We start from the raw sequence: 111400 nt of genomic DNA on the forward strand, positions 1-111400 counted from the left end.
AGACCTTCTCAGGAAGGTCTTTGGGTACCCGTTGAGGGGCCACACATGGAGGGCCCATAAATCGGGTCTCGGATGCCACAATGTCCCGTTCGCCTGTGTGAGGAGGTCTTTCCTCAGTGGGACAGGCCATGGGATTGTGTCCGATAACTGAACCAGTTCCGGGAACCACGGTCTGGTTTTCCAGAGAGGGGCCACCAGAAGGACTGGGCACCCGCTCTCTCTGACCCGTTTGATGACTTGTGGAATCATCGAGACGGGGGGAAAGGCATAAAGGGGACGGTTGGGCCAGACATGGGCCAGCGCGTCCCTGTCCTTCGAGAAGAACAATTTGCAGTGGGTGTTGATTCTCGAGGCGAACAGGTCGACTTCGGCCTCGCCAAACACCTTCCATATCAGACTGACCGTCTGTGGGTTCAGGGACCACTCGCCGAGGGGAGTGTTGCCCCGTGAAAGCATATCCGCGCCCACATTCTGGATGCCCGGTATATGCGCTGCTCTCAGAGAGCTCAGGTTGGTTTGTGCCCATAAGAGGAGGTCTCTCGCCATCGCATGCAGGTTTCCTGACCTGATGCCCCCCTGGCGATTTATGTAGGCCACCACTGATATATTGTCTGTGCGGACTAAAACGTGGTGACCCCTGAGGTTCGACAGAAATGCTTTCAGGGCCAATCCAACTGCTTTCATCTCCAGGCAGTTGATATGTAAGCTCTGCTCCGTGCTCGACCAGAGGCCGGATGCAGGCATGCCCTCGTGCAGCGCTCCCCAACCCAGGTTGGACGCATCTGTAAGAACCATTTTCCTTCTGGAAATTGTTCCCATTGTCACCCCCTCGTGGTACCAGTTCTGCGCTCGCCAGGGAATCAGGGTTCTTAAACAACCGTGATTTACCATAATGCGCAAGTTGCCTGACTGCCATGCGTGAGTTGGCACACGCCGTTTCAGCCAGTGCTGCAGCGGGCGCATGCGCAGTAATCCCAAGCGGAGTACTGGCGATGCTGCTGCCATGAGACCAAGCAGTTTCTGAAATTTCTTCAGTGGCGCGTGCTCGCGCGCTCTGAAAGTGCCTGTAAGCGCTCGCACTGAGAGCGCGCGCTCTGGTGTGAGTCGCGCTGTCATCGCTCTCGAGTCTAAAACTGTACCCAGAAAGATCACACTCTGGCTGGGGGTTAGTTTGCTTTTTGACACATTGATTGTGAAACCCAGGCATTTTAGATGGCTGAGAATCAAATCCCTGTGAGCTAATAGCTCGGTTCTCGACTGTGCCAGCACCAGCCAGTCGTCGAGATAATTTAACACACGCACTCCCTGATGTCTCAGGGGAGAAAGCGCTGCATCCACACACTTCGTGAATGTACGGGGTGCTAACGATAGACCGAACGGCAGAACGGTGTATTGATAAGCTTGGCCCTCGAAGGCGAATCTCAAGAATGGCCTGTGACGAGGGTTTATCTGAATGTGAAAGTAAGCGTCTTTCAGATCCATTGTGACAAACCAATCCCCCGTGCGCACTTGCGCGAGGATATGTTTGATAGTTAACATTTTGAACGGCCGTCTCATGAGAGCTTTGTTCAAATGTCTCAAATCTAGAATGGGTCTGAGACCGCCGTCTTTTTTCGGAATCAGAAAATAGCGGCTGTAAAAACCCATGTGTTTTAGCGCGGGGGGGACTAATTCTATCGCCCCTTTTGCTAATAGATTCTGTACTTCGGTGCGAAGCACGTGACCCACGTTGCTTCTCACCGAAGTCTCGAGAACCGCCTGAAATTTCGGGGGTCTGCGAGCGAATTGGAGCGAGTAACCTCGCTTTATAGTGTTTATGACCCAACTCGACACACCGGGGATAGCTTGCCAGGCTAGAACACGTGTGGCTAGGGCTTGACACACTGACTGGGGCTGGTCGCCTAATGTAGGGGGACCGGATACCCTTATCATGTGATTTGTGCATACATTGAGTATTGGACTGACTGTACAGGCATTCGCGTGTGGGGAAGTCAGTGTTACAACAGGGGAGGGGCCGCCTAGTGAAGGGGGACCTGATACCCTTATATTGTGATTTGTGCACACATTGAGTATTGGACTGACTGTACAAGCATTTGCGTGTAGGGAAGGCAGTATTATAACGGGGGAGGGGCCGCCTGATGAAGGGGGACCGTGAACCCACGTGTTGTGTTTGTGAAACATACTCTTTTTGTGCTTTATATGGGTCGCCGTGAAAACGGCGTTTGTTTGCAAGAACGCGCTTACTGTTGCGGGCCTGTTTGCAGTAATAAAATCCCCAGCCACCTGAACTGAACAAGGGGCTGTGGGAAGTTTTGTTGACTTCTTCGAGGGTGGTCCGGCGAGTGCGGGACCCGTGCCCTCTCTCTTTCCCCTGCATGCTAGGACGACTTTGGCGGCGCTGTGTGAGGCGCGGCGCTTGGTCTGGGGCCTTGGCGTCGGGGAAGCGGGAAGCGCTTGGTTGCTCTCGGCTGGCGCTGGGCATCAGCCGCAGGGCGGGGCTGAGAGGCCTGCTTCGTGGGCTTTGTTGGCCGAGGCGTCGGCGGGGCTAGCTTGTGAGCACTCGACGCCGAGCTAGAGCGCTTAGGCAGGAAGTGACGCATGGCCTGGGACGCTTTCTGTGCCTCGGTGTATCTTTCTGAGAACCCCTTCACTGCCGGGCCGAAGAGGCCGGTGCTGGATACTGGGGCGTCGAGGAACTTTGTTCTCTCCGCGTCCTTAATGTCGGTGAGGGTAAGCCAGAGGTGGCGCTCGAGCACGACCAAACTCGCCATATTCCTCCCGATAGCCTGCGCTGTGGCCTTAGTAGCTCTCAGGGCCAGGTCTGTGGCGCTCCGAAGGTCCCGAAAAGCCTCAGGGTCCGGGCCAGCCTCGTCCATAGACCGGAGGAGTTTGGCCTGGTAAACCTGCAGCACGGCCATCGTGTGCAGGGCCGATGCAGCCTGACCGGAGGCGGAATACGCGCGTCCGGCGAGGGCTGAAGTGCTACGGCACGGCTTGTTGGGATGCACAGCTCTAGTTCGCCAGCTAGCAGCTGTGTTCGGGCAGAGATGAGCGGCCAACGCCTCTTCGAGGGGCGGCAACGACTCATAGCCTTTTTCCGCTGCTCCGTCCACGGAGGAGAGCGTCGCGAAAACTGCGGGGCCTCGTGTGGAATAAGGAGTGCGCCAGGCCTTGGTAAGCTCCTCGTGTACCTCAGGAAAAAATGGCGCTGGCTTGTGACGAGGGGCCTGTTGGTGCCCTGGCAGAAACCAGCCATCCAGCCGACTTCGAGGGGGTTCAGCGGGCGCGGCCCACTCGAGCTCGAGGTCCGCTACGGCCTGCGTCAGGATCCGAAGCATTTCCGCGTCGGAGTTAGTCCTGGTAGCTGAGGCGTTGGGCGTTGGCTGGGAAGCCATGACGGGGTCGAAAGAGCCCGGCCATTCTTCCTCAGACGCAGCGATAGACAGGCTGTCGTCGTGCTCGCTAGGCCCGCCGAAGGAGACAAGGCCCGCCACGTGGGGGGGGCGCTGATCTCCCTCGAACAGGACCGGAGATGAACGGGTTGGAGAGAGTGAGGCACGCGGGGACGAGGCCGGCGTGCGTTCACTAACATCCATGTTCTCCGGCTGCCGTTGGCTGCGGCGCTTCTTCTTCCTTGGCTGAAGTAGGGCCGGAAAAGGAAGCGCGGGAGAGGCGGCGTCGCCGTCACGGGAGAGGGCTAGCCGATTTCGCAGCACGGAGATGGGCATGCTCTCGCAGGCCGCACATCCGCCGGCAGATAGTGCATTCTCCGCGTGGTGAAGTCCCAGGCATGGAATGCAGCTAGCGTGTTCGTCCGCCTCGTGCAGCTTGCATCCGCACGTGGCGCAGGTCTTAACACGATGCATTTGAACAACGCTCGTACAAATAATACAATATACAAAGAGCAATGAAAAGGATATCGCCGGATAGCCACAGGAGAGACGGCGTCAGGAGAAACACGGTGAAATGTGTCGTCTGCTGAACTGTAGCTGGCTCAGGCTGAAGGCTTGTTCGACGGCGAAGGCTCAATAAATGGTCAGAGACGTGAAGTTTGTCGCTGAAGGAGTAAAATCTGCTATAATGGCGAATTCGGGGGCTATTATAGACTGAGGTCACGCCCCCTTGGCGGGCTCTGACGTGTATGACGCAGAGTTATCTCATTGGTTGCACGTCAGAGGCGCCTGCGCCATTGGATGTGCAGTTGCCGCAGCGCAGCCTATGAGCGAGCCAGACGCTCATGTTCTAGCTGTGCAGCTGCAAATGCGCTTTACATAAAGGCTTCAGTAAATCGAGGAAAAGGAGTTTCCCCACTGCGTATAGCTACGCAATACGAAGTGACCGTTCGAAAGGGAACTGTTGAGGTATAAGACTGTGAAAATACGTAATTACAAAGACTACAAACCCAAAAGGCGCGCATGTGACGTCATACCTTTTCTCTCAATGAATGAAGCTAACTTTACTGAAGCCTAACGTCTGTCATGTTTTCTATAGTCTAACGTTATAATCGTAACGTTACGCTGTCATCCTGTGTGTTTTGTAGCAGACTGCACACACACGAGCTTGGTGACGTACATAGTGCGAGACGAGAGATGTAGTTCATGGAGCAATTTTCACATAAAACTAAATGTTACTCTTCTGTTTTATGACAAACTGTGACTTTCTTGACGTTCATAATTATATTTTAAATTGACAAACATCACATGTGTAATTCAGGGCACAGTTCAGTCGGAATAAAAAGATAAGTTGTCTCTCGCCATTGACTACATATTTTTTCTGAAATAAGGTCCGACGAGCAGGAAGTGGAGGGGCGGGGCTTAGGCTCTATATGAATAACGATTTATGAGTTCTGGTTGGAATGGTAAAACATCATGTCAAAAATACCGGCTGCAGATTTTTGTTGTAACAGCAGAGGGCAGATCTGCAGGATGGAGTAGTGTGTGTGACGGAAGGTCTTTATCATTGGTCACAAAAGCTGTCAGTCAGGGTGTGTGCTATAGGGTTAGGGGTTAGTTTCTGTTGTAGCAATTTAGCTTTTTTCGGCAAGCCTCCTTTCGGCAGGCCCATTATTATTACAACAACCTGGAGCTATCCCTGTCTCCACACCATTGACACGTACACATACAGCTGACTTTGAGTCATATCAGACAGAGATATCATTGAGTCATTGAGTCATTTCCTGGCCTGGGAATAAGCATGTTTAACCTCTGGAGTCTCAGGTAAACATGGGAATTCTGCACGACGTCAGAGATTTCAGGTGAACGCTCCTCTTCAGTTCATCACATGCAAAGACTGAGTTTGTTACATGTTTTCTGACTGTATATAAATGGGTAAACCCCTGACATCATCAGGATTGTTCTTCTGGCTTCCTGAGTTAAACAGAACCCAACATATAGGCCTATACTTGCATTGATAACTGACATGTTATTAGGCCTAATTTTAAACCATACGTTTATTTTTGAATCACAATTCCTATTTATTTATTTATTATGCACACACAATTTAAGTGACCTGAAAAAAAGTCTAAAAGTGGTTAAAAATTAATCAGTGACAAGTTAAAATATACATTTCCCCCTTGTACATTCAGATAGTGTTATTTGTCATTTACTTAGAAGAGGGTACTCTATGCAAATCTGTATTTAAGTTGATTTTAATACGGATTTACACATAAACGCACACACTTTATATGTCTCAGCTCCTGTTTTTATTTTAGGAATGAAGAATGATCCCTGACGGGGAAAAAACATGATGTAAATAAAAAAATTCCCTGACTACATCCTGAACCAACAGACTGTCAACGCACAGCTTTATGTGTCATTAACACTATTGATAAAACTGATTACATAATAGCAGATGTAGAGGTGGTGGTGCCAGATTCTGTGGGCAAAGCAAGTAATGACCACCTGATTTATAGACAGGCTGTTACCAGTAATTCTGCCGAGATTAGACAATCGTGAAGTTTGAAAGGAGCTGTTTTTGATCTATTATCTAGAATTCCTGAGTCAGTGGAAGCACGTCTGATAAACAGCTATTACTCACACATGTCTTATTTTGGAGCTGAGAGTACATGATTATGAACCAAAGTATTTAACAAACAAGCATGCAATGGCAACCCTTGGACATTTGTGGCGTACGGGAGTTACATTGTTCTACATGTACAGTAGATAGGCTTGGCTATGACTCTGTCTGAAAACACAGGTTTTTATGACATGTGTTAACTAGATAATTTGGTGAGATATCATGTGAGTCATCTGAATAATCAATTTCCTATTCCAAAATCAGATATACTGTACAGGCAAAAGGCAACAGTGTCAAGCCTCACCTGTATTAGGGATGGTTCCCACAGAATGTAAGTGGAACAAACAATATGGCAAGCCAAAAGGGTCAGAATTATGCTGTAGATTAATCGCGTTTACATCCAAAACGCCATATCTGACGGATTTAGCGCTGAATTCTGGCCCTTATGCACTGAAAAAAACAATAAGTAAAATGTACTTAATTTTTCTTTGGCAAGTTTTTGCATGAATATTTTTTTAAGTAAATTTCACATATGGAATTAAGTAAACTCTACTTAACTAAATTAAGTGAAAGTAACAAAGAAAAGAAGTAATTTTAACTAGGTTGGTAAAAGGTTGAGTAGTATCTTTTTAGTTGAAGTTTACTTTGCAATACTTTTCACTTAAACAATAGAACATTGAAATAAACCATATGCTTTACTTAGAATCATCTAAGTAATTATTATGATAGATGTTTTGTGAGACATACTTATCAGAATTCATGATGTTAACGCAGAGACCTCAATACTTGGTAATACACAATGACGGTAACATTTTATGGATTGTTTTTGTGTTTTGAATGTGTCATTTTGAGTAGAAAATGAACTCCAAATGTCACAAAATGGCACTTCACTAATCCTAACAACAAAAGTAATGATAAAGCAGTGTAAATACAGCTGGAAAACAGTTAAAAATCAAACTAATTAATTACTCAAGGCCCAGTGCATGATGGGAACACCAGTATCAGAAAAGTTGAGTAATTTTACTTAATTTTATAACGTTGATATTTATGTTTTGAATTGAGTACTAATATAGAATTTACTTAGTTTTTTTAATTCTTGCCTGAACTAACTTTCTCATGTAAATTACATGAAATTTACTTCACATCAAAATATTTTTTATCAGTGTGGCTTTCGATAAGTCTTGTGGCAAGCAAAGCGCTGTATAAAGCAGTGCTTTTCACAAACACTAAAATGCCATCGAAAACATGATTGATCTACAGCGTAACTCTGACACTTCTGACATGCTAAAGAAAAACGATGGAAAAGTAGAGAAGCGGAATGGAAAAACACGATCTGTGTGAAACGAGCCCTTCACTGCAAAAGCACAACAACACATTCAAAAATACACTTATAATAAAAGTCTATACGGCGAATTTTATAATTATAAAAGCGTTTTGTTTGTTTTTATAAATGGGAGAAAAGTCTAAATTGTTTTATTTCTGTTTTAACAGTATCATTTATTTAAACCAAAATCTTCCTTTAAAGGGGAACAGATGCGATATGAATGAAGCCATTACCATAATATTAGTCAAGCATGTTGAGTGTCTGGAGTCTGAGACTTTCAGGTCCATAGTCCGTTTACAAACCATTAGAGTAATTCAGGAAGTAGATGAGGACTGACATCTGTAATACAAGGAGTTGGGTTTTGGAAGTTTATTCATCTGGTCACCTTTATTTATATAGCGCTTTTTACAATAGAGATTGTTTCAAAGCAGCTTTACAGAAATAACAGGAAAAGAAGTTCAATTCTGAGAACAATCTAAGGACAATTTTTCAAATATGTATCTAATAAGATCAGAGGATATTTGTTCATTCACTTAAACTGGCATTTTTGTTCATTTTGTTAAAAAGTACCATTTCTAAGCACCTTTAAAGAAAAGGGACAGAAATAGTTAACGAGGATGAAGAAATAACCCTTGATCTTAAAGTCCCCCGTGGTGAAAATCAAGTTTTTAATGTTGTTTATATGTATATGTGGTGTTTTTAATATGCTTTAAGATACACCATGTGTAAATTCATGTCAACACCATTGCTGAGAATTTCCTCCTTAAAACTGCAGTGAAAAAAAGACAGCAAAGGCCAGCAAAGACAAAGGAACTAAAACAGTTATTTTAATATCCCAATCATACACTTATTGTATTACTATTAAAAATAACTTTCTGAGGGAAAAGTATTAATGGTATTAACAATGTTAAAGTTTGTTATCTCTCATCACATTCCAAAATCATCTGAAATGTAAAAGGTGTTCTTCAAATCTTAGAAATTCACTCTGATAACGTTGTTGGTTTGCATCCTGGAGGAACAAAAAAGACAAAGTTAAACATATGGCCATAACATTCACAGTCAGATGAAAAAAACAACATTTGGTAACACTTGAGAATACCGTCATTAATGAATAACTACACAGGAACAAATGAGTAATGCTTTATTAACACTCTACACTGAAAGAAACAATAAGTCAAATTTACTTAATTTTTCTTAGGCAAGTTTTTGCACAAATATTTTTTAAGTAAATTTCACACACATATGGGATTAAGTAAACTCTACTTAACTAAGTTGAGTGAAAGTAAAAAAGAAAATAAGCCATTTTAACTTGGCTAGTAGAGTTAAATCTATTTTGTTGAAGCTTCCTTTGCAATACATTTCACTCAAACAATATAACATTGAATAAAATCACACTTTTAAAGTATATGCTTTACTTAGAAACATCTAAGTAATTAAGACAATAGATATTGTGTGAGACACCATATCACAGATTGCCTTTGTCATTAACACAGAAACCTCAATACTTGGCAGAATACACAATGACGTTAACATTTGAGTCAAAATTACTCAACTTTTTTTTTAAAACAGTGTAAATACAGCTTGAAAAGGTGAAAATCAACCTCATTATTTATTCAAGGCTCAGTGCATGATGGGAACACCAGTATCAGAAAAGTTGAGTAATTTTCCTTTATTTTATAACGTTAAGATTTACACTTTAATTTCTACATACTTGAATTGAGTACTAATATAGAATCTACTTTTTTTTATTCTTGCCTGAACTAACTTTTTCATGTAAATTACATTTTTTCTGTAGTATTTACAAAATCATTTTTTTTATCAGTGTAGTAACAACTATTAACTAACAAGAAACTCTGGATAATGAATTAGTAAGTAATAGTGCACAGATTAAATTGGTAGTTCACTAATAGCTAATCAGTAACTACTACTTTTTTCATTTCTTCCTGAGGACTACTAAGAACTTTATACAGGTTCATAATTAATGTGCATAATGCATAATTGTCCCCTGGAATAGGGGCTTTGGGGTGGTACTGTGTGTTTCCACCGCAGAATCAGGGTCTAAATGAAGTTACGGGTAAACATTTCTCCCTCAGGAAGTCCTTGCGAGGTAGTACTTTTTCAAAAGTTCAGGAACTTTCGGGGGAGGGACTTGGGCGCTGAACGTGCTGATTGGTTGAGTTCATGCCACATTTTATTTTGTCCACCATTTTTAAACTCTGTTGCGTTGCGTGCAGTAAGAGTTGTATGCTATTCGAAACAACAATGGAGTTAAAAAAATTTCGACAGATGGAACGACTGTCACAGTTTGGGTTTTGTTTCTTGTTCCTGGTTCTTGTCTGTCATGTGATCCCCTGTTCTAGTCATGTGATCTTGCCTTGTGTTCCCCTGTCTGTTGTGTCATTGGTTGATTGTTTAAATGTTCACAGGTGTCCCTTGTCTCGTTGTTAGTCCAGTATGTATTTAAGCCCTGTGTCTTGTTCAGTCTTTGTGAGTTCTTAATGTTGTGTTGTTGTACCTTGATGTTGGTGGTTCTGTTCCTGAGTCTTGTGCCCTAGCCAGAGTCTTTATTATGTAGTTTGAGTTTATTAAATAAAGTGTGCTGCAATTGGATCCTGCTTCCTCCTTGCTTCCACCTCATCATAACAGAAGAACTCACCGCCAATGGATCCAGCAGTTGTTAGCAACCAGGCCTTAAGGAAATTCCTATCATCTCTGTCTCAAGATGGCCAGCCCTTGGAGAGGTATGTGAGGGACTTTTTGGCGTGTTGTCATCTGGGAGCGCTAAATGACGCCCAGCTCGTGGACCTGTTTTGTAGCGGGCTGGATTGGCACATCGCTCAAGTGATGCCGGAGGATCATACTGGCTGGACCCTGAAAGGGTTTGTTGATCTGGCCCTTTCCTTGGGCGGTTCGGCACTTGCAGAGCCTGAGTTTCCCCGCGTCACGCCAGTCAGCGGGTCTGACACCGGATCGGTCTATGGGCGTTCAGGGCTGATGTCCAGCTTGGCAGATTCCCCGCTAAGGTCCGTACGGTCTGCAAGGATCACCGTCCTGCCTGAATCTCGTCCCGTCAAACCAGTTCCAGAGCCCGTCCAGCCAGAGCCCGTCCAGCCAGAGCCCGTCCAGCCAGAGCCCGTCCAGCCAGAGCCCGTCCAGCCAGAGACCGTCCAGCCAGAGACCGTCCAGCCAGAGACCGTCCAGCCAGAGCTTCACGTCAGCCGCGTCCAGCCAGAGCTTCACGTCAGCCGCGTCCAGCCAGAGCTTCACGTCAGCCGCGTCCAGCCAGAGCTTCACGTCAGCCGCGTCCAGCCAGAGCTTCACGTCAGCCGCGTCCAGCCAGAGCTTCACGTCAGCCGCGTCCAGCCAGAGCTTCACGTCAGCCGCGTCCAGCCAGAGCTTCACGTCAGCCGCGTCCAGCCAGAGCTTCACGTCAGCCGCGTCCAGCCAGAGCTTCACGTCAGCCGCGTCCAGCCAGAGCTTCACGTCAGCCGCGTCCAGCCAGAGCTTCACGTCAGCCACGTCCAGCCAGAGCTTCACGTCAGCCACGTCCAGCCAGAGCTTCACGTCAGCCACGTCCAGCCAGAGCTTCACGTCAGCCACGTCCAGCCAGAGCTTCACGTCAGCCACGTCCAGCCAGAGCCGAGGCCCTCTTCGCCGCTGGTCCCGTCCAGTCCAGAGACTGTTCAAGTCACGTCTGCCGATCCAGAGACTGTTCAAGTCACGTCTGCCGATCCAGAGACTGTTCAAGTCACGTCTGCCGATCCAGAGACTGTTCAAGTCACGTCTGCCGATCCAGAGACTGTTCAAGTCACGTCTGCCGATCCAGAGACTGTTCAAGTCACGTCTGCCGATCCAGAGACTGTTCAAGTCACGTCTGCCGATCCAGAGACTGTTCAAGTCACGTCTGCCGATCCAGAGACTGTTCAAGTCACGTCTGCCGATCCAGAGACTGTTCAAGTCACGTCTGCCGATCCAGAGACTGTTCAAGTCACGTCTGCCGATCCAGAGACTGTTCAAGTCACGTCTGCCGATCCAGAGACTGTTCAAGTCACGTCTGCCGATCCAGAGACTGTTCAAGTCACGTCTGCCGATCCAGAGACTGTTCAAGTCACGTCTGCCGATCCAGAGACTGTTCAAGTCACGTCTGCCGATCCAGAGACTGTTCAAGTCACGTCTGCCGATCCAGAGACTGTTCAAGTCACGTCTGCCGATCCAGAGACGGTTCATGTCACTTCCTCCAAGCCAGTGTCTACGGACAAAATGGCCGCCTCCGAGCCAGTGTCTACGGACAAGATGGCCGAACCAGAGACTGTTCACATCACTTCTGCTGATCCAGAGACTGTTCACATCACTACCTCCGAGCCAGTGTCTACGGACAAGATGGCCGCTTCTGAACCAGTGTCTACGGACAAGATGGCCGTCTCCGAGCCAGAGTCTGTTCCTGTTCCCGAGCCAGTGTGTGTGTTGTCTGTTCCTGAGCCCGAGCCAGTGTGTGTGTTGTCTGTTCCTGAGCCCGAGCCAGTGTGTGTGTTGTCTATTCCCGAGCCAGTGTGTGTGTTGTCTGTTCCCGTGCCAGTGTGTGTGGTGCCTGTTCCCGAGCCAGTGTGTGTGTTGCCTGTTCCCGAGCCAGTGTGTGTGTTGTCTGTTCCCGAACCAGTGAGTGTGTTGTCTGTTCCCGAACCAGTGAGTGTGTTGTCTGTTCCCGAGCCAGTGTGTGTGTTGTCTGTTCCCGAGCCAGTGAGTGTGTTGTCTGTTCCCGAACCAGTGAGTGTGTTGTTTGTTCCCGAGCCAGTGTGTGTGTTGCCTGTTCCCGAGCCAGTGTGTGTGTTGCCTGTTCCCGAGCCAGTGAGTGTGTTGTCTGTTCCCGAGCCAGTGTGTGTGTTGTCTGTTCCCGAACCAGTGAGTGTGTTGTCTGTTCCCGAGCCAGTGAGTGTGTTGTCTGTTCCCGAGCCAGTGAGTGTGTTGTCTGTTCCCGAACCAGTGAGTGTGTTGTCTGTTCCCGAACCAGTGAGTGTGTTGTCTGTTCCCGAGCCAGTGTGTGTGTTGTCTGTTCCCGAGCCAGTGAGTGTGTTGTCTGTTCCCGAACCAGTGAGTGTGTTGTCTGTTCCCGAGCCAGTGAGTGTGTTGTCTGTTTCCGAGCCAGTGAGTGTGTTGTCTGTTCCCGAGCCAGTGAGTGTGTTGTCTGTTCCCGAGCCAGTGAGTGTGTTGTCTGTTCCTGAGCCAGTGAGTGTGTTGTCTGTTCCTGAGCCAGAGTCAGTGTGTGTGTTGTCTGCTGTTCCTGAGCCGGTGTCTGTTGTTCCTGAGCCGGTGTCTGCGCCGCCCTGGCCGCCCGAAGGACTGTCTTCTCCGCCCTGGCCGCCCGATGGACTGTCTTTTCCGCCGTGGCCGCCCGAGGGGTCTTCACCGCCGTGGCCGCCCGAGGGGTCTTCACCGCCGTGGCCGCCCGAGGGGTCTTCACCGCCCTGGCCACCGCCTGCGCATCCTGCTCTGCCCTGGTCGCTCAAGAGCCAGGTCCACCCAGGCTCTGTGGCTCAGGCTCGCCATTCCTGTGTCCTGGTTCCTGGTCCCAGTGCGAGCCTGGCCCTCCGTCCCTCCCCCAAGACCGCCTCCACTCACCACCCTCCTGAACTTGTGTTTTTTTTTGTTTTGATGGGCGTCGGGAGCCGCCCATAGAGGGGGGGCTATGTCACAGTTTGGGTTTTGTTTCTTGTTCCTGGTTCTTGTCTGTCATGTGATCCCCTGTTCTAGTCATGTGATCTTGCCTTGTGTTCCCCTGTCTGTTGTGTCATTGGTTGATTGTTTAAATGTTCACAGGTGTCCCTTGTCTCGTTGTTAGTCCAGTATGTATTTAAGCCCTGTGTCTTGTTCAGTCTTTGTGAGTTCTTAATGTTGTGTTGTTGTACCTTGATGTTGGTGGTTCTGTTCCTGAGTCTTGTGCCCTAGCCAGAGTCTTTATTATGTAGTTTGAGTTTATTAAATAAAGTGTGCTGCAATTGGATCCTGCTTCCTCCTTGCTTCCACCTCATCATAACAACGACGACTTAAATTCAGAAGATGAAATCCAGCAGGAACTGTAAAGTAGTGCGCAGTCCTACGTCACCGGATTAATTTGCCTAATCTTCACGGTACTTTAGACCTCGATGGAAAAGCAGACAGCAACAGCTGGAGGAAAAAAGCTCCCGGGAAAAAAGTTCCTGGGACAAATTTTTCCCGGTAATTTCGTTGGAAACACGGCTTATGTAATTGAGAATAATTTCCACTATTACGCTAAAATACAGGTTCCACTTTTTTTTTTTTTTTGCAGCAATGCAATAGAATAACATTTTTTGGAATATCAAAGTAGCTTTTTTACTTACATGTGAGTAATCTAAATAATCTTTTTCCACTATAAAGAAACTTTTGTGGCATGGAAAGCTTCTATGGATGCTAATGGCCAGGACGCTCTTGTAAAAGAGATTCTTAATCTCAATGTGCTTCTTTTCCTGGTAAAATAAAGGTAAAATAAAAAGAATAAAACATGTCTTCTTGGAACCAATGCCAAACAAAGCCTTAAAACCTTATTTGTAAGAGTGTAAAGTATTTAGTATAAATTCTCCAAAATAAATAAGGGAGTGCAATTAATTATGTACCTTACACCTCTGCCCTAGCTGCTTTTATGGCGCTGATTTATAGTATTATAAACTTGTATGTTCTCATATTTCATTCTGATCATTTATTTGGTAAAGCACAGATTACCTAACTTTAGTGAAAAGCAAAACACCTGTAATGTTCCTGCAGTGTGTGTTGAGAGATTCCTCACTGTGTGCTTGTAACAACTATACAAAAAAACGAAAACTCCCCCTATTTCCCCACAACACCGCAGGGCCAAATCATTATATGGACATTTTGGCTTAAACTTTTGCATAGTTCCTATACCATATAATCAGTGTTAGAAAGCACAGTGTGCTGCTTGTTTTGACTTGAGCATGCGTTTAATGAAAGTAGTCTGTTTAATGTTTGGATGTCAGGACAGTCTTATATAAAGGCCTCTCTGAGAGAGTTGCACACAGACATGGGGAATCTCTGGCTGGGTCTCTTCACTCCGCTTGTCCTGTACGCATCCCCGCTGCAGAATGTGGGACTGTCCAGCCATGGCCACCTGGAGTTTGCAGAGGTAATTAGGGAAAACCACCTATAGATAAAATATTTAAATGCGGTTTTAAGAAGAAACTCTGAATGGTGCTTGTCTGTGCAAAACTGCACTAGTACAATGCTTTGTAGTGAGTGGTTGCAGGCAAGGCCGTAAAATTAGTGAGGTGTAAATAATTGTGCTATAATAACATCCACAAATGCAACTCATTATATACACCCCATATAGCCTAAACCTTAAAATAGACAGACATGTAGAAAGAATATTTTATTCAATATAATGTTTTTTACAGACATGTTACAAACTGTGTGTGTGTGTGTGTGTGTGTGTGTGTTTGTGTGTGTGTGTGTGTGTGTGTGTGTCTGTGTGTGTGTGTGTGTGTGCGTGTGTGTGTGTGTGTGTGTGTGTGTGTGTGTGTGTGTGTGTGTGTGTGTGTGGACTACTCTTCAATCCTTGGCTCACTGAAATGACAAAATAAAAAAGTTTTCCGAAGCGAGGTTGGATACGTTCATCATTACGTCACCCTTTACTTTACTCAAACAAGCAAAAAAAAAAAAAAAAAAATAATAATAATCCAAAATAAGTTCAAAGCTTGTGTTTTGGAAATAAGATTAATATATCACGAACCCTATGCATGCAACTTTCAACTTTAATAACTTCCTAAAGTGTGACATTAAATCAGAAAAACAAGTCGAGAAGACTACTGCTACCTTTCCATCAGGAGGATCTGACCACATGGGATCTGGCAACACAGGATCTGGCAACACGGGATCTGGCAACACGGGATCTGGCAACACGGATCTGGCAACACGGGATCTGGCAACACGGGATCTGGCAACACGGATCTGGCAACACGGGATCTGGCAACACGGATCTGGCAACACGGGATCTAGCCACACGGGATCTGGCAACACTGATCTGGCAACACGGGATCTAGCAACACGGGATCTGGCAACACGGGATCTGGCTACACGGGATCTGGCAACACGGGATCTGGCAACACGGGATCTGGCAACACGGATCTGGCAACACGGGATCTGGCAACACGGATCTGGCAACACGGGATCTAGCCACACGGGATCTGGCAACACTGATCTGGCAACACGGGATCTAGCAACACGGGATCTGGCAACACGGGATCTGGCTACACGGGATCTGGCAACACGGGATCTGGCAACATGGTGATCTGGCAACACGGGATCTGGCAACATAGATCTGGCAACGCGGGACTGGCAACACGGATCTGGCCACACGGGATCTGGCAACACTGATCTGGCAACACGGGATCTAGCAACACGGGATCTGGCAACACGGGATCTGGCTACACGGGATCTGGCAACACGGGATCTGGCAACATGGTGATCTGGCAACACGGGATCTGGCAACACGGGATCTGGCAACATGGTGATCTGGCTACACGGGATCTGGCAACACGGGATCTGGCAACACGGGATCTGGCAACATGGTGATCTGGCAACACGGGATCTGGCAACATAGATCTGGCAACGCGGGACTGGCAACACGGATCTGGCCACACGGGATCTGGCCACACGGGATCTGGCAACACGGGATCTGGCAACACTCATCTGGCAACACGGGATCTGGCCACACGGGATATGGCAACATGGGATCTGGCAACACGGGATCTGGCAACATGGATCTGGCAACGCGGGATCTGGCAACATGGATCTGGCAACACGGATCTGGCAACACAGGATATGGCAACACGGGATCTGGCAACACCCGCGCCCTCACTCACAACGGGCTCTCAAGCCTTGTTCACTGCACTAGCTTCTCGCAGCAAAATGAATTGCAAACACTCATATGAGGTGGTTTAAACGGCTAATTAATCATTCAGAGGGCATGAAATTTTATTTTGAATGTAAAAAAATGACAGAGGTCCGGACCTTAGTTGCAGGGTGTTGCTATTTGGATACTAGGGTCCTTTTTATTCCTTTAAGTTAGCTATAGATAAAAGCATCTAAATGGCTTGTGACTTGTTGTTTGAGTTTAATGTAAGACCAAATATTCACTAAAGGGTTTTAAATCTGGACTCTGACCAGGCCAAAACATGAGCCTGATGGACTTGTTCTCAAGCCACTTCTTGGTTATCTTTGCAATTTGGGCAGGAGCATTGTCTTTTGAAAACTATCATCTGGTCATTTCTTGTTGTGATGTCAGTCTGTGTTCCCCCGTCCTGTCCCATGTTTAGCAGTTCCCCGTTATGTCTATTAGTTTCCCCGGTGTCTCTGTTATCTTGTTTGCCTTTGTATTTAAGTCCTGTCTTCAGTCTTTGTGAGTTCTTAATGTTGTCTGTTGATTGTCCTGTGCCCGAGTTTGTTTCAGCATTTGTGAAGTTTGAGTTTATTAAATAAAACCCCCTGGGCTAACCCTAACCCAATGACACTCTTCCTCCATGCTTCACTGTGCTGGAGATGCATTTATTATTATATTTCTCAGCAGATTTTCGAAGACCGATCTGGAGCATCAGCATTTACTCATGTTTCATCATCACTCCACACACAACTTCCCATATTCTACCAAAAACTTTCAAACATACTGTCTTTGATATTAGACAGCAATGGCTTTTTAACTAGTGCATTTGCTTACATTTAGCTAATTCCCTGGCCGATGATTTGTGGTTAAGACAATTAAAAGCTTAGTGTTTAGCCCTTTTCGGCTTGGTCCTCTGCCCCCATTTTTTTTTTTTTTTTGCCCAGGAGTGCATGTAGTAGCCTTTACTAAACCATAAGTAAAAATTATTTTAAGAAAAAAAAAGATTTTTTAAAACAATTTCAAAACATACTATGCAACTACAGTAAATGTTATTTCTCTTAATGTTTGGAATGTTGCAAATTCGTTCATTCGGATATGATAACAGAAAAAAACTGCTAAATGTGAACGAATCAGCTGAATGCTTAATTTTTCAGATATGAATATTTTCATCAGTTTCATCCATAAAGTCTTGATCTTCTGCTTTGTAAGGCAGGAAGATGTGTATGATGTCACATGATGTTTCAGAACATTTTATTTGTGACATCATGCTTCACCACAATATCCTTACAAGCTATGGGAAGTCATAGTGTGCAATCTCGGCAACTTCCACTATTCGAGTCTATCAACAATAGCTGTGTGAAAATTCAGATGTGGTGATTTGCGTAAACACATTGAGCTTTCGATGATGGGGACTTTTTTATAGGTGTATAGTTGCGGAAAGAAAGAGCATGATTCAAAACAGACTGATGTAGGAGTAGTTCACATGAATGGCAGACTACCAAAGTTTCTGTGCTTGTCTTAAAATTATTTTTGAATTAGTTTGGCTGAAGGGTATGTTTTCTCAGCATAAATTAAAAGCGGTATCTATATGTGGCGATGTGCTTTCCTGCACAGTGGTGGAACTCCTGAAACGATTACAGTAAACATACTCTTTGTGAGTGATATTACGTAATTCAAACAGTTTTTAAATCCTTTCAGCTTTAATTTCGGGAATCCACGAAAGCCAAATGTATGTCAACTATAATGATGAACCTTTGATGGTGCTTGTGACTTTGTGGTTAAACATCATGGCTAGCTTAAATGTGTGGTTTTATATATTGCTAGTCGTTTTTAGGGTGTTCTGGGTGGTTGCTACAACCGAAACCCAACATGAAAAAATATACTGTAATTAATATACAATAACACTGCATTTTATAGTAAATTTATTACAGTACCTGTCAAAAGTTTTTGAAAGAAGTCTCTGCTCAAGGCTGCATTTATTTAATCAAAAATAAGGTAGTAATTTTGTGAAATGTTTTCTCAAATTAAAAAAAATAAATCTATTTGAATATATTTTAGCATGTAAAATGCAAAGCTGAATATTCAGCATCATTACTCCAGTCTTCATTGATTCATCAGAAATAATTCTAACATGCTTATTTGCTGCTCAAGTAACAAAAAAATCCAAGAAATCAGATCTATAATTTTGCCAACCAGTGTTAAATGCTGGGCATGACTTTATAAACATGAAAACATCAACAAGTAAACCCTAAATAAACGATTCCATTTTTAATTGTGCATGGTCAGGCACAAAGATCACGGCATCTTGCATGTATTCGAATCAAAAGGGAGCGACTTCAGTGAAGGAATTGAATCAGTGCTTGGAAGCGAATGAGAGTGATTTGTTTACTTAAATTATTTGAAGTTGGCTTGTTTGAGTTTATGCAATGTCTGCTTATTTAAATGGGTTTGGATGAAACAGGTTTATCTGGGAAAATTTTACAACTATAAACCTGCAGGTAACTGGCCGACGGAGGCGTGCAGCCGGGCCTGACCCGTTCCAGGCCAAACTGAGGGAGATGCAACACTTCTTTGGCTTGGAAGAGAGTGGTGATGTGGATCCACAGACCGTAGCAGCCATGAGAAGAGCTCGCTGTGGTCTATCTGATGCTGAGCAGTTCAGAAAGACGATGCGATGGACAAACAGAACCTTAACATACAGGTGAGGCTCAGTATACTCTCCCAGCAGAACGAGACCGATCTCATGATAGTGGATGGATATCTATAGGCCTACAACGAATGTTATTTCTCGTGCCATTTATAGCCTACGCCAAAAATAGTTTTTGCGTGCATATGCTACGCATTTTTCGCGTGCAAATGATACGCACTTTATGACGTGTAATACGCACGCACTCCCCACCCTAATCCTAAGGGGTTTTCAGTGCGTAGCATATGCACGCTAAAACCATTTTTGGCGTATATAATTGGCACAAGAAATAACATTCGTGGTATAGATACGCACTTTCATGAGATTGTGCCGTGTGATGGCTCATATTTTCATATTGTTTGTGCTCAGAATCTCCAGATACAGCTCAAAGATTACAGCGGGCCAGGTCAGGACAGCGTTCAGACAGGCATGGAAACTTTGGGCTCAAGCAGTGCCCTTGAAATTCCGACAAAAGAAAAGGAGTGATGCTGACATCGTCATTTCCTTCAATAACAAAGGTGTGGGAGAAAAGCTGAACTTCAAAATTATGGCGTTGAGTAATAGTCATGTATGTGTGTGTGTGTGCGTGTGTGTGTGTGTGTGCGCGGTTCTGATAAAACATCCTAAATCCTTGTCCCTTGGGGCTTTTTCTTTGCCCTCATGAGAAAAACAGTTTATAAATCATACTAAGCAAAGTTTTTTTAACATGTAAAAATGCTGAAAGTTTAAGGGTTAGGGTGTAGAGTATACAGTTTGTGGTACAGTAAAGAAATCATTATGTCTGTGGAAAAAGTCCCCATAAAATATGGAAACCCAACGTGTGTGTGTGTGTGTGTGTGTGTGTTCAGGGAGTGTAATCCTAAATTAAAAATAAAGTAGTTGACAAAGTTGATAGTACTACTGTAAAATCTTAATGGGATCTTCTTCAAATGTGTGTAAAGTTACCTTCCTTTGGAATTAAAATATCCCACATCATCATCACACACCCTTCACCTTACCTAGAGATCGGCATGGTGTTATTTCAGTTCGGCTAATAGCTGGTGTGATTAGCATCGAGAGATGATCTTATGGAAAGTTCCCCATGCCGATCTCTAGGTATGATGAAGGGTGTGTGATGATGATGTGGGATATTTTAATCCCAAAGGCCAAGGGAACTTTATCAGGATGCATAGTATCCCGGATCCATGAAATAACTGGCCTTTAAAAATAGAAATCTGCTGTCTCTATGGGAATTTAACACAGGGGTGTACTGACCTGTATTTTAAGGAATAACTTTTATTTATTTATTTATTTAGTCTTTTTAGTCAACTTTAGCATGGGTGTGTTCACTTATGCTATCCACTGTTCTGTGTGTGCGTGTCTGTGTATATGTAGATATGCACACATACTATATATATATTAAAATGGGAACTCAGAACACTAACGTGTGGCACTTATGATAGATCATGAAGATGGGTCACCATTTGATGGTGATGGAGGTATCCTGGCGCATGCCTTCTTCCCCGGGCCTGGCGTTGGTGGTGATGTGCACTTCGATGATGAGGAGCCCTGGACAACAAATGCCACTGGTAATAAAAGAAGAAGACAGTTGCAACATCTTTTGTTCACTGATAGAAGTACATGTGCAATGCCCTTTCACATGACTCCTGAGTCCTGTCAAAGTTACTTGTGCGTTTGAAACCCTGACACAATCATGTTAATGTATTTCCTTATTAAATTGCAGTTTTGAGCTTTACACTAAGAGTCCACAATTGACAGGTTTCTGCTTTGTTAATGTATAGCCTACTCAAAATGTTTTCTGTGCTTACATGAAACCTGTGGGATAGTTCACCCAAAAATGTAAATTCTGTCAGTAATTACTCTCCCTCATGTTGTTCAACCCCGTAAGACCTTCGTTCATCTTCAGAACACGAATTAAGATATTTGTGATTAAATCTGAGAGCTGGATCACTCCTCCATAGGCTTCTAAGGGATTGACACTTGTTCCCCGAAAAGTTATTAAAGACATCATTACAATAGTCCAAGTGACTACAGTGACTCAATCTTAAGTTTATCAAGCGACGAGAATACTTTTTGTGCGCGAAAACAAACAAAAATAACGACTTTATACTTTATTTCAACTATTGATTTCCTTCTCTGTGGGCGTCGAGTGAGTTCACTAGTGTAACAGCGCAGCGCTTCTGTGTTGTACGTCACACGTAGGCTCACTATTGGCCGACGCTGGTCATGTGTGTGTGAGGAATTTACATTTTTGGGTGATCTATCTCCTTAAGGCCGTAACCTCCTCGCTGTGGCGGTGCATGAGTTTGGACACGCTCTCGGCCTTCCACATTCATCAGATCCTGGAGCCGTCATGTTCCCAGCCTATAATTTTGGCTTGCACTCTGTTTTGCAGCTGTCTTTCCAGGACGTCAAAGATATACAGGAAATGTATGGTATGGTATGTCTGGGAATATTCTGTCACACTTGAGATATTTTTTTCAGTTATATAGTATATTTTCAGTGTTGGGAAACTGTTAAGTTAAGCTGTAGTATGTATGTATAGACAGTAGTTAAATTAGAGACTAGCTATACTGTTCTGAAAATTTACACTATATATAAGCCTAAAAAGCTTTTTTCAATTTGCTTATATAATTCATAATTATATAACATGAAAGAAAAATGATTGTCCAAAAACAATGAATGTAATGAAAAGTGAATGAAAAGTAAAGAAAATGTATGCTAAAGTCAAATCAAAACTAATTTATGATTAAATTAATAATTTATAAATAATAATTAATGATAATAATTCTCTAAAATGAATCAAATTTCCAAAGATACATTTGATGGGATTTTGATTCATCCAAAATAATTAATCACTTGTTCATTGATCCTTCATGCAGATGTTATGCCAGTAGGTTCTTTATTCTCAAAAGAAAAGATAAACTTTAAATTGTGCATTATTCAAAATGATGTATCTAAAAATATAGGAAACGACTACAAAATATCAGCCTATAACAAAATTTGTGGTGGTGCACGCTTCAGAGCAGAGCAGTGACCGAAATATGAATCAGTGCATGGAAGTCAACTAGAACGATTCGTTCACTTAAAATATTCATTCACTAACGAAAATAACAATACTACTGCAGTGATGTAATGTTAGCTTGTTACTAGGAAAGCCAGATTACTTTAGAAAGTAGCCGACATGAAAAAGTAATTAGGTTAGTATCCTAGAGTTGCTACTTTAGTTAGTTGGAGAGAGGCCATTCACAGTGAATGCACTTTCTTTGCACTGAAAAAACGAAAAAATGCAAGGCCTAGAGATGTGCTTTTTAAATGTTGAACTTCTTTTAAATTTAGCGCCGCGTTTTTAGAACCCCGATGCTGCTGCAAAAGACGCCAGCGCAGCGGTCAAGCAAGTCAATCTAGCGCGTCTACATTCTAATACAAAGTAGCACAGTGGAAATGGAAAAAAACACTTTGTATGTTTACCTTTTCCTTTCTTCCAAAGGTAAAAGGGCGTTAAGTTTGGACAGACTTCCTCCGAAAACACCAGATAAATGTGATCGTACGCTGTCATTCGACGCTGTGACAGGCATGCAACAGGAGCTAGTATTCTTTAAAAACAGGTAACTTCAGTCTGGCTCCATATGTGTGCATTTTATTAGCACTCATTAATCGTTGCACTTCTACCGTGTCTAACTCGACTAATACGCCTGTTCCAGGTTTATTTGGCGGGTACATCCCAGCTTTGAGAAAATAGGAATCACACTAATCACAAGTTTGTGGCCTGAACTTCCAGCTCACATAGATGCTGCCTATGAGAACACAAACCACAACAGCATGCTAGTTTTCAAAGGTGAGGCGTTCATAGCTCAACATCATCATAAAGAACTGTTTCACCTAAAACTAGTACCATTCCATGTTGTGTCTCACACAGGCTCTCAATACTGGGAGGTTAGCTCTCTCAAAGTAAAGCATGGCTATCCACGAAACATCTCAGAGTTTACATTCCCATCCACTGTTAGGAGCATCGATGCAGCCTTGTATTTCCGAGAAACACGTCTCACTGATTTCTTCATTGGAGGAGAATGCTGGAGGTACACGAAATTGAACAAATTCTCACTAACAGATATTGATAATTAACAATGGCACTTGACTCTCTATTTGAAGGATGTGTTTGTGTTTTCTGCTTTGTGAAGGTTTAATGAAGATGCAGGACAGATGATGGAAGGCTTTCCCAAGCCTATCGCTCATGAATGGCCAGGAATTGACTCGCCTGTGGATGCTGCCGTGGCCCATAATGGTTGGTATCACCTGAGGAACCAATCCCACACAAATTAACCTTGACGAATTTAATAAGCAATTTAAAAACCTTAGTGACCGTTTCTACACATTTTTGGCCGTTCATTTAGACGACAACAGCGTTTTGGGGGCTTGAAAAGGCAAACTGAGAATGAGGTTCAATACCGTGAATGTATCCATGTAAACTAAAAAAAATAGCAATTTATGAAAAAGGTGACGTCGTGCACATGCGTATTACATGGATATTTTGCGGATCGGTGTGAACGGGGGTCGTTTTGACAACGGTGTCGTCTGTACGCAAAAAAAAAAACACAAAGGAAAAACATTCCCATTTTTAGAACATCGTTGTTGTGCAAACGGACAAATTTTTTATTTTTTTCTGCAAAAAAATAAATAAATGTAATTGTTTATATTTCACAATTCAGACGCAACCCTGAGTTTATATATATATAAACTCGATAAAAGAAAAATCCACAGTGACCCAAATCAGCAAATAATAAGTCAGGCTAGATATTGTCTTTTTTCCCTTACTACCTTTATGACATAAAATGTCTCTTGTTATAAGAATTTTGTGATATTTTAACTTCAAATTTATAAAAATAAAAATTGTTTTGCAATATACAGTTGATAGATTTTTTTTTCAAATGCATGTTTGATACTGAAGCGTAAGAAAAATAAAGAAATGTGAGGATAATAAAAAATAATTGTTTATAATTTTATTTTTATTATTTCATTATTCCAAAAAAAGTCATGATATATAGTGCCTTTTTTTCCGGAGAAAAACAATGAGAATTAAAAAAAAAAAAGCGAGGCAAAATCAATTTAACATCTCTACTGTATATGTTAACCAGCAATTTTAAGCCAAACTGAGGGAATATTTTCAGACCATTCAATAATTTTCTTTATTTTTGTCTAGGACGTGTGTATTTCTTCGTAGGACCTCAACAACTGGAATTCGACCCCGAAATCAGACAAGTAACTAAGAGAATGGCCGCAAACACATGGCTTCAGTGCTGAGAAATAACAGGCAGTTGATCAGCAGCTCCACACCATCTATGCTGATAGGAACCAAATTGTGAATTATTTTGTTGCGTCAACCTTTTCTGGCTTGATGGTTTCCTGTTGCAAAATTCTCTTCCATTCATGTTTTTCATTAAAGGAATAGTTTAGCATTGAATAGTGTCCCGAGATTTTGAAGCTCCAAAAAGCGCATCAATCCATCATGAAAGTAATCTATACAACTTCAGTGGGTCAATAAATACCTTTTAAAGCGAACCAATAAAAAAAAATAAAAAAAAGTTCCCTTGGGAATTAAAATATCCCACATCATCATCACACACCCTTCACCTTACCTAGAGATCGGCATGGTGTTATTTCAGTTCGGCTAATAGCTGGTATGATTAGCATTGAGAGATGATCTTATGGAAAGTTCCCCATGCCGATCTCTAGGTATGATGAAGGCCAAGGGAACTTTATCAGGATGCATAGTATCCCGGATCCATGAAATAACTGGCCTTTAAAAATCTAAATCTGCTGTCTCTATGGGAATTTAACACAGGGGTGTCCTGACTTACACAACCTGTATTTTAAGGAAGAACATTTATTTATTTACGATACATTATTCATTCACAAAGAAAATTGGTGTCCTTAGAGGTTGTATTTTCCCTCATTTTTTAAATTAAGGCATTAACATCAATTTCCAAAAGATGATTTTTTTACTCCTATTTTAGTCAACTTTAGCATGGGTGTGTTCACTTATGTTAGGCACTGTATATCAAACAGAAAAAAGCACAAACATTTGCTTCACCAGCAGCACATTGCAAAATTATTTATTTACCCCCGACTCTCTTTGCAGAACACACAATCCTCTCGTCTCCACAACCATTTCCTCCTGCATAATCTGTTTGGGTTTTTTTTCAACTTTTCGCTGCAAATCAATTTGGATCGCGATCTTCTTGCAGGCTATCCTTTTTTAATGAACAAAAGCCATCGCACACATGTTGGTGATAGGTGCGTAGGAAAGGAAGACCAAGCTTGATCGACAATCTACAAATGGGAACTCCCGCACACTATCACTGCTTGCAAATAAAACTTTAATGCTGCTAAATTAAAGTTTAATTTGCAAGCACTGATACTGTGCGCGAGTTCCTATTTGTAGGCTATCATTTTTAAAAAAATTATTGCGCTCACGTGACCTTGCGTTATTTCCTCATTACTTCTCGAGTGTGTTTGGTTGTGAAACGTAGTTTGCGGACCAGACAGAAGTTGTTGGCGATTCTTTCTTTTGTAAAGTCATGCAGTGTGAAACCCCTGTCGCCGATCCATTGTGCAGTGTGAACACACTCTGAAACATGCAGGGTTATTTTATCCCAAGTTTGGGTCAAATATGGACAAACCCAACCGTTGGGTAAAATGTCATTTAAAAATGTGACCCAACGGCTGGGTTTGTCCATAATTGACCGAATTTAGGTTGAAACAACCCAGCATTTTTAAAAGTGTGAATGCTACCCCAGATAGTCGTGAACAGTGACCCGAACTCTGCATAACGCGCTTTCGGCAGTTGCTGAAAGCCGGTGATTATACTCCTAAAAATGCTGGGTTGTTTCAACCAAAAAATGTACAGTTGAAGTTGGGTTAAAATTTTAAATTCGATTTTTAACCCAACATTTGGGTTTGTCCATATTTGATCCAAATTTGAGTTAAAATAACCCGCCATTGTTTAGAGTGATAGTTCCGAATTTTTCTTACAAAAACCCATCACTTCACTTCAGACGGCATTTATTAACACGGGAGTGATATGGATTACTTTTATGATTGATGGATGCGCTTTTTGGAGCTTCAAAAACTTGGGCACTATTCAATACCATTACACATCTGGGAAGAGTCAAGATATTTTTGTATATAACTCTGATTGTGTTCGACTGAAAGAAGAAAGTCATATACACCTAGAATGGCTTGAGGGTGAATAAATTATTGGATATTTTACATTTTTGTGTGAACTTTTCCTTTAAATGCTTTTGAAATAAATTGCCTCAGCGGTACAGGAACCACACAACTGTGTGTTTTGAGTGATGATGAAAGCGTGTGTGTGTGTGCGTGTGTGTGTGTGTACACTTTGGTCTAATACAGCTGTTCGCGTGTCTGAATCAACTTCCCCAAAATATACAGTGTTGTTAAAATAGAACCAAAAACATTCTAAATTACCTGATGTAGTTTTGTACATAAATCTAGTTAATTCGTTTAGCTTAGTTTTAGTACAGGATGAATCTGCAAAGAGAGCACAGTACTAAACTGACAATGATAAAAAAATATGCTAATGTACTAAAATTAAACTAAAATTATAAATTAGCTTACAGTTTAGAATTTTATTGTTCTAATGGACTCTATTTTAAAGCATTAGTTATAAGAAGTTAGAAGAACTAATTAAAGAAAGACAAGACTATCTTTTTTGGAAAGTTGGATTCAGACACAAAAAATGCATGTGCCTAGAAAAACATGCATTTTGATATTTCACCATAATGAACTGAAAAAGGTACTCAAATCACCAATGATAATCTTTATATAAAATAAGCCCGCAATACATTTAGTGTTGCCTTAATAGGTAGAAACAGTGTCAAGAAATAGTTTCAAACCAGTCTAATCTGGCCCACTTCACAAATGACTAACACAGAGCTGTCCTAATAACCCATCTGCTCATGTCACACATCTCATTACAACACTGAAGGAAAAAGAGGATGTTTTGAGCGCATATGGGCTTCCCCTACTCAAGATGATACATGAGAAAAAATTGGATTTCTGTAACAAACACGCCTAATGTTAATGTATGGTAAATTAGTGAGAAATGAATTAATGTTGCAATGTGCAAATTTTACCTGTCACTTAACTGTCTTTTTTTTTTTACTTTGAACATTTGTATTAATCCTAAATAAAGTTAAAGATACAAATATGGCAATCATAGTTTCTAAATATCAGATCACAAATTTTACTGTTTATTTTATATAAAGCATGAATACATTGATCTAACCATGGTAATGAGGAGCTACAGTTTTATCTGTGCTTACTTTGTTCTTATGTTCTTACCACAAATACCACGGTTATTGCAGTTGCAGTTACTTTGCAAGAGTTATAGTACGTTTTTGCAAGACTCCTCACAACCATTGCTACACAATCATGTGCAAATGTATTTACTATTAATTTAGAATTAATGAAGATAATGCTTTGTATAGACTTTGCAAATCAATATATATATCCAGGGTAGATTTAGTCCATGCAGCGGGTGTGGATTGTTACATAAAACATTTAATAAACAGCAGAAATTTCTTTAAAAAAATACATTACAAAAAATTCTGTAGAAATTCAAAATATTTTTTTTCCGAATAACCTCATATACCAATATTAGATATAGTTGCCTACATAGAGTATTAAATAATGCAATAAAACCATGTAAAACATAAAAATCACAAGTAAAATGGCACAATGATTATTAATGCCTTTAATAAAAGTTATACAGTGTTTCTGGCACAAAAAAGATTATCTAGCATTTTTATATTCTCATATTTTTTTAAACGTAAACCTAAGACAATGTGATTATAATTAATATCAGCTCGCATATTATACATTATTATTATTATTATTATCAGTTGCTAAATAAAGTAATATATTAGGGGGTCCCTGGGTTGTTCAAGAGTCAAGTCACCTTTATTTATATAGCGCTTTTTACAGTACAGATTGTTTCAAAGCAGAGATTACAGAGATAACAGGAAAATAATGTTGTAATAGTATTGTTAAATATAAAATTAAATGTAAAATTAAAATATACAATTATATTGTAATAGTATTGTTAAATGTAAAATAAAAATTAAATGCTGATGAAGACATTAAAGAGTAGACTACTCTTAGTATTTATATAATATATAAATTACACAATTAAAATGTAATTAAAGGCATTGAAATATTTCCTTTATAGTGTAAATGATTGCAGTGTTAAGTAAGATGTATTACAAAAAACCTGTGTTTGGGGGTATGTCATTCCTGATTTCCTTTCCTGTGGCGGAAGGTGCGACATGTGACTCAATCTCATATTGCACAAGCAGTCCTTCTGTGGTGTATTTAAGAGGGGAGAAAACCCAGAGAAGAACACAGACCACATCAGTTTCTTGAAGAAGAAGCAACATGAAGAGCTTCTACAAGCTGTGCGTTCTCCTCGCTTTGGTGGTTTCTGGTTACACCAACCCAATAGCGCCACCTGCTGATGAAGACAGAGAGAGAATTGCTGAGGTAATGTAGGCTACACTCTAAAAGTACTAGTTTAGCTTCTCTATTAGATACAGTGTGCAAACTAACTTTTTTCTCTTCAGAATTACCTGTCTAGATTGTATGGCCTGCCGCAGCAGAGCTCTCCTAGCACTGAAAGACGCTCCAATGCCATGAGTCTGAGGTTGAAAGAAATGCAGCAGTTTTTTGGACTCTCAATAACAGGGACTCTGGATGAGGAGACGATGAAAGTGATGAAGAAGCCCCGCTGCGGGGTTCCAGATGTGGCGGCGTACTCCACTTTTGCAGGGGACTACAAGTGGAAAAAACATGATCTGACCTACAGGTAAGACAGACTTGTTTAAGACAAGCCCGTTTATAAAAGGACTTGTAACATTTATTTTGCTGTCTTTTTCCCTCAGGATTGAGAACTACACCCCTGACATGTCAGAAGCAGAGGTGGATGACTCCATCAGAAGAGCCCTGCAAGTGTGGGCAGACGTCACTCCTCTGAGATTCACCCGCATCTACAGCGGCACGGCGGACATCATGATCTCATTTGCTGTTGGAGGTCAGTTTTTTAATCGAATCATTAGAAAGATGATGGTAAAAATATTACATGAGAAAAAGTGGGATTTTGTGTGTGTGTAGCAAACACTCCTAAAAATAATGGACTAATGTTTTTTTAGAAATTTTACTGTCACTTATCTGAAATCTTCTAATTTTTTTTATACACTTTTATAGAGTTATAGTAGGTTTTGTAAGAGTCTACCACTGAGTATTTTTGTCTTATTTTCCAGTTAAAAAAATCTAAAAATCCTTGAAGCAAGATTAATTTACTATTTTACACTATATTAGGACATTGTTTTCAGAGAATGTGTTTTTAGTGTGAGATTTTGTCTAATTGCGTGGTTTGTTCATTTCTTTTGAATATAAAACAGTTAAGAAGCAAGTGAAAAAGTAAATTAGTACATTTAGAATAATATTTAAATTATATTTAAAGTAAATTTAAAATTATACAAAAAATATTATTAAAAACGTTTTTTGAAATATAGACATTTTATATATTTTATATTTTTATATGAAGTGGCTTTAACTACTAACAGTGAAATTAATGATTTGATACAGTGGACTTATTGTGTACATACATTACATGTTTTTACATTGTAAATACAACATGAACACAATAAGTACATTATACTTATTTTTGGATGTAAGTACATAGAGCCACTTAATATAAAGTGGGACCTATATTTTTTATACTGCAACAAAAGTAAAATAAGGAAATGTGTATATATATAAGGAATTATAATATACATCCACAGTAGAATGAAAATAAGTAGAGATAAAAAAATGATATATATATATATATATATATATAAATACATTTTAATATGATTTATCAACTGCTCAAAATGAATGTTTTATATTTTACATTAATTTTTAAGCTCGGTTTTGAAACAAATCTCCTCTTCTTTCCAGATCATCGGGATGGTTACCCCTTTGACGGACCGAATGGTTTTCTGGCTCACGCCTTCCCTCCGTTCGAGGGCATCGGTGGTGATGCCCATTTTGACGATGACGAGACGTTCTTGTACAGATCTCCTCAAGGTTAGGCTTCATTTGTCTCCAGTTTTTTACCAGTGCACAAAATAAAGACCGGCTGTATTCACATTCCCACTTATCCCGCAGGCTACAATTTGTTCCTGGTTGCTGCCCATGAGTTCGGACACTCTCTAGGCCTTGAACATTCCCAGGATCCGGGTGCACTGATGTATCCCACCTATGTTTACAGAGACGTCGATACCTTCTCCCTCCCTCAAGACGATGTCAATGGAATCCAGTCTCTTTATGGTAAGATATTACAAATTACACATACTGATGATGAAAAGACCATGGAAGCGACGTATCTAATGACATTTTTATTGAACAGGCCCAAACCGTAATGTCAACCCTCTTGATCCAAAACCCACACCAGCAGTTACCCCAAACACATGCGATCCCAATCTGGTCCTGGACGCTGTCACCATGTTCCGTGGAGAGATGATCTTCTTCAAGGGCAGGTAAACCGAGACAGAAATGCTTTCTTTCTGAGCTTATGATAGTTATGACGAGCCGGATCTGACCTGCTGGTTTCTGGCTTTATTCACAGCTTCTTCTGGCGCAGTTATTCCCTGAGCACAACCCCTGAACTACATCTCATTAAAAGCTTCTGGCCTGAGATTCCAGAACATATCGATGCAGCATTCGAGAGTCCATTGCAGGACAAAGTCTTCCTTATCAAAGGTAAAACCAAATTAATAATAAGTGGATTATAATAAAGGTTCCAAAATGGGGTTTTCACAGCGATGCCATAGAATAATAATTTTGGATTCCCCAAAGAACTTTTCACTGAAAATAACCATTTTAATAACCACTATAAGAACCTTTTGTGTATTGGAAAGGTTTCTTGAGAGTTAAAGGTTCTTCATGGAACTATAGATGCCAATAAAGTACCTTTATTTTTTAGAATGAAGATGTCATATGAGAAATGAAATTTAATTTGAAAATGTTGTCACACCTCAGGGGAGAAGGTCTGGGCTCTCTATGGCTATGATATAGCACAGGGATATCCCAAAAGTCTCGGCATGTTCAATTTGCCCAAAAAAGTGAAGAAAATCGACGCAGTCCTCTACGATGAGACCAGCTACAAAATCCAGTTTTTCGTTGGCAGACAGGTTTATAGGTCAGTAAATCAGTCTGATCGAGTTAGTCTGCTCGTCTTTTTCAAGAATCTTCAAGTAACGAGAGTTTATTTTGTGCAGTTATGATGAGCAAACACGCAGAATGGAGAAAGGTTATCCTAAACCGTTGGAAGTTGTTTTCCCTGGAATGACAGGGACGGTGGCCGCAGCCTTCCAGAACAAAGGTAAGGCTTTTACAAAATGTACCAAGAGGAAATCTCAAATAAAATCCCATCTAACTCTGTCTTTCATGGTTATTTTTAGGGTTCAACTATCTCTTCAGCGGATCAAAGATGTTCGAGTTTGGCTCCTACAACAACAAGCTCTTCCGTGTTCTGAACAACAATTATTTCTTGCCATGTTAATCCGTCAATGTTGAGTTTTTCTTCAAAGCTTATCAGCCTGTCTGTAATCTGAACCATCAGTATTTTAAAGTAAATTATTGAGTAAATTATTCACTTTTAACTTATTTTTCTAAAAAATATTTTGATGTTATTTGTAGGTTGTCTAGTATCGTTTACAAGAGTGTATGTCTTACAACAAGTTAATCTTGTGTTTTGCAATTTCAAAATAAAGATTTGAGCATTTGATAAACAATTCAAATCTTGTTTTATTTATTAATACTTGCCTGTTTATTAATCTTGCCTGAGACCAAATATGGGAGTGTAAAATATGCTTGACTGAAACACAGGATCGGTTATCTAATTAATAATTATCTACAGTGTAAAAATATACGGAAATGACGGAACAAACAAAATTTGGTATAAAAAATATTTTTTTATTTGATTTGTGATCATCTTAATAGATCGATTAAATGACAAAACATATCTGAATCAGCTGATTCTCATCTCTTAAATACGTAGATATAATCTAATTATAACTTCTAATATAAAACTTTCACACAAATATACAGTCATGTGAAAAAGAAAGGACACCCTTTAGAATTTTATGATTTTATGTATCAGAACATAATAAAAAACATCTGGTTGTTAGCAGGTCTTAAAAATTAGGTAAATACAACCTCAGATGAACAACAACACATGACATATTACACGTCATTATTTATGTAACAAAACTAGGCCAAAATGGAAATGCCATGGGTGACAAACTAAGTACACCCTGTGATTAAATTGCTTGGAGAGCCACTTTTAGCATCAATACGTTGAAGAAATCGTTTTCTGTATGACAGTATCAGTCTCTCGCATCGTTCTGGAGGAATTTTGTCCCGCTGTTCTTTACAGCGTTGCTTCAGTTCATTGAGGTTTGCGGGCAATTGTTTATGCACAGCTCTACAGCTCTATAGTTATGAGATATTTCACCCAAAACTAAAAATGTACTAACCCTCAAGTTCTTCCAAACCTGTTTCTTGCTTCTGTTGAACACACAAGAAGATATTTTGAAGAATTTTGGTAACCAAACAGTTGATGACCCAATTTCGGCCAAGCTTTAGCTGTTAGATAGATTTACATTTAATTCTAGAATACTTTGGTTTACAGAGGAGTTCATGGTCGACTCAATGACTGTGAGGTGCCTGGGTCCTGTGGCTGCAAAACAGCCAAGAATCATCAATCCTCCACCTGATTAATGGACAGTTGTATGAGGTGTTTGTGCTGATATGCTCCGTTTAGTTTTCGCATAACTTGGTGCTGTGCATTATGGCCAAACATCTCCACTTTGGTCTCGTCTGTCCAAAGGACATTGTTCCAGAAGTCTTGTGGTTCGTACAGATGCAACTTTGCAAACCTAAGTTGGGATGCCATGTTCTTTTTAGAGAGAACCCTTCCAAACATGCCATACTTGTCCAGTCTTTTTCTAATTGTACGGCCATGATCTTAAACATTCAGCATGTTAACTGTTGGGTGTTATTCTTGGGTGTTTTGTGATTTCTCTGAGCATTGCACAGTCTAACCTTGGGGTGAATGTGCTGGGATGTCCCCTTCTGGGAAGATTGAAAACTGTCTTGAATGTTTTCCACTTGTGAATAATCTTCCTTACTGTAGAATAATGGACTTTCCGAATTGTTTGGGAATGGCCTTATAACTCTTACCAGATTGATGGCAGCAACTATTGCTTCTCTAAGATCATTGCTGATGTCTTTCCTCCTTGGCATTGTGTTAACACACACCTAAAGGCTCCAGACCAGCAAACTACCAAAACTTCTGCTTTTAAGGAGTTGGTCACATTTGCTGATGATCAATTAATCAAATCCATTTGATTAGCTGTGCCTAACTGCTCCTTTTCCTCTTAATTCTTATGAAAGCAAAAAGGGTGTACTTAGTTTGTCACCCATGGCTTTTCTCCGTTGGCCTAGTTTTTGTTACATAAATGACACGTGTAATATGTCATGTGTTGTTGTTCATCTGAGGTTGTATTTACCCGATTTTAAAACCAGTTAAGGACAAGAGGATTTTTTATTATGTCCTGATACACAAAACCATAGAATTCAAAAGGCTGTCCTATGTACTGTGTGTGTGTGTGTGTGTGTGTGTGCGTGCGTGCGTGCGTGGTTGCGTGCGTGCGTATAACATTAAAAATGTCTATACAACATACACTGTCCCTTATATATTAATTTTTCTAAAATTAAATATTGTAATGCCCATGCTATTTGTTTAAAGCAGAAAGCATTGCCTACACACCTTAAAAGAAAAAATGCCTGTGTTTGAGATAAGAACAAATGGCATATCAACTGTTTTCAAGGGTGATGTCAATGTAACATTAACTTAATGAGAGTTTATGTTGTTTCCATCAACATTTTTCATATTTCTAGGTCACTTAAATCCAGAATGTCCACTTTGGTGTCCTACTGACTCATTTGAGCCTCCACCTGTTCCATGTTTTATTTCCACCACCCATGACTTGTTAACCATGTTTTTTTTAAAATTATTATTATTATTATTTTTAATGTATTTTCTTGTATCTCCTTTTTGTACTGTATGATGTGTTATATGGACCTGTGTCTGCAGTAAAGCTTTATTATTATTATTATTATAAATGTCTATCCAAAAGATTGTTATTCTCCTGTCAGTCTGTTTTTTTCATTCTTAAAGGGAAGGTCTACCCAAATATGAACATTCTGTCATCATTTACTCACCCTCAAGTTGTTCTAAACCTGTATGAATTTATTTCTTCTGCTGAACACAAAAGAAGATATTGTGAAGAATGTCTGTAACCAAACATTGGCCCCATTGACTTCCATATATTTCCCCCCCATACTATGAAATTTAATGGGGCCCATCAACTGTTTGGTTACCAATAAGGGTTAAATAATGATTTTTAAAAAGTCTTCACATGCTCCCACCATAGACCCATTGGGTCTCATTCATGAAACACGAGCAGAACGAATTTTTGTGTAAATGGTGTGTAAAGTGGTCCTGGCGTAAATTTTGGGATTCATTCAAATGTTTGTATTTTCCAAATGTTAGTTGGTACGCAAGAAATCTACACCTGCTCCCTGCCACGCGTAAATAGTGCGCTTAACACCCAAGCGTTTTGCTCATTAATAAGGCTGCATTTTATATCACCTTTATCGGGTACATATTTACACAGCATTTTGAAAAAATATCATATATAGTAATTACATACGGTTTTTCTTATTATGAGAGCCAGTAATAGCATCTGCGATTGTGGTCATTCTCCAGTTTTAATACGATTTTTCCGAAGTGAACTAATTCGTTTTTTGCTCTCAAGCTTAATGTCGTACCATTTTCTTCTCACTTCTGGGAATGTTTGATTAACAGATGAAACTCCATTGACTCCATCTGTAATATGCTGCCAAGCTTCCTTTTTTTTAGGACCCGATACGCCACTATATGAAGTTTTATGTAACAAAGTTCGGGAGGAGCATGTTCAGGTAATCAACCAATCAACTCAAGAGGAAGCCGGTATAAATAAAGCTTTTCCTCACCTCCTGTCTCACGACAAGTCTCTCAGCATCCCTCCACCACCCCATCACCTCACACTCGGCTGGGTTTACCCCAGCATAGGGGGAGTACTCTGGGTTCGGGCAAAATTCCGAGCTCGGAGCCCTCCCCCCGACAGCAAGCCAAATACGCATTAATATTACATTTGATTTCATGTATGTGTGAACTCGTGAAGTACGCTTGAAAATAAAATGTGGCGTTTTGAATGAACTTCTGATAATAAAACTTCAATTTCTGCATCTAAGAAATTTTTCTTTTTCATTCGCATTCATGTCATAAAATGATGCCCATATATAGTTGTCAGTCGGATTTAATGGGCGGGATTTATGGTAGGCCCTAATTGAGAATGAACGTGCACGCGCATCCCATTTACGACCGATTGGAATTCATTAAGACACACACACATTTCACTGTCACATCTGACGTTTACGAAGTATTTGTGAATCAGGAGAAGAGTTTTCGGGAAGGTCTCTTTACGCGCAAATCACTCGCATATTTACTCGTATATTTACGAATGTTTCATGAATGAGACCCATTGTGTGTAGTGTAAAAGTTATACAGACCTGTAAAATGGATTGTTCAGCCAAAAATTAAAACTCAGTTCCATAGTATAAAAATACCTAATATTAACTGTTAACTGTTTGGTTACCAGCACTCTTGAAAATATCTTCTTTTGTGCTCAACATATAAAAGAAATGCATACAGGTTTGGAACAACTTGAGGGTGAGTAAATAATGACAGAATTTTTCTTTTTGGCTAAACTATAGGAAAGTGTTAAGTTAACTTCTGAAGGCATGTTTATGCAATTCTTCACAGTTTGCGTCCCGCTTGTTTAGTGATTGGCATGCATTTAAGTCTGTTCCCAACTCAGAACTATCAAGTCAAGTCAAGTCACCTTTATTTATATAGCGCCTTTATGAATGGTTGCTAGCACAACAAGCTACTAATTCGCTAGATCACCTTTATTTATATATTTTCCTGTTTATATAACAGGAAAATGATGTTGTAATAGTACAAAATTAAATGTCCCCAACTAAGCAAGCCAAAAGCCAATGGCGACAAAGGCGAAGAAAGGCGAAAAGGCAACAGTGGCAAGGCATCAAAACTCCATCAGTGACAGAATGGAGAATAAAACCTTGGGAGAACCCAGACTCAGTCGGGGGGCCAGTCCTCCTTTGGCCAATGAATGAACAGTGTATGATTATGATTCAGGCACAATTATAGGGGAGAAGTCAGATGGGATCAGAACTTTCACAATATTTATCCAGTTCATCTGGTGGGGGTCGGAGTCATCACGGTATGGAGACGAGTTTGTTGAGGTGTCCATGAGGCCTTAACAGGTTTGATGAGGCTGGCACTTCAGGAATGAGTTGTCGTCGTGTCCATGCAATGGTCCTTCATCAGATCTGGATATGGCCTGGATCCGGCGGTTTGCGGTAAACCTCGGAATAAACAGAGAGACTAATATTAGTGTAGACGCCATCCTTCTTATGATGTACAAAGTACATCAGGATTTATGGGAAGTGTTCCCGGTCCTGGCTGATCTAAACTATGCAGCCTAACATTGAATTATAGAAGTCTAAAATGTGTTATGTGTATGCTAAGCCAAAGAGATGTGTTTTCAGTCTAGATTTGAACTGACAGACTGTGTCTGCTTCCCGGACCATGTTAGGAAGATTGTTCCAAAGTTTTGGTGCTAAATAGGAAAAGGATCTACCGCCAGCAGTCGATTTAGATATTCTTGGTATTATCAATTGGCCAGAATTTTGAGATCGCAATAGACGTGAAGGAGCATAATGCGTTAAGAGCTCGCTCAAGTACTGGGGAGCTAAACCATTTAGTGCTTTGTAAGTAATCAGCAAGATTTTAAAATGTATACAATGTTTAATAGGCAGTGCAGTGTTGACAGAACTGGGCTAATATGGTCATACTTCCTGGTTCTGGTAAGAACTCTAGCGGCTGCATTTTGGACCAACTGTAGTTTGTTTATTAAGCGTGCAGGGCAACCACCCAGTAGAGTTACTTGGACTTCGAAATGATGGAAATGGATAAATATTCTAAATGTTCCGATCCAATCTGACTTGTAATGCTGACCGAATCATATATCATGCACTGTTCCTTCGTTGGCCAGAGGAGAACTGGCCCTCCGACTGAGTCTGGTTTCTCCCAAGGTTTTTTTCTCCATTCTGTCACCTGATGGAGTTTTGGTTCCTTGCCACTGTTGCCTTGTCTTTTGGCTTGCTTAGTTGGGGACATTTATTATTCAATAATATTATTGATCTGCCTTACTTAAGGTGGACGTTGACTCAATTTTCTTTTAGAAACAAACTCTGTTATATTATTTTCATGTTATCACTGTGAAGCTGCTTTGATACAATCTGTATTGTAAAAAGCGCTATATAAATAAAGGTGACTTGACTTGACTTGACTAGAGCATTACAATAATCTAGCCTTGATGTCAAGAACACATGAACCAATTGTTCTGCATTTTTTCATTGAGAGCATATGACGCAATTTAGATATATTTTTAAGATGAAAAAATGCAGTTTTAGAGATACTAGACACATGACTTTAAAATGAAAGATTGGTATCAAAGAGCACACACAGGTTCCTAACCGATGATGTGGACTTGACAGAGAAGCCATCAAGTGTTAGACAGTATTCTAGGTTATTACGTGAGGAAGTTTTTTGTCCAATAATGTTCAATAGAATCCCTGTTTTTTCAGAATTAAGTAGTAGGAAATTACTAGTCATCCAGTTTTTTATATCAGCTATGCATTCCGTTAATTTTGTGGATTGGTAAGTTTCATCAGGGCGTGAAGAAATATAGAGCTGAGTATCATCAGCATAACAGTGAAAACTAATGCCATGCTTCCTAATGATATCTCCTAAGGGTAGCATGTACAGAGTGAACAGCAACGGTCCTAGTACTGAGCCTTGTGGTACGCCGTACTGAACTTGTGTTCGATAAGACATCTCTTCATTTACTGCTACAAACTGATAACGGTCAGATACGTATGATTTAAACCATGCTAGTGCAATTCCACTAATGCCAACATAATTTTGGAGTCTATTTAAAAGAATGTTGTGGTCGATAGTGTCAAATGCAGCATTAAGATCGAGTAAAACTAATAGCGAGATACAACCACGATCGGATGATAAGATCAAGTCATTTTTTTACTCTAATGAGAGCTGTCTCAGTACTATTATACGGTCTAAATCCTGACTGAAAATTCTCACAGATACCATTTCTTTCTAAAAAGGAACATAGTTGTGAAGATACTGCCTTTTCTAGTATCTTTGACAGAAAAGGTAGATTCGAGATCGGCCTGTAATTGACTAATTCTGTTGGATCAAGTTGCGTTTTTTTAACAAGCGGTTTAATCATAGCCAGCTTAAATGTTTTTGGTACGTATCCTAATGTCAAAGATGAATTAATGATACTAAGAAGAGGATCTATGACTTCTGGAAGCATCTCTTTCAATAGTTTAGGCGGTATAGGGTCTAACATAAATGTTGTCGATTTAGATGATTTAACGAGTTTATAAAATTCACCTTCTCCTATAGTAATGAATGAATCGAATTTTTCGTCAGTGAGACTACAATGCACTGTCTGATGCGATACTGTAGTAGATGGTTGCATAGTTATAATTTTCTCCCTGATATTAGAGCCCGTTCTCATCCTTTGGCGGCATATGTGACGCCATATGACAAAACGGCGAAATACTACGCACATGGCACCCTTTAGCGTGAATATAACACGCGAACCCAAGGCGTCATAAAGTTGACTGGCATCCTTTAGCGTGAATATGAGACGCAGACCCTACCCCACACCTAAACCTACCCATCACAGTGCGTGTTATATTAACGATAAAGGGTGCCATGTGCGTAGTATTTCGCCGTTTTGTCATATGGCGTCACATATGATGCCAAAGGATGAGAATGCGTTAGATATTATCAATCTTGTTAGTCAAAAAGTTCATAAAGTCATTACTGCTGTGCTGCTTGAAAAAATCTGAGCTTGAAGCTTTATTTTTCGTTAGTTTAGCGACGGTTTCAAATAAATACCTAGGTTTTTGTTTATTTGCTTCTAATAGGTTTGAAAAATAAGCAGATCTAGAAGTTTTTAAGGCCTCTCTGTATGAAATCATGCTCTATTTTCATGAAATGCGAAATACCTCTAGTTTTGTTTTCTTCCAGTTGCGCTCCATTTTTCTGGCTGCTCTCTTAAGCCTGGCCTGAGTGTGCTCGTTGTACCATGGCGTTGGAATATTTTCTTTAATCTTTTTTAAGCGCAAAGGAGCAATTGTGTCTAAAGTGCTAGAAAAGAGAGAGTTAAAAGTTTCTGTCGCAATATCGAGTTCTTCTAAGCTATCTGGGATGCTGAGATGATGAAACTGATCAGGAATATTATTGATAAAGCAATCTTTAGTGGCAGAAGTGATAGGTCTAACATATTTGTAACACGGAGTCGGCTTTGCAACCTTGGTTAAATTAAGTTTACATGAGACTAGATAATGATCTGAGATGTCATCACTCTGCTGTAGAATTTCAACAGCATTGACATTGATTCCATGTGATAATATTAGATCTAGAGTATGATTACGACAATGAGTAGGTCTTGACACGTGTTGTCTAACTTCAATAGAATAAAGAATGTCTTTAAATGCCAATCCCAATGCATCTTTTCCATTATCTACATGTATATTAAAATCACCAACAATTGGGGCTTTATCTGCAGCCAGTACTAACTCTGAGAGAAAATCAGCTAATTCTTTGATAAAGTCTGTATGGTGCCCTGGTGGCCTGTATACAGTAGCTAACACAAATCTTAAACGTGATTTATCATTTGCAATATATATTGTTACATTAAGCACCAACAATTCAAAAGAATTATATTTGAAACTAGACTTTTTAGTAATTTTGAAAATATTACTATAAATTACAGCAACACCTTCCCCTTTGCCTTTCAGGCAAGGTTCATGTTTATAACAGTAATCTTGCGGGGTGGACTCATTTAAAGTAATGTAATCGTTTGGTTTTAGCCAGGTTTCTGTCAAACACAGGACATCTAGGTTATAGTCTGTAATCACATCATTAACAATAAGTGCTTTTGAAGTAAGGGATTGAATATTCAACAACCCGAGTTTTATCATTTGTTCATTTGTATTAAATCTGTTTTTTATTTGTTGAACATTCGCTTGTTGGAGTTTTTTTGTATTTCATAATTCAGGGAACAGACACAGTCTCTATATGATGATATCTAGGTGAAAGAGCCTCTATGTGATGGGATTTATCTGACCTTGGTGACGTGAGAGAGCTGGCAGACGGTCGGTTTAGCCAGTTTGTCTGCTTCCTGACCTGAGCCCCAGATTGCCATGTTTGAGCTCTAAGACTATGTGCCAAATTACTAGAGAGAAGAGCAGCACAATCCCAGGAGGGATGAATACCATCTCTTTTCAACAGGTCAGGTCTGCCCCAAAAACTTTTCCAATTGTCTATGAGCAGTATCTAAAGCCCTTGCACTCTTTCTAGTTTGGATGTGTGTCTCTAGTTCTGAAATCTTCTCCGCCAGCCTGACTATCTCCCTGCAATTATCACATGTAAATCCTATGCAGACGGAGAAGGCTATGCTATACATGTTACATTAAGTGCAAGTGACAATAAGAGGAGAAGAGGACATGACTCACCGTGTTTGTTGACTGATCCTACTTACCGCAGCTTTGATGGATTTGTAAAAGGCGCGAGCGCACAAACTAAATAAATAATAAAGAGCGCACGGATGGCACGATAACAGGCTAGCGAATTAGTAGCTTGTTGTGCTAGCAACCATTCATAAGTCTTCATGAGAATTTAAATATTCTGCACGAGTCATATGGACCACTTTCATTGTATTATAGTGCTTATGTATTATTAGTAGAAAGCCACGGTCATTACTTGTGCATTCATTATAAAATATTACTCATTCGTCTGACAATAAAGAGTGATAATGATTGCCATTACCTGCAGATCTTTCACAACACCCCAAGCATAGCTCTCTTTGCACATACATGCCAAGCTTACTTCTCAAAATTGTATTTCCAATTGATTTCTTTTGTTCTAAAATGAAGCCGATTTCAATTAGTACAAACAAACTAACAGAACCCCTAACCTTAAAAAAAATACAACTTTTACTAAAAATAAAAAGTGAAAGTGACATATATCCAATATGGTGTCCCATACTTGGAATTTGTGCTCTGCATTTCACCTATCCAAGTGCACACACACACACAGCAGTGAGTATTGAACACACACCTGGAGAAGTGGGCACCCAGCGAGCACATAACCCGCGACCTTCAGGTTACAAGCCCAACTCTCTCTAACCATTAGGCTACAACTGCCTCCTGTCTACTATTATCTTATAAGTAAATAAAATGACCATTTTTCTTATGAGTTTAAGTTTTAAGTATGTGTATTTCAGCAATTTATATATATATAAAATAGTTTTCTACCGTGGTACAACTTAGTTAATTGGTTAAATGTAACTTATATTCATATAAGATTTTTTGGTAACACTTTTTTTTTACAGTGTCCTTGTTTGAATGTAATTATACATTTAAGTACTGAGTAATATTAAGCAACTACATGTACTTACTATAGGGTTAAGGTAGGATTAGGATTTGGTTGAGGGTTAGTTGCATGTTATTATTCATAATTTACTGTTATTGCTATTGTAAGTACATGTAACATACAAGGACACTGTAAAATAAAGTGTTACCGATTTTTTATCCTACCTAGAAGATAAAAGTATAAATTATCTAATTTATAATTTATGCTGAAACTGTATATTATTTTTAATAATACGCATACATTTAAGGTAAAACATTTTTTTAAAAATAAATGTAACCAGATATTATTGCCATTACTGCCATATTAACATTTAGAAATGTTGGAGTTAAATAAATCCATGAGGAAATTAAATAATATAAATATCAGGGCGAGGAGGAAAAGGCTGTGTCAGGAAAGTTGAAAATCCTGTTATTATTGTCAGTCTGTCAGTTTGTTGGGTTACTCACAGATGTTTGTGGCTGATAATTTGACCTGTTGCTCAACACCTCACAGTTTTAAGAGTATATAAGCCTCCATCAGACGCTTCCAATCAGAAGAGAAGCTCAAGATCGTAAGAAGCAACTCAACATGAGGATTCACCGCCAGCTGGGGTTTCTTGCAAGCCTGCTGCTTGTTATTCACGCAAGACCGATTGCAAAGCCCGTTGATGATTATGAAATTGCAAAGGTTTGGGTTCATATGTGTATATATTTATTTTGTCTTTGATCATACGCCTAATTCTTCCAATGATTCTGTCTTTGTATTCTTTAGAATTACCTGGAGAGCTTTTACAAACTGGCACCTCGTATTCCGAATCTTACAGACAGAGAGTCGGATTCACTTATTGAGAAACTGAAAGAGATGCAGAAGTTTTTTAGGCTTAAGGTCACAGGAAAGCTGAACAGAGAAACACTGGAGGTGATGAAGAAGCCCCGCTGTGGAGTTCCAGATGTTGGTGCGTTCTCCACGTTTAGAGGCAATCCCAAATGGCAGACCAACAGGCTCACATACAGGTGTGTATAATATCAGTTCACTTGGTGTCACTGAAAAAAGAGAACCAGAACCCGACTGTGGTCCTTTCCCTCAGGATTGAGAACTACACCCCTGACATGTCAGAAGCAGAGGTGGATGACTCCATCAGAAGAGCCCTGCAAGTGTGGGCAGACGTCACTCCTCTGAGATTCACCCGCATCTACAGCGGCACGGCGGACATCATGATCTCATTTGCCACAAGAAGTAAGTTTCCTCTATCCATTTATGTATGTTTATTAACCATGTGCTTCTCATTTTGATGAATAATTTTAAACTTGGTGATATTTTATGAATAACTTGAGGATTCGAACTTACTGTTGGAATAATAATAATATATGAAACTTTGATTAAAAATTAACATTATATGAACAACGCTCAATAAAATAATCATGGCAGCAAGTTGTCATGAACTGCTCTGAGACTTTAGGTTGAAGATCCAAACGCAGCTTTATTGAGGGTAATCTATAAAACAGGCTTAAGGTCAAAACCACAAGCAAACAGACTAAACATAAGACAAGGTCCAAAACACAGGCAAACCGGGAAATCCAGGGAAAAAAGACACAGGGATCCAGGATAATGCTCAGAAATGTAGTGTGACACTAAACAAGACTTTTTAAAGCATGAGATACATAGAGTTTATATAGGCTGGGCTTAACAGGATAATGAGCAACAGCTAAAAACAATCAGGCATGATGAGTCCTGACATGTAGTCCTAGCAAAGACAGGAGGAGGGCCCTCTGGTGGAAATCAAGGGCACCTGTGAAAATGATTTTTGGTTTAACTTAAAAAAGTAAGTTACCTGGTCGCATTAAATTTTTTAGTTCATTGAAATAAAAAAAATTTAGTTAATACAATGTAGGAGATTGGTTTATACAACAGAAACACAAAATAGTATGTTATCTGAACCACATTAATTATCTTATCAAATTAATATTACTTATTAATAATTATTAATAAGTTGATTTGACAAAAGAAAAAAAGTTATTATAACAAATCATAAAAAATTTTTTAAAGTGTGGATGCAGCACTAGTGCTGTTACACAATTCAGTTTTTTAAAAATATATTAATAGAATTCTGTACTTATTTGCCATAATGTATAAACTATTTCGGACTGTTTTTTTTTTTGCAACAAAAGTAACATTCCCTTTCGTCCTGGGAACTCCGACGTGTCGTCGGGGGAGTTCCCTGACGAATTGGGATCACGCTAGGGAGACCAATTGCCTTCGAGTGAATTAAAACGAGCCAATGAAAATTGGCATGCAAGATTTGCATTCCGCGACCCGCCTACCAGCGCGGGTATAAAAGGCGGAAGTAAACATTGCGCAATGCTTTTAGCTTCGGAGCCGACCGATTGTGTCCTCTCTGAGTGAGTGAGCTTTAAGATTGTATTTTTCTTACTGCTACGAGTCTGCTGTTTCGGGAGGGGATCTCTCTGTGTTGGTGAGATGGCGTTTCAGCGACCGCGCGGTTCCTGTCTGCCGGCTGCGTCTATATGCTGTTAATTCAAAAGCTGTTTTCACAGCTGGTAAACGGTTGAGTGCGCACAGCGGGCTTGCAGTTTCCCCGCTGTGTTGCCGCGTTGGGTCCCTGTGTGCTTCAGCACGATAGAGAGAGTACTTTCTTCCTGAAAGAGCAACACGAGTGAAGATCGCGTCCTTTTCAGGATGACGTTTCACTCGTGTGTTTCTGGATGCGATCGTTCCCTGTCCTTATTTGACGGCCACGTTCATTGTTTCACATGCCTAATCCGTGTGTGAGACTACGTTCGTGGGTGGTTCATGTTCTCTCAGGGGTGCATGACCACGTCGGCACGTTGTTCGTCTCCCCTTTCTCGTAAAGGCTTGAGCCGCTCAGCGTGCCGTGTGCCGTCGAGCGCCGGCTGACAGCGCGGGTTGTCACGGCAACCCAGCGCGCGTCATTCGGCGCTCAAGATGCGTGGTCAAGATCAAGACTCGCGTGCCTCTATGAGGTGAGTCCCTTTGCTTATTTCCCGATCTAGTTTCTCTTCTGGTGCACCAGAGGAGGGCTACTTTGGCGAATAACATTGGTGATCTGAGGGTTTCAGTGAGCACGAACCACTCACTCCTCTAGCGCATCGCAAACATGCTGAGACTGTGTTCGTGGGTGGTTTATGCTTTCTTATGAGAGCATGACCACGTCGGCACGTTGTTCGCCTTGCCTGAAGGCTTGAGCGCCCAGCGTGCCGTGTGTCATCGAAGCGATGGCCACGTTCACTATCTTGCATGCCTGGTTGACGGCCACGATCACTGTTTCACATGCCTAATCAGTGTGTTGAGACTGCGTTCGTGGGTGGTTAATGTTCTCTCAGGAGTGCATGACCACGTCGGCGTGCTGCTCGTCTCCCCTTTCTCGTAAAGGCTTGAGCCGCTCAGCGTGCCGTGTGCCGTCGAGGCTTTCGGATGGGATTCTGGTCCTTCTCATGAGGGACCAAGCATTTCATTCGGGGCCCCAGGGAGGACAGATGTCGATCGCTACATCGGAGAGAGGGCTGTTATACTCTGAAAATGATGCTGAGTTCCTACTATAATGTCGTGTTCTCATGCTGAAGATTCAGACTTAACAGCCACACTTTCCTGGGCTGTTCTAAAGCGCCTGGATGTGTGTGAAGAATTTTGGCAGTATGGAAGCGTTTTGGTGCCAATATGGCAAACCAAACATGCCTAAATCTGCAGAAGTTTTTCCTCTCTCACTACCACTGCACGTGCGTAGTTCTAACTCGGGGTTGAGCTGTGCTTAGTGACTGACCGTGATTAGTCACAGCGCTGGCCCTCGGTTAGACGATGTCCACAGTGGTGGTCCAGAAGCACCTCAAAACTAGCCCGCTCGGAGTTTGTTTTTCCCAAGGGAAGGGAAGCAACCCTGAGAGGAGCGACCCAGAGTATGTGACGATCTGCTCTTTGGGAGTGCGTGTCATCACCACTCCTTCCCCCGGGGGAGGGCCGGGTGGAGAATTTAGTTTCTGTTCCGCCGCTGGTTATCCAGTAATCAGCGGTACCCAAAGTTTGAGCAGTCCACTTCCTCTGAGTCGTTCACGGGCCCCAGCGCTCAGATGGCAGTGAGGGCTACGGCCTTGTCACTCTCGTCTCTCGCTGGGTGAGGGGAAACCAGGACTCGATGCCCCCGGGCCTCGTCCCTCGTTTCCCCTCACGGTCGAGACTGGCAGTATAATAAGACCAGTTTCCTCCATCCGAGAGGGTCAGAATGGCAGTGCGTGCCGCCCCCGAGCTGCACCACTCCCGTTCCCCTCTCCCCAGCTTGCAGATAGCAGTGACGCAGCCTCAGCTGCGTCGCTCCGGTCTGCAGCTGGGCCCGGAGGCGCAGAGACCAGCATACGAGGAGTCAGGGCCTCGTTCCTCGTCTCTCCCCCTCCCCTCGCCACCGGGCAGTCCGCAGCAGAACGCCCACGAGCCTTCTCTGCCGTCTGCCCCTCGGTGGAAGCAGGTTGGTGTCAGGCGCACCCAGACCCCCGCTCTCGGTCGCTACAACGCCACCAGAGCCGGGTCCCTGTCTTCCACCTCGCTGCCCCTCCGCGGGTACGCCGGTGGTTCGGGTGGGTTCATTGGGACGGTATCTGGAAGCCTGGCTAGAAGCGCTTCCGGGTCCGTCCCGATGGCTCATCCGCACCATCCGGTTCGGCTATGCAATTCAGTTTGCACGCCGGCCTCCCAAGTTCAGGGGCGTCCACTTTACCCGTGTGCGGTCGGTGGACGCCCCTGTCTTGCGGAAAGAGATCGATGTCCTGCTGGCGAAGGACGCGATCGAGCCGGTCCCTCCTGCCGAGATGAGGTCCGGGTTTTACAGCCCCTACTTCATTGTACCCAAGAAAGGCGGTGGGTTACGGCCAATCCTGGACCTGCGGGTCTTGAATCGGGCCCTGCACAAACTCCCGTTCAAGATGCTCACGCAGAAGCGCATTTTCGAATGCATCCGTCCCCAGGATTGGTTTGCAGCGATCGACCTGAAGGACGCGTACTTTCACGTCTCGATTCTCCTTCGACACAGACCGTTTCTTCGGTTTGCTTTCGAGGGTCGGGCGTATCAGTACAAAGTCCTACCCTTCGGGCTGGCCCTGTCACCCCGCGTCTTCACGAAAGTCGCGGAGGCGGCCTTTGTTCCCATGAGAGAACAAGGCGTTCGCATCCTCAACTACCTCGACGACTGGCTCATTTTAGCTCACTCGCGAGATGTGTTGTGCGATCACAGGGACATAGTGCTTCGGCACCTCAGCCGGTTGGGGCTTCAGGTCAACTGGGACAAGAGCAAACTCTGCCCCGTGCAGAGGATCTCTTATCTCGGTATGGAGCTGGACTCGGTCGCCCGGACTGCGCGCCTCACGGAGGAACGCGTCCAGTCAGTGCTCACCTGCCTCAGGTCTTTTCGAGGCAGGACAGCGGTTCCACTGAAACAATTTCAGAGGCTCCTGGGGCATATGGCAGCCGCAGCCGCAGTAACGCCGCTCGGCCTGTTACATATGAGACCGCTTCAGCGCTGGCTTCACGATCGAGTCCCGAGGTGGGCGTGGCACAGCGGCACGTTCCGGGTCAAAGTGACCCCGCACTGTCGCCAAACCTTCTCCCCGTGGTCGGATCCTGCGTTTCTACGGGCCGGAGTGCCCTTAGTCCAGGTTTCCAGGCATGCTGTGGTTTTCACAGATGCCTCTGCCACCGGATGGGGGGCCACGTACAACGGGCATGCAGTTTCAGGTCTGTGGACGGGGCCTCAACTGCATTGGCATATCAACTGCCTAGAGTTGCATGCAGTACGCTTAGCCTTGCGTCGCCTCAAAGGGGTTCTCAGACACAAGCACGTACTGGTCCGTACGGACAGCACTGCGACCGTTGCGTACATCAACCATCAAGGTGGTCTACGCTCCTGTCGTATGTCGCGACTCGCCTCCCACCTCCTCCTATGGAGTCAGAAGCATCTGAGGTCGCTTCGTGCCATTCACATTCCAGGGGAGCTCAACCGTGTGGCAGACGAGCTCTCACGGCTGCCTCCCCTGCCAGGAGAATGGCGACTCCATCCCCAGTCGGTCCAGCTGATTTGGAGTGTCTTCGAAGTCGCACAGGTAGACCTGTTTGCCTCTCCGGACACGACCCATTGCCAGTGGTTTTATTCCCTGTCCGAGGGGACCCTCGGCACGGACGCCCTGGCTCACAGCTGGCCCCGGGACCTGCGCAAGTATGCGTTTCCCCCAGTGAGCCTTCTTGCACAGACTCTGTGCAAGGTCAGGGAGGACGAGCAGCAGGTCCTTCTTGTGGCGCCGTATTGGCCCACCAGGACTTGGTTCACCGAATTCATGCTCCTCGCGACAGCCCCTCCTTGGCCGATTCCTCTGAGGAAGGACCTTCTTTCTCAGAGACGGGGCACTCTATGGCACCCGCGTCCAGACCTCTGGAAACTCCATGTCTGGTCCCTGGACGGGACGCGGAGGTTCTAGGTGGTCTGCCACAGGCAGTGGTAGACACCATCACTTCCGCTAGAGCCCCCTCTACGAGGCGCCTCTATGCGTTGAAGTGGAACCTGTTCGTCGATTGGTGTTTCTCCCGTCAGGAGGACCCCCGAACTTGCCCGATCGGAGTCGTGCTTTCCTTCCTGCAAGATGGGTTGGAGCGAAGGCTGTCTCCCTCCACCCTCAAAGTGTATGTCGCCGCAATAGCCGCGCATCACGATGCACTGGAAGGTAAGTCCTTGGGGAAGCACGACCTGGTCATCAGATTCCTTAAGGGTGCCAGGAGGTTAAATCCACCTCGTGTTTTGCACTCGGTACCCTCTTGGGACCGTGCTCTGGTACTTAGAGCTCTTCAAAGTCCTCCCTTTGAGCCTTTGCTGACGGTAGAGCTTAATATCCTGTCCATTAAGACAGCGCTCCTGTTGGCATTGGCCTCTTTCAAGAGGGTCGGGGATCTGCAGGCTTTTTCGGTCGACGAATCGTGCCTAGAGTTCGGGCCAGGCCTTTCTCACGTTGTGTTGAGACCCCGGCTCGGATATGTGCCCAAGGTTCCTACCACTCCCTTCGTAGACCAGGTAGTGAACCTGCAAGCGCTGCCCCAGGAGGAGGCAGACCCAGCCCTAGCTTTTCTCTGTCCTGTCCGCGCCCTGCGGGTTTATATTGACAGAACGCAAAGCTTCAGAACCTCAGATCAGCTCTTTGTCTGTTACGGAGGCCGGCAGAAGGGGAAGGCCGTCTCCAAGCAGAGGTTAGCCCACTGGTTAGTGGATGCTATCACCCGAGCATATGAGTCTCTGGGTGAGCCTTGTCCTCCCAGGTTGCGCGCTCACTCCTCTAGAGGTGCTGCCGCTTCCTGGGCTTTGGCTCAAGGCGCCTCGCTGACAGACATCTGTAGAGCTGCGGGCTGGGCGACACCGAACACGTTCGCTAGGTTCTATAGCCTTCGTGTGGAACCTGTTTCCTCCCGAGTTCTGGCTACGGCCAGTGGGTCGAGGGAATAAGTTGTGTCGGCTTGCTACGCCACTCCGCCTCGAACAGCGGATACGTGCTTTCTTGCTCCGTATGGCGCCCTACGTTGGTGAGCCTCGTGAGTTCCTCCTTCACCCCTCCGGTGCTGGGCGTGGCGGACCGCCCGGCGCCAGGTCTGCTACCTCTAGTGAGGAGTTGTTAGTAGACTGGGTGCTCCAGTGATCTCTACTGTGAACCATCATGCCACGTGCAGTTTAGCCGTGTCTTCCCCTTGACGGACTCGTTCGTCATCCCTGTTGAGTGCGCTCCCATTTCCCTTGGATTGGGACCACCTCAGGGACTGCCATATGTTTCACTACCCCATAGGGCTAGTACATATGTGTATTCCTGGTCAGTCAGGCTGGGCCTTCCGCAGCTTTCCCCCTCTCTTGGGGAACGCTTTCCCAGTGTTATCCAATGTCCACTGTGCGGGTCTTGCGGAACAGCAGTGTGGTTCCCGTGCTAGCTCCCGCAACTTATTTCAAGAAACTGCTGCAGGGTAGCTTAGCCGGGCGCTGGAAGGGGCCAGCACCATGGCGCTTTATTAGGGATCCCAATTCGTCAGGGAACTCCCCCGACGACACGTCGGAGTTCCCAGGACGAAAGGGAACGTCTCGGTTACGTATGTAACCCTCGTTCCCTGAGTACAGGGAACGGAGACGTGTCGTCCCTTCGCCATGTCGCTGTACCTTCGCGGAGGACTGGACACTGTTCGGCTCCTCAGCGAAAAGCATTGCGCAATGTTTACTTCCGCCTTTTATACCCGCGCTGGTAGGCGGGTCGCGGAATGCAAATCTTGCATGCCAATTTTCATTGGCTCGTTTTAATTCACTCGAAGGCAATTGGTCTCCCTAGCGTGATCCCAATTCGTCAGGGAACTCCCCCGACGACACGTCTCCGTTCCCTGTACTCAGGGAACGAGGGTTACATACGTAACCGAGACGATTTCAAAACTAAAATAACCTGATTGCCTTTTATTTTACCGGAAGGCCATGTATGCAAATATAGAAAACCAAAATCATGTTTTGTGCTCACCACTGATACTAACAAAATAACACAGTTTTATCTTAAACTAAATAATGGTGAAGTTTCCATTTAATTAAGGTATTTTCATTTTTATTTTGGAAATCTGGAAAATGTTTCAATGAATGATCATACGGAACAAAAAAACGTGATCGATTATTGGCCAAAATAAACGATTCAAGATCGATTAAAAGTCATAAGAAACCGAAAGAATCGTAAATTGCAAACAAAATTTCTTTCAAAATAAAGCAAAGGTTCCTTTGATTTATAACATCGAACTATATTAAAAATTCAATTTAAAGCCAAACTCTTTCCTACAGATCATGGTGATGGTTTGCCATTTGATGGACCGCGAGGCGTTTTGGCTCATGCTTTCCCTCCCTCATCTGGAATTGGTGGAGATGCACACTTCGATGATGATGAGGATTTCACTTTCCGCTCATCACGTGGTAAATGTAATTTATTATTTTTTTAGTTTTGTGCATTTAGTTTCGCTAAATGTAGTTTTCAGAGATTCATCTTGTGACAATTAAGTGTTTTAACTTGTACGTAATCTGTTTTTCCTAATTTCTCTGCAGGTATTGTCCTGTTCTTGGTGGCTGCCCATGAATTTGGTCACTCTTTGGGTCTTGATCACTCCGACGTTCGTGGCGCTCTGATGTTTCCCACATACAGCTTCATCGATCCGGGTCGTTTCTCTCTTACCTCTGATGACATCAGAGGGATTCAGTCGCTCTATGGTAATATGATCTTCAAGAGCACATCTATAATGTTAGTGTCAAACATATTCAGTCATTTGTTTAGCATGTGGTGTTTCCTTCAGGCCCAAACAGAGACAGAAACCCCATCCAACCTGATCCAGAATTACCAACGGCTCCTAATGTTTGTGACCCTAACCTGATCTTTGATGCTGTTACAACTTTTATGGGAGAAACAATGTTCTTCAAGGACGGGTAATGCACAAAAACCAATAAAATCCTGCTTATACAGTGCCCTCCACTAATAATTGCACCCTTGGTAAATATGAGCAAAGGCAGCTGTGAAAATAAATCTGCATTGTTTTTCCTTTTGATCTTTTATTTAAACAGTTCTAACCAATCATTGAAGGAAAACAATTGGAGGGGGGGGGGGGGGGCTCACATTATGATTTTTTTTTTCTCTAGTTCACGTTTACCACAATTATTGCCACCCAATTATTGCAACATAATTTTGCAGCTCTGAGTTTTCTCCTATAATGCCGGATGAGTTTGGAGAACACCTGACCAGAGATCAGAGATCATTCCTCTTACAGAATCTCTCCAGATCTGCAGATTCCCAGATCCATGTTGGTGCTTCTCCTCTTCAGTTCAGCACTCTTCTTCTATAGGGTTCAGGTCAGGGGACGGTCATGGCAGAAGCTTCATTTTGTGCTCCGTTACACATTTTTGTGTTGATTTTGATGTTTGTTTTGGATCGTTGTCCTGATGGAAGATCCAACTATGGCCCATTATAACATTTCTAGCAGATGCTGTCAGGTTTTATTTTTTTATCTGTTGGTATTTGCTAGAATCCATGATACCATATATCTGAACAAGATGTCCACAAAATATAAGATAGCAGTATATTTAACCCAGGGCATGGAGTACTTTCATCCCTGTTTGCACTAAACCCATCCGGTGGATTTGCTGCCGAAAAGCTCTTTCTTTAGTTTAATCTGACCATTGAACCAGATCCCTTTTGAAGTTACAGATATTTAACTCATAAGAATTTCTAGGGGTGCAAATAATTTGGCCAACATGCATAGGAGAAAAACAGAAAAACATGTATTTCTTGTTTACATGAAATACATGTAAACCCCCCCCCCCCCCCCCCCCCACACTTTCAACTCTTTTACTTCAATGAAAGGTTAGAATTTTGTAAAAAAAAAAAATTATTAAAGATCAAAGGGATAAACAATGCAGATTTATTTTCACAGCCGCATTTGCTCATATTTACCAAGGGTGTCGATATTAGTGGAGGGCACTGTACACTATATATATATATATATATATATATATATATATATATATATATATATATATATATATGTACATAAAATACTTAAATGAAATGACTTCATCTGTCTCTGTGCAGATTTGTCTGGCGTAGTTCTCCGAGCGGAAGTGTGACGCAACATCTAATCAGTAATTTGTGGCCCAACGCCCCAGATAATATAGATGCTGCTTACGAGGATCCAGTGGGAAAAATACTCTTCCTATTCAAAGGTTTTTTCTCAATCAATCTGGGAATGCTGAAACCACAGTCACACTTACAATCTCTGTAAAATCATGTCTGATGAAGTCCGTGACAATGGCCGAAATATCACACAGTTTTAATCTATTAACTTTAAGCACTTTTTTCCAATTTACAATCTCTGTAAAATCCTCAGAAAACAAACGAGACAAACTTATGACCTGTATTTATTTATAGGTAAACAAGTCTGGGCTTTTAAAAGCAACATTGTTGAGCCGGGCTATCCCAAGCCTCTCAGCAGCTTTGGTCTGCCACCATCGGTGACTAAAGTTAGTGCTGCCGTCCACGACAAAAACTCAGGAAAAACACTGCTCTTCTTTGACATATATTACTACAGGTGGGTCAAGTGTCGTATCATAAACAAAAGCCTTTAATATTTGCTCCGAAAAGACATAAGAATGTATAATTTCACTTTTTTTGGTAGCTATAATGAGGTGATGAAGAAGATGGACAAAGGAAATCCCAAGCGACTGGCTGATGGATTTCCAGCAGTGACTGGAGAGGTTACAGCAGCTCACCTGATCAAAGGTACGTGTTTCTAACTTCCTTTTCTACAGATCTGTAACAATACAAAACACTCACTGGCTTCTTTTCTTCCAGATAACATGTATCTCTTCAGTGGGACAAAGGTGTATGAGTTCAGCAACGGCCGGAAGCTCCTCCGTGTGCTGAAGAACAGCAACTTCCTGTCCTGTTAGTCCAGTCGCCCCGAAACAAGAAATGAATGAGCTTAACTACAGTACTTACTTAAATGCATTTGGATAAGAAACAGTTTAAATTAATGAATTGTTCATTGTATTTCTGCAATCTGCTGGTCAAAATTGGCATTGGACTTCTATTGTTAACCTTTTAAAAGAATGTGTATTTATATAATAATGTTTAAGGTTATTTTCAAATAAACTAAAGTGACTAATTCAATTGAAGAGCATGTGAGCATGTTCATTTTGGAAGCAAGATTTTTTTTAATTTACTTTTAACTCTTTCCGACTCAGATAATAGAGTAAAACCAATATATTATAATTTATAAAAAGGCTAAATCAGCAAAGTGTATGAGTTTCTGAGAAATGGATGACTATGTTTCTTGTCACTACCATGTGTTTGTAAAATATGGTAAATGTGCCCAGTGGTTATAGGTAGAAATGTAAAACTACAATCAAAGCCTTAAAAAAAAACTTGTTTCTGGCTATAGACTTTAAACATTTGACTTGCCATGTTTATTAAAAAATGTAAAAAATAAATAAATACATTTTCTTGGTCCTTTTTTGTGGAAACTCAAAAGAATAGCATTTATTTGAAACAGAAATGTTTTAACATAATAAATATATTTACTGTCACTTAAAATGGCTGCTTGAGTATATGTGTGTGTGTTTGTGTGTGTGTGTGTGTGTGTGTGCGTGCGTGCGTGCGTGCGTGCGTGCGTGTGTGTGTGCGTGTGCGTGCGTGCGTGCGTGCGTGCGTGTGTGTGTGTGTATAAGTGTATAATAAATTACTGTAGTCAGACATTTATAGTGAATTAATGCATGCTGGGTCATTTTCTTACGAATTACTGTTAATCAACAGCAAAATGATGCTGACATCACAGTAATTTACCGCTCTTACTTCATACTTCACAATAGTAAAGCAGCTGCTGAGATTTATCATTGATAGGTGTGACATCATCTTTCAACATTAGATTTTTCCCCCATCCCCTAATGATGCACAGACTTCAAAACTCAACATACAAAACACACAAACAAACACCAACTAAAACCAACAAGAATCAAGAAACTCCACATTATAATCTGTTCGTGCCGCACTGCATGCTGGGTACCTTCATAGTACATATGCACTGTAGAAATACAGTATGATATGGTAGATTTTACAAGACATTTCCAAGAGTGCAGCATTACTGTGAAAGTCATACAATTATTAACCTGGAATACTGTAATTTCACATTAAAAATTGTAACAGTGTAAAATGTGCTAAAGGTGTAATATATACATTTAAATATACTGCACAAGTATGGACCACTTTCATGATAGTTTGGTTCCTTTACCTGTAGGCTATATCTTCAATAAAACCATAAGCACACTTCACACACATATGCATATATGGACGTACTGTACATGCAGCCTTGCTTCATAAACAGGGGATTACCCTTTGACTTCATTTCTTCTAAAATTTTACAAATTACAGTTAGTGTAGATCAACACTTTAACCACATCCTAAGGGCTAATGATAAAAAACAATCTGTTTTAGGTTTTTTTTGGATGTGTGTTTGCTTTTCAATCCTCCATAAGCACTAACCTGCACACACACACACACACACACACACACACACACACACACACACACACACACACACACACACACACACACACACACACACACACACACACACACACACACACACACACACACACACACACACACACACACACACACACACACACACACACACACACACACACAGATGAGCTATTATTACTCTGACAGCTATTATTGGATGACTGACGTCACAGTGAATCAAAACAAAGAGGAGGATGAATGAGGAACTTCCTCTTGGATCATGTCTGACATGTCCTTGTATGTCGATAGATTTCTTGCTGCTGTCATTCTGATAAAGGAACAAAGGTTGCATTATTTTAGTGGAATGAGAATAAATAGTAACTGCATGTTTTCACTTCTGCATTTCAGTTTTTATTGCGGATGCAAATATCATCTGACTTACCAATAAAAATGTTAGTGTGAGATTTTACTTTCAAATATTGTAATATATATATATTATATATATATATATATATATTTTTCTTTTCTTTGATGAATAGTAAGTTCAAAAGAACAGCATTTATTTGAAACAGAAATGTTTTGTAACATTATAAATATCTTGAATCATGAACTAAATTACAATTTATTGTGAAATTATTGTGAAATTATAATTTGAGTATTTAAACAAAGGCAAAATGTATACTTTATGTTAAAATATTATTATGAAAAAATATGAGACAAGAATTTAAATATGGGTAAAAAAAATTATTTGGTTGTCTGTAAATGAATTGACCATATATGGTAAAACAAAAAACTAAAACTACATGTACTTTTACTTTCGAATATTATATATATATATATATAAAAAGTCTATATTTTTATATTATATTGTTCATTTATTATATATTATACATAATTTATCAAGGCAATGTAAATACTTTATACATTTATGTGACTTAAAAATATGAATGGTCATCTCCAGTATTCCCTCCGTGAACCATTACATTTTATAACATTAAATTTTTTCAAATTTCTCTACGACATAAAAAAGTGTATGTAAATTTAAAACAAAATAATAGAATAATAACATAATGCTTAACATCATCACAATATTTTTTAACAGGAAAGTTCTTCCAGGAAATCTTCCAGTTTATTACTTTAAATTTAAGCAAAAATGTTTACAGTAATTGCACTTGTGTTTATAATAAATCAAAATGTTATAATAAAGAGGCTGTGTTAAAAGAAGCTTAAAATCCTGTTATTATTGTCAGTCTGTCAGTTTGATGGGTTACTCACAGATGTTTGTGGCTGATAATTTCCCCTGTTGCTCAACACCTCACAGTTTTAAGAGTATATAAGCCTCCATCAGACGCTTCCAATCAGAAGAGAAGCTCAAGATCGTAAGAAGCAACTCAACATGAGGAGGATTCACCGCCAGCTGGGGTTTCTTGCAAGCCTGCTGCTTGTTATTCACGCAGGACCGATTACAGAGCCGGCTGACGAAGATGAAACCACTGCAGAGGTATGACTTTTTTTCATATAGTCCTAATAATTTTGTTGGTCATTACTCATTATAATTCCTCCTATAATTCCATCTTTTCTCTCTCTCTTTAGCATTACCTGAAGTGGTTTTACAATCTAACAGATGTAAAAACTGTCTTCCAACGAAGCGCCAGTCCACTGACTGAGAAGATGAAAGAGATGCAGAAGTTTTTTAGGCTTAATGTCACGGGAACGCTGGACAGAGAAACACTGGAGGTGATGAAGAAGCCCCGCTGTGGAGTTCCAGATGTTGCTGCGTTCTCCACGTTTGGAGGCAATCCCAGATGGAAGACCAACAAGCTCACATACAGGTGTGTATATATATATTTAAACCTTTATTTAACCAGGAAAGAAGACTCACTGAGATTAAAATCTCTTTTACGGGAGTGTCCTGGCCAAGATAGGCAAATGAGTTTACATAGACAATTTATTTCAAAGTTACAACACACAAACGTAAACAAACATCATTATATAAATATAAAATATGCATCTTGTTTGAAACATTTACACACCATTCATTTACTCTGATGATTGTTTAATAAATATTTAAATTGACCACAAGATACTAAATTCAACTTCATCTCAGTCTGGGGAAGATTCTAATCCGAGGCCGCGGCATATTTAAAAGAGGTTTTACTCATCTCGGTTCTGGCAAAAGGCACACACAGATTGTGGGTCGATTTAGAGCGTAATGAGTAATTACCAGGCAACTTCTGTTTAATAAGACAGCAAAGATAAGAGGGCAGATAACCCAATATAGCTTTGTAAATCAAGAGATACCAGTGCTTTTTTCTTCTAAAATTCAATGACGTCCAACCAATCATTATGATTAGGTCACAATGGTGTGTTGAAAATAATATCAGTTCTCTTGGTGTCACTGAGAAAAGAGAACCAGAACCCGACTGTGGTCCTTTCCCTCAGGATTGAGAACTACACCCCTGACATGTCAGTAGCAGAGGTGGATGACTCCATCAGAAGAGCCCTGCAAGTGTGGGCAGACGTCACTCCTCTGAGATTCACCCGCATCTACAGCGGCACGGCGGACATCATGATCTCATTTGCCACAAGAAGTAAGTTTTACTCCTTCTTTTTACTTTTATGTCCATATATCATCTATCTATCTTCAGTGTAAGTAATTTTAATTGATGATATTTAGTGCAGACCAATTAGTCAGATTTAATCGTAAGCTTGCTTGGCGAACGGCTTTGGAGAATTTGATGTTTCCCCATTCAAAGAGATAAGAGCTGTACTGGCGTGACTGAAAACATAGCAGCCAAGAGAAATGACTTGCATTAAAGGTACTTTGAGTGTGTGTAGAGATTGCTCACTGCAAAGCCAATGGGTGGAACTGGACGTCCAACTCCTGTCTGGATGTAATGGGTGGAGTTTGAAAGTCAAGCCACACCCTAAGGCCGTGTGTCCACCAAAGCGTTTTTAGCCAGCTGAAAACGCCAGGCGCTCTGCTGAAAACGCCTAGCTATGGGCGCTTAACCCCTAAAAACCACTGGATCCATCTACGGCGTGGAACGTCAGCACCACATTTTTGATGCGTCCCTAGCTCGGCGTCAAAGTCCACTGGAAGCGTCTCACCCCTAAAATCACCCCTTGCCGTGTCAAGCAGCACAGAGTACATCGTACCGGGCAGGAAGTCAGACACAGAACGGCATAGAGGATCAGGTGGATTTTCAAAATAAAACACCCTGTGGAGACCAACGCTCCGCTGCTGAAATGCGTCTGAGATGCTTCCAGTGGACTTTGACGCCGAGCTAGGGACGCATCAAAAACATGGCGCTGACGTTCCGCGCCGTAGACGGATCCAGTGGATTTTAGGGGTTAGACACGTTTCAGCAGCGGAGCGTTGGTCTCCACAGGGTGTTTTATTTTGAAAATCCACTGGATCCTCTATGCCGTTCTGTGTCTGACTTCCTGCCCGGTACGATGTGCTCTGTGCTGCTTGACGCGGCAAGCGGCGAAAATAGAACTGCTACCTATTCTCTGAAGAGCGGAGCGGAGAGACGCTTCTGGGACGCTTCTGAGACGCGCTGCGTCCGCAGCTGGTGGACTTAAGAGCATTGACTATAATGGCCGCGATTAGCTCCGGCATCCGCGACGCTGACGTTCCGCGCCGTAGACGGATCCAGTGGATTTTAGGGGTAACTGTGCGTTCACACCGCCGCCGGCGAGAGCTGCAAAATTCGCTCTCGCCGCCCTGCCAGCGACGCCGTGGAAAGATTCGTGGACGCTCCGATTCTCTGACGTAGATCGAATGCTTGGTCTTTTTTTAAACTTCATTTAAAGGGGCCGCAAAGCAAACAAGCATGTCGATCGTTATTTTTGCAGAAAATTGATCGATGGAAAGAACTTAACAATTATAGTGACATGTTTGCTACCGAAATAAATCAATTAAAAGCCTGTGTGTGGTGTGGCTTTTGTGTTCATGGTTAAGTGCTACTCTAATTTACATTCCCGCAGAAAAAAAGTGTATTAGCCTGAAAATCTTGCCTATAAATAGTGTTGCGCGCCGCCTTATCAAATTCAATGATCAACTTCTCCTCTATTTTGCTTGGGAACTAATGTGGTCGGGACCAAAGTTTACAGACTGCGTTCTCTGGAAACGGAGCACTTCTACATTTCTATTGGTTGCCGCCGAACGGCGTCATAGCTCATTACCATAAAGTTGACCAGATTTCAACTCTCCTCGCCGCTCTCACCTCTTTTTTTTTTTTAAATGTTGTCTATTAAAAAAGAAGACCTAATTCCTAATTAAATGTAAAACATCTTTCCTACAGATCATGGCGATGGTTACCAATTTGATGGACCACAAGGCGTTTTGGCTCATGCTTTCGCTCCCTCATCTGGAATTGGTGGAGATGCACACTTCGATGATGATGAGATTTTCAGTTTCCGCTCATCAAGAGGTACGTTTTTTTTCCTTTGATTTTAGTGATTGAAAAAGTGCAATGGCTTCATTTCTGCAGATTGCTACCTTGGCACCCCTTAGATTTGTTTAAATTTGTTTTTAACTTGTACGTAATCTGTTCTTTTTAATTTCTCTGCAGGTATTGTCCTGTTCTTGGTGGCTGCCCATGAATTTGGTCACTCTTTGGGTCTTTCTCATTCCAACGTTCGTGGCGCTCTGATGTTTCCCACATACAGCTTCAGCGATCCGGGTCGTTTCTCTCTTACCTCGGATGACATCAGAGGGATTCAGTCGCTCTATGGTAATATGATCTTCAAGAGCACATCTATAATGTTAGTGTCAAACATATTCAGTCATTTGTTTAGCATGTGGTATTTCCTTCAGGCCCAAACAGAGACAGAAACCCCATCCAACCTGATCCAGAATTACCAACGGCTCCTAATGTTTGTGACCCTAACCTGATCTTTGATGCTGTTACAACTTTTAGGGGAGAAACAATGTTCTTCAAGGACAGGTAATGCACAAAAACAAATAAAAAATTTTGGATTTGTATATAGACCTGAAATGTTTAAATGAAATGACTTCTTCCTACAGCTTTTTCTGGCGTAGTTCTCGAAGCACACGTGTGGCGCAACTGATCAAGAGTTTCTGGCCCAACTCTCCGGATAATATAGACGCTGCCTACGAAACTCCAGTGCAAGGAAAAGTTATCTTTTTCAAAGGTATTTTCTCCAACAATCTGGGAATGCTTAAACCACAATCACACTCACAATCTCTGAATCCATGCTCAGAAAACCTCTTAGCATAGCTGGTCTTTGTTTACAGGTAAAAAAGTCTGGGCTTTTAATGGAAACAACCTTGAGCCGGGCTATCCCAAGATTCTCAGCCACTTTGGTCTGCCATTATCCGTAAGAAAAGTTAATGCTGCCGTCCACGACAAAAACTCAAGAAAAACACTTCTCTTCGTTGGCAAGATGTACTACAGGTTGGTCAAGTGCCAAAGCATAAACAAAAACCCTTGGATTTGCTCTGAAAAAAAAACTGTTGGAATATTACATTTCTCTTTTTTGGGATATAGCTATGATGAGAGGGCGAAGAGGATGGACACCGGGTATCCCAAACGACTGGCGGAGGGATGTCCAGGGATGGCCGGAGAGGTTACAGCAGCTCATCTGTCCAAAGGTAGGTGTTTTTAACCAATTTTCGGTAACACTTTATTTTACAGTGTTCTTGTTACATATGTTACATGTAATTACCATAGTAATTACAGTAAATGATGCATAATTACATGCAATTAACCCTCAAACAAATCCTATTCCTAACCTAACCCTATAGTAAGTACATATAGTTAATTAATATTACACTGTACTTAAATATTTAATTACACTGTAACAATGACACCTTAAATTAAAGTGTAACCCAATTTTCTACAAGCATTAAAGTACAATGATTAGACCTCATAAAGATAATGATTTTTACCTCCAGGTTACATTTATCTCTACAGCGGGACGAAGATGTATATGTTCAGATCCAACAGTAAGAGGCTTCTCCGTGTGGTGAAGAGCAATTCTTTCATGCCCTGTTTGTCGGGTTTTAGTAAAAAATGGAATGCAGCAGGTTAATTCACTGTAAAAAAAAGTTGCTGCTTTAAATTTTTTAAGTACAATCAACTTGGATATTTAAGTAATTTCAACTTAAATCACATTAAACTGACTTAAAAAGTTAGTTGAATCTTGTATTAATTATTTTGATGAGTTAAAGCAATGTAAAAACAACAAATCATAACTTATTGTATATCTTATTTTTCCTTTTAAAAGGAAATGCATGTTCAATTCTGTTCAAAATTGTTCTTGGACTCTAATATAGCTGTTAACTATTTGTAAAAGAATGTATATTTACAGAATCTGTTTAATGTTATTCTGAAATAAACTAAAGTGCCTAATTCAACTCAAGAAGATTATGTAAGCATGTTCAGTTTGGAATAAAGAACTGTTTTTGCCAGGTTATATACTTTTGAATTTAATAATGTTAAAGAGACTCACTTACTGAGCAGACTCAGATTGTAAGTCCAATACCAGTGATCGGCTTTATAAAATCTGGAATATCAAACCATCTTAACTCTCAATCAGTGGCGTAGCGTCTGGGCATGCAGGGTATGCACGTGCAAATGGGCCCGGGCCGATAGGGGGCCCGCCCATGGGGAACTTTTAATTAAAACAGGTTAATTCATTTTTAAAGTGTAGCCACAATAAATATATTTTTGTATGCATGTCATGTGTAATAATTTCTTGTTTCTCCATAATTTCTAATTTCTCCGACATTTGTTGTGTGCATTTATTATGCGTTTATTATTTTTTGCACCCCGCGGCTGCCGTAGAACTGTACCGTCATTTTTTACGGCATCGTGTGAGTGTGAGAGAGATTACTAGACGCTAGCTAATTAAACATTAAAGGATGGAAAAATACAAACATAAAAGTGGGGCCTTTAAGAGAAAAAAGAAGGTGGAGAAGTTAGTTGCGACACAAAAACTACCTAAAATAGACCGGTTTAGTTCTCTTTCTTACCATCCCTTCTGTTGCTTCAGCGGAGCCCTCATTTTCAAAACTGAAGCTAATAAACAGACTATTGGGACTGGCAATTATTTCCATCGAGAATGCACAAAGCCATGAATTAAACACCAATGACATCGTGCTCGTGGATAAATTTGCCGAAAGAAAGGCCCGGAGAATGCAACTAAATGAGTAAGCAGTTTTATGTTTTTTACATTTTGGGCCGCGGTGCCAAGATCAGTAGTTTATTATTGACATTGGCTGAGCCTTGGTTGGTTTTAGACTTGTTTTTGTTCCGTTCTGGTTGTGAAAAGTTGTTGGCTAGAGTTTTTTTTATGGTATTGTTTGGTATGGTATTTTCTTTATACACTACAGTGAAAGTCTATAAATGAATCTTCAATGTACTTGGGGGGCAGGGTTAGGGGGGCCCGTACACATTTTTTTGCATATGGGCCCAGGACTGACTTGCTACGCCACTGCTCTCAATAATAAATGAAACTCAAAAGCTTAATAAAAGGTCAGGCTTTTTGTCAAAGCATGTTGATGTTGATGCTTGTTGAAGTTAATGAGAATAGACCTATGAATAGACCTATGAGGGATAGATTAGTCTTGTCAACGCTATGTGTTTGCAGTTCAATGAAAACAAGTGGAATTTCTGTGAAAGGATCGCTGGGACAAATATGGACAAACTTCCTGTGTTCACATTTTAGGGCATGAGTAAGAGTGTGTTGGATACCCCTGTTAAACAGCCTCAGGTTGTGTTTCTGCATTTGCGTCAGGATTTAGGAAACTCGTATAGGCATTGGACGTGCCCTGAAGGGAATTCCAGTGGTTATGTAAACATCAACTTAATCAAAGCCTAGAAAAAATTAAAAAAGAACATTCCTCCTGTCCTGTTGCCACAAGCTCTGCCCACTTTACCTGAAAAGAATTTTGCCTGGAGTGCAAAATATCTGTATATTACTAACATGCATCAAAGTGTGTGGGATAGAAATACTCAGACACTTGAGATGAATTTGGTCTAATGTATTCATTCACTTGATCATTAAAGGCTGTGAGATGTTTCTTGGCTGACATTCTACATGACATTATATAATTTAATATTTTAACGGCAATTAAAATTCAAATAAATGTAGGGTATGGACCAATCAGACACATACTAATTATTCATTATATACAAAGGTTTATGAAACTCCTCACACAGCCAAAATGAACAAACACAAGGGCAGAAACAGTGTCATGTTACAGGGCATGATAAGGAGATTTTACGACCTCCGAGGAATGTGGCCACATACTCAAGAGAGAGACTATGAAACAGAAACCTCTTTAAAACAGACTTTGCTGCATTAATCATAGACTAACTGATCTATAAATGAACATGCATAAAACTGAAAGAAACAGTGTAAATGGTTTACTGTCTCGTGTACTATTAGGTATATATTATGTATCCTGGTATACAACCAACTGGTATACAACCTGGTATTACAAACGATCATTGTAACCTCATCTGTATCATGCCTTCTACCAAATTAATGCTCATTTAATGACTCACACTTTGATGTACATCACCTTCTTCTAGAATGCAGTGTGGATGTGTTATAGCTATCTGAGCATAAAGAAGGTATAATCATGCTAGGGACAAAGATCCGTAAATCAACTAAGAGCCACTTTCCCTCTCAGACATGTCCCCTTTCTGATTGGTCGAGTTCAACCCTTAGGGGAGGATCTTCTCCAGGCCTTATTAGAGACAGTCCACATGTGACCTCCCTCTCTTAGTTCTTTCATCCAGCCGCAACACTGTTCTGGTGATTCTGGGGAACCCCCTCCCCCTCCACGGGGGCCCCAGGGCCCAGCAGGCCTCGATTCCAACCAGATATGGGCTCAGGCAGGAGAGAGGTGACTCTCTCACAAAGAACCAAGGACAATCTCAAGAGTTTTGGAACAAAGACTCCAACCAACAACGACTCCAATCACCCATCCTTCCGACTTCCTCACTTCTCCTGGGTGCTCGGCGTGGCCTCAACAGAGTCCCAGGCCTTGACCAAACCAGCGATGCGTTCCTGGAGAAAGAGAACGTTCAACCAACTTCCACTTGACACTGCCGGAAACATCAACGACTCCAATTTTCAACAACTTCAAGAATTGTTCCCATTATGAATGCAAGTATTGAATTCAATGAAATGTGAAAATGAAATTCTGATGGTTCTTCTCATAGACCCTCTTCCGGTTTCCAATTTCATCCTATCACTAACCTATTTATGTATTCATGTGTGTATGTTGTTTAGTTTATTTATATTCATATAAATATCTATATTTAGTTAATAAAACTTGTACATAATATGTATTTGGTTCTGTTTTGTTTGCAATACAAGTCAATTTACGATCACGGTTTTTGCTACTGGCTCAAAGTACTGTACAGGCGAAGAAATAATTATTCTTCTGAGGCCATGGAAGATACCCTTTTCTTAGAATAAATTAATAATCAAAAGAGTTCGTTGGAAGAACTGATTAATTGATTGTAATATTAATTCAGCCACATCAAGTTAATCCAATTAACTGACCCAAATATTTATAACTAATAATAAAAAGATATTATTGATTATTAATATTTCCAACACATTTCCTTACATAAAAGAGCATTCCTTCTTGGGAAAATCCAAAATTCCATTTATTTGTCTCTGAACCTTCTGTGAGCTCTCAAGCCATTTCCCACCCTCACTCCCATTGGTACAGTATAACGATTGATAGAGATAAACACTCAGAAAGCCCCTAAAAAACGATTTACACTTTTAGAATTTGTAGTGCAAAATTTCAAACTGACATTTGCAACACAGCTCATTCTGTTTCCATCCACGTATATTTTTATGTGCATTTTTGGGATATCTCATAAAAACGCCATGGAAACGCCAAGACGGTCTAAAAATGCGAATAAAAAACAACTTATGTGGTCACTTGAGGCGGATATTTTTTTTTATCGATTAGAAGTGAACATATGAACGGAAACCCATTTACTGAACAAATCCTTGATGCATAACTCGTATGTAAAGCGACCTTGAGCAGCTTCTTATTCTTCTTCTTCTTCCTCTTCTTCTTCTTCTTCCTCTTCTTCTTCTTCTTCTTCTTCTTCCTCTTCTTCTTCTTCTTCCTCTTCCTCTTCTTCTTCCTCTTCTTCTTCTTCTTCTTCCTCTTCTTCTTCTTCTTCTTCTTCTTCCTCTTCTTCTTCCTCTTCTTCTTCCTCTTCTTCTTCTTCTTCCTCTTCTTCTTCCTCTTCTTCTTCTTCCTCCTCTTCTTCCTCTTCTTCTTCCTCTTCTTCTTCCTCTTCTTCTTCCTCTTCTTCTTCTTCTTCTTCTTCTTCCTCTTCTTCTTCCTCTTCTTCTTCCTCTTCTTCTTCCTCTTCTTCTTCTTCTCCCTCTTCTTCTTCTTCAGATGTTGGTTTGATCATTCTGAAATGCCTGAGCCAAAGTCTGTCATCACAATTATTAGGTATTATTACCTCTCAGTCCCAGAACTGTCTCACACATTTGCATTTAAACACCAGATGCAAGATTACAGCATTTATTGCATTTCATCTGATGCACGTTATTTATGATGTAGAAAAACAACTTCCATTTTTATTATAGATATTTTTTAATTTTTTCCAGGAAGTGAGGATTTTGTTCTCTTGAACATGTAATGGAAAGCTGCTTTATTCGCTTTTTTTTATGTGCAACTCTGAATGGAAACTACTGTAGGCTATACTGAATACCCAGCAGATTTTTTTTGCAAACGTTTTTCAGACTTTTTTTTAAAGAATTAATGCATTTTCTCAATTGCTACGACACATTTCATGACATTTTTTAAATTTTAATGTAGAAATGTATGTACACACAAAAAAATAGGTTTAAGTTGAGTTAACTAAGTACATTTTAACAATTAACTTTTTGATGGATAAACGTATTAAAATAATTTACAGGCCCAATGAGGGATTAAGACAAGTTGAAAATGAAAATGAAAACAAAGTCACCACATTGTTCCTCAAAACATCACATTATAGTATTCTGGTGAGCTTACTTTTTGTGTGTGTGTGTGTGTGTGTGTGTGTGTGTGTGTGTGTGTGTGTGTGTGTGTGTGTGTGTGTGTGTGTGTGTGTGTGTGTGTGTGTGTGTGTGTGTGTGTGTGTGTGTGTGTGTGTGTGTGGGAGCAACAGTGTGCTGACTTTTTTTGCATTAACATAAGCTGTCAAACATTTTGAACACATTTCAACCATCTCTCCTTAAAAAAAAAAGTATAGTATCTTCATTCCATCATTGTAAGTCATAGTGTTTTATGGCTGCTTGCAATGTTGAAAAGAAAATCTGTTAGTGAAGATAAAAAAAAAACTAGATCTAAAAGAAATAAATTAGATCTAAAGTAATAACATAATATTAATCATACCTTTCCATTTAGAAGCAAAAATGCCAGTCGGAAATTGGAAATGCATCCCGTCTCACCAAAACCGCGGATAAAACAAATTCCCTCCGGGGATGAAAATGACCAAAAACAGAGGCAGTGAATACAAAACCCACAATCTTCCTAAAGCGGCCCATTCAGTTGAGTCATAGGTGACGTCATCGTCAATGCAAACTTTTGTCTGACATGTTCAGACAGGAGCTTAAAACCGCCTGAAACTCTGAGAGTTTCCCACTCCCACCCCCGATAATACCACTGCTGATTGGAAATGATAAAACACAGGACAAGCCCCTTTTTAGACGATCTAGACGAATAAAAGCCAGAAACAGAGACTCTGGAGGACACTTCTTTCCCTGCAGAGGAAGAGGACTGCAGTATGGGGCCCGTGACAGCTTTTGTTCTGACACTTGTGGTGTATTCGGCTCTTTGTGATGGCGCACCGACTGCATCATCAGAAGACCATCACATAGCAGAGGTCAGTACCCATATGTTCTCTTATATAATCTATACATTAATGCTAAAACGTTCCTTCTTCGTTCTCCCCAGGCTTATCTGTCACAGTTCTACAGGGACAATAATGCAACTAAATCCCGCAGCAGAACGATGTTCCTCCCAGATCTAGAAAATGAACTGAAGGTCATGCAGGAGTTTTTTGGACTGGAGGTCACGGGCAAGCTGGACTCAAACACTCTTGAGACGATGAAGCTGCCACGCTGTGGAGTCACTGATGTGGCCAAATTCAGCCACTTCCAGGGCAGACCCAGCTGGAAGCAGAGCGTTGTAACATACAGGTTAGTTTAGCATGTACCTGTGCCTTCCTGTAGCTCAATCAGCAACATCGAGGTCATGGGTTCGATTCCCAGGGAAAGCAAAAAGTGATAAAATGTGTACCTTAAGTGCAATGTTAGTCACTTTGGATAAAATAATAATGCCAAATGTGAAGTGTTTAGCTCCTGTGGTGGAAATTTTAAACTGAATATTAAACTAACCATGTTTCTAACATCTAACCTTATCTAACACACTAACACTTCGAAACACCATGTACTAAAATGTTCTGTTCTGTGTTTTGAATGTTGTTGGAGTTGAAAAAAATAAGCTGTTGAACGAACTTAATTAAATTAAGGAAAACATTTCCACGACATTGAATTAGCTTATTTTACCATCAAAATCTAATTTGTTTGAAATGATTTGTTGTAATCTTGTTGTATGAACTTATATTAATTGAGTCAAGACTACTAAAAAAATTGTGTCATTCCTACTAGATAAAGTTTTGTCGAGTTAGCTAGATTAAATTTTTGTCCTGCCTAAAACCGTCAACATTATAATTTTTGCCAATTTGACTCTACACTTTCTTCCAATGATAGAAGCTACTTGCATTCAATTAATTAAAACAAATTTTTACATAATAATATTAGATATGACTTATGCAGGTCTGTGAGTGAGGTTTAATGCATGTTTACTGTATACTGAGTGCCCACAGAATAAACACAGTCGTCACTCTTCTGCATAATGGTAACCACAAAATTCAAAAACATTACAGAAAGTCCTCTATAAGTTTCTAACATAACTGAACATTAAATACTAACATTATAACAACATAATTCCATTTACTGAAAAACACATAAAATAATACTTTAATCCCTAAATTTACCCTCCTAATGCAGTCCCTTGCAAAGCATGCTGGGAACTACAGATCCACTGCCCAGTTATTTGTCAACAAAAATGATTCATGTAGTTTTTACACAAATTAATTAAGTAAACTTCAGTTTTAAATATATTAGGTTGACTGAACACAATTAAATTAAGTTGTGACAAAATATTAAACAATCGTGTTACTTTTGCTTATTTTAATTAAATAAATTTAACGAGAGGCAAAATTTATTTTGCCGAATCATGTCGAATCATTTTGTTGCATATGTTGCCCTATGTTGCCATACCACTGTTGAGTGTAATAATAACATATATGGGAAATGAAACTAGACAGATGACTAGGTTGGAACCTTTAGATTAACAATGAAGTAATCATTAAAACAAAGTTTGCTTTACCTAATAACAAAAAGGTTTGCATATGAAGAACCAATCAAATTCATGTCATTTTGCCATACCTCCCTATTCTACAAAAACTGTTGTATCCGTGTTTACGGGTGGGATTCTCAGTGGGATTTGTCTGAGATCCTCCGGCCTACCTTAAAGCTTCTTCTTGGGAGAGATGCTCAGAGAACTGCTCGAGGACTCTCCCGGCCGTGTTAATGCATTTAAAGGACATTTGCTGAAGTCTGTTTGTCGATTAGTAAGCTAGTTGGTGGAACAAGTTATTAAGCGTGACCTTACTACCAAGTGATAGTGTGGAGCGTGTTAGGAACCCCTTACTACCAAGTGATAGTGTTAGATGGGGGACGAGATGTTGTTTGACTCTTTGTGAGACTCTTAAGCGGGGTTAGATTGTGTCAACTCGCGCGTTCAGAGGTAACTCAACTGAGTATAATATTTTCAGGTGTCAAAGACAACAGGTTCAACCTAAGTCAGGTGCGTAGGGGAAAAATCTACCACACTCCTTATTGAAATAACAAATGAGACAAGTTTGTTCCCAGGAATTCAACCAATCAGATTAGACCTTGCCAGATATAGAAATGCTTTCCAGTTTTCTGTGCAAAATGCATTAGACTGTCAATGAAGGGACTTTGGGAGCCAAAAGTAGTTTTAGTAAAAAAAAGAAAGAAAAAAGTTTGTAGTTCTTCTCTATTGTGATGTATATCTGAATGAAACTGAACAAGAAAAAATGTAGGGTGGGTTTGGATGGTTGTGGTTTGCTATTGGTCGATCTCATGTGAGTGACATGTAGCCCCGCCTTCATAAGCATGTCATCAGAGAAGAGACATGGGGCCCTATTTTAACAGTCTAAGCACATGGCGCACAGGACAAGTGAATTAAGGACGTGTCCGAATCCACTTTTGCTAGTTTGACGATGGAAGAAATGGTCGGCTCACCCGGCGCATGGTCTAAAAGAGTCGTCTCTATTCTCTTAATAAGTAATTGGTGTGTTTTGGCCGTAAAATGCAATAAACCGTTCAGAGTCTCATCTCCCATTCCCTTTAAAAGCCAGCTGCGCTCGCGCCATGGCGGATTCGCTATTTACATGGAGGAATTTGCAAGTGGAAAGACTGAACGCGTCTCCAGGGAGGAACCGGATCTGCTCGTGCGCGAGGTTAAAGTGATCTTAATCTACAGGACAAGCCGGATTCCACCACGTCTTTATGTACACAATAATAATCTTTTAAATTCTAATCACTTTATTTTTTTATATTTGACATGTTTGTGTGCTGCTGCGCATCCCTCCGCCTATAGGCTATAATTACTAATATACTAATTACTAATGCACCCTTTAAATAACTTAAAAATACTGCGCCAATGACTGTAGACCAAGTTTTTGTTGGCGCCAACGCTTGTTTTCAGACCAGCATGTCCACTGGCAAACAAGTGGGCGTAAATGCATTTGCTAATTAAACAACGTGGCGCAGGATATGAAAATGATAACTGTGTCGGGCTGAAACTAGCAAAAAAAGACAAAAAACACTTGGGTCGCACCTGGGGTTGCATTGCGCCGGATGTATAATAGGGCCCTAGATGTCACTGCAAGAAGGAGAGGAAGTTATTTAGATTCAAGACTACGAGTGTGCATGGAAATGATAATGTGCATGGATAAATCATTTATAATAAACACTGCAATATTCCATACAAATATGAATTGTCAATTGGTGTCATGGTGATTTTTAAGGATACTAAACATGATTTGCTTCTTTCTCTCTTAGAATTACTGAATATACATCACAGTTGAGCCAGAGAGATGTGGATGTCATTATTGCCAAAGCTTTCCAGCTCTACAGTGATGTTATTCCACTCGATTTCAAACAGATCTACAGTGGCACAGCTGATATTATGATTCTCTTCAAAGCTGGATGTAGGTTCTAAACACATACCTCATTTCCCAAAAAAAAAAAAAAAAAAAAAAAGATATATATATATATATATATATATATATATATATATATATATATGTGTGTATAAATATATATATATATAATTTTTTTTTTTAATTTTTTTTTTTAGATCATGGAGATTTTTACCCATTTGATGGGCCTAATGGGGTTCTGGCTCATGCTAACTCACCCGGTCCGGAGCAGGGAGGAGACACACACTTTGATGATGATGAGACTTGGACACTAAGTTCACGAGGTGATGCACAAATCACATAGAATCACATGCTTATGTGTATGTAAATTATTACCAGTTTATTTAAAAGAAAAAATCATTAATTGCTTTAGATATAAACCTGCTTTTGGTGGCTGCTCATGAATTCGGACACGCACTGGGACTAGATCACTCCAAAGACCCTTCAGCTCTCATGTATCCAACTTACCGATACGTCAACACGAATGGATATACACTTCCCCGTGATGACCGGCTTGGGGTCCAGGCCCTGTATGGTAAATGTTTTTGTTTTTTTAAATAGAGAAATGTACTAGCAATACATTAAATACAATACTTATTATTATGGAGAAAACAATCAATAAATATGTAGTTTCCACCCATTTTCTATAATGTTTCAGGTGTTCGAACGTCAATAGATAAACCTGAACCAAAACCAGAACCAAAACCCAATAGTGTACCTAGCCCACCAGAACCGTGCAAGCGTGACTTAGTATTTGACGCAGCAACCAGCATTCGTGGAGAACTGTACTTCTTTAAAGCTGGGTAAGAATATTATTTTAATTTATATTGTTTAATATTATATATAATAACCTCAAAATATATGGGAAATGCTGAAGAGTTTTTTTTATTTTTAAAAATCACAAAATTATAAACCTGATGTGGTTTTGGCAATGTCAGTGGTGCAAATTCATGTAAAATTTTTAACTAAACAAGTTTAATTTAAAAACTATGTCATATGTCCATCAGGTATTACTGGAAAAAGGGCTACTACAGTGGACTTTCAATGCATGAAATAAAATCTACCTGGCCATCCATTGACTCTGTTGATGCTGCTTATGAGTTCAGTGGCAGAGACATTAGCTTCATCTTCAATGGTAAAGTCTCATTTCCTATTGTCTTTAAAGGTGCAATGTGTAATATTTCTGAGGATCTATTGACAGAAATGCAATATAAGATCCATAATTATGTTTTCAGTGGTGTATAAAGACCTTGAATAATGAACCGTTATGTTTTTATTAGCTTAGAATGAGGCATTTATATCTCCATAACCGCGGGCTCCCCCTTCTATGGAGGTCGACATATTGTGTGGTCATGTTTCTAGCGTAGCCGACAGCGAACACACAGCGCTACAGAGCGCGTTTCCTCACTACCTTGAAAAAGAAGTTTTCAGTGGTGTATAAAGACCTTACTTAATGAACCGTTATATTTGTATTAGCTTAGAATGAGCAGTTTGTGTCTACACACACCGCGGGTTCCCGATCATTGAAATGCGCCGACATGTTTCTACGGTGGCCCTAAACGGACAAACGCGTTTCGTTACTATGTTGCTCTTCGTGCAAGTAAGCAAGCTTAGTTCAGCGAATAAAACACTGACACATGATGAACAACTAACAATAATATTCACAATAACATATAGTTTTACTGAATAATTAAGTAAACATAATTTCTTAATTTATCCTTGTAAAGAAACCTCATTGCTGAACTGCTACTCTCTGCTGTCTCAGACGATGACATATTTTCCTGTCGGCCACCGTAACTTCTGTTGGTTGCAATTCGTAACCTCACCACTAGATGTCGCTAAAAATCACACACTGCGCCTTTAAGTGTTGTATAAAATGGCTTCAGTAAATGTAGTTGTGCATTGTGTCTTTCACATTCAGGTCAGCAGTACTGGGGAGTAAAAGGCAGCACTACTTTGCCTGGATATCCCAAACCCATAACCAAATTTGGATTTCCCACATATGTGAAAAAGATTGATGCAGCTGTACACGTGAAATCAACCGGACGCACTTTGTTCTTTGTTGGAAGTAAATACTGGAGGTGAGAAAACAATATAATATTGTGTTAATATTTTTTTTTTTAAATAACATCAAATCTAACATAATTTTAACAATGGTGTATAGCTTCAATGAAAGAACAGCTCAGATGGACAGAGGCTTTCCTAAAAATATTCAGCTTCATTTTCCTGGCATTGGCTCACAGGTGGACGCTGCTTTTGAAAATTATGGTGAGCTTAAACACAAAAAACATTAACAATTCAATCATTCATTTTTTAATGCTGTTGCCTTTTGTATTTTTCCTGAAAATGTATATTTTTTTTCTCCTTTTTAGGTTATCTGTATTTCTCAGAAGGTCCAAGGCAAACGGAGTATGATTTCTCCTCAAAACGAGTGAATCGTGTTCTGTTGAACTACGGATGGCTGAACTGCTACTAAACATTTATAACTGAAAATGTAGACATTTCCTGTCTCAGTATTCCTAATAATGCACCTATATTTTCTCTTTTGTACAGACAATGCCACTATGTATGAATATATGAATCTTTTGTAATAAACAAATTTAATTATTATTCACACAAACTTGCATCTCAGTTCTAACTCATTTTCTAATATAATAAATAAAAATATATAAGAAAAAGTGAATGCATTTTTTCCTGCAAACTGAACAAGCCATTTAAGTAAATAAATATAGCTAACTTATTAAAAATACATTAAAACTTACTATTTTATAATGAATATATTTCAGTTGAATTTAAGAAACTGGAGTGTAAAGTAAAAAATGTCTAGATGGTGAAACTGCAAGAATATAAAAAAGGACACACATCTCTTTTAAATAATGGCATATGTAGTTTGGTATATGCCTAATCTTCTATTATTACTATTTCTTAACAAAATAATATTATATAGCCTACAAACAAACAAAGACCACAAATAAATAAAGCATTGAAGCAATTTTGTTTTACATGATTAATATCTGATTTTTTTATTTGTTTTTTTGTCTGCCAAATCAAAGTTAGAGAGGACTGTGTCTCCAAATCACATTTTAATAAACCTTTTATGAAAAAGCACGTTTTGTTAAATCCAAGAAAACTTTAGCTATTCCACGAAAATGGTATACAAGTCTTTAAAAAAAGTATGAAACCAACATGGAGACAAATATTAGATTTCTTAGAACCTTGTACACGTGTTTTAAAAAAGGTTTTAAAAAAGATTTAGCCTTTGCTCTACTTTCAAGTTTTTCGACAACTACGACAAACCTACTACAAACTACAATACCCATAATGCTTCGGGCCGTCGCCATGTGATGCAGAAACACCTCTTACTGTGATTGGCTGCTCACTGCAAACGTTCACTCCATTCGGAGGTTTGAAGGTGAAATTTGCTCTTCTGTGTACGCAGTTATCCATCGCAATTATGGCATCCAGTGCCCTTTACAGCACACGCACACACCTGTGCAGACATCTGGTGAGTTTGAAGGAAATAAATAGCTATTGATAGCCGAACTTTTGAGACTCACGGCACATGCAGCAGTTTGACTGCAGGCCCGTTTCATTGTTTACCTTTTAAAATATCGCGCTTCACTTCATAAACTGTAGGTCGTCTTTTTTGATATAAATGCTATGACCAGATATTATGTCACCGGACACCCATTTTATCAATATATCTTAGCAGGCACATAAATTCCTAAGCAGGACCTACAGCACACGACCATCTCTAAATGTGAGTAAAAGTTATGTGATTGTATCACTTCATGGAGCCAGAACTGTGTCTGTCAGGTGTGCATTCAGTGAATATGATCTTAATTTCTAATTTTTCCTCTGGACAGGAAGTTGTCATCGTCAGTGCTGTCAGGACCCCAATGGGGTCTTTCAAAGGAAGCCTTTCCACCGTACCTGCCACCAAACTCGGTTCCATTGCTATTAAAGGAGCCATTGAGAAAGCAGGTAGAGATCTAGGGCCGATTGCATGATAAACATAGCCATTATGTTAAATGTAGGGTAGGCAATTTTTGTAAACACTTTTTGTTCAACTAGTTGGAGACTCTTCACATCCAATAATAGAAGTGGTCTAAATAACATAACATGTACATATAATATCTTCTGTGGAAGCCACAGGACCAAAAATGTTCGTCCAGTCATTGCATTCGGTCCGAATACAGTAAATACAGTCACTGAGTAACAAACAGCAGTCGTCTTTTACAGTTCCTCCTAAACCAAATGCTGTGTTCAACCGTAATTACGAGATGCCAACCCATGGACGTTATACTCGGAGCTGTTAATGTTCTCAGACTTGAATTTATCCATTTCTATCAGTCTTACTTTTCAAATTTCTGTATCAAATTAAACCAATCGACTATTTTATGTAACTGACTTAAAAAAAATTATAAACAGTCTTAAATAATATTTGATGACTAACTTGTAAGACTAGTCTAAGCAGTTAATGCAACCGGCCCCTGATAATCTTAGCAGAAATACATATTTTATTTTATATATTTTATATTTATTTTAAGAAAATTATAATTAAATATAATTTTATGAGATTATATATTATTACAAATTGTATTATTATTGAAAACATTTTTAATGTTTGGTTTCAGAGCAAATAAAAAGAATACTTTTATTTAGCAAGGATGCATTAAATTGATCAAAAATGCCCTTAAAGACATGTATTTCAAAGAAATGTTGTTCTTTTGAATTTTCTATTGAACAAAGTATCCTGAAAAAATGTATTCGTTTACACAAAAATATTAAGCAGCACAGATGTTTTCAAAATTTACGATGACAATAAATAATGATTTCTGAAGGATCATGTGGCACTGAAAACTGTATAATTATTATGCTGAATATTCGGCTTTGCATCTCAGGAATAAATTACATTTTAAAATACACTAAAATAGAAAACAGATGTTTGAAATTATAATAATATTTCACAATATTACTTTTTTACTATATTTTTGATCAAATAAATGCAGCCTCAGTAAACGCATAAGACTTCTTTCAATATCATACTGACCATACTTTTCAAACTTTTGAACAGTAGTGCATATTATATGCATATATAATCATGTAAAATATAATAATAAAAAAACCTGAGTAACACGTCTTTAAATCAGAAAGGTGTGCTATTTGCCTATATAATAAATGCCCTTAGTTTTATATTTTATTGAATGCAATTATATTCATGAAATAGGCTAAGTGTCATTAGATCTACATTTTTAAGTCTCATGTGTTCTAGTTGTCTGTATGATCAGATTCCCTGATGTTAGGAGGTTTGCATGTCATCTACAGGAATCCCTTTGGAGGAGGTGAAGGAAGTTTACATGGGTAATGTGTTGCAAGCAGGAGAAGGACAAGCACCGACCAGACAAGCTGTTCTGGGTGCAGGTGAGGGATTTGCAATGCATATTTTTTTCTTTCATTTTACAAATGCAACTTCTCAAAGAGAAGTATTAGTGCTAGTTTTGGTTCTGCTAGGATTGTGTAATGTTTGTTTTCCTCATGCAGGTCTCCCTCTGTCCACTGAGGCAACTACCATCAATAAAGTGTGTGCGTCTGGGATGAAGTCCATCATGCTGGCCGCTCAAAGTCTCATGTGTGGCCATCAGGTAGTGTGCAAGACCGGAGATTCAGAAAGAGTAAAGGCCATTGCACACTGAGTCCGAAATTCGCATCCGAAATTTTCGCACGTAAAAAAAAAAAAAATCGACCCCACGTTATGTCAATCACGCTTGCAAACGGCCTCCGAAACTTTCGTCCGTCATAAAAAATTTTTTACATCGGGTTCGATTTTCTGCGTTTTTCGCATCCGTAGCAAGCAGTTTGAATGGTGTTTTGACAATTCAGAGCCACTGAATCACGAATACGAAAAAACGCATACGGTGCTGGGCGGTATACCGGTTCATACCGAAAACCGGTGTATATTTTTGTTATGATATTCATTTTGAATATATTAATACATACCGATTTATTTAATTACTCAACGTTCGGACAACGAACGTTACGCTGCGCGACACGGTTTCAGACGGACCCTTTACAATGTTGCACTTCTAAGCAGCGACTGCGAGGCGTAAACAGCAGTTTTCTTTTACTGTCTATGGGTAAACAGCAGTGCTCTGGTGTTACGTTACAGGGAAGATGGATGCCGTGGAACTATGGCGTTATTTTCCTGTCAAATGTCAAGAGCGCATTATTGTAGCGCGAAAGTACATTTATATACTGCGCGCGAATCTCTCTGCTCTCGCGCGGAATATAATGTGCCGCGCTCTCAGATGCACGCTGCTCTTGCTAAAATAGGTCTATTTTCTCTGTGCTCGCTCAGAGAATCCTGCACTTAAAACGTGTTCAGTGCAATCGCGAATCTCTCCTCTTCCCCAGCTTACAATTTTAGGTTATAAGAACGTTTTCATAACGTTCCCATTAAGTTATAAAAACGTTAAAGTTATTTCTGAATGTTCTAGGAACATTCAAAATGTCCAGTTTTTTAGACGTTGTATTAACGTTATTTCTTGGTTATAAGAACATCATTAGAACGTTCAATTCTCGCGTTATGTAAACATTGTGTTAACGTTATTTCCTGGTTATAAGAACGTTATTAGAACGTTAAGAAATAACTATTTTAAGTTATACTGGGCGCTATTCTACTCTACAATATTCCCTAATGACAGTAAAATAGACCATCGTAAGTCAATTTACTGCAGTAATTCCTCTCTCAACCAGTAAAAAATGCTTTGAACACCTGATTATGCATGAAAAAAAAAACAGAAAACCGGCATTGTTTTGAAAAAAAACGTGATATAAATTTTTGGTCAAACTGAAAATTTCGGACTCAGTGTGCAATGGCCTTGAGCCTTTAGCGTGCTAATAAAGCCAAATGAGTGAATCAACATGATGTCTCCCAGGATGTGATGGTTGCTGGTGGAATGGAAAGCATGTCTCAGGTTCCATATGTCATGGCCAGAGAAGCGCCCCCTTATGGTGGAGTGAAGATGGAGGATCTGATTGTTAAGGACGGTTTGACGGACGTCTACAACAAATTCCACATGGCACGTACATTTTTAGTAAACCAGAAAGACCGATTTCGTTGTATTTGCATGATAGCTTAGCCTGATAATAAGTAGGGGAGAGCCGGGACGATCGAAACGTGGGACGGATGAAACATTGAGATTTCCTTGAAAACCACTCATGTACGTCAAATTTCGTCAGCACGTACAGCACGCAATGCCGACCAGACCCGCGAAAACATTTCTTCTTTACGTCATGCCGTTTTAAAGTTAGAGTGCGGTAAGTGAAGTCTTTCGTGCGGTACTTTTTTTGACTGACAAGTTGTATTTATTGTTTCATGTGCCATTGTAATGATAATACGGCCATTGTATTAGTGCTGCAACACACCCTCTGAAGAACAACATGAGGGAGAGTAATTACTGACAGAATTTACATTTTTGGGTGAACTATCGCTTTAAGTGTGCATTATCAGAGTTTTTTAGTTTAAGTGCAAAACAGGTTTAACCGGCAGGAGGCGCTGAAACAAATGTTCATAATTTTATGATGTTCATAATAACAGGCTATTCAACTAGCAAACACTCAATATGACTCAAGGAATAAATGTAAGAAAATGAATTGTAAACTGATTTGTGTCTTCGTCAGAATAGCCTGAGATTACGCAAAATGCGCATTAGGCTTATTATCGCCTATTGTCTATTGGGCGACAGAACAAAAATGGTTAATATGAACCTTTAAATTAAAATAAATTACAAAATATGTTTGTAACAATATGTACATAAGTAACTTGTCAGGTAGTGTTCATAAAAACAAGTATTAGATGAATAGTTGCCGTTTAAACTGATATGTTTCATCCGGCCCACCCGTGTGCACAACTACCGTTCAAAGTCATTTTTTACTTAAATCATTCTATATTTGTACAGAATAACACATGATACTAAGAGAAAACATATGTGAGTTGTTGATTACAAAAAGAAAAAAATCAATCCGTAACCTTATCTTAGAAAACGACGTTTATGTGAAAAGTGTTTCAGCTGTCCCGGCTCTCCACTACTAAGTGAATAAAGGAAGTGAATGAAGTTGTGTGGAAACATTGGACATATAACACTGGAGAGGCCATGATTGTGTACAACTCCAGCATATTTCCCCATTTTTAGGGAAACTGTGCTGAAAACACTGCCAAGAACAGCAGCATCTCCAGGGAGGAGCAGGACGCATTTGCCATCAACTCCTACAGCCGCAGCAAAGCAGCGTGGGAGTCTGGGATCCTGGCCAAGGAAGTAGTTCCTGTGAGCATCCCTCAGAGAGGTTGGTTTCACTACTGTAGCTGCTCAATTCCTTATTATTCGCAATATATGGCCTAATATGAGCCAAAATATGTAGGTGTGTGATGATATAATTAGCTCATGAGACAATATTGGGTTCACAAGAATGAGACGAGATGATATTTTAACACCGTTTTTAAGAAATCTTCAATGACGAAATATATGGCTGGTCTTTTATTCGACCAAATTTCACAGGTGCATTTTGAAATGTTTGAGCTAATCTAGTGCTGTCGCTAATTATTATTTTGGTAATTGAGTATTCAGTCGATTAATCGAGTAATCGGACAATTTTTGTGTTAATAAAAATAAACCTAAGTGAACAATAGCTTCTAAAATGACTTCAAATACATATATAATAACAATGAGGCAATAATAATTGGTTCATGGTTTTATTGAACAACTGTTAAAATACATGATGTAAAATACACAATATAAACAACAAGAAAATAATGTACATCATTAACAAATGCCTGCAGAGGCCTCAGAAGGGCTGGTTGTTGTTGTTACACTTTACAGCATGATCAAATCCTTGTTTAATATTGGCCAAACAACTTGCACATTTTAAAACGTATTCTCCCGTGTTGGCATAGGTTTTTAAATGATTTACGTTATAAATCTTGTGATATGGCACACATTGTGTTCCCAGATGAACGTTATAAGTAACCTAAACTCACAGCATATTCTGAGATCACCAAGCACGCTATTTAACGTTTTGCCATAAACTCAACTCCGTCCTGCTAATATTGTGAGATGGCTTTTCAGAGAAATATCGTCAAGTTTTAATATCGTGAGATCTTGTGGCACGAGATCGCGTCACACCCCTAAAAATACGCTAGCATAAAAAATAATTAATAATATATATATATATATATATGTGTGTTTATGTTGCATATATTAAAATGCATTATTATTGTGATTTAAAATCTTCTCTCTCACTGCTCAGGAAAACCAGACATTGTTGTGAAGGAAGATGAAGAATATAAGAAGGTCGACTTCAGCAAAGTCCCCAAACTGAAAACTGTGTTCCAGAAAGAGAACGGTACAAGATCATCACTTCATTAGCATTTGTGAAAAAAGTCTGCATAATTCTACTAACATGCACTTTTAGTGTTCTTCAAATCTTAAAAGTATATTGAAAAAAAAAACCTGTACTCGCAGATAATAAAATATTCCTGAAATAAAAGGCCACTTAAGTGTACTTAAAAATTGTAGATTTTTAATAAGTGCATATTGCAAAATTGTCAAATTAAGTTATTCTGTAAAGTAAATTTTTAATCATCTCTTGTCATGCATGTGTCACTATTTTTAAACGTATGTTTTGAGGATGATAAAGAATTGTTTTCTGTTGAAAAGACGAGCAGACGTTTGTTTCCGCAGGCACGGTGACGGCAGCTAACGCTAGTACGCTGAACGACGGAGCGGCGGCTCTCGTGCTCATGACGGCAGACGCCGCAAAGAGGCTCAACGTCACACCGCTGGCTAAGATTGTTGGTGAGGCAATACACACCTGTTTACATCATTTTATGGTGTATTCTGGTTATTTCAACAGATTCTGCAATGATTGGAATGACAAGTTATGTAGGAATGTTTTTTTACCCAAAAACTTTGCTCATGTTTTTATCACATGTTTTAGTCCCATTGTATTTATCACAGTTTTTTTAGCTGTTAGCCAGTGCTCTATGTCTGAAACATCCACCTGAATTCTTTCTTGAAGAACAACACCGTGCTAAAGGCACTTTAATAATTTAATGGTAATCATTTAAATAAAGTTAAGCTACATTCAACCTACACTTTTGATGAATATTTTCTTTTTTCTTTTTATATATCTACAGAAACGAACACATTATGTACAAGCATAAAGACAAAAAAAAACACTAAATATTCCTAGAGAGTTAAAATACATTAAATTTAGAAATAATCCAAAGCATAATATCTTATAAATGTTGCAACATAGAAGCAAGTACGTTAAGTGTTCTTTAAAAAATTCAAATACATTTCAACATCTTGGTATTTTCTTTGAAAATGTACATTTATGAATGTAAAATGTGCAAGGAATAGTAATAAATTAATTATAAACTTAATATTATAAGGGTCTAAGACACATTTTTGGCTAATACAAAAGTTTGGGGATAGTTACAAATAATTAAAGCTACCTGAAGGGCAGTAATATTTGGAAAAAAATGTATTTTTACTGGGAAAACTATGCTTTTTTTCACTAAACAGCTGTGTTACTGTCATGCTACTGAAAAATATAGTTGAGTTGCATTCCTACTAATAGTGAGTTACTCATATATGGCCACGTTTGTCAGATAATACTTGTTTTCTGGCTTTCCCTACACATCTGGACCACAATTTAATGTTAATTTGCAGCTTTTGCTGATGCTGCTGTCGCCCCCATCGACTTCCCTATCGCTCCAGCCTTTGCCGTCCCTAAGGTGAGCTAATATTTGTCTTAATTGCAGAGCTGACATGTTTTTGTGGTCATTCAGTGTAATAACATCCATGTTGTGCAGATCCTGAAGGCGGCCGGTTTGAAGAAAGAAGACATTGCCATGTGGGAGATCAATGAAGCCTTCAGTGTTGTGGTGCTGGCCAACATCAAGATGTTAGACATCGACCCCAACAAAGTCAATATCCATGGAGGAGCAGTGTCCCTCGGACATCCAATTGGGTAAGCAACATCCTTTTCATGCATCACTGTTCGCTACATTGACATACTGGAATTAGATTTGCGTGATAATTAATGTTTTGCGATTTCTAGAATGTCAGGGGCGAGAATCGTAGGACACATGGTGCACAATCTGAAATCGGGACAGTACGGACTGGCTGGAATCTGCAATGGAGGAGGCGGCGCTTCCTCCATTCTGATCCAGAAATATTAGGACTTGAGATTGCACTTAATATCATATCAAAATTTTGACTTTTGAACAGATTCTTCTTGCCTACATCCTTAATGTGAGTGTGCTCCATCCAGAAAAGTCATTCATGTTTGTTTTAATTAAAATAGGGGGAAAACGAAACAATGCTCATAAAATATGCTAACTTCCCAAATGGTAATATTTATTCTGTGCACTTAATGTTGTAATGAAAGTGTTTATAACTGGTAAAATCTGTAACTGTAATAAAATAGACTATTGATTGTTTTTGTTGATGCTGAGTGTGATGATTATAAAATGCAGTTCCCCTGAATGAACACCAGATGGAGATCGTGCTTCGAGCTCGGCTGCTCATGAACCCTTTTCAGTTTTCACAGACTCTGATGAAGCATTTTTTCGGCAATAATTCACATTGTAAACTATAGAAGTTTACATATGATGACTTCTGTTTCTGAGAACCCTGGAAATGTGAAAAGGGTCTATTGAGGCAACCTGACTAGCAGTGACCTGAAACTAATTTATGCCACAAGTAATTTGTGAATTGAACAAACAGTTATTACTTTGTGATTGTTGAAAGCTGCAGATACTATAGGCATGAGTGGTAATATGGACAATGCATAAGTGACTGTTTTGACTTAAATTTTCACTTTCCACAATATTTTGGAAATTTACCCCTGCCCCATCTATCCCAAAAAACATTCACGTTAAAAAAAATAAAGATGATGATGATCTCACACACATTTTATTTGTATTATATTATGATTGTTTAGCATCTTTCAATCCCATTTTAAATTCTATTTTGCTTATAGTCTTTATTAAGTGCAATTGTTTTGTCATAACGCAATCAAATGTCAATTTGTGTCGACATAATTTTTGGACAGGCTGTCGTACAAAGAAATTATGAACATGCAAAAACAAGAGAGAATCAACTAAATATTAAAAACTGATTATGCTGGAGTCGATGTATGTTGTTTCCTGTGAGCTTTTTGTTTTTCTATGTATTTTTTGCGTAGTAAAATAAAACCTGTAGCTGTAGTTTTTTGCGTAATAATTTTGTCAGATAAATACCTGAACCTTAAATTTAGTGTTTTGTTCTTCCCTCATATTTAAAAATATAAAATATTTTTGTCATATTTTGATGGTTTAATCAAACTTGAAGGCTCATTAAACAAAAATCCCCAAACCAATTCCCTCCAGACATCACTTTTTATTCACATACTTTTTTTTAATTAATTTTCCTGTGTTATTAGATATTTTGTTAAATGTCTTGACAAATGGTGTCTCAATTAGATTTACTCTCAAATTAAGATCACATTAAACAGAAACTATGCCCAAAAATTTAAATAATTATTTGCTCATCCTCATGTCGTTCCAAACTTGTGACTTTTTCTGCAGAACACAAAAGAAGATTACTTTCATTGCATGGACCAAAACTAAAAACACTGAGAGATTTCTTCTTATGGAATGACATGATGTTGAGTAAATGATGGCAGAATTTTGATTTTTGGCAAGAGTGTCCCTGTAAACTTCAGAATTTTTTTTAATGAAATCTATAAAGTTTTTGATACAATGCCTAATTGGCATGTTTTACAAGTGGCCTGTTCACCTGTTCACCACCGTCTGTGTCTTTATATGGGCCGGAAGCATTTTTACGCGAGTCACGTTTCAGAACACACACGTAAAATGACGACTCGTGTTGCATTTTAACCCAATCAAATAATGATTCAAGAAGAACTTTAAAAAAATGTTGAATTACTTGCTGTTACTGGATATGGACAATGTGCGTGCTGTGCACCGTATATACTGCAGAAATAGAGTAGCTGTTCTTTTTTAGTCATGTTACCTTTTTATGTGTTAACTTTGTCCCAGCTATTCTCTGGTCTGAAACCAGGAATCCGGTGTTCTTCCAGAGAACCTGTCACCTGACTGAGCAGGACTTTTCTGGGCCGTTATAAATGATCCTCCAGCAGAAAAAGCTCCACCTTGCGGAAAAATTCTGGCTCCACTTTCGGTCACGTCACATAACTCGATTCGTTTTGCTAAGTACATAGAGACTGTTTATCAGCTTCTAATTGTCATTGAAAAGTCATTGTGCTTCAGTCTAAAGGATAAATGATTGAGCCAAATATTAACAGGATGTTTTGTGATGTCAGTATTGGCCCATTGACTGAGTTACTGAATAACAGCAGGGATTGACCCTGTGTGATATCTGAGTTTGGGAAATTGCTCTTTTTATCGTGGCCAACAGTTTATCTTTACAGCTTGTTTTTTTTTTTAATGTAGTGATTTCTCAATGTTTGAACCATCTATCTGGAAATTGAAAAGGAAGTTAATTGTATTATGCTCGTGATTTTATGATACTTACAGTTAGCTGCCCTTATCAATATTTATGTCCGAATACCTAGCAGGTACAACCATCCCAACATTTAAATTCTATGGAAAAGTTACAACTTTACAATGCTAGAGAAAGTCAAACATGATCTAAAATCATGATGAAAAGAGGGGGAAACGTCATGTTGCACCAACATGAATTAGAAAGCTTTACCACCCATACTAGAATTGATCACATTTTATTGTGGTAAATTGTATCTAACTGGTAGAATTAATAATAGGTAATTTTATTAAATATATAGGCTATTTATAGATTTATATTACAACTGTGGCATGTTGCAGCTATAGAGTTTCTAGTTTACTATTTTTCATATCATGCTATAGATCAATAAAAAAATGGGGGGAAAAGTCAACAGGCCTAATGAGGATTCATCAATGTTCTTACTATAGCCTTACTGTAATAAATGCTACAGCTCAACAATTACAAGAATGGTACAAGAATGGATCTTCTTGAATTATTGATCAAACAATACGGTTTTCCGCATGTGTGAAATGTGTTCTGTTTTAATGATGTCTGATATTAGGAAAAACCATCAGATATTCCTCCGTTAAGAGCCTGATGAACTGTTAAGAAGTAGGACGTAAACAATGTTCTTATATTGAAATTGTTTAAGTAAAGTTAGTTTGGATTCCCGGCACACAATTGTCAAACCGAGATGCTTAAATAATATAAAATACATCATATCTCCTATATGTAAACAAGTAATCGTTAACTAGGCTATTAGCATGAATTAATTAGGATGGCTGAATTTACATGTTTAAGAAACAGAAGTTGAAAATGTGCACGTTCAAGCTTAGTAAACAATCTTTTTAAATTGCTTAAATTGCTATTATACTTCATGTTCAAAACTGTGTCAGGAAGTGAGCCAGAAGGAAGTGTGTTCATGTGGAAGAATGTTTTACATATATTTTGCCTATTTTTGCCTTCCCTCATTTGTTGGTAAACGTCATCTATGTGTTCTGTATTGATAAGACATGTTCTACTTGTTCAGTTGTACATTGGAATGCTCTTACAGTAGTTATAAACTTGTAGTTGGGATATTTTGTATTTGCAGACACCTGACTATTAGAGTTTCAGCTGGTTAACCAAGCAAAGGTGTGGCATTGGCTGCTCATTACACACACACATATAAACACACACACACACACACACACACACAGCAGACGCAGAGTCCGCTAAAGCTCAAACACTAGAGGAGAACCTTCGGTCAGGTAAGTTTTACTATATATAACTCTAATTTATAATATGTATCAGTCAGAGAGAATCTGTTGGACTCATTTCATACTATCGCCTTTTCTCAGACTAATAATGTGTGTTTTTCTGTGTGTTCAAGCTCAAACTAAAATCTGCTGACTGAAGTTCGAGAGTTTTTTGGAGTGAGTCGAACAGTCCAAACAAAGCCAAAGGTTAAAGATGAAGAATAAGGATCCGGTAATAACATAATCCATTTTCTCTCTCTTTTAATTTCTATCTGAACATGTTTATCCTCTTCTTTCAGTCACAATGTCATTTGTTTGTTGTCGATTTTATAAAGCAGGAGTTCTTTGTCAGATACTGTCAGTCAACACATAATATATATTTGTAAAGCATTAACTTTCCTGACCAAAGATGAACCTAATGAATGATTCATCATGATGGTCCTTGAATCTTTTTTAAAAAGGAAAGGAAGTTCGATTTAAATGCATGAAAAACACTGTAAAGATAACATTGAAATGTTATATAGTTTCTGCCACCACTTCTTTCTTTATTATTATTATTTATTCTTTATATTATATTAATGATAATAGTTGTTGTCATTATGATAATTTATACACTGCAATAAACATTGATAAAAAAAAACATTCTGGTGGAAACTACAGTATATAGTAGTTTCTCTATACAAGTAGTCTGTTCTGGACATGTGGACTAAAAATTAATATTTTTACCAGTGTTGTAAGATAAAAGCAAGTAAATCTTATTTCATATGTCTTCTGCTTGTATAATGTTGAACTAACATGTTTATCAGATTAATTATTTGAATGTTAAATACCTCAGTGTTTTTAGTATCATTGAAAGTAAGTAGCGAGTAAAGATTTAAATAATGAACATTCATTTAATATTCAATCATTCATGGAACAGTTTTACAGTTAGTCTACTGTAATTAATTAACATGGGCACTGTTGTCTAAAATAGTCTTTTCGTAACTTCCTTATGCATGTTAAATATTCTTTTCACACTGAATTTTATTTATTTTATTTATTTAACAGGGACAATGCAAAATATATATACTGTACCAGATTTAGCTAAAAGCTAATTCCCATCGGCAGTTCCTTGGCAGGTGCCAATAGCATGCAAAATATTACAATAAAAAAAAAATATATATATATATATATATATATACCAAACCCATAATAAACACAACATCAATACTTTTACCATACACACAGTAAAAAACATACTGCCCACATTCAGTGTCTCATAGCTGTGAAAATCAGTGTCTCTAATTACATCACAATATGGAAGCAAACATTTTTTCAAATGCTTTTTGAACCTGAGAAACTGACAAAACTCTAATTTCTTTCAGATCTGTGACAATCGTTCTCACGTGAACCATGGTTTCCAACATGAGGATCAGCGGCCCGCTCCATATGCACCTTCTTCTGGAATAAACCCAGCTTTACCGCAGTACCCTGGCCCCCAAAACCCACAGTTTCTATACCAGAACCGGCACCAGTGTGCGCCTCGAACAGCACCTGTTAGTACCTACCACACGACCACACCTGGACTCCACAGTGGCGCTAAACAAGCTCACAGAGGTATTTAAAGCTTTTTAAGGCACTGAATGGCTGGTGTATTTGTTTTTGGTGATTTCCAATATCTACAGCATTTTTCAAAAATTGCTTACTGCACCTTTAAGATGCGTTTTCAATGATCCGATCACAGGTAGTCAGCCAAGACTCATTACCGTTCACACCTGGTACTAACATGCGTGTCTGGTATAAGAAAGCCACTTGTTCATGAAAAATTATCTAAACAAAACTTACACTTACTGGTAAAATATGTATGTTCTGCGAAGCAAAAATGCTTTTGGTTTTTGTTCTTTTAACTGTTTTAATCAGTGCCACCACCAACAGATATAAAAGAACATAAGCTAATTATTCATACATTTATAATGTTAACAATAGAGCTGAGGGATTAGTTTTGAAGCATTATAGAAAAATGCATCAATGAATTTGTGACAATTTGTAAAATAATCAAGAAGCTAAACAAAAGCATAAAGCAAGTAATTTATTCTTCTAAAATAGTATAGCAATGTTACTAAAAATCCCTTTTGTTATAAACTCTGAAATTAGAAAATTAATACAACATTTGTTATTAGGAAAGAGATATTAAAAACTATATTAAAAATGTTGGGGAAAAAATGCATAACCTGCCCCATTTGTTATAAAATCTGAAATTATACAATTAATACCAAATTTGATATTAGGAAATAAATATTAAAAAACGATAAACAATGCTTCTCAAAGCTGGAGTCAGGCCTGGACAAAATATTTTATCAGTATTTATCGTTTAAATTTTGTTATAAAATTTCCAGAATTTGTAAGCTGAGACTTTGTTTCTTATCAAAAGTAATAAAGCTCAAAGTTTAATGCGATTTATTAGATGTGAGGCGCGCTACAAATAATGTTTAGTGAAGTTTAGTTCATGCTTCCCATGAAAACACCACAGACTAAAAAGATTGATGGGATTTAATAATCGATCGTGTTGTATCAAAATAAGAATCAATGAACTAGCCCTAATATTTAATGGATTTTAAAGCTGTTTAAGGTATTCATTATTTAATGCTTTTTTTTAAGTTTTGTTTTTTATGAACTTTGATTCTCTGACAGCTTCCAGGAGAAATAAATGGCCATGGATCATTGGCGCAGTCGTGACCCTCCTGGCCATTGCTGGGATCATAGTTGCGGTGCTTTGGTATTTTGGTAAGAAACTCTCTCATTGGCTTTCACACTGTACATCCACACGTTGTTTCTTGTTCTGATGTCCTCTGTCTGCACACACAGGTGTGTTTGAGTGTTTGCTAGGGCGGCGCTGTACAGCAGATAACCGATGCGTCAGCGATTCGCAGTGGTGTGACCGTAAGCTGGACTGTCCATCAGGAGGAGATGAAGCTCATTGTTGTAAGAATTCCTTACATATGTTAAAGAGATAGTTCACCCAAAAATGTAAAATCTGTCAGTAATTACTCTCCCTCATGTTGTTCAACCCCGTAAGACCTTCGTTCATCTTCGGAACACGAATTAAGATATTTTTGATTAAATCTGAGAGCTGGATCACTCCTATGGAGTGGACTGTCACTTTACGTTCGAAAATCGATTGCACAACTGATCGGACCAACCAACACAAGTTTCGAAAACGAAAATAGGGAATCGATTTTAACTGCCTTTTGTTTTTTAACCAAAAATGTGTTTTAGGTACACAGATCAATACACAGAACATGTAGGATGTTGGAAAATAACAATTGCTGCGTCCCAATTCGCATACTATCCGTCCTAAATAGTATTCGAAAATAGAATTATTGCGTCCCAAATCGTAGTATGTTGAAATGAGTGTTCCAAAGATACCCGGATGGTCTACTATTTCCGGTCAGAATCCGAACTGCAGATCGATGCGCGCGCTAACGGCTAATATTGCCCACAACCCATCGCGCGTTGGACGAGGATTCGGTTAGAACTACAAACACGAGTGAAAAGTGTTAAAAAACTACAGACATGGAGGACGCGCGCGAGTCCGGCGGTTATGTAGAGGGGTTTAGATAAAGAGGTTTGAGTGATTAATTATCAGTATCTAGCCTGACGAAAATGTATTTATTCAATGTTGTCTACATTATATTGCATCTGCAGCAGCATTGTGAACTTTTGTAAAGATATGTTTAGCCATTACCTTTTAAATGCATCATTATATTCAAATTGCAAACACATGAGGAGAGTCTCCGCATGAAAGACCCACGACTGGCAGATGAACGTGCTCTCCGAAACGGTAGGAAATCAAATTCGATTGAATGGAGGATTTTAACTGTGTGACAGGATGATTGACAGGGCAGTTTACGGTGACTGGATGCACGCGACAGATCTGTCCGTTAAAGATGACGTGATAGTATGTCCAAAAGCTTGCCTACTCTTTTGCTACACACTGAAAAGTATGTACTTTTTCTTCACAAAAAGAGTACACACTTTTAGGTCGTAGTATAAGTGGGTGAATTGGGACGCAGCAAATGTCTTTTCTGTTAACCAAATGCTTTTTAATATTCGCTATTACTTCAGTGCAAGTGAACAAGCGCGCCGTTATTTGTTGCTTAGTGACGTGTGTGTTCAAGCAAGCCAGAAATGCGCAGATTCTGCGCAATTCGCTGTATTAAATATATCATGAGGACTCACGAGTTGCGTATTTGCGCTAAATCCACGCAGATTTGGCTTACACGAACTTCCCCGGCAAAGTGAGTAAACATAGAAACACGCCAAATTGACTCGTGATATGACAGCGTTACCCGCCAAAGTTCATTTTTATCCGTATTTGGCAGGTTTTAATTTCAATCCTTGAATGTTGCTCTCCTGTTTGTCATTGTGCAAAAAACTTCACGCCAATAAATAATCAGAAATATTGCTGACTTGTGCGCGTCTCAAGCGCCCTCTTTACGTTCGTCCTAATGCCTGTTAGTTGTCCGTGGATTTGCCAATATTTGGTGTTGAAAACGGAAACGTCTTTAGACATGGAAAAATCGATTTTACAATCGATTCAATGAACATATATGTCTCAAAAATCGAACAGGATTTTTTCACAAAAGTGACAGCCCTACAGTGGCTCGATCTTAAGTTTATCAAGCGACGAGAATACTTTCTGTGTGCAAAACAAACAAAAATAACGACTTTATTTCAACTATTGATTTCCTTCTCTGCGGCGTCGAGTGAGTTCACTCACTAGTGTAACAGCGCAGCGCTTCTGTGTTGTACGTCACACGTAGGCTCACTATTGGCTGACGCTGGTCATGTGTGTGATGATGCGTGTGACGTACGACACAGAAGCGTGAAGTCACTTGGACTATTGTAACGATGTCTTTAATAACTTTTCGGGGAACAAGTGTCAATCCCTTAGAAGCCTATGGAGGAGTGATCCAGCTCTCAGATTTAATCACAAATATCTTAATTTGTGTCTCGAAGATGAACGAAGGTCTTACGGGGTTGAACAACATGAGAGAGAGTAATTACTGACAGAATTTACATTTTTGGGTGAACTATCACTTTAAACCGTGACTTTCCTGATCCCGATCGATGATGCCCTCTTTAGGAAACCCAGTATACAGCTATACTTCTTTCTTTGTTGTTGTTTTTGTAGTTCGTCTGCATGGATCTAATTTCCTCCTTCAGATGTACTCAAACGTGAACCACAAATGGGAGTACGTGTGTTCTGATGGATGGAATAACAACCTGGGAAGAGAAGCATGTGCGCAGATCGGATACGAGAGGTAATGATAGTGTGACTTCATCTCGGTATGACATTTTCCCCAAAGAAATGAACACTTTTATTAAGCAAGGACACTTGCAAATGATTAAAAGTTACAGTGAAGAAACTTGTCGTGTTACAAAAGTTTTTTATTTCGAATAAATGCTGTTCATTTGCACATTTATGGAAGGTTTCCATAACGATATTAAGCAGCAACTGTTTTCAACATTGATAATATTACATATTTCAGCAAATCGGCATATTAGAATGATCATGTGACACTGAAGACTGGAGTAGACTTCAGCTTTGCATCACAGGAGTAAAAAGTGGAACACTTTTTTTTTAATTGAAATATTAATTACAGTTTTTACTGTTTTTTGATCAAATAAATGCAGTTTTGGTGAGCACGAGAGATTCCTTTCAAAAACAAAGACTCCAAACTTCTAAACAGTAGTGTATCCATACAGTGACATGTTTAATATGTTTACAAAATGCGTTTTGAAAGAATTGTAATATGTGCTGTGTGTTTGTGGTTTATCTTCAGGGACACGTATGAGGGTTACGAGGAGATTTACTCTACAGAATTACTGGACTTCATGCTGGTGAAGACAGATTCTCTGAATATGTCCACACACAGTTTTCTCAGTAAAAGGTGTGTGTCAGAGTTCAGCTTACACTGAATGTTTGGTAACTCTTTACAATAAGCTTTCATTTATTAGCATAGGCTAGCTACATTAGTTAACATGAACAATACTTCAACAGCATTTATTAATCTTTAATGTTATTCTCAGCATTTACTAATACACTTTTAAGATCAAAATTTGTATCTGTTAACATAAGTTAAAGCTGTGAACTAACATGAACATCAACTCTTTTTTTTAACTAACATTATCAAAGGTAAATACATTTTAAATCATTGTTATTAATGCATTAACTAATGTTAATAAATGAGACTATTGTAAAGTGTTACTGAATTTTTATACAGTTCTTCACATTGTTTAGGTTTTACACTTTTGGTTATTTTATTACGGTTTACATTAATTATTGGTTAATGATGTTTTTTATCCCCTATAAAACCTAAAAATCCTTTTATGTTTCTCTTATTTGGTAACTCAGTTCAGACTGTCCATCTAACAAAGCCGTGGCACTCAAGTGTATTGGTAAGATATTAGTTTTCCATCTCTTTATTTTTTATTTTTTGAGTTCTTTTTTTTTGTAATGAAATAAATATTTTGGGTTTTTATTAGTTTATTTTCTCTGCATGCTATTTAATCAAATTAAATTTAGTTGGTTAGGTTAGTTTGACTGTGGCTAAATTACTTTCATTAAATAATTCATCCCAGTCATTATTGTTATTGTTAACTTTAACTAAAACCTAAACTAAAACGATTAAAAAACGTTAAATTAAACAGAATAAATAAGTATTAAATAAATAAAATATTGTAATAGAAAAAAATATAGTAATAAATATTAGTTATAATAACAATATAAGAAAAACTTAATCGAAATTAAAAAATACCTTGGCAGCTCACTGAAGTAAGTTTGAGTAAAAAATAAAGCTTATAAAAAATAAAACTAATAAAAATGATAAAAGCGCATAAAAACATTACTATATCTACTATTTAAATGGAAAAAGAAAATATAAAAGTAAAAGCTAATTCAAAATTTATAGTTTATAAATTGTATTAAAATAACACTGGTCCCAATCTACAAATTTGTCTTTAACTATGTGAGAATTTCCATTTTTGGGTGAACTATACTTGAACTGGGTCAAGTATAGTTTGTAGCTAGGAAAATAAAATGTTCACATATACTAATGCTGTTTTCTGAATTGTAGATTGTGGGCGGAGCAGCGGGAGCCGGATTGTGGGCGGGGTCACGGTGATGTCGAAGGGGGCGTGGCCATGGCAGGTCAGCCTGCAAGCTTTCGGAAGGCATTTGTGTGGCGGCTCTGTCATTACCCCGTCCTGGATCGTCACTGCAGCTCACTGTGTTCAGGAGTAAGTGCTTTCATTTAGTAAGTGCTTTCATTTAATCTCATTCAACAAGCTATGATGAACTCTAATAAATGACAAACTCGTGTAGGATTTCAAATGCAAGGGACTGGACCGTGTATGCTGGATATCTGACTCGTAGAGAGATGCAAAGCGCCGTCGGCAATTCTGTAGGCCGAATTGTGAAGCACAACTTTGATCCGAGAACCAACGAAAACGACATTGCACTGATGAAGCTAAACAGTCCACTTACAATTACAAGTAAGACTGAATTTTCACGTTTATTTCCCAGCCAATAAGAACATTTCATTATAATTTAATAATACTGAAAATAAAAGAAATAAAAGCATTTTTTTCATGCAGTGTTATTTTAGTATTATTTATGTACTATTAAATTGTTTATTACTATTTTGAATTAGGACTTATGGTTATATTTTTTTATAACATATATTTATATATACGTATATATTTTTAGAATTTTAGTTTTTGTTGTTTCAGTACTTCATCGTATATAAGCTTATTTTATGTCAGTTGCTCACCAAGTCAACATTTTCAAATTATTTTTTTTTCTGGTTTTTAATTTTTTTTCTATCATAAAATCATGTTTTATTTAATTTCAGCTTTTGATTTCTTTTTATATACTTTTAGTTTTAGTTTACCATAACATCACTGGTTTCAAGCTTGCTCTGATAGTTTTTTCATTAAATGTGACACATTTATTAAAAATGTTAATTTATGTGAATTGTTAATATTTAACATTGCATTTGACAATATATAACAAAAAACAATTATATTTAAAAAAAATATAAATTTGCAATAAATAAAAAATGTGCCAGTTTGGTGAACTAAAAATAAAGTACTAAATACTCAGTTAATTTGATTTAACTAATTTGTTAAGTTTGCCCTATTCAAACCATTTAGTTATTTTGTTATTATTGCTTTAAAATTTAGTCATGCTCTATATAATTATTTTAATTATAACGATTTATGATGACCTGTTCTTCACACAAATGACTTCACAAGACAGATGTTGTATAGACCACTTTTGTAAAGCTTTTTCCGACCATTTCCGTTGTGTGGAAAAAATAAAGAGCAGCTTGAACATTCTACTAAATATCTCTTTTTGTGTTTACAGAAGAAAGGTTTGGATGATGACAGTTTTTCATTGTTTTATATGCATCTTGTTTCAGCAAACGTCAGGCCAGTGTGTTTGCCCAGTAAAGGCATGTACTTCTCTGCTCCGCGGGAGAGTTACGTCACAGGATGGGGAGCGCTGTATAGTGGAGGTTTGAAAAATTTTCTTCAAAAGAGCAAATCACAACAGATCCAAATGCATGTGCAGTGAATAAAACCGGACAGAAAATAAGTCATGTCAGCTCTCTAAAATCTCAGAACTTGAAACGCTTGACAAGCAAATTCTTTGTTTTCTTAAAGGAAGTCCCTCAGAAATCCTACAAGAAGCCAAAATTTGGCTGATCGACAGAACGACGTGTAACAGTCGACAGGTGTATAACGGACAAATCACAGACACCATGATCTGCGCTGGCAAGCTGGAGGGTGGCGTGGACTCCTGTCAGGTCAGAAACACACTCTGATAAACACACTCTGGAGAAACACACTTATGCCGAGTTCACACTACAGGATTTTAAGCCCGATTTGCAGGTCTGGCTGTAATCGCGTGCAAATCTGCGAGTGATCCGCGCGTCAAATTGGCAACACTGCTCGCCAATCTTTATGTGTGAAATACTAAACGACGCATCAAAAACAGAGCATGCTACATTTAGCATGCTAAATATCTGGAGCTGTCGGCCGACTCGATAGCCTGTGGTGTCACGTGTCGCGACGAGAAACAGCCAATGAGAGAGCAATGCATGAGGTCACTGAAAGAAAACAGCAGCAGCACCAGCAATGGCTTCAAGAAAAGTTTGGACCCATGAAATGGAGCAAAATTTAATTGAGAAACCAATTATTATTAATTTGAGAAGTCACATTTTCAAATAGACAACTCCTGTTTCGTTTCCCATTCCACTTCTCGCGTGTGTTTTCATGACAAAACGTGGTTTAGGGACCGGATAGAGTCGTTGGGTGACAGTTGTTGTCAGCTCATGGAGTGTGTCGTAGTGTGAACACCAGGGGCGGTTCTAAGGTCAGTGGATATTCGGGGCTTTAGCCTAAACTAAAATTGGGTTTTTTATTTAAATGAATTAATTAATTAATTATAAAAGCGATTTAAGGGAATAAAGATAAAGAAAGTCTTATTGTTATAGGCTATAGCATATTTTCGAATCAAAAAGGCAAAATTGAATTTAAAAAAAAGTTGAGTAATTTGCGTCACCGGATACTGTCCGTAGTTGAGCATTTCTATTGTAAAACAGTTGTCAAATATTAAATGTTTATCTACTTACATTTTAACAGGCATTCGTTCACTGTTAACATCCTTCTGTGAACAGTAAGCCTTAATCATTCTGACATTGATGAGGTAGACCGCTGAACTTTGTCATCCTAACAACACACAGAGCGTTGTGTAATGGAGTGCATCAGAGCAGCATCAAGAATATCAAATACATTGCAGTGAATCTCTTATTTGCATCTTAAGTTTATTGCCAATAATAATGACAGGTGTGCGAAAAGTGTAGAACTCGGTGAGCTCGCGCAAAACACATCTTCAGCACAGCGACTCGTTTAAACGCCTCTGATTGGCCGATGCGTTTAACAGACATGTCTGTGATTGGCTACAATGCCCAACGCTGCAAAAGCACATTGTTAGTACCTTTAATGCAAAGGGAAAAATATAAATAAAACTGTAATATGCACTTTTCATGGTTAGGTAATCATCACTAGTGTAACAGCGCAGCGCTTCTTTGTTGTACGTCACACGCATCACACACATGACCAGCGTCGGCCAATAGTGAGCCTACGTGTGACGTACAACACAGAAGCGCTGCGCTGTTACACTAGTGAACTCACTCGACGCCCACAGAGAAGGAAACCAATAGTTGAAATAAAGCCGTTATTTTAGTTTGTTTTTGCGCACCAAAAGTATTCTCGTCGCTTGATAAACTTAAGATTGAGCCACTGTAGTCACTTGGACTATTTGACGATGTCTTTAATAACTTTTCTGGGCCGGCAAGTGTCAATCCCTTAAAGGGTCATGAAACCCTAAACCAAATTTTCTGAGATTTTAGCAGAGGTATTTGTGTTGAACACCATTAAAGACAATGTTAGGATCTGTTAGATTTAACAGTAGGGTGAAAATAGTTAAATTTTAGTTTTCCCCCGCTATTTCCGTCTTCCGGGTTTAAAATCTTCATCGCAGGCTGTGACGTGGCAGAGCACAGTGTAGTGCGTTGATGACTCATCGGTCTCTCATAATTATTAATGAGACTGAGTTTTTATATCCTATGAGAAGACACTGTCTCTTAATTATTCATGACACCACGTGGATCTTTCCACAGAAATGTCAAACTGTGATATCGCGCAGTAAAGGAGAGAGACAATCATGGGACGCAAGTGTATATTTTCGTGGTGCAAAAGTCAAAGTGGGTTGAATATATTTCCCCGCGATGCTGCCAGGGCTGGACTCAGGCCTCGGGCGGTTGGTTTGCCGGCCATCAACCACGGACACATCTAATCCGTACGTGTGCCGCAAACATTTAACCCGAGAGAGCTTCGAGAACTGGAGAATGGTGGACTTCGGCCCTGTCGATGACCAATGCAAGTTACGTCTTGCGAGTAATGCGGTACCAAGTCCTGAGGACTTTACTATCCCTTCAGAGGTATGTGTGTGTCTAAAATGTAACCCTGGTCATTTTACTTGCCTTTTGTTAATATAAATAAGCGGTCGTTATGAACATTTTAGATATTTCGATAATATATCAATTGTATGCTTAATGTGGGAGACTTGTGAATGTGTAGTGTAGACGTGCGGGCCGGGCAACGCCGTGTGGTGTGTGTGTGTGTGTGTGTGTGTGTGTGTGTGTGTGTGTGTGTGTGTGTGTGTGTGTGTGTGTGTGTGTGTGTGTGTGTGTGTGTGTGTGTGTGTGTGTGTGTGTGTGTGTGTGTGTGTGTGTGTGTGTGTGTGTGTGTACGTGCTTGCGTGCAGGCAGGTGAGCCTGCGAAATGATTCGGGGTCAGAGAGAGAAGCGGTAGGATGTGTGTTTGGACGAACGACTGAAAACTCTGAAATGATTGTTCATTATTGATCGTACATTGTACAGAGGTCAAAATTATTGTACAAATACGATAATTATCGTATATCTGGCAACAGTGCTGGCTGATGACAGTTCCCACTCTCCCCTGCCGTGCCACCCCCACTCCCTCCCTTCTTCTCTCAGCCATCCACGCCCATTTAAGTTGCATTTTTCAAAAAGATTGTGAGCTAGACTTGAGCTGAAAGAGGGGGGTTTCATGAACCTTTAAGCCCCGTTCACACCAAGCACGATAACGATAAATATAACTATATATAACTATAAATATAACCCGTCCACACCAACGACCGATAACGGTCTTTTTATTCTAAGCACGCGCGTGCCCGCACTGCGGTTTGAAAGTAGCGAAAATGGATGACCTGCTGCTGCTTTACGTTACAAAAAAATATCAAAAGGAGAACAGGGGCTTTTGGGTACACGATATCCTTAAAGAGTTGGGAGAATCCGAATTTTTATTATCATTTTTTGTTTTCAACATGTCATTGAATATGTTTTGTTGGTTCGATTCCAGTTGCGGCAGGAATATGACTGAGGTGTCCTTGAGTGAGGCACCTAACCCCCAATCGCTCCCCGGGCGCCCCCTAAGGCTGACCGCTGCTCCGGGTGTGTGTATCCACGTTTGCAGTGTGTGTGTGTTCACTACTCACTACTCTGCTCCTAATGTGTGTGCACTTACTTGGATGGGTTAAATGCAGAGGTCAAATTCCAAGTATGAGTTACCATACTTGGCCATCACGTGTCACTTTCACTTTACACGTCTTTGCCAGCAGATGTCCTCAGTCAGCTTGGTATGTCCCGAGCGCATCTAAACAGTGAATCTAGCAAGTCTAGTGTAATCGATCTAATCTAACAGTGAATTTAGCTGACGAAGTCAATGATGGGATAAAAACATCGCCTAGTCAACACCTTTATGTATACAACGCCTTTTTCACTGAAACTTCACTAGTGTTGTCAAAACTAGCGCTGGATAGCCTACCTGAGGTAATTTTGTTACACTATGCTAAACTGCATAATCATAACTCATCGTTAATACTTCTCACCATTTATTCCCAGATTACGACCGATTGCTTTCCATATATCCATCTTTTGAGGATATATGGAATCATATATCATATGTTTTGTCATGAAAACACACGCGAGAAGTGGAATGGGAAACGAAACAGGAGTTGTCTAAAAAGGGGGTTTGACTTGTCAAACAGTGGAGGATTTTTTTCTACCTCGACGATTAACTTCTCTGCAAAGTCATCTGCCATTTTAAATGCGCGAGACCTTCAAATTAGAATGGATTCTGATTGGCTGTCAGTGTTTTATCGTTCGACAGCTGGGAAAAAATCGTTCTGAAAGTGATCCCAACGATACCGTTCCTCATATCTTTATGGTTATAGTTGTGGTGTGAACTCTGTTATTCTTTAATATGGAGAACGATTTTTAGAATTATATCTTTATCGCTATCGTGCTTGGTGTGAACGGGCCTTTAGAAGCCTATGGAGGAGTGATCCAGCTCTCAGATTTAATCAAAAATATCTTAATTCGTGTTCCGAAGATGAACGAAGGTCTTACGGGGTTGAACAACATGAGGGAGAGTAAATACTGACAGAATTTACATTTTTGGGTGAACTATCCCTTTAAGCCCCCTTAACCCAGCCCTAGCGCCGCCCCTGGTGAACACCACAACGACTTCAAGACTCCAGAGCAAGTCACGTATAGTGTGAACAGCACAGCGATCTGCCGACGTTCAAAGTTGTGTGTGTGAACTCGGCATTAGATGCTGCTCGATCATTCAGAACAGTAAATTAGAGTACGGTAAATGTAATATATGTGCTACGATTAAATAAGTGCTGTTCCACACAGGGGGACAGTGGGGGTCCTCTGGTCGTGAAGGAGAATTCTCTATGGTGGCTGGTTGGGGACACTAGCTGGGGTGATGGATGTGCTTTCAGAAACAAGCCCGGAGTCTACGGAAATGTGACCTACTTCCTTGACTGGATATATGAACAAATGCGGGTAAGAAGTCAAATAAAAATCCAAACTGTTTCACAGAAAATGTATTATTATTATTAGTTACTTTATAAAATATACACTTAATTTATAATATGTATTATTATTAAAACACCTCTTTGCATTCTTTTTCAGAAATATTAGCTTTTACATTTATATAAAGAAGTTTTGAGAAGAGCCACTGATCCAAACCAATGAAACGTTGGAACTGTAACCGTCCATGAGACTCTTTTCTATTCTTGTTTTTCGCTTATTTTATTTCTTCTTGTTTTCATGTTTCAATGTTTTCCGATAAATTTAAAAGAACCATTTATTTATTTTCACTAGTGCAAATGAAGGGAATTCCACAGTATATGCACTTTTCTATGTATGTTTTGTATAAAGAGCACAATTGTACAAATGACTTGATCAAAATCTACACTTGATGATGGTGTCCTGCGTCACTGGCTAACTTCTGTCATCTGGGATTCTTTGATATTGCAACAGTTCGTATTTACATTATTGCAGTAAGCTATTTGACAATGTAACGGTGTGACGGCAATATTACCGCTCCCATCATCCCTGTGGACAGACTGTATCGCAAAATAATACTTGTATTATAAAGCTTTACAGATAGTTGTAAATACATCAATATTTTTAGGTTAAAATTTATTATATAAAGGAAAGTATATATCCGAGCTCCTCTGACCATACTTCATTTATTTCACTATTTTTAATCACTTGTTTTGCCTTCACATTAAAGTAATTTTTATGAATAACATTTTTTCAAGCGGTCTCGAAATTACAACACATTTATAAAATTACTTAAAATACTGAGTCAATTATGATACACATTTATGTTTTATGTTTTTTAATGTATATGTGGAATTTGACATTTATTATATTTTTAAGCTTTTATATATGAAGTATGAACTTTGATATTATCATATGTATTCCTTGAAATATAATAATATCCTGCCATATATAAATTTGCACACACAAAAAAATAAGTTCATATATGAAAAATGTTAAATATAAAAATCTAATAAAAGCTAAACATTTATATAGTAATATAATATATTCCTCAAATATATATACAAATCCAAATAATGAAAAAATATATATATGATAAATTTATATATGACTTTGGGTATTTTTATATTTTGAGGAATATATATTATCAAATCAAAGTTCATATATAAAATCTTATTAAAATATATTTATTATAATTTAATTATATAATTACATTTTATATGTGAACTTTGATATTATCATATGTATGCCTCAAAATAAAATATCAAATATGATATCAAAGTTCACATATAAAATATTTAATTATATAATTAAATTATAATTACTAAGATTTTATAGATAAACTTTATTATTAAAATATGTATTCCTCAACAAAAAAAAAATCCAAAGTCATATATAAATTTGTAAAAAAAATATATATATATAATCCAAGTTCATAATTGTTAAAACATAAAAATATAAACATTTATATAATACATGTTTCTCATAAAATCGTTTTAAAATATAATAAATGTCAAAGTCCAAATATAAAATTAAAGTTCAAATGTGCAGCATGAAATATGTGAAGCAGTATTTAAGTTTGTATATGGGTAGTTGACAAGAAACATGGATATTACTGTCTTTATGATTTTTTAACTTAAATATCACTAAATTTTGAGGACAACATAAACTATTTTACTGTTTATATTATTATACTATTTATTTATTATACTATTTATTGTGACTGTAAACAAATGGATTATTTAAATACTTCCAGATAACTCTGAGTACCTCCAATTGGATGTATACATATCTTTTATGGCTTTATGAGGCATTCAGATTCTCAATCCGCTGACCAAACCGCAAGAGTGAAAGTCATTTTCCTCAGTTTTTCTTCGCGCCTAAAAAAAATAATTCACAGTTTTCACACCAACCCACCGAGCCCGCACGGTTCCTGGCTCTCGGACGGCTAATCACCATTATGAAGTGTTCTAGCATATTCAGCTGCAGTATTTAAACCTCTCCTTTGCCTTTTAGCAGGACCTTTAATCAGCGCTCATTGAATTTGCGTCTGTAATCGGCAGATGCTCAGTGGAGGAGATCAGCGTCTGCTACCTGTTTGTACCAATTAGCAGATGCGTGACACTCGCTGACGGCTCTTCAGAGGGTTAACAGATGTGCCAATTACGGCCTCATTTGAATGAATGCTCAAGGGGTTCAACATAAGGGCTGTGCAATTACACGGCAGCCTGGGAACCCATTTCATCTTCAGCTTTACTCTCGGTCTCTGTAAGAGGGAAGTGTTGGCTGGGAACCCACGGTGTGTTGACAAACAAAACTGCTTCCCGTGAATTTTTTTTTCTCTCTCATGCACCGGGTAAAATATGCTGAGAGGTCCATAAACCCCAAAATGTCAGGCTTGTTTAGTCCTGACTCGAGCTGCACGAGATCTTAGTTACTAGAAAGAATGAATGAGATTTTTAAAGGATGTATCAGCCTATTGCCCAGGAAATGGTTTTATTAAGGTTATAGGTTCTGTCAGGAAAAAACAACATTTTGTTTTTGTGTAAAAGAGGTTTTGAAAACAGAAACTAATCCAAACCAACACGGATCTTGACAGTTTAAAGGGGATTTTATTTTATTTGTCTTCTGCAATGTACTGTGAGTAAACAAATCATACATGGTGAGTAAATAAATTAGATTAAAATTAATTAATTAATGAACAAATATTTTGTATAGCCTAAAAGAGGTTTTGAGTGCAATAGACACTGATTTTGAAAGAATCAATTGGATTTTATTTTATTAGTCTTCTGTATGCATCAATAAACTAAACATAAATAAATTAGATTAGAATAAACAAATAAATGATTACAAATGTGGTTAAAGGTATTACTTAATATGCTAAATAGATTCAAATAAAATTAATAAAATGTTGATTAATGTAGATAAATAAACATTTTATTAAAATTAGATAATATTTTTAACAGTAGGCTAAAGATAGATGCCTTTTAAATGTTGAGATCCAGGTTCCTCACGTGAGGATGATCATATCTGGGGATTAAACGATTGAAAACCCCTGAAAAACACACTTAAAGGCTAAAAATGGGAATTATATTCTCACTTTCACCTTTTGTAGGAACCAAAACAAAACTTAGAAAGTAATCCGCTGGTTTTGTTTCTAGGTAAATAATGGACTGATAATTACATAAGGACCATACATGTATAAAATGGTCAAACAGCAGGTCAGTGTTAATTTTGGCAGCCATTTTTGATTTAGTCTTAGTCTTTATCTTCATACGAAAATGCTTATTGGTCTTGGTCACATTTCAGTCGTTTTGTCTTTCATAGTTTGTTTAGTTTTGAAAAGACTGGGTAAAAAACATTATTTTAACAGAAAAGCTCTGAGTTGGGTTTTAAATTATTGAAATCTGGCAACCGTAAGTATGAACGCTAGTAAAAACAGACAACGCAAAAATGTGTTGTCTCCTTTATTTGACAAAAACAAGTGGTTTTGTTCAAGTTTTAATTCTTTTTAAAACACATTTCAGTCAGGTCTTTTTCAGGTCAACGATTGCATGTGTTGATATAGTCACAGTTATCGTTTAATGACGCATGTGTCGCTTCTCATCGTCTTGTCTTTAGTCAGGGGGGGAAAAAGATCGTCAACGAACATTTTTCGTCATAGTTTTCGTGAACGAAATGAACACTGCAGCAGGTTTGATATCAGTTTCAGATAGAAGTTACCAGTGAACCAATTGATATGATTGACTGAGTGTAAAACGATTGTTGTTGTTGTTTCAAACATATAACATCTTCAAAAGACTTGAAATTAAGTTTTATTGTACTTTGTTTTAAGTTGCTTTTGTGTCGGAGTCAAAGGTTGGCATCCCGAGTACCCATTGACGAGCACCGTTAGAAATGTTGGGCCCTATGAAAGAATATGAGGTTGGGCCCCCTACCGCACCCATTCCATTAATAAAATCGATCTCTGGGGGCCCCAAAAGTGTGTGGGCCCTTAGAATCGTCCTAAATGTCCTTTTTTTCAGGGTTGGAGCTAAACTCTGCATGGCCCTCCAGGATCAATGTTCCCCACCCCTGTGTTAAAGGAAAGATAAATATGGTTTATTTGGAAGGACATTGCATGAGTGACAGGATTGTAATATTTGACTAAACTATGTCTTTAAGGATTCACCCAGGTCAGGTGTGAGCAGCAGGACACAGATTCTCCAGAGAGGACAGATGCTGAGGTCTACTGTTCACTCTCACATGAGGTTTAGTGTCCTCAGATCAAACAGAGTGTGTCATTTAGTCTGAGGGCCTGATCAAATACACTTGCTTCTGCAGCCAATGAGGGGGGAGATCTTGTTACTGGGCAGTTATGGGTTTAGTCTCTCTCTCTCTCTCTCTCTCTCTCTCTCTCTCTCTCTCTCTCTCTCTCTCTCTCTCTCTCTCTCTCTCTCTCTCTCTCCCCCCCCTCTCTTCTTGAGGTCGATGTCATACATCAGCGTTCATAGATTCCCTGCGCTGCCGTGTGCGATTCTCCTGAACATCAGCAGTCTGTGCTGCTTTTAAGATCAGCTAATAGCATCAACTATCAGCTCACCGCAGCAACACGAGCAATATTAGCCTTATTAGAGGAACACAACCTGCTGACTTCAGATTATTTCTGTATATAGGGAATGTCAAAGGATATATTCATATTTGTATTGTTTTCTAGTATTTTCTTTTTTTACTCTGCACCGTCTGTTGCATCCTAAGTAGGTTACTTGTTTTGAAAACGCCTTTAGGCCAGCTAGAATCAAACTTTTTAATCATAAACTACTGTTTTATATAAAAAAAATTAAGATGCCTTTCATTTAAAACTTTAGATATGTACATACGTATAATTTTTAGATACTAAAACGGAAGAATAGGGAATAGTCTATCGTGCGCCAGTGTGTTTATGTAGTTCTCCTGACAAACAGAAGGGGGCGACACTGTCAGCATAATCAAAACATGCACTGACAATAAACTAACGTTACCTCAGAACGTAGTTTTGGGGTTTCCCTTCGTTTCACTTACAGGCCTTCTTTAAAAACATTAAACATTTGAACGCTTCACAAGATCAAATATGATAAATCAAGCTAATTAAGAAATCTTTAGTAATTATAACCAATATTGGCTACTATAGAATGGTAGCTAATATAGCTACCATTCATTACACATGTGCCATTTCTTGTAATCTAAGTAATCATATACCATTTCTGACTACATTTGTAAATGTATCGAACCATCAAGAAAGATGTTCTGTACCTTTTGAATACATGTAAGTACAACTTTTACTGATTTAGGTTTCAAACTTGTTATCCAGGATAGCAAATTTGTGATAAATGTATGTCATTTTCAGCATTATGCTAGCACTTCATTTCACTTTACTTTACTTTCACTTTACAATTATTTTACAGTCCATTTACCCATGTACATTCTATGAACTTATTATAGTAACTAGACTAACCCTGAAACCACCCCTAAACCTAACCTAACCTAAACCTAACCTTATAGGCCTTTACCAGTACTTTAAGTGCACATACTGTAAAATAAAGTGCAGCCAGTATTATATATATATATATATATGCATGAAACAACACACATTGGAACCTCCTGTGTATGCAATATATATAGAAGTGTATGTTTTGGATAATCCATCTATGCAAGTGTGTAAAGACAGAATATTCTTTGCGATTCACTTCAGCTTGTTCTGTGTTGGTCAGTCTTTCTCTTGACAGTTTTGTATTTGGGTCACACAGGAGCCCTCGGGCCGCAGTAAAGCATGTCCTCTACAGGAGTGATTGACACCTTCTCTGATGGCGAATGAAGTCTCCAGCTTCTCTGGGCTCCAGCCACAATAATAACACGGTCGGTCCTCTCATCTCATATTTTTAATTTAATGTTTTATGTGATGCATTGTAATTGAGGCAAATAAATTGAGACAGTTGTAGAATAACACAATTAGTGTTTTGTTTTTTTTCTAGGATGCAATCATCTTTTATTTTCCATTAATGAAACAACACCTCATTTTATGGCCTACTGAACCGAACAGCATGGATTGTGAATTAAATTGAGAGGTAAATAAATAAAAACAAGAATATCTTACATGGCATATTTACACTGAGCTATAGCCTGGCTTGTGTAACCGCCACGTAAATTACCTTTAAATCTAGAGCTGACTTCACCAGAATTATTCTTCATCTGCCTTTCAATTTACACTATCCATATCAACTATAATCCCAAAATAGATAAAACATGCTGTGATTAGGCCCATTATACCCCGTTTTAGAAGTTTGGCGTATACTTGGGTCATCATGCACTATATTCAGCTACAAACACCTGAAAGTCTTTTTGGACTATAGAACAATAGACTTTCTGTTGCAAAATGTAATTTCCCGTCTCCAGAGAGACTAGCTTGGATTTGAATTGCCTTTTATTGTTGATCTGAAGTCCGTCTGTGCCGCTTTAAGATGAAAGGGAAGAAGAATCTTGTTTCAGATCAGAGTAAAAGCTGTGGCGTTGCATGTCAATCTCACTCTCCCAGTGTTTCTGTGTGAAAGAAAAATCGTACACGAGCTTTTCAATCTCTCATTGTGTCTCTTCGACAGCAAAGAGATTAAATGGAGAGAATGTGAGACTTTGGTCTTTTACTTCTCAACTGTTCATTCTGAGAAATATATATTCACCTAAAGGATTATTAGGAACACCATACTAATACTGTCTTTGACCCCCTTTCGCCTTCAGAACTGCCTTAATTCTACGTGGCATTGATTCAACAAGGTGCTGAAAGCATTCTTTAGAAATGTTGGCCCGTATTGATAGGATAGCATCTTGCAGTTGATGGAGATTTGTGGGATGCACATCCAGGGCACGAAGCTCCCGTTCCACCACATCCCAAAGATGCTCTGTTGGGTTGAGATCTGGTGACTGTGGGGGCCATTTTTGTACAGTGAACTCATTGTCATGTTCAAGAAACCAATTTGAAATGATTCGAGCTTTTGTGACATGGTGCATTATCCTGCTGGAAGTAGCCATCAGAGGATGGGTACATGGCGGCCATAAAGGGATGGACATGGTCAGAAACAATGCTCAGGTAGGCCGTGGCATTTAAACGATGCCCAATTGGCACTAAGGGGCCTAAAGTGTGCCAAGAAAGCATCCCCCAAACTAGGGGTGTGAACCTACACTGGTCTCACGGTTCGGTTCGATTACGATTATCATGTCATCGATTCAGTTCAATTCGATATCGCAGTGCACTGCATCTGCAATTTAAATTTTTACTCCAAAAGTGATGTGTTCGGGAAGTCGCACTGACAGAAACAGTGACATTCCAGTTTAAGTTTCAATGGAGTAAAGCCTGTTTGTGCCATTTAGTAAATGAAACTGTGTGAAATCAATTTTGTTGTAAAGAAATGTTCATTTAAAAGCAGCGCTCATTCATCAGTGTATAATGTTACCATAGAGATCACGCATCAACCGTCGCCGAGCCCGCTGTTGAAGGTAATGATCATCCATTTATAATCACGCGTAACAACACAGAATAATTGTAATTTGACCATCGGGTTCGGATACTTAAATCAGCTCTATGTGTGCGTGACATGAGCGCGCACAGCGCGTGTCTTCTCCAGGTCGTGCTTACCAGGTTGTTCATTGGAGCCGAAATGTGCCCAGAATAGATGTAGGCTTTTAAAGTATTCGGAGCATTTTTAATTACTCGCACTCGCCTCCTCTGCCATTGTATGCTACCGCGACAAAGCACACACGCGACAAATGACATCAGAAAAGCGTCAGTATAACCGGTTATGGTCTATTACTGAACCGATACCGAATCGTCCTCGTCTGCATCGCGATGCATCGTAGAAACGATTAATTTCGACACCCCTACCCCACACCATTACACCACCACCACCACCAGCCTGCACAGTAGTAACAAGGCATGATGGATCCATGTTCTCATTCTGTTTACGCCAAATTCTGACTCTACCATCTGAATGTCTCGACCGAAATCGAGACTCATCAGACCAGGCAACATTTTTCCAGCCTTCAACTGTCCAATTTTGGTGAGCTCTTGTAAATTGTAGCCTCTCTTTCCTATTTGTAGTTGAGATGAGTGGTACCCGGTGGGGTCTTCTGCTGTTGATGAGCAGATTGTGAAATACTCAGACCGGCCCGTCTGGCACCAACAACCATGCCACGCTCAAAATTGCTTAAATCACCTTTCTTTCCCATTCGGACATTCAGTTTGGAGTTCAGGAGATTGTCTTGACCAGGACCACACCCCTAAATGCATTGAAGCAACTGCCATGTGATTGGTTGATTAGATAATTGCATTAATGAGAAATTGAACAGGCGTTCCTAATAATCCTTTAGGTGAGTGTATATACAGTATATATATATATATCACATCATTTGTCTCATTTATTTTATTTTACGGATCTAGGGGTGTCTTATCTTTATTTTATATTTTACATTATATTATTTTATTTATGTAATAATAAAAAATAAAAAATTGTGATATGAATTCAAACACTTTCAAGAACAAGTTAGTTGTGCAACTGCTTCACATTATTTGTCTCATTTATATTATATATTTTATAGAGTATATTTTACTATTCTTAATTTGTATTATATTAATTATACTGTTATTTTATGTGATGTCAGATTAATTATATTATATTAATTATATGATGTTATATTAATTATATTATTAATAATAATAAATCAGAAATTGCCATATGAAAAGAACAAATTAGTTGTGCAACTGCTTCACATTATTTGTCTCATTTATATTATTTTATTTGAGTATATTTTACTATTCTTAATTTGTATTATATTAATTATACTATGTTATATTATATGATGTTATATTAATTATATTATATTAATTATATTATGTTATATTATATTGTTATATTAATTTTATCATATTATTAATAATAATAAATCAGAAATTGCCATATGAAAAGATCAAATTAGTTGTGCAACTGCTTCACATTATTTGCCTCTATTTTATTTTATTATATTTTACTTTTCTTAATTTACATATTATATTAATTATATTATAAATCCAAAATTGCCAGATGAATTCAAACACCTTCAAGAACAAGTTAGTCCTAAAACTGCATATATTGTTTCATTTATTTTATTTTACTGATTTTTACATTTTTCAATAGAAATTTTTTCTAATTGAGTTAAAATTGGAGCTTGAATCACAAGCCCTAATTGTGCAGCACATAATAATGTTCATGAGGATAATTGGAGCATTATTTCTCCCAGCTGAGACCGTCTACACTGAGCAGAACTGCACATGGCAAACCCAGCGCTGTACCTTCGTCTGTCTGTCATGTTGACAGGTCTTCGGCTGAGCGATGTGAACGTCCCGTGGCTGTTCTCCAGTCATGAGTCCAGATGGAGGCGATGTTGGTCCCTGCCCCCTCCGTACACCTCCTCACCATCTGTGCCAACCTGCCGTCTCTCCGTCAGACAGTTGCAGTTCCTCCATGCATGGCAGGCGTACAGCTGTGCAGACAGCCAGCCCAACATCTGTGTGTCCCGTGGGAGAGACGGGAGATGTCCCGCTGCTGCTGGCCTTAAACACAGCCACGGGCCGCCGTCCTGCGGACCACACGGGTGTACGCTGCGTACGTGTAAAACGGGGAGGCACTCTCGGTTCAGCATTTGGTGATGAACTTCTCCAAACCTTGCAAAATTCTACAATATGAAAAATTAGTAGTTATTGCTTATATTATTATTATTATTATTATTATTATTATTATTATTATTATTATTATTATTATTTTTATCATTACAGTTTAAAACTGTTTTTTCTATTTTTTTATTTAATTATTTGGTAATGAACTTCTCCCAACCTTGCAAAATTCTACAATATGAAAAAATAGTAGTTATTGCTTATATTATAATTATTATTATTATTATTATTATTATTATTATTATTATCATTACAGTTTAAAACTGTTTTTTCTATTTTTTTATTTAATTATTTGGTAATGAACTTCTCCAAACCTTGCAAAATTCTACAATATGAAAAAATAGTAGTTATTGCTTATATTATTATTATTATTATTATTATTATTATTATTATTATTATTATTATTATTATTACAGTTTAAAACTGTTTTCTATTTTTTTATTTAATTATTTGGTGATGAACTTCTCCCAACCTTGCAAAATTCGACAATATGAAAAATTAGTAGTTATTGCTTATATTATTATTATTATTATTATTATTATTATTATTATTATTATTATTATTATTATTATTATTATTATCATCATTACAGTTTAAAACTGTTTTCTATTTTTTTATTTAATTATTTGGTAATGAACTTCTCCCAACCTTGCAAAATTCTACAATATGAAAAAATAGTAGTTATTGCTTATATTATTATTATTATTATTATTATTATTATTATTATTATTATTATTATTATTATTATTATTATTACAGTTTAAAACTGTTTTCTATTTTTTTATTTAATTATTTGGTGATGAACTTCTCCCAACCTTGCAAAATTCTACAATATGAAAAATTAGTAGTTATTGCTTATATTATTATTATTATTATTATTATTATTATTATTATTACAGTTTAAAACTGTTTTCTATTTTTTAATTTAATTATTTGGTAATGAACTTCTCCCAACCTTGCAAAATTCTACAATATGAAAAAATAGTTATTGCTTATATTATTATTATTATTATTATTATTATTATTATTATTATTATTATTATTATTATTACAGTTTAAAACAGTTTTTTCTATTTTTTTATTTAATTATTTGGTGATGAACTTCTCCCAACCTTGCAAAATTCTACAATATGAAAAAATAGTTATTGCTTATATTATTATTATTATTATTATTATTATTATTATTATTATTATTATTATTATTATTATTATTACAGTTTAAAACAGTTTTTTCTATTTTTTTATTTAATTATTTCTATTTTTTTATTTAATTATTTGGTGATGAACTTCTCCCAACCTTGCAAAATTCTACAATATGAAAAAATAGTTATTGCTTATATTATTATTATTATTATTATTATTATTATTATTATTATTATTATTATTATTATTATTATTACAGTTTAAAACAGTTTTTTCTATTTTTTTATTTAATTATTTGGTGATGAACTTCTCCCAACCTTGCAAAATTCTACAATATGAAAAATTAGTAGTTATTGCTTATATTATTATTATTATTATTATTATTATTACAGTTTAAAACTGTTTTCTATTTTTTAATTTAATTATTTGGTCATGAATTTCTCCAAACCTTGCAAAATTCTACAAAATTAAAAATTAGTATCACCCGTATCACTGAAAACAGCATTATGGTAAAAATGAAACATTATGCAACAGCTTTCTTATGCAAGGGCGTTTTGCTTCGGTATTATGCAGAATTGACAAAACTGCAGTTTCTTTCAGTTTTTCTCCTCCGTTTGGCATAAAACACTGTTCGTGGTCATGCATCCAGTGTGAAATATTGACTACAAACACTGAGCTTTTTCAGATTGTCTGTCACGTTGTTCTCTCAGTATTTATGACTCTTTGTCTTTAGCCACAAGCTGGAAGATCCTTCACTGGAAACTGAAAGTTACTCACTCCCGGTAAACCTGGACTCTTAGAAGTCTTGCACCCCGGAACAATACAAGTAAAAGTTTGCTAAGCAGTATTTCCTACTAAAGCAAAGCTATATTTGACTCTTGTAAGCCTGTCTGTAGTAGACTGGTGGGCGTGGCCTTTGACGGCAACATGCCCAGTGCATTATGGGTGGTGAAGGTTTCATTTACAAAAGGGAAGACGATTGTTTTCTCTAGTTAGGAAGCACTGATTTAAAATAAATAAATAAATAAATAAACAAAAGCCTACTGTAGGCAGACAACTTTTATTGAAAGGCCATTTTTCCAGCGGTGAAGAACCCTTTTAATAATAACAACAACAGTGGCAGATAATATAATATAATGTAATATCAGCAGATTTATTTAGGAAAATCGTGTACATTATTTTTGTGTTCAAATTAGAGGTAAATAAATGCACCAATAATATTCAGTAATGAATATGTATATAAAAATTAGAGCTGTGAAAAGATGAATCGCATCCAAAACACAAGTTTGTGTTTACATAATATATGTGTGTGCACTATGTATTATTATTTTGAATATTAATAGTTTTTCATTTGTGAGCTTCTAAATTTTCTTCTAAAATGATTATTTTTATTAAGCTCGTATATTAAAGTTCAGTAATTTCACTTAAATGGCAATGAAAATTACCTATTAATTGTCTTAAGTGAAATTAATGAACTTTAATATACGAGCTTGATAAAAATTATCATTTTAGAAGAAAATTTCAGATGGCGCTTAGAGGCTTTTGCATCTGAACTCTTCATATATATAAATACACACACATGCATGTATAGGCTATATTTAGGAAATATTTGCATGTATATACTGTATATATTTATATATAATTTATGTTATATATATAAATATAAATATTTTATATATAAATACAAAAATGTTCTTAAATGTATACATGCATGTGTGTGTATTTATATATAATATACAAAATAATCATACACAGTGCACACACATATATTATGTAAACACAAACTTGAATTTTGGATGCGATTAATCGCGATTAATCTTTTCACAGCCCTAATAAAAATATAATCAGTCAATAATGATGTGATACACAGCTGGAGAAAATGAAACAAAATCGAGAAATACATAAATAACAGAACTTCATACATTTTTATGACCACGCATATAAGGTCAGACATGTGCTTTGGTTACTAAGCAACAGTGCAAGCCTGTGTGAGGGTTTTGTCAGAAGTTGAGTCGGATGTGTGTGTACGGCTGTGTCAGGCTTTGATTACTGTGAGTGTGTGGAGCCCGACAGCATC

The 111400-nt window shown here is 38.9% G+C and overlaps 6 protein-coding genes and 1 long non-coding RNA gene across 9 annotated transcripts; all 7 read left to right on the top strand.

Moving 5' to 3' along the window:
* Positions 1-14389: 14389 nt before the first annotated feature.
* Positions 14390-24512, top strand: LOC143701982 (matrix metalloproteinase-18). Its single transcript, XM_077195648.1, is given in 11 exon segments — positions 14390-14492; positions 18706-18741; positions 18743-18945; positions 19300-19448; positions 20373-20498; positions 21204-21365; positions 22421-22538; positions 22635-22768; positions 22850-23009; positions 23112-23215; positions 24131-24512. Coding segments are annotated over 11 exon segments (1395 nt in total). The 5' UTR covers position 14390; the 3' UTR covers positions 24232-24512.
* A 3827-nt stretch (positions 24513-28339) lies between these two features.
* mmp13a (matrix metallopeptidase 13a) lies at positions 28340-31787 on the top strand. Its single transcript, XM_077195645.1, has 10 exons — positions 28340-28491; positions 28572-28813; positions 28890-29038; positions 29950-30078; positions 30160-30321; positions 30401-30530; positions 30620-30753; positions 31033-31192; positions 31272-31375; positions 31455-31787. Exons 1-10 carry the CDS (start codon positions 28387-28389, stop codon positions 31553-31555), a joined length of 1416 nt encoding a protein of 471 aa, XP_077051760.1. The 5' UTR covers positions 28340-28386; the 3' UTR covers positions 31556-31787.
* A 10420-nt stretch (positions 31788-42207) lies between these two features.
* LOC143701980 (collagenase 3-like) lies at positions 42208-53847 on the top strand. Of its 2 annotated transcripts, none has more exons than XM_077195647.1 (10): positions 42208-42385; positions 42470-42711; positions 42786-42934; positions 50556-50684; positions 50814-50975; positions 51059-51188; positions 52348-52478; positions 52684-52843; positions 52931-53034; positions 53107-53847. In XM_077195647.1, exons 1-10 carry the CDS (start codon positions 42287-42289, stop codon positions 53202-53204), a joined length of 1404 nt encoding a protein of 467 aa, XP_077051762.1. In that variant the 5' UTR covers positions 42208-42286; the 3' UTR covers positions 53205-53847. The 2 variants fall into 2 exon arrangements, with proteins under 2 accessions (XP_077051762.1, XP_077051761.1); XM_077195646.1 differs by having other exon boundaries at positions 42256-42385; positions 50556-50690; positions 53107-53370.
* A 2270-nt stretch (positions 53848-56117) lies between these two features.
* mmp30 (matrix metallopeptidase 30) lies at positions 56118-72762 on the top strand. Its single transcript, XM_077195681.1, has 21 exons — positions 56118-56275; positions 56368-56606; positions 57217-57365; positions 59085-59213; positions 59355-59516; positions 59600-59729; positions 59810-59937; positions 60041-60200; positions 60294-60397; positions 60701-60835; positions 65192-65227; positions 66553-66668; positions 66740-66984; positions 70003-70151; positions 70301-70426; positions 70516-70677; positions 70801-70945; positions 71150-71277; positions 72064-72223; positions 72307-72410; positions 72515-72762. The coding sequence occupies exons 1-21, from the start codon at positions 56171-56173 to the stop codon at positions 72616-72618; spliced, it is 2916 nt and encodes a 971-aa protein (XP_077051796.1). The 5' UTR covers positions 56118-56170; the 3' UTR covers positions 72619-72762.
* Positions 72763-73488: 726 nt separating this feature from the next.
* acat1 (acetyl-CoA acetyltransferase 1) lies at positions 73489-82343 on the top strand. 2 transcript variants are annotated; one of them, XM_077195650.1, is made up of 12 exons: positions 73489-73647; positions 73852-73902; positions 74009-74126; positions 75471-75566; positions 75687-75787; positions 77081-77224; positions 78338-78488; positions 79449-79544; positions 79883-79996; positions 80876-80940; positions 81019-81176; positions 81267-82343. In XM_077195650.1, exons 1-12 carry the CDS (start codon positions 73597-73599, stop codon positions 81385-81387), a joined length of 1266 nt encoding a protein of 421 aa, XP_077051765.1. In that variant the 5' UTR covers positions 73489-73596; the 3' UTR covers positions 81388-82343. The 2 variants fall into 2 exon arrangements, with proteins under 2 accessions (XP_077051765.1, XP_077051767.1); XM_077195652.1 differs by having other exon boundaries at positions 73491-73647; positions 73855-73902.
* A 907-nt stretch (positions 82344-83250) lies between these two features.
* On the top strand, positions 83251-99213 carry tmprss2 (transmembrane serine protease 2). Its single transcript, XM_077195649.1, has 14 exons — positions 83251-84984; positions 85107-85204; positions 86337-86568; positions 87643-87735; positions 87817-87933; positions 90146-90275; positions 90798-90905; positions 91370-91413; positions 92091-92253; positions 92339-92508; positions 93438-93533; positions 93682-93824; positions 98307-98459; positions 98589-99213. Exons 2-14 carry the CDS (start codon positions 85187-85189, stop codon positions 98595-98597), a joined length of 1476 nt encoding a protein of 491 aa, XP_077051764.1. The 5' UTR covers positions 83251-84984; positions 85107-85186; the 3' UTR covers positions 98598-99213.
* A 4463-nt stretch (positions 99214-103676) lies between these two features.
* On the top strand, positions 103677-108106 carry LOC143702005 (uncharacterized). The gene is made up of 4 exons (XR_013190232.1): positions 103677-103749; positions 104231-104339; positions 104456-104548; positions 107825-108106. It is a non-coding gene; the product is annotated as an uncharacterized LOC143702005 (long non-coding RNA).
* The last annotated feature ends 3294 nt before the right edge of the window (positions 108107-111400 follow it).

The sequence above is a fragment of the Siphateles boraxobius genome, unplaced genomic scaffold (genome assembly GCF_051911475.1).
Source record: "Siphateles boraxobius isolate OS27281-9 unplaced genomic scaffold, OSU_SipBor_1 34, whole genome shotgun sequence".
NCBI lineage: Eukaryota > Metazoa > Chordata > Actinopteri > Cypriniformes > Leuciscidae > Siphateles > Siphateles boraxobius.

What these genes read in the sequence shown, in the direction of transcription:
- acat1 (XM_077195650.1), top strand. Translation starts at nt 73,597, where the DNA reads ATGGCATCCAGTGCCCTTTACAGCACACGCACACACCTGTGCAGACAT. An exon ending in TGTGTTCCAGAAAGAGAACG is followed by an intron (nt 79,545 to 79,882) that starts GTACAAGATCAT and finishes TTGTTTCCGCAG; the next exon opens with GCACGGTGACGGCAGCTAAC. An exon ending in ACCGCTGGCTAAGATTGTTG is followed by an intron (nt 79,997 to 80,875) that starts GTGAGGCAATAC and finishes GTTAATTTGCAG; the next exon opens with CTTTTGCTGATGCTGCTGTC.
- mmp13a (XM_077195645.1), top strand. Translation starts at nt 28,387, where the DNA reads ATGAAGAGCTTCTACAAGCTGTGCGTTCTCCTCGCTTTGGTGGTTTCT. An exon ending in CAAAGTCTTCCTTATCAAAG is followed by an intron (nt 30,754 to 31,032) that starts GTAAAACCAAAT and finishes GTCACACCTCAG; the next exon opens with GGGAGAAGGTCTGGGCTCTC. An exon ending in CGCAGCCTTCCAGAACAAAG is followed by an intron (nt 31,376 to 31,454) that starts GTAAGGCTTTTA and finishes GGTTATTTTTAG; the next exon opens with GGTTCAACTATCTCTTCAGC.
- tmprss2 (XM_077195649.1), top strand. An exon ending in CGTGGCACTCAAGTGTATTG is followed by an intron (nt 91,414 to 92,090) that starts GTAAGATATTAG and finishes TCTGAATTGTAG; the next exon opens with ATTGTGGGCGGAGCAGCGGG. An exon ending in CAGTCCACTTACAATTACAA is followed by an intron (nt 92,509 to 93,437) that starts GTAAGACTGAAT and finishes ATCTTGTTTCAG; the next exon opens with CAAACGTCAGGCCAGTGTGT.
- mmp30 (XM_077195681.1), top strand. Translation starts at nt 56,171, where the DNA reads ATGAGGAGGATTCACCGCCAGCTGGGGTTTCTTGCAAGCCTGCTGCTT. An exon ending in TGGGGTCCAGGCCCTGTATG is followed by an intron (nt 70,678 to 70,800) that starts GTAAATGTTTTT and finishes ATAATGTTTCAG; the next exon opens with GTGTTCGAACGTCAATAGAT. An exon ending in CGCTGCTTTTGAAAATTATG is followed by an intron (nt 72,411 to 72,514) that starts GTGAGCTTAAAC and finishes TCTCCTTTTTAG; the next exon opens with GTTATCTGTATTTCTCAGAA.
- LOC143701980 (XM_077195646.1), top strand. Translation starts at nt 42,287, where the DNA reads ATGAGGATTCACCGCCAGCTGGGGTTTCTTGCAAGCCTGCTGCTTGTT. An exon ending in GATCTCATTTGCCACAAGAA is followed by an intron (nt 42,935 to 50,555) that starts GTAAGTTTCCTC and finishes TCTTTCCTACAG; the next exon opens with ATCATGGTGATGGTTTGCCA. An exon ending in ACAATGTTCTTCAAGGACGG is followed by an intron (nt 51,189 to 52,347) that starts GTAATGCACAAA and finishes GTCTCTGTGCAG; the next exon opens with ATTTGTCTGGCGTAGTTCTC.